Genomic DNA, 141,580 nt, shown 5'->3' on the forward strand with positions numbered 1-141,580 from the left:
AATGGAAAGCTATAAAACTTTTCAAAAAAACCATAAAAAAAGATATTTGTGATCTGGAGTTAGGCAGAGAGCACTTAGCTATGTCACCAAAAAAAAAAAAAAAAAGAGCTATAAAATTAAATTTTTTTAAAATTATAAATAGGACTTCATCCAAATTTAACATGTTTGCTTTATGAAAGAAACTCTTAATACAATGAATAGACAAGCTACAGAATGGCAGGAAATATTTGCAAATTACGTATATGATAAAGAACTGGTATTCAGAATACGTGAAGAACCCCCAAAACTCAACAGTAAGAAAATGGCCCCATAAAAATGAGATTAAGACTTGAACAGGAAATTCACCAAAAACAACGTAAGCATGGCAGTTAAGCCCATGAATAGAGGGTCAGCACAATACCCACGGGGGAAATCCGTGTCACGCCCCCCGGTGAGAGGGAGGCTTCTAGTGTGAGCCCCGAAGTGTAAAGAGCTCACAGGTCATACCTGTCTTCACCACACGCAAAGCCGGGCACAGGGCAACACCACAAATTTCCTTGGACCCATCAGAGAATTGAGGTTGAAGGACAAATTGCCACCTGGAAATCTGCGAAGACGGGTGATTCTCGAGAGTCACACGGAGACCTGTCGACCTGGGGCAGCTGCGGGAACCATATACACGGGTAGGGACATGGGAGTGGTCACTTCGACAAGTGACCAGAGGCTGAGTGTGGGCTGGCCTGAAAGTGAAGAACCCCGGGGGCCTGACCTTGGGAGACCCCCCACATTTCCAGGAGTGTCACCTCCAGGGACCCTGCCAGGTTCTCATGGCGAAGATCCCGGGAAGGCCACCATTTGGCCTTGGCAGGAAAGAGGAAGAGGAAGCCTTGTGAAATACACCCAGAGCCTTCTCTATAAAAGAGGCCTGCTTTCCAGAGGGCAGATATTTGATCAGAGCCTTGCCCCAGAACCGTGGAGAAGGATATTCCTCTGAATCCACCCCCTCTGGCCTGCCTGTCTTAACTAAAGGGGTGGGGGGACAATGGACCCTATACCAGAAGAAACACTTGTGAAGGTCACAGGGCAGAGACTCGTGACCGCCAAACAGCCTGATGTAATTGGAAAGTTATACCTTACTCCCCTCCACCCACACCTTCCTGCCACCCCAGGGAGGGTCAGGATGCTAACAGCAGGTGACAGACAGAAGGATCGCCCAATGCAGACGCTCTGTGAGGAGGCGGAGTCAGGGAGAAGTCGAGAGGGGAGACTACAACAAGGACAATAGAGCATAGCGAAGCCTGTGGGACCCACAGCTCCAACGGACATTGCACAAAGCCCAGGCCCTAGTCAGATTAGCGTTAGTCCTCACGCTATTCACCCCAGTCCCCACTGCCCAACCTGGTGTGCAAGGATTTCAACAAGAAGTTACAAGGCATGGTAAGAGATTAAAAAAAAAAACCCACACACAGAGTCTAAAGAGGCAAATCAAGCAGTGGAACCAGCCTAGATACGGTAGAGCTTTTGGAATGAAAGACAAAGAATTTTAAAGCATTATGATTAATGTGTTAAGAGCTCCATATGGTTAGTTTATGTAGCAACCTGGCTCAGCTACCAGACTCAGTTTATTCAGTGCTTTATCGCAATATAGGGAGTTTTGTGAAGATATTTTGTAGATGAAGCTAATAGCGACAGTCAGTTCACTTTAAGTAAAGGGCATTTTCCTCGATAATGTGGGCAGGCCTCCTCCAAGCAATTCTGAGGCCTTCACAGCGAGACTGAGATTTCCCTGAGAAAGAAGAAATTCGGCTGCAGGCCCGCGGCACCAGCCCACACCCCTGAGCTCCAGCCTGAGGGCCTGCTCTTTCGTACTGAGGGCTCTGACTTGCTGGCCCCCACAGCCGCCTGACCAAGTCCTTGAACTAAATCCGTCTGTCTGTCTGTCATCCACGTATCTGATGAACCCAGCCATACATACGTCTTCGAAGAACCCGAACTGGTATAGGCTCTGGTGGAAAAACACGTGGGTAATGTAAGCAGCGAATGGAAGTTCTAAGAAAAAACAAAGAGCATGCTGGAAATAAAACACGCTGAAGACGGTAAGAGACGTGAGGGACATGTGGCGGGTCCCAGTGGACTCGACGCGGCTGCAGAAACATCGCTGAGCGTGAACAGAGGTGAATGCAGGTACATTCCCCAAGCGGCAATGGAAAAAGAAAACATACAGGAAAATGTGCAGAACATCCAAGAACTGTGGGGTAATTTCGAAATTGTTAACAAATGTGTATTGGGAATACCAGCAGTCGAGGAAAATGAGGGAAGGGTGGAATAAATAGTTGAATAATGGCTGAGAACTTTTCAAAATTAATAACAGACACCAAACCATGAATCCCTGTAGCTCAACGAACAACAAGCAGGATAAAACGAAACAAAATTGTACCTGAGTGTATCATATTTAAGTTTTAAAATACCAAAAAAGAGAACACCTAGGAGGAAGTCAAACCACGGGCCAATGGTGGGGTTAGGAAGTTACCTATAGAGGGGAAAAAAAGGTAAAGGATAAGAATTATAGCAGATTTCTCATCAAAAACCACATAAGCAAGAAGAGAATGGAGTGAAATACTTAAGGGTTGAAAAACCAAAATACTGAACCTGGAATTCTATACCCAGCAAAATTAGCCTTCAAAAGCGAAGGAGAACTGAAGACTTTCTCAGGCAAACAAAAGCTGAGGCAATTCACCATCAGACCTGTCCTTCCAGAAATGTTAAAAGATGTTCTCCAGCCCTGGCTGGTGTGGCTCAGTGGATTGAGTGCTGGCCTGTGAACCAAAGGGTTGCTGGTTCAATTTCCAGTCAGGGCACATGCCTGGGTGGTGGGCCAGGTCCCCAGTAGGGGGTGCACAAGAGGCAACCACACATTGATGTTTCTCTCCCTCTCTTTCTCCCTCCCTCCCCCCTCTCTAAAAATAAATAAATAAAACCTTAAAAAAAAGATTTTCTTCAGAGAGAAGATGATATAGGTAAAAAACTTGGATCTAAACAAAGAAGGGAAGATTGTTGGAGAAGGAATGAATGAAGGTGAAATAAAATGTTTTGTCTTCATTGAACTACAAGATAACTGTTCAAAGCAATGAACAGTAACAAGGTATTGGGAGGTTATAACAATGTCACAAAGAGTGGGAGAGGGGATCGGGAACTTCACTAGCTGTGAAGCTAAATAGTATTATTTGAAGGTGGATGTAATTAATGAAAAATGTATACCATACACTCTAGAACAACCACTAAAAACGCTTAGAGGAAATACAGCTGATACTTTGAAAGAAGACAAAATGGGATAACAAAAACTACTCAGTTAAAACCAGAGAGGAAAGAAAAGCATGCCATGGTCAACTGATAGGAAGCAGATACAAATATGGTTGATATTAATCCGAATAGATCGATAATTGTGTTGAATGTGAATTGTCTAAACATATCAATAAAAAGATATTGCCAGAGTCAACAACAACACAAGACCCAACTATATCTTGTCTGCAAGTACCCCACGTGATTTTTAAAGTCTCTGATTGGTTAAAAGTAAAGGCGTGGAGAGAGAGAGAGATACCATGTTGACCTTGACCAAAAGAAAACCCGGAGTGGCCAAATTCATTTCAGACAAAACAGCCTTGAGAACAAGGAGAATCGTCGGGGCTGGAGGTGGGAGAACTAGCTGATAAAGAGGCCAGTTGCCCAAGAAGACTACATAATTCTAAACGTGCTTGTGAGGCAAAAACTGATCAGCTGAAAAAAGAAATAGACCAATCCACTACGGTAGTCAGGGGCTTCCACACTCCTCTTTCATAACTGGTAGCCCGAGGAGGCAGAAAGTCGGAACAGCACGGCCACCTTGAGGTGACTGATAATTATGGAGCACTCGGTCCAGAGACAGCATAACGCGTGTTCTTCTTGAACTCGCACGAAACATTCACCAACACAGACCATATGCTGGGCCATAAAACACCTCTTATCAAGTGAAAAATAGAAACCACACAAAGCATATTCTTAGACCACAACTGAACTGACCTAGAAATAAAGAAGAGAGCTGAAAATCCCAAATTATTTGGAGAGTAAACAATATATATTTTTAAAGATTTTATTTATTTATTTTTAGAGAGAGGGGAAGGGAGGGAGAAAGAGAGGGAGAGAAATATCAATGTGTGGTTACCTCTTAAGCGCCCCCTACCGGGAACGTGGCCCGCAACCCAGGCATGTGCCCTGACTGGGAATTGAACTGGTAACCTTTTGGTTTGCAGCCCGTGCTGAATCTACTGAGCTACACCAGCCAGGGCTAAACAATATATTTCTAAATAATACTGGGATCAAAGAGGAAATATCAAGAGTAATTCAAATACATGGAACTAAATGAAAATATAACCCTAAAATTTGTAGTGTGCATAGAAAGCAATGCTTAGAGGGAAATTTCAGCATTAAATGGAAAAGAAGAAAAATGAAAGATTGTCCACTCAGCTTCCACATTAGTATACTAGAAAAAGAAGAGCAATTTAGCCTAAAAGAAGTAGAAAGAAATACTAAAAATTAAAGCAGAAGCAAATAAAATTGAAAACAGGAAAATAATAGAGAAAAGTAATAAACCCCAAAGCTGGTTCTTTGGTGAAAAATATCATTAAAATTGAGAAAATCATACCAGAACAACCAAGAAAAATATATTGGACACAGTGTACTAATTTCATAATTGAAAGATTTACCCATCCTGATTTCATAGACATTAAAAGGATACCATGATGAAGAATTACAACTCTGGTCAGGTGGCTCAGTTGGTTGGAGCATCATCTCTTATACCAGAAAGGCTGTGGGTTCGATTCCCAGTCAGGGCATATACAAGAATCAACCAATGAATGCATAAATAAGTAAGAACAACAAATCTCTCTCTCTCAAGTGAATAAATAAAAAAAAATGTATTTAAAGGCTAGCCTCACAGTGGCAGAAAAGATTTGCAAAATACATATTATATAAAGTACTTCTATCCAGAAATATATAAAGAAGTCTTAAAACTCAACCAGAAGAAAACGGGGAAAAAAACCAATGAAAAAAATGAGCCAAAGATGTGGACAGACACCTCAGCAAAGAAGATCAACAGATAGCAATGAGAATATGAAAAGACACTCAACCTCATTTTTAATTAGGGAATTGAAAATTAAAACAACAATGAAATATCACTACACACCTATGAGAATGTCTAAAATAAAACATACACTGTATATTGCAAATATGAAGTGCTGGCAAGAATGCAGGACTGTACATTTAAAAAGGTCGACTTTACTGTATACTCAGAAGTCAAATAACTTACTAAATTGTATTACACATATATAATGTTTAAAACCTTGCAAATGTCCTAAGTTGGGAGTAGCATAGTGATTGCGGGACCCCCATACATTGCTGGTGGTTATGAAAATAATGGAGACATTCTAGAAAACTGTTCCCAGGTTCCTGTCAAGTTTAAACAAATTTACCTTGAGACCTAGCGATGGCACTCTAAGGCATTTACCCAACCAATTTGAAAACTTTTGTCTACCCAAAACCCCGTGCACCAATGTTTATAGAATATCAATCCATAATCGTCCAAAACTGGAAACCACCCAAATAACCTTCAATGAGTGGATAAACAAAATGTAGGTAATCGGATGGTACCCCACAATAAAAAGGATCATTGCTATGTGCAACATGAATGAAACGCAAAGACGTATGGCAAATGAATAAAGTCAGTCCCCAGATGTAGGATATTGCATATTTCCATGCAGATGATATTCTCAAAAGGATACGAACACAGCAATGGAGAACACCACCGTGGCCACCATAACCCCGGGCGGTGACCGGGTTTGGGAACAGTGTGACTATGGAGCACCAGGGGGGTTCTTTGAGAGATACACCCCCTGATGTGTCTCCCGCGTGCTGGTCACGGGAATCCGAATACGTGTTTAAAAAAAGAAAAAATTCACAGGACTGTACATTTAAAAAGGTCAACTTTACTGTATACTAAGAAGTCAAATAACTTACTAAAATGTATTACACATATATAATGTTTAAAACCTTGCAAATGTCCTAAGTTGGGAGTAGCATAGTGGTTGCCAAGAAATCCGTGAGGATGTTATTAGTTAACTGAAATACAAAGTACCATTTGCAGTAGGGGGGAGTGGTTACACCGAAAGCAGAAGCGAGCGTAGGCAGAAAGCAGTGGGCAGCCCTTGCCATCAGCGAGGGGAACCATGCGAAGTGGTGGCGTGAAAAAGTATTAAGAGGAAGGCAAGCAATGGACGAGGGTCGGAAAAGCGGTTTAAGAGGCAGAAGCATCAACTCTGGAGTAGATGTCATGCGCTGGCCCGCAGCAGGGCTGAGAAATGGAACCGAGACAGGATGGGTGGGAGAAAGTTTGGGATGCTCGAGCGGGGAGGAAGAAACGAGGGAGGTGCACGCAAACGGTGCGAGGCAGGCGGAGGGCCAAGGCAGGCTGTTCACGCAGCGTTTCCTGCTGGCCCGCAGGCGGGTGCCCAGGGGCGCCGAGAAGGGCGAGCGTGGGAGCGCGGGTGCGGGGCGCGGGCGCGGGCTCAGGGGCGCCCTGCGCCCTCCCGGGCCGGGCCGCGAGCACGCGCGCTCCGGGGCCGGGCGGGGGCGCGGCGGGGCGCGCGCACGTCCGCGGCAGGCGGAGGCGCGGCTGAGGCCGGTGACGTCAGGCGAGGGCGCGCGCCGAGCGGCAGCGGGCGGAGCCGGGAGGCGGGCGCAGCGCGCGGCCGCGGGCGGAGCAGAGCGGCGCGAGGGGCGGAGCGGCGCGCGGGAGGAGGCGGGGGAGGAGAGGCCCCCGGGACCGCGAGCGGCAGCTGGGGAGGGGGCCGCGGAGCCGGAGCGCGAGCGAAACAGCTGATCTGATTTTCCTTTAAAGAGAGAGAAAATGGAAGTCGGGTAGCGGCGACTGCGGCGCTGCGGACTGGCGGAGCGGAGCGGCGCGCGCGGCAGGTGAGACGGCGCTGGCCGCGGTGCTGACGGCGGCGGCGGGGTCGGGGCCGCGGACGAAGCAGGTGCTCCGTGAGAGCGCGGGCGCCGGGTCCCTCCGTGGCGAGGCGGCGAAGCGGGTGGGCGCAGAGGCCGGGTGGCTCTGGAGAGGCGAGGGCGCGGGGGGCGCAGGGGGCGCAGGGGTCGTGGGCTCCGCGCAGGGCTCGCCGGCGCGTCTGCATTGCGGGCTCCGCTCTGGACCCCGCGGGCTCCGTGGCCACCGGCTCCGGCCCGGAGAGGCGCACGTATCCCAGGCAGGGTGCGGCGCTCGCGCTGGATCGGGGCCGGTGTCTCCTCCGGGCTGCTTAGCTGTCCGCACTGGAACGTGATGACAGGCATGGGGGGACCGGCCTTCCCGTCCGTGTGGACGCGCTGGGGGTCCCGCGGCGCCGGCCGATTCTCAGGCACGGCCCAGCCCAGCCCGGGAGCAGCGCGTGAGGCCGCTAGCCGAGAGCTCGGGCTGTGGCTGCGTGGGCCCCCGCGGTCCGAAGCTCCGCTCGTTCGCTCCGCTGGGTCTGGCTGGACAGCAGGCAAACCCTTAATGCAATTTGGCCACGGACCCGGAGGCCTTCCCTAGCATCTTCTCACTGGAGGGGAAAAATTGCATCTGCCGAGCTTTAAGTGCTCCTTTAAATTTGGGAAATGTCAGTGATGTCATCATTAACAAAAACTTTCCTTCATTGGACACGACCGCTCGAGTATACCCTCCTCCCCTTGTAGCTATTGCAGCCGTTTGAGAGTCTTTGCAAGCAACCAGATTTGCTTTTGCTCTCTGAACTCAAGCCCCTTGCACAAGGAAACGTTCTTATTGCCATTGGCTTAAGAATTCATCGATTGGAGTGTGGCTGCAGGGAAACTTGTAAGATCCAGCGGGTCTGGGAATTGCCTCGTCCACGGCACCGGGACCCGGGCAAAGTCACGCCTGGCCTCTGTGTGCCTCATGGATGCCTTATCTTTGTAAACGAGAGTGCGTCGTGAGCCGCAGATGAATCTCAAAGGTGTTCTATTGGACGGGGCAGGCGATGTGTCAGGAAAAGGTGGGCCATGCCGCCTAAATCTTCACAGGCCTTGGTGAGAATCTGCAGCTCTCCCTCCTTCTCCATCACCCTCCCCCTGTCCAGGAGGTGTCTGGAAGCAGCCTGCCCTGCAGACAGGGGAGGCAGCTTCACTGGGGTCTTCCTGGGTTTTCATTTCCTTACCTTCATAGCTGTGTGTCCCACCAGCTGCCAAGGATGACTCAATACCCAGAGAGGATGGAGAGAGTGCAAAGTCTGGAGACCCCCCGCCCCCCCGGCCCGCAGCACACCAGGTCCTGGGGAATGTGCCCCTTGGTGCAAGCAGCACGCCACCTCAGCTGTGTTTGTGAGCATTCCATTAGTACCAACTGTTATGGGCACAAAAGGGGGCGAGTTCCCGAGACAGTTGGAATACCTACTTAAGCCTATTGTATCGAAAGGATATTCAATCAGGGACAAAAGTATTGACGTTTTGGTATTTAATAATTAATGACTACTTCTAATTGGTGAAAATGTGCATGCCTTCAGCTGTGGTGTACAGCACTGTGTCTGTAAGGAATGCAATGGCACATGCCCCGCAGAAGTTACAGCCCGCTCGGGAACGTGGCGCTCTCGAACCCCGGGTGGTTGTGAAGGAAGTGGGGAGGCCACGGCCTGTGTCAGCCTGTGGTGACACTCGGGACAGAAGCCACGGCCTCATGGTGTCTTGGCAGATGTGGGGCTCAGCCTGGGTTCCGTGTGGCAGGTGTCCCCTGAGGAAGTAACTGCTGAGGCCCTCGGCCCTGGTGGGGGCCAACACCGGGGTTGTGGGGACTCGGGGCCGCCGGTCATCACCCTGTGGGGAAGGGGAGGGGCACCTGCGGCTGAAGGAAGCGCAGGTCCAGGGCACCGCACCTCTTACAGGTGCCAAAGTTATTTATAATGGCAAGGCGGCGTGAGGCAGGGAGGCCTGCAGCAGAATTGTGTCCGATGTGTGCGTTTTGGGGGACTTTGCCCCGTTGTGTATAATTCCTTTGAACCTCGACCTCTTAAGTCACAGCTGAGCTTTTTCTGCACTTGAGTATGAAAATTGGTTTCTAAGGCTCTGGATTGTGAGCCGTGTAGAAATCGAGTCTGCGGAAGCACTCTGGCCGCATTCACTTCGTTTTTCACCCGTGGGCTTGTGGAAATAGTTGGCATCATGGTTTTGATGTAACTCACTGTCATTTGCACCGAGAAAATGCAAATGCAGGGCTCCCGCTGGATTTTCAGATGTCCGTCACTTACTTCCTAAAGCACTTCAAAAACCGTCACTCTAAAACCTCTTCACACCCTTTTTATGCTTAGTGTCGTGTCTTCCGTTTCCAAGAAGCCAACATTGCCTCGGCTTTTCTTTTCGTTCCCTTCGGATCTTTAAGGTCATGCCTTTCCTTCCCGTCTTAGGCCCAGAGAATAAAGGCTGAGTCAGCTCCCGCGGGGCCGGCAGGGGGCGCGCTAACCGCAGCTGGCGGGGCCCCTACCTGAGCCACCTGGGGAGGGACCGCCAGGTTGGGGGGAGGTGTGCGTGTGCGGGGTGTGTGCGCGCGCGCCTGCTCTGCGTCTTCGTGTGCCCGTCGCCCCCGGGATGCAAACTGACGGAAGGACAGGCACCTACTTGAGTAGCCAGAGGTTGTGGCTTCCCCGGCTGGGGCAGGGAGAAGGCTTTCATGGCTCCCTGTCTGGGGCTAGGGGCGGTTGGTTGTAGTGTGGAGATGCGGGGCCTCCACGGACTGCGTTTGCGGAAGGGGCAGTGTGGGCTGGGGAAGGAGGGAGCGTGTCGGCCTCGTGGGAGGGCGTCCTGGTCCTGGTGGGGCCCCCGCGGCGCCAGGGCCCCGTGGGGTCCGCTCTGGGTTTGACTCCTGTGCGCTTAAGCCCCGGCGACTCAGTGTCAGCTCCCAGCCTCAGGGTATCTCTGATGGAGACAAGCAAGTGCTTAATCCTTGTACGGCTCTTTTGGCTAAAGAAAATAAAACCAGGGGCAAAGAGGCAACTGTGCTTGCCACGTCGAGGTATTTAACCTGACTTTGGGCGTGCGCCTTCAGCGAAGGGAGGGTCCCTTCGCTGAGCTGGGACGGGTGTTTCCCGGGGTGTGGGTGGTCACGCAGCCTCGGGATGTGGTTTGAAAACCAGCCTCCTCTCTCTTCGCGAGGGAGCCTGCGTGCAACAGGGGAGCCATCACACCCTGCAGCGCAATAATTTTCTTTCTATTTACTCTGTTGAAAACGCATGAAATACTAAATTATTGATTTCAAGGGGGCAAATGGGAATAATGTGGTTTGGGTTTTTTTTTTTTTTCCCCCAGCTTTGTGCTGTGGCAGTTGCTTCACTTGGAGCACTTTAAATGGCTCCAGGGGGAAGTGCCACTAGAAAAAAAAAATACAGGTGGCCCCAGGTCCTTCAGAAGATGTCCTTCCCTGGGGGCAACACCGGACCATGCTAGTCAGAGGGAATCCTGGGAGCCACGGGCATTTGCGTAGAAGCCAAGCATTTGCACAGAAGCCAAGCAAGCTGGTTCCTTTTTGTAATATATGTAATTTGAAAATATTTACCCTTGAAACTCGGGAGTGGAGTTCTGTCCACCGCTGGGCACTGCTGCATCCCCCAGGAGCATTCGCGGCAGACCAAGGTTACGGTGGCCTTCACAGACCCCACCGAGCGGGTGAGGGAGGAAGCGCCTTCGCCACACATTGGGGACAGGGTTCCTTGTTATCCATGGTGACCAACTGGAGAAGTGGGTTGAAAATAAGTCTTTAAATTCTGAGCCTGAGAGATGGGTGCCACCCTATGACTTGCCCACAGCGTGGAGGAGCGTTTAGCTGGTTGGTTTGCACGCGGCGTCTCTCTTGACCAGGAGGAGGGGGTAGGGTGGGCAACGACTGGGATTGGGATGGAGCAAAACCTGTATATTTCCTCCTCCTTCAGCCACAGCTGGCCACCCTGCACCAGGCGTGGGCCTGTCATGCTCTGGGCTCCTTGTGGGAAAAGGAGAGCAGTGGCTTCCCACGTCCCCAAGGCCCGATCGAGTCAATAGCACGCAGCCTCGAAACTCCAGCCCCTCCGGTAGAGTTTGTGGCTCTCCATTCAGAGGGGGCGAATGTGCCTTCACGCTCCCGCCAGCTCTAAGTGCATCTCTCCTAGTTCAAGCTGCTCAGTCCGAAGGGAACACACTCGTTTTCTGAGTCGGGAGGGTTTTGAGTGTCTCCTTCCCAGGAAACGCTTTCTGTTTGAGCTGGGTTTCCTCTTACATAATTTTCCTTATAACTCCAACGGAAATGTGGTGTCTGAATGAATATACATAAGTAAGATGCTGTATTGACTTTTATGAAGTGTAACAGGAGAACCTGTAAAAGCCATTTCCTTCACTACTCCGCATTTCATTCGATTGTTTTATTAGATTACGGCCGTTCCTCGTGCTGCTGGGGATTGGTGCAAATGCCCCTGCCCCATGAGCTGAGATTGTGTCTCAGTCACTGAGACCAGAGTTTAGGGGCTCGGCCCAGGGGAGGTGACTGCTCGGAGCGGGAGCAGTGTCCCGGCCGCTGTCCCCGCCAGCTTGGGCCGCGATACCTCTGAGAAGACCCCCACTCTGCTGTCCTGGCCCTGACACCCCACGACTTACCCAGATCATGTGCCTCCATTTTAGGAGCTGTCTATGACCTGGCTCTCCTGTTTCTTTTCTTTTCTTTCTTTTTGTTGATTTAGAGAAAGAACGGGAGAGAGAGAGAGAGAGAGAAACAGTGACTTGTTGTTCCACTCACTGATGCATTCATTGGTTGATTCCTGTACATGCCCTGACTGGGGATCGAACCCACAACCTTGGCATATTGGGAGGATGCTCTAACCCAATGAGCTCCCCAGCCAGGGCTCCTGTTTCTTAAATTAATCTGACGGTGGGCATGGCATGTCCTTCTTGTGGAAGAGAGCACACACGGGCTGTGTCCTGGGACACGGCCCACCCTGCCTTCTGCAGCACCACCCCCACCCTGAACGCTAGCTCAGCACCCTTTTATCTTGGGGGTTCCAAGACCAGAGCTATAATCCATGTCCCCGTTATTTCCCTAATGATGATTTCAAGCTTAGAAAGAAATGTGGGCAGTGCATTTGCACGTGTAATTCTTCCTGCCTTTCAGAAAGATTGGCATCCAAGATACACGCCGTTAACTTTTTCTCTTTAAATTGCATACATTGGAATCTTTGGTTTTTTCCAGTCTTCTGAACAGCAGCATGCTGTCTCTTGAAGGAATCACCATCGAACAGTAAAAATAAATGGGACATGTCGCCAGCCAGCATGGGTGGGGTGACCAGATCTGAGACCTTGGGCACGGTCCCTGGAGTCCCCGGGGAGCACGAGTTTTCTGTCCTCCTATAGGAGGGCCAGGCAAGCCTGCGAGCCATGAACACTCCGAGCCGAAAGAGCGATCAGCGGTCGGTCGTCCCCCTGAAAGGAGTGGGAGACCAAGCCTGTCTCCTCGCCACCAGCCCCATTTCTCCGCTCCCCCGTCACTAGATGGGTTGAAAGTTTGCACTTGTAACTCAGGGAGTGGCATGGATGGACCTGCTTGGGCATTTTTGGTAGGGAAGAAGGATGGATGACTTTCTATGGCTTAGTGATTCTTGTAGTGTATCTAGACTCCTTAGCCACGTATGTTTTTTGTTTGTTTGGTTGGTTGGTTTTTTTTTTTTTTTTAAAGGACAGTTCTCTAAATCTGAGTGGACTGTAGACTTGCTGAGAACGGTGCCGCTGCGGGTCACAGGGATGGCAGCCCTTGAGGGCTCCCTGCCTGGGACTGCAACACAACACATTTGCTTACTCTCTGGAGTTGATGAAAGATCAGTCGTTCACACGAACAGTGTGGGGGGCAGGGGAAAGATGAAAGAGTGATGTGACCCCACGGTGGCGCCCTGCCATCTGTGGGACGCTCCCTTGCAGGGCCTGCTGGCCTTCTTACAGCACGTCATGTGCGCTGAGCCCACAGGGCACCTCTCGTCCTCAGCACTGACTGCAGGGAAGGGCGCAGAGGTCTCAATGCCACCCCAGGGGTGAGGCGGGCCCACGTGCACGCAAGCAAGTGGCTCTTTTGCAGGCCCTGCCGTGTATCAGGCCATCTGCCTGAGCTGGCACCCTGGGCATGCAGTCACTGACAGGCAGATCAGGAGGCAGGGCCGGGTCTCTGGGGACAAGTGGCTGGGACTTGCAAGTCACAGTGCATGCGCGCCTCTGGATTAGTTTGTCCTGTCTGCCTTGTCTGAAGCACCGATGGCGAACCGAGCCCACGGGACCACTTGGCCGGATGTGGAGTTGACCCTGGGTGGTCAGGCACTGTGTGTTACCAGCTGTCGGCTGGTCCTGTCCCCCGGGTAACCTGCCTGCACCGGGCGGGTTGGCAGGGCTTCCTTAGGTCTCTATGACCGAAGCTGACTTGTCTCAACCGCCTGCCAGCAGCCCCGCAGGCGGCGTGCTCAGAAATGCGTCCTGTTGCCGGTGGCTTGCAGGGGCCCCAGGGAGGGGCCGGCACAGGCGAGATTCCGCTGCTCAGCACGGGGGGGGGGGGGGGGGGGGGGGGGGCAGGCGGGGGGGGGGGTGTTTATTAGTACAAGGTCCATGCATCCTTGCGCTGAAATGCAACCCCTCTGTGTCTGCGGTAATGGAGGGCCAGGCCAGGGACACAGGTGAGCATCCACGTGTGGCCATGCGGAACCCCGTGAAGGCACACTTTCTAATCAGGGGTGTCCGACCTTTTGGCATCTTAGATCCACACTGGAGGAAGAACAGTTGTCTTGGAACACGTGGTAAAAACACGTAATCACACACAAAAAATCTCACGTTTCAAGTAAATTGACGGTTTTGTGTTGGGCCACATCATAGCCATCATGTAGCACGGGTTGGACACCCCTGCCTGGGTTTTAACGTCACGGGTAAAACACGGACGTGCAGCTGCCTGACCCCTGACATTCCATCTCACCGTGCTGTCTGCGCAGAGTGACCCCTTAGTTTTCTCCAAGTGCCCGCTAGTCGTCGCTGAGAGAGGACAGTGAGGAGAAGTGAGGCATCTCTTGAAGATATCTGTACGCATTTCCCTGGCGGACGAGAGCACAGGACGCGTTCCTGAGGATGCCTCCTTAGAGATGTGTCCTGTGGGGAACATAGCTCCTCCTGACTCTTAGGCTCCTTGAGGAAAAGTCCTTATTGCTCTCCGAGGGGCCTGGCTCAGCCCAGACGCTCCACATGTGTATGCTGAATGCATTTAATAGTCCTGCGGGACTTAAAATGAGATACTGAGTTATATTTCTAGAATTGGTTAGCTCCCAGGAGTTCAAAGTAGTGTGGTAGGGAATGCATTTCTGGTAAAACTTGAAACATTTTCAAGCTTCAGCCCCCTGTTTGCTAGTAAGCAACGTAAACAAAACCTGGACTACTTGGTGATTCACAGTAATGGGACTTGGTTGTCCTGCAGCTCAGGGCACACTATAGTCTCACAGTGCATCACACATGTCCCTATCCCCGTCCACCCAGTGCACGTTACAGTTTTACAGTTCCGTTGTGCATGTCGCTCTGCCAGTCCGCAGTCACTGTATCCAGTCTCAGAGAATACCAGCTACATGTACTTCCTAGACAAAGTATCGCATACTAGATATTTTTAAAGATTTTATTTGTTTATCTGTAGAGAGAGTGGAAGGAAGGGAGATAGAGAGGGAAAGGAACATCGATCGGTTGCCCCTCGTGCATGGCCACCGTCTGGGGACTGAACCTGTAGCCCTGGCACGTGCCCTGACCGGGAATTGAACCGGCGACCTTTCGCTTTGGGGGACGACGCCCAACCCACTGAGCCACAGTGGTCAGGGCTGCACACTCGTTGTTAAAAGCTCTTCTCCCCGCCTCACTTCTTCCCATCTGGGGTTGCAGAGGGGCCTGAAGAAGGAAGCTTTCTGCTCTGTTCATGCTGTGCAGCGAGGGGTGTGGGACCCAGGGCCTCCCTCCACATGCGGACGACATGGCCAGGACGGTTCGGTCCTCTCGGTGCCCTGCCATCGCAACCCCTGCCAGGCCTGGCCCGTGGGTTCTCCTCTATGTTCTAAGGTGTGTCCCCCCCACCTCCATTGCCACTGAGTGAGATTCCTCATTACCTACCTTCAATGGCAGGAGAGTAAGCTCCACCCAGCGTCTGCAACAGAATTGAACTCGATGCCGCAAAGTGCAGGCCCGCCCCCCTGGTGCTGAGTGGGAAAGCGTGCTTTCTGGAGAAAGCGCTGCTGGGAAATTGTTCTCTTCAGTAATTAGGCTTCTCTGTCGTTTTCATCTTTCAATACTCTCAGTCCTGCAGAAGTCACCTGGGGAAGGAGCGGGACCACTGCCCCACGATGACGAAGTGAGGGCTTGCGGTGGGACACTGCACTCTTAGTGGGAAAACGCTTTCTCAGAACACAGAGCTGCGGTCCTTGCTGTCCCGGCCCCTCCACGCTCTCGGTGCCCTGGCTGTGTGGTCCCAAGGGGAGCAGCGTGAGATGCACATTACTGAGGAAAGGGGTGCAATCACGAATTACCCCTCTGTGGTACAGGAGGTGCCCAGGGCACCAGAGAGAAAGAAAGCCAGGTGTTTTTAAGGGTGTGGTGGAACATTCTAGAATCAACCCGGCCCCCTCACACACACCTCCCCCGACTCCAGAGCCAGGGACGAAGAGGTACAGATGTTTTCTGAGCAGGAGGCCGCTTGCCCGCCGCCTCCTCCTCTGCGTCCAAGTCCACAGAGCTGTCAAGCCTGCCTCAGGCAGGACCCCTGCTTGCTGGTGTCGCCCCAGAGTCCTGGGGCGTGTCACGGAACGGCGGAGAAGGACATGAGGAAGCACCCCTGGAATGAACATCTGGCTGCCCCAGCACCAGGGGTTCGGTGGGCGTCAGGGCCCCCCTGGCCTGGGCCCATCCTGCAGGGGGCAGCGCCCCCCACAGCCCAGCTTCAGTTTCCTCATCCGGGCCACTGGCTGCCCGGTGCAAACTGAACAACGGGCCACAAAGGGAAGAAACTGTATTTTTTGGTAACATTTTCATTGCAGTTACTTCTCAGAAGTAACAGCCAAGACCTAGAGGAAAGGTCGGGAGGGCAGAAGTCACTCGGAGACACGCAGAATGTGGCAAGAGGCTGCTGGGAGACGCCCCGTGGCTCCCAGGGAAGGGCCCCAGATGTGTGTTGCTGGTCCAAGGTTGGTGCCGGACTCGTGGGCTGCAAGCGGGCAGGGACAGCCATATCCAGGCGACAGGGTATTCCTGCATGGTTGCAGGGGTGTGAGGCCGCCCCAACCCTCCCATGGCTACCGTTCCCCCTGGGTCCCTGGGCGGCTGGGACTTGGGGAGCCCGCTCTTGTCCCCTCTGCTCATCCTGAGTGTTCCCAGGCCCTCAGCCTGGCTGGACCCTCCCTCTCAGGGTGCTGAATGGACAGAGTCCGAGTCGGGCCTCACCCCGACTGCCCGGTGGCCTCGCCCTGGCTCTCCCCAGCCACTCCCGGGGGGCCCTGCGTCCCAGCATGCTGTGCATCCAGTGTGCACAGAAGGTGCTGTGGGCACCAAGCGTCCACAGACGAGCCTCTGGGTGCCCCGGTGGGTGGGTATGGGTGGCACAGCCCCAGCCCTGGGCCCCTGGGCAGGCTGTGCTTTAGACACACCAGGTTCAGCACCCACTGGGGCGCCCCTGGCAGGATCAGGCCATCTCGTAGCCTCAGTGTCCCCATGGGTGACACCTGCCTCACAGGCGAGCATGTCTGCTGCACCTGTGGCTCCCCCCGAGCCCCGGCTGATCTTCCCCGCCCACAGAGCCCAGACCCCCAGGTTTTCCTTTCTTCCCAGCAGGGCTGGGGTGAGGCCTGCCCCGTCTCTGGGGTCCTGGGACACTGGCGAGGGGTCTCGCTGCTCCGAGCCTCCATGTCCTCCTCACAGAACATGGGCGAGACCAGGCGCCATGTTCTGGTCTGTGTCAACCCCTTGCGTGGTCAGGGCTGGTCCCACCCGCCCTCTCGCAGGGACCTCAGTTCCACGGTCACTCGGCCTTGGTGCTGATGTACGTGGATTCTGGGGCCGCGCAGTATCAGCGCTTTCATCGGTAATTCTTGAGGAATCCCCCCGGGTCTTCTTTGAAAGCCCTCGTTCAATTCTCTGGCGGGCGTTGTAGAGTTTGTTTGCTCGGGTCTCCCATTCTTTTCCCACGTGGCTCAGGACACCAACCTGGAGAATTCCTGCAAGCTTCAGGATGTCGCTTGAAAATTAAAAAAATAAAAAACCTGCTGCCTAAAGCCACCACGTCTGTGGGGACGTCACAGCAGTAACAGGAAACTAACAGGCACAGTGGGGAAGACCTGGTGGCCCCTGCCCCTCCCCTGTGCCTACGCCCCGGCTTCCTGGGCTCCTCACTGGGTGAGTTTTGTAAGTTGGCTCTTTGTGGGGAGGTGGAGGTTGGGGTGAAGCTGGGCGGGCATGTACTTGATTTGCATCTGTGGTAGGGAATCCAGTTTCTCCAAATGCATTTCCTCTGCTCTGCTGGGCTGAGGTCCCAGGTTTGGCATTTAAGTTGGGTGTGGCCTGAAGCAGAGTCTTTGTGTTCCTGTCTCGGGTTTGCTGCCTTCTTTCCTCCCTACAGGAGGCCAAGTCCACAGGCCAGGGTCTGCTCAGTGCTCCCATGTCCACCTGACCTGTCGCATCAGGGCCAGGCCACTTCTCCCAGCAGAGTCTGTCCTCCCCGCCGCCGGGTGTCAACTGGTGGGCACCGGCTTGCTGGATCCATTCTGATGACGTGGGTCTCCTTGAAGGAATTACTTCTCCTTCTAGATCGCTCTCTCTCCCTTCTCACCATTTCTGCGGGGGCTTTCAGAGACCGTGTGGAGGAGGGAGCCATTCACCAGAAGCGGCTCTCCGGCGGGTGGCCGTGTGGATGCCGAGGGACTTGGGGACTCCACGTGCTTTGAGAAACAGGTCAGCATTTCGCCCCAGAGCTGGGCACTGGGTAGCATTTGTAGTTTCAGGGTGCCTTTTCGAGCCGAGTTGTTGTTTTGCTCTGGAACGATTTTTCACAAAGGCCCTTCTGTTAGATTAGACGAGCTATTGTATTAGAAATTGGGCATCGCCCAGGTCCCCAGCCCCCACCTGGCAGAGCAGCCTGGGGACAGAGGCAGGCGGGACCTCTGGCCCGGGCCCCCTGTGCCCCTGAGGCCTGGCCCTGCACCCGCCGGTCCTGGCAGCCTCAGACTGACCACTGCCGTATCTCGGAAAGCTCTGTGGCCTTTCAGACGTTAATCAATGAGGCCTTGAATGAGCACTTCCTGCTTTGGTCACTGATGAATATTAAAAGGATGCCATCACCCCTCCGCAGAAAGAGCAGCCACCGCTGACCGCCCTATGTCCTACCGACAACAACGTTACCTAGTTTAAATCTCTCAGCCACCCCATGAGGCAGGTGCCCCTGTTCGGGTGGCCCACGCAGGGGGCGCACTGGCTGCCAGGTGTCGGTCTCACAAAGCCCGAGCCGTCTCCCCAAACACCCAGCTCAGTACTTGACCCCCTGGAGGAGGCAAGCGCTTTCTTTGTCAGGCTGAGCGGGAGCTGGTGAACGTTTTGCATTTCCTTACACGTGCTTTGCGTGTGCAAACGTGTTGGCCCAAACGGTGTTTGGGAACAGCTTACTTGCAGTGGTCTGAGTGTGCTTGTTTGTGTTGAACGTGCAACCCTGGCCAGAGTGGCTCAGGGGACTGAGTGCTGGCCTGTGAACCCAAGGGTCGCCAGTTTGATTCCCAGTCAGGGCACGTGACCAGTAGGGGGCGCACAAGAGGCAACTACACACTGATATTTCTCTCCTTTATCCTTCCCTTCCCCTCTCTCTAAAAATAAATAAATAAAATCTTTTAAAAAAGTAAAATAAGCATGCAGTTTTCAGTAGTTATATGTGTACCACCCTCATTTTTGCAGAGTTTCTCGGTCTTTCAAAGGCCATTGCTACTCACAAGTAGGACGTAGAAGGAGAGGAAGGAGAGCGGGGAGGATTTCGGCCCAGCCAGGCCCACTGCAGGCTGTCCTGGGGGCGACTCATTCAGCCTTTGGGCCTGGGGTGCCTGCCAGCCAAGATGCTTAGTGGGGAAATCCACCGTGCACTGCAAGACAGTAAGCTGAAGCCCCCAAATAGCTTTCTTCTTTGTCTGCCTGTCTGTCTGTCTGTAGGGTCCACAGGGGTTGTCAATTATGGGGACACGTGACCGATGCACCAGGGCTTCACAAACGCCAGCAGGGCCCCGCCCACAGCCCCGCAGACAGGAAGTCTCAGTGGAAATGACACCGCCACTGTGCTGCAGCAACCATGGGAAAAGGAGGAAATCCAGCCGGTGTTTGGCAAGGACTCCACCTGGGGTCACCTGTGCAGCCAGAACGTGCACGCCCTTGGAGAGTGTGGCCTCTGGAAGCTTCTCTGGGTATCTGGGAAGGCACCAGAATGAGCTGCCCCCCACCTGGCACGTCTGGCATCAGTTCTGGGACCCGAGCAGCCACCAGCTCCGCAAAGATTGTCTGTTTCCACTTGCTGCTCTTCTTTGCTTTTCCAGTTGGGCGTTTGTTGGCCCTTTGGTCCTGCGCCCGTGTGCGCTCAGCCGTGGTCTCACGCTGGGCTTTATTCCCGCCCCCTGTACTATCAACACGGTTCTGCTGGGCTCCCCCAGGGCTGCCTTTCACTGGGCTAATCTGCCCTTCAGCCAAGCCTCCTGGAATCCACTAGAAAACCCAGCCACTGGGGTTTCCATGTCTGTGATTACACTACTCGTTTCCTTTGATGCTCTTCATTTTTTGTATCTTTGGTCTTCTTTAAAGTGTTCTCCCGATCACTTAGGGTTTTGATCACTTTTTTTGAAAAAAAAAATGCTTGACTTCAAACAAAATGCTTGACACATGTAACCGTGTGTTACAGGTTGTGAGAAATAATCAGTGACTGGAGCGTGGGGGTGGGGGTGGGGGTGGGGGTTGCTGGTCCTACTGCTGATGTTGGCTGGGCCCCCCGACCCCTGTTCTTGGGGGGGTTGCTGCTTTTGTGTTTTCTCACTTGATGGCAGCCTCCTCTTGGGCTTGGCCCCTGTGTGGGTGCATCTGGCCAGGGACATTGCAATGGCTTCTGTCGGGTGCCCAGGGTGCTGTGAGCAGAGGGCCACCTTGCGTGTCCCCTCTTGGGTGGGCAGTGTTGGAGACTGGGGGAGGCCGTCTGAGCTGAGCGGCCTCTGAACCTGGGCCCACTCTCTGTGTGCTAGGCGGCCCACCACCAGGGCCATGGGGGCGCTTTGCACAGGGCTGGGGTGCAGGTGGTGGCGGGTGGACCTGTTGATGGGGGCTCGCTCTGGAATGAGGAACAGCTTGGAACGGGGAGCCCCCAAAGGGCAAGGGAGTAGCCAGCACATGTGTGGGCGGCCTGGGGGTGCCCTGTGAGGGGCCTCCCGATGCAGCTGGGGCAGCCGGGGGCCCGCTGGGAGCTCTGCCGGCTGTGCAGAGACAGTGGACTGACCGGCCCTTCACCACCGAGAGTGCTGTACATTCTGGACGTTCACCTGCATGCTTCTTTTAATGATATCCACACGACAGAAAATGCGCCGCACTGGGTGCAGAAGAGGATGTGCCTCTGGAGATGGGTGCTGAGTCCTCGCGGAGGAGGGAGGGAGGCGATCCCCACCCCGTGGCTGGAATGCGCCTGAGCCTGTTATGTGGATGAGATCTACTGAGCTTTCTTTCAAAGTGAGCTCAGTTATTCAAAACTTTTTGTAAAAGCACACAACATTTTGGAGTATTACCTACAATTGGGGAACCGTTACTTGAAGTTCAGGGTTAGATACTGCCCTGCCCAGGTGACCTGGTCTCACCCTCTGCCTGGACCCATGTACACCACCGTGGGTGGGTGCCCTGCCTTCCCTGGCGCCCAAGAGCCTCCCACAAACCCTGAGCCACCCCACCCCCCACCCGCCTCTTCTGGGACACCATTTCTGGTTTCCCTTCTGGAAGCCCTTCTCTGCTCGCCCCTCCCTCACTGCGCCTTCAGCCATATCCTCACATCGCAGAGTGTGCGGTGGTCCCCCGGGAACTCCACAGCTGGGTCCTAGCTCTCCAAGGGCGGGCTCTGAGTCTTCCTGTGTTCATGCATCTCACCCCTGCGCCACCTCCCTCGCTGTGACTGATGACCTGGTTGTGACATTGGCAGAACTCATTAGATTTCCGGAGGAAGGTCTACGGCCACACCACCCTGAACACGCCCGATCTCGTCTGATCTCGGAAGCTAAGCAGGGTTGGGCCTGGTTAGTACATGGGTGGGAGATTTCCAGAGGAAGGCACTTAACTGTGTTGTAACCCTGTGCACGCTAGCACCCCCAGAAAGCCTTGCACTAACATCCCCCCCAAAACACACACACACACAGAAAGGAGATTTGGGAGTCTACAGTCATTTTATCACTTCCCCAGAGTGTGGTTCTCGTTACCAAGTCACGGAGACCTGGGGTTGCCTCGAGTACCCCCTTGTCCTGGTAATAAAGCGTGGGGTGTCATTCGCGGCACCTAGCAGGGGAGGGCACCCGTGGGGCTCTGCAACATGTCACCAAACCCCAGCATCGGTATCTGTCACACACTCGGCGTCGGGCACGCGGGCACCAGGGTCTTGCTCTGGGCACCGTTCTGCTGCGTGTGGGGAATGAGGTGGGCTCGTCTCGGGAGCACATGGCACCTGAGTTTATTCCTGGAGGTGAGCTGAAGCAGCCATGCGTTTACATGAAAGGTCCCCAAGGGTCCCCCCCCCACATCTTGACCTTCCTCTGCAATCCAGTGCACCCCTGGCCGACCCTGACATGCAGCCCCATCCACCTGGAAGGAGCCCGGGGAGGCAGCCCCACTGGGCACCCTGCACCTTGTCACAGCCTGCGGGGTAGACGGGGGTCTGCGCTGCCCCCCAGGCCAGGGGCGGCGGGTGACTCTGGGCACTTTACTGGCTCTGCCTCCACATTTATTCTTTCGCTAAATCATGCTGCCCTTGGCTTTTGCGTCCTCACATTCACTTGACAGAGGCAGCTTCTACATATGTTCTTTCTCATAAAAGCAGCGAATACCCTTTAGGAAGCTACCCTCTGGAGCGGACGCAGTCATCGGTGCAAAGACCATCCCATCCGGCTTTGTTTCCCTCCCCGCCTGGCATGGTTTCTTGAGCCTCTTCCCCGTTATTAAATGTCCTCCCTCACCGAGGTTTCTGCGGCCTCGAGGCGCTTCACGGGCTGAATGTGCTGTGGCAGCTGAACTGAGTATTGATCGCGGGCTGCCGGCTGGGTGCCCCGTGGGCGTGCTCCAGGCCAGACAAGGACTGCTGGCAGCTCAGTGAGGAGGCCACCGAAGACGAGAGGGCCACGGCTTTGCCCATGGTCGGGGTCTCCCTCTGACCCTGTCCTTCGGGGTTTTACTCTGTGATTTTGCTCTGGGCTGTCACCTGCTCTCCCAGCTTCCTTCTCCTAGTCGAGGGTGGTGTGCACAGAATTTAGGACTCCACATCCTTCCTCCACAGCCCTCCAACAAAGAAAACCAAACAGCAGTCTGGAAGGCCAGGCCCAAGTGGGGACTGAAGCCACACCACAGGGGGGGGGGACATCGGACAGGAGACCCGGGACTGGGGCTCTGCCGTTCCTCACCTGTGTCCTCAGGCCTGGCCTTCCAGCGCCCCAGGCATTAATTATGACACACGTCATGTCAGCATCTGGGATCGTCGGGCAGAGTCTCGCACATAAACCCATCTTCTGGAATGCAATGAATTTCGAATTGTCTCCGGCTCTGCTCTGGCCTAAGTCGAGAGAGAGACACGCGTTAACTAGGGAAGCAGTGATGCCTTTCACAGCTTTCCCAGCCCTAAGTAGGTCAGGGTTTGTCACAGTTTTGATGAGATCACAGGTGAGTCACCGTAAATTTGGAGAGTCACGAATCTTGCAGGCATTTGCAATCTAGTTAAATGGCATGCCTTAGTGCCCCGCGAGCTGTCCTCGGCCCCTCGGCCCCCACACAGGGCGCAGCCTCTGCTGGAAACGGCCATCAGAAGACACTCGGCCCTTGCTGCTGGCTGGGGGTATCCGCCCTCTGGCCTGCTTGAGTGACAGGAAAGCCACATCCTGGGGGTGGCCCGGGGGACCAGCCCCTCTCCCTGATGTGTGGCTTTTCCTAAGAGCGAACCTCACAGAGAAAGGTGCACAGCTTGATAAATGTGCACAGAGTGACCACACCGTGCAACCCACACCCAGGTCGGGCGCAGGGCACACCAGGAGCCCACCCGGCGACTTTGCCATCCCCTCTCACCCACTCAGACTGTGAGGCCCGCCACCTGCAGGAGTCACCCACGGGCGTGTGGCTCCTTCCTGCCCACCTGAGGCTTGCGGGGCCCGTCCAGGGCCTTCGTGTGGTTGTGGCTCGTTAGCTCTCATGCTGTGGCGTTTGTGTGGTTCCCAGTCTCTCAGGAGCAGTGCGGCTGTGGAACCTTTGGGTGCGTTTCCGGCGGGTACGTGCCTCACGGCAGGGTGGCTGGGCCGAGTGGATTCAGACCTGCGGCTCAGGAGGTGCCCCAGCAGGCGGAAGCCAGCATGTGAGGTGTTCCAGGTGGCATAAACAGCGTGCGTTTGGGGTCATGTGAGCATCTAAAGGCCCCTCAGTGAGGAATTGTTCTCAGAAATCTGAAGGGACAGAACTGGTCTTTCTAGAGGCAATTCCTGCATCTAAATGAGGGATTTCATCCCAGTGTCTGCTCGTGCAAGTCAGGTAGCTTTTTCTCACTAGCTCAGGTGATGCCGCCGCCCCCCCCCCCCCCCCACGGAGCCCGTGGGGGGAGGGTTTGAGGGCGGGGCTCCCACAGCTGGGCAGAGGCAGAGGGGACCCCCCACTTGTCACCCTGCACTTGTCACACATGTCCCAGGCTGTGTTATATTAATAAAGCCCTGTCCCAGGGGATGGCCCTTGGATGCCAAGCTCCCCATGCGTCTCCTCTTACACCCTCTGAGGTTGGGGAACAGGGACCACGTCACCCTCTCGTCTCAGGGGACAAAACTCAAGTTCAAGGTAAGTACCTGCCCAGGGTCTCACTGTGACTAAGTCAAAGGGGTCTGGCCCCATGTCTCCTGGCCACAAACCCCAGCACATTCTGTCACCCGATAGCCCTGTCCTCTGTTTGCCAAGCAGATAAATTACATTAAAGGTGGTGGTTTATTCTGAGAGATTCTGAATTGGCTGACTGAAGTGACCAGCTCCTTTGCTTCTGTGGGGGTTTCCCGTAACTGCGTGGCGCGTGCACGGGTGACAGCGAGGAGGCTGGGCAGCAGGAGAGGCTTGCCCCAGGGTCCCTCCCGCCTGAAACAGACACAGCCTGGGGCATCCCTTTGATGTGCTTGTCTGGACAGATCCGAAAACATTATTGTAGGAAATTCGGGGAATGGGATGTAGTCGTTCGAATAACGTGAAATCTAATTCTTCAAAAAGAACATGTTGGTCGCAGTAGAAACTCTAACGTTCCCTATTCTTGTTGGTATTTCCCGAAACTGGAGAGTTAACCTAAAAAGCATATTTTCCAAAACTACCATTGTCCATTACAGGGAAAAAATAGACCAAAAAACAATTTGGTTCGCCTCGCAGTATTTGCGTCGTTACGGGCAGCTTGAAGGCACCCATAGGGCTCAGTGCTCCCTTTGACAATTCCGAGGAGAGCACGCTCCCCGCGTCTGGACTGCGAGCTTTGGGCTGCGGCGCTGTGATATCCTGAAAAATTATTTCAGAAACTACTGCCTGTGTCTCGAGGTCGTCAGTGGGGAATACCAGCTATAATAGGTTACTTTTATTATCAGCAGAGATTTTATTTTGTGCACAGAGGCTAGTTCCGGCCTGACCAAGTTAAAGAGCTGGAAACAAATCACAACAGAATGGCCACAGCAACAACAACAACAAAACCCTAAGTGTATTTTTTATTATTATTTTCAGTCCTCCCCCAAGGATATGTTTATTGATTCTAGAGAGAGAGGAAGGGAGAGGGAGAGAGAGAAACAGCATTGTGTGAGAGAAACATCGATCAATTGCCTTTTTGTATGTGTCCCAGCTGACAGGGAATTGAACCCACAACCTTCCTGTGCATGGGACGATGCTCCAACCAACTGAGCCACCCAGCCAGGGCCTAAGTTCAGTTTTTAAGCAAATACAGCCACTTGCTGACTATGAAGTCTTTGTAGTATACAAAAACTAACATATCCAGCTCTGGCTGGTGTAGCTCAGTGGATTGAGCAAGAGCTGTGAAGCAAAGGGTCACCGGCTCGATTCCCAGTCAGGGCACATGCCTGGGTTGCAGGCCAGGTCCCCAGTGGGGGCCACATGAGAGGCAACCACACAATGATGTTTCTCTCTCTGTGTTTCTCCCTCCTTTTCCCTCTCTCTAAAAATAAATAAATAAATAACATCTTTAAAAAAATTAATGTATTTATATTAAAAACACTTTGTGAGGTGACCCCTCACAGTATCTCCCAGGAAAGTGACCAAGCTTTAATGTGGCTAAAGACTGTCAGCCTCCATGGAAGGGTTTGCATCCCAAGGCAGACCCAAGTGGGTTTTCTCACAGACACAGATGCTGTCATTGGTACCCAAGCCCCCGGCACACACACAGGTGGGCAGAGCGCATCTGCATCCTCCTCCCCACATGGCAGCTCCTCCTCCAGCTGACAGGGCACCACCAATCAGTGACAAGGGCCACGAAAGTGCAGGGCTGACCTTTCCCCTGGACTTAGGTCCAGCCCCGTGCTCTGCCCTTCAGATCCACGTGCCGTTAAAGGTGTAGAACGCTGTCACTGCCCGGTGAGCGCACCTGGCACAGCACACTGGCGAGGATGTGCCCGCCCTGCCCTGTACCAGCTGCGGCCCCCGCACCTGCCGGCACGCACGTCCGTGCAGGGCGGACGCAGGGCAGACGTGTGCAGGCTGCAGGCCGGGGCTGCCTCTGTGGATGGCTGTGTCTGCTGCTTCCACTGCCTCGGAGTCCAGGATCGGGGCGCATGGCCTTTGGAGATCAAATTAGCATCTTGTGCTGATGGCCAGTCCCGGCCTCCTCTGGCCCACTGTTTGCAGTGACAGCTCAGTGCACATCTGCCTCGGGCCCTGTCACTTGACCATCCTGCACGGTGACCAGTAGAGAGGGTTTGAAGAACAGGAAACAGGTCTGCACTTCCTGAACAGCTGCCAGACGTGGCAAATAGATACACCAGATGCCTGTTAAATTTGAATTTCAGCTAAATAACGGACGATGTTTTAGACAGGACGTGCTTACAGAAATCCTTTGTTGTTTACCGGAAATTCAGATTTGTCCTATATTTTATCTGACAACCCTAGCTTTCTAAATTTCTTTTTCTCTACTTTGAACCTGGCCCATTTTCACGGACGCCAAAAGCAAAAGTTATAAAGCACGTCCCGTTCTGTTGCAATTGTTGTATTGAGTGTGAGACGGTGGTCTTTTCCTGGGAGGTGAACATGGCGGCAGAGCTCGTGTGATATTTCATCTTTCCTTCTTGTGCGGGCACCTGCGGCGGGGGATGCAGCCCCGGGGCAGGGGTCCCACCCCTCTCAGGACTGGCCTGTGCCTGAATCCCGATGCCCACTCGCGCTTCCTATTTGCAGGCATCGCACGCCATTCACCTTCGCCTTGCCGGCATCTAATGATTCCAAAAGGTTCTTGTTCATCCACACCTCAGGTCTGCCTGTGACCAGCCTTTTGGAATGCTTCCTAAAGCAGTGTTCCTATACTCCCAATACCTCTTATTTTTCACATACTTCAGGGGTCAGATAGACAAGTATTAGAAGCAGAGTCTACCTACCGCATTCTTTACTTAAATGGCCCACCGCGGTGAGCTTTGCTCTGGCATCATCTGTGGTGCCTGGCTTAGGTGGCTAAAGAAGATAGAAAGGACTTCTCTGTCACCCATCCTCCCCGCCAGGTCTCAGATATCAGCACAGGGAGCCTGCCTGGGAGAGGGCTCCTAGCGGTTGTGCTGCCCTCTCTCTCTCTTTATGGCAGCCTTGGGCCTCTGAGCCAGCCCCCTCTGCTGTTCCCTTTCTCTTTCATTCTGTTCCATGCAGCTGGCAAAACCACACTGTGAACTTGAACCACTTTGCTGTGGATACTGTTCTTACGTCGTTAGAATTTGTTTCGACCAAGGAAAGACATTGCCTGACTCTTGTTGGTGCTTTTGTCTGGTTTTAGGGCGCCTGAGGCCATTAGAATCACCAGTCCACTGGGAACAAAGCCAAGGAGTCTTCCTTGTGTAGCCTTTCACGTCAAGTCTGAAAAAAACGTTAGAGTCGGTTTACCAGCCGCTAAAATGAAGGCCTTCTGTGGCCTTCCTGTTTCATTTATAAGATCCCAAAGAATGTGGGGCTCTGGGTAGGGATGAGTTGGGGAGCCCCCCCACCCCAAAAGCAAAGCAGCAGCTTCTAGGGTCATTTTCTGCATACCTTGTGAAAACTGAACTCTTCCAATTTGTGACCGATTCTCAGGTTTCTACAGTTTCCAGCTACACTCACTTAAACTATCAGCTAAAATATTTTTTGTGCCCTAGCTGGGTAGCTCAGTTGGTTAAGAGCATCATCCCCATAGACCAAGGCTGTGGGTTCAATCCCCGGTCAGGGCACATATAAGAATCAACCAATGAATGCATCAGTAAGTGGAACAACAAATTGATGTTTCTCTCTTTCTTTCCCTTTCTCTGTCTCTCTGAAATCAGTTTTAAAAATTCCTAATAGCTTACATTATTCTCATTAAAAAAATTTTTTTTGTGATGGGCTGTTTTATTCACTCAAAATACAGATGGAAGAGATTTGATAATTGTTAATATCTCTGGAATTCTGAGGCTATTGAAGTCTGGCCTAGCTCTAAAAGTACCAGGAAATTGTAAATGTACCATTTTTGTATTGACTTTAATGTTTATTGGTTAATGCGCATAGATATATATTTGGTGAGAATTGGTCTTTCAGAGCTAGGAATGAATGAATGAATATTTTCCTAAATTTTGATGCTATTAAGGAACAAAAATCACTGCAGTTCTATTACAATTTGGGGGGATGTTTCTGCAGCTGGTAAATGGGAATAAAGATTTTTCAAATGTAAATTGCTTCTTTTGTAAATATTTCTGTTTCTTGACTTTAACTTGCACATAAAAAAATCTCTTTGGGTCCTGGTGAGTGTGGCTCAGTGGGTTGGAGCATCATCCTGTAGACCGAAATGTTGCAGGTTGAGTTCCCGGTCAGGGCACATGCCTAGGTTGTGGGTTCGATCCCCAGTTGGGGAACCTATGAGAGGCAACTGATCAATGTTTCTCTCTTGCATCGACTTATCTCTCTCTCTCTCTAAAAACAATGGAGAAAAATGCCATTGGGTGAGGATTAAAGAAAAAAAAAAAGTGTACCTGTTTGGAGACTGAGGGACCACCCATTCCTTCCTGTGGAAAGTTCCCTCTCAGGTGCCACACCCCGACCCCCCTCAGGTTCATCCGACTCCCCATCCCTCAACACCAGTGGGGAGGGAACACCTCAGGGGGCCCAGATTTCTCGGCCTACAGCCCAACATTTTTTCTGAAGTAAACGGAAACTCGTACATTCTAAGCGTACTTTTACATGAGTCTCGCAAATGCGTGCACCTGTACAATCCATACTTACATGTCAGTATTGTCCGTTTGCCAGGAAGCTCTCATGCCCTGACCTACAACGTCCTGTGGAAGGACCCGGGCACTCGCCGCTCGTCTGCACTCAGCTCAGCGTTGCTGTGACCATCGCTGGCGATGCTTTATCAGGGGCTCATTCTTGGCTTTGTCATCCATGTTCGACTGTCTCCCGGTGCCAGGGGTCGTTTGGCTACTTCCTTGTTGCAGATCCTCTGGGCCAGGCCCAGGTTTGACTGTAAGACCCAAAACCATAAAACTCCAAGAAGAAAACTTCGGATGTGAACCCCTTGGCGTCGGCCTTGATGATGATTTTCTAGATGTGACACCAAAAGCAAAGGCAACAAAAGTAAAAATAAACCCGCGGGACAACAAACCAAAAGCTTCTGCACAGCAAAGGAAACGCGAACAAAATGTAAGGGTAACGTGGGATGGGAGAACGTATTTTCAAATTACGTATCTGATAAGGGGCTACTATCCAAAATATTTAATGCACACAACTCAATAGCCAAAAAAAAAAAAAAAAAAAAGGCATTACAAAACAGGCAGAGAAGCTGAACAGACATTTGTCCAAAGAGGACATAGCGCTGGCCAGCAGGTACAGGAAAAGGCGCTCGACATCACTTGTCATCAGGGCAATGTGAGTCAAAACCACAATGAGACGTCACCTCACAGCTGGCAGAACGGCTGCCATCAAAGACATGACAAGTACTGGCGAGGACGTGGAGAAAGGGGAACCCTCATGCACTGTTGGTGGGAATGCTGACTGGTGAAGCCACTGTGGGAACACAGTATGGAGGGTCCTCAAAACATTAAAAGTGGGTCTGTCATAGAATATACCCAGCAATTCCACTGCTGGGTATTTACCCAAAGGAAATGAAAACAGGATCTCGAAGCACCATCCCCATGCCCACATTCACTGCAGCACTGTTCGCAGTAGCCAGGACATGGGGACAACCCAGTGGCTGTCAGCAGAGGAAAGGGTGAGGAAGACATGGTGCGTGCACAGCAGGACAGGCCGAGTCTCGGTGACTGTGTGCATTTCCTGGTGGCCCTCGCCTGGCACAAGGTGAGGGGCGGAGGTGGGCGGCACTGCGTGGGGCCTGCCTCCGCCATGCTGCACTCACTTTCTGCAAGGTTGCTGAGCGATTCCGAGTGGAACAGTAGATGCCCTGATATTTTCTGATGTCGCCAAACTGCCCGCTAAGTATAAAGGCAGAGACAACAGGCAGATAATTCTCCCACGTGTGCCAGAAATCAGACCGCTGAGCTGCTGGGGGCCCTCCTGCAGAAGGGTTTTGAACAAAACTATGGAATGTCTAAATCCAGCCAAAACAGAATGAACAGTAGGAGCTGAACCTGAAATCTATTCAAATATAAAAATAAGGAAGGTGGGCCGCCCGTGTGCTCGACCGCGGTGGCCCGTGCTGTAAAGGATGTGACCTCATGAGGAGTACCCTGACTTGGGGAAGTCACTGGGCGAGGGAAGGGGGGAGCAGTGCCAATCGATGACCTAGCAGCCCAGTCGCTTTCTTAGCAGCAGAGCCGGTCATCACCGAGTTGAAAATGCTGACTTAAAAACGAGGGCTCTCACTTCGAGGCGTCTCGTAATATTTGTCACCTTTAGAGCAGTCTTTGGAGACAGCGAAGAGACCTCTCTCTGAACTTCAGTGGTTTTTGTCCCTTCACTGTTTTACTGCCACGCCTGCCCTTTCCTTCCTTTGTCCTTAATGAGAAATGCTGCCAACCCAGCGCTGCGGTGTGCTGTTGTTCCGAGTGGGGATGCCTGGTGAGCTGGCGCCCGGAGAGGTGAGGAGCATTGCTATGAAAATGAAGCAGGTGAAGGGGTGCAGCCTCCAAGGTGAGATGTGGCTGAGGAGGCCTCCGGGAGGGGCTGCTGGGCTGAGGCCCAGAGGCAGAGGGCCGGGGTGCAGGCGGCAGGCTCGTGAACAGCAAGGAGGTGGCCCCAGAGACTGGAAGCAAAGGCCTGGTTTCCACAACCTGCTTGGTTGGCGCTCGAGCAGATGTTGTGGCTACTGCATAACCCTGGCCCCACAGGGCTCTCCATGCCTTGGACTGTGTCTCAGTTTTTTCCGTTTTGTTTTGTTTTGTTTTTGCCTACCTAACCAGATTTTGGGACTGTTTGGAAGATGCTCAATGAATGTGCAAAGCTAGATGAATGGATGGATGAATGGACAAATGAATGGATGAATGAATGGATGAATGAATGAATGCATGCATGAATGAATGAATGAATGGAGAAGTGAAGGAAGGAATGGATTTTTTGAAGGTGTCAGGTTAATGACATAACACCGTTTATCCCATGAGCTGCTTTTTATGTTTAAGTTTAATATTTACAGAGCAGATTGCCTTTTGGAAACTATGCAGTGGACATTGTTTTAGCACATGACTTAGGTTGCTAATGAATACCCAGGAGCAGCCAGCGTGGTATTCTGGCGCCCTCCCACGAGCCACGCAAATTTGCCTTCTGGGAGGTTTGGGTTCTAAGGTGTGCGTGCCATCAGAGAAATCAAATGTGGCTCAGGCCGGACGCCTGCAAATAGCAGCTGCCACCGCCAGCGTCACAGCTGTCGCAGCAGAGGCTGTTTGGAGGGGTGTTTCCATGTTGCGTGGAGGTGGGCACCCCCGGGCCCAGGGTGGCAGTCGAAGGGCCGGGAGACCCTGTGCCTGCCTGTGGTTAGGGACTAGGAGCAAATGCCAGGGCAGGCTGGCCGCAGAGAGGCTTCTGGAGTCAGCAGGAGACTCAGGATGCAGCAGCTTAGCGCAGCCTCGGCGAGGCCGGCCGGCCCCCCAGCGCTGCTGTATAACAAATGTGTGGCCGCTGTGCAATCGAATGCAAGCCTTCCCCACTCAGTAAACACGCATGAAACTTAGCATAGTTTGTAAAACTGTTTTCTCAAACATTAGGGCCCATCTGTACATCTCGGTGTGGCTGAGGCTAAGATGTGGCCGTCAGTCGGGGTCGCAGTAGCCTTTCCCTCATAGTCCCCGTGGGCCACCTTTCTGGAGCTGTGGCCCCCGGCAGGGCTGCCTCCCTTGCCGCTGGTGGGAGAGTGGGCCCCAGGAGTTGTGAGTGGGAGGGGTGCATGTCACTTCCAGGCTGTGACACGCCCCGTGCGTGGCCATGAGCACCGTTCCCGGGGGGCTGCCCCATCAGCCTGCAGCCCAGAGTGAGGGGCTGCAGAGCACAGCCAGAGCTGACCCCGAGTTACCGTGCAACCGGAGCAAGAAATCGCCTGGTGGGCTGGGTGCTCACCCCGCTCACTTGCTTCTCCTTTTCCCCTGCAAGCTGCTCCCAGACTGATCCTGTGACTGAGAATCGAGGCGATATGACCGCTCCCCTGGTGGCTCCCCAGCTTCCCTGGTTCAGGAAGCCTTCAGGAGATTTTCCAGGAGGCTGCATTTAGAGCAGCAATTGAAAATTAGAAAGCTCTGGAAATTGGGGAAGCCGGAGAGCTCCCATTTAAGCTTCATGACGCTGAAGCATGCGCCATTGGAAAATAAAATAAGGTCCTTTGCTCCAGTGAGTTTGGGAAATGCTGTGCGCTCTCATTTGCTGTGAGGCTGCACGAGGTCCATGACTGCAGCGAAGGCTCGGAGAAGGCCCGCAGAGAAGAAACCGCTCCAGTGGAGTTCAGAATTCCTTCAGTGTGTTTGCCTGAGGAATGGCCCTTTGCACGCCAAGCACACACACACCGCCAGGCCTGGCCTTTCCGGGGAAGAGGCCATGTGAAGTGTGGAATTTGCTGGCTGCTGGCCTTGTGGGACAGCACCTGTTCCCGTCCAGAAGCTCCACACATGTCAGCAGCCGGTCCTTCTGGCCTGTGCACGTGGTCACAGCGACTGCCTTTTCTAGTCTCGTTTAAGCCACCATATTTTGTGCTTTCAACCAAGTACTGCTGGGCGGTGACCCCACGTGTCAGCACCCACACGGGCGGGGCCCCGGGAGCCGGCTCCTGCCTGGCCTGCGTGGCACCCGTGTGATGGCACCGTCTCATCACGGGGCCTGGGGATCTGCAGTGTGGGGCACGCTGCGTGTCATTCCCATGCTCCTCAGTGTTCAAAAGGCGCCCCAACAAATGTCCCACTTCCACCTTCTCTCCTTGTTGGGCCAGGGAGGGTCTTGGCCTTGAGGACCCGGGCTTGGGGTCCCAAAGGCGCTCCTGTGACAGGTCAAGACCTCACGTGCGTGTCTGTGTATAACAGTTTTGTGCCCTCGAGAATTGACAGCTGAACTCGTGATCTCCAAGGAGGCTGCCACATGCATGTCAAGGCCCAGGGCGCTGATGACCGAGGGGGAGTCACCCAGGTGGTTGGGGCAGTGGGGAGAGGTGGCCCCCTGCCTTATTGCCTGTGTGGTGGGGCTGCGGCCAGACTTGCGAAGCTCCCTGCACAGTTGGCGGATCTGCCTGCACACCTGTTGTTGCCACCCACGCGGTGACACAGCAAAGGGCAACTCTCACAGCAAAGGGTGGGAGACAGCAGGGCGTGGGAGCTGGGCAGGGGGCCTCAAGGTGGCTGGTCAGACTGTTCTTCCCATCAGGTGGCATTCGTTTCGACCACAGGTGCCAGGATGTCGACACCTTAGGCAGGCAGTTCTGTAGTCTGTCCGGGCGCCGGAGAGAGAGCTCAGGCCTTGGACCGGTGTGTGAAGCGGCCTTGGGGACCTGTTGTTAACCACCCCGTGAAGTCTGTGCCAGGGCCGCTCTCCCCTCCGCCAGCAGGGGCAGCTGTCAGGGAGGCAGTGGGATTTAAATTCTGCCCCTGTTACGTTGCAGTGGCCTCATGGCTGCTGAGGCAGCCTTGCACGATATTGCCCTTGGTCAGCTGACACGCCAACTGCCTGATTTCGGCAGGTCAGGGTCACGGGCACAGGCCTCCAGGGAGAGCATGAGGCATCGAGGGGCTGCCCTGGGGATAGCGTCCACGGGGACATTCTGGCTGGACAGGGCACCGAGTCTGGTACTTCAGGCTGGGGGCCCACCCCGGGCGCCTTTGTTAGCCTTGCCCAGGGTGGTGGCTGTGCAGGCCCCCTGGCTGGGAGCTCAGGTGAAGGACAGCACAGGGGACTGGGGCCAGCACCTGCTCTGTCCCCGGGGGCACTGGGGAGCAAGTCAGTAGGGCCCTAGTACCCTCCCCCCACTCCGCCCTCCTCTCAGGTCTCCTCTGGGTGCCCCTGACTGATGAGCTCTAGCTGCTGTGGGCCTGAGCCACCAGCCACCCCATCCCTGGCGCCCCACCCACCCCCTGCACTCCGCCGTCTCAACCTCATCCCATCCTCCTCTCCCCACCCCACATGACTGTGGTTGGGCCCCCGGGTCCTTTTCTCTCCAGTGCTATGAGCTTTGGTGACATTTTGGGGTTCAGTGCTCCCCTGCACCCAGGAACACAGCGCTGGCTTTGAGGAAGGAACTGGGAGCACCACCAGCCCAGGACTCCTGGGTCTCTCCGCTGTCCCCCACCCCAAGCACCCAGCGCGGCTCCCCTGCGGGCGTCTGAGAGTCCCGCGCTGTCAGGCCCCGTGACGGACAGCAGAGGCACCGAGTCTTTCACTGCAGCACAGTCCCACCATGCGCGGCGTGTCTGCACATGGCCCCTGCACAAATCGCTAGGCTGTTTTTCCTGTAAGCATCACAGAAGCGTTTTTGGGGAAGTCCTGACCACCTGGAAGCGATCGTATCAACCGCACTAGGCCGCCGTGAAGTGACCGGGTTGCTGCTTCTCTGTGACCCGTGCCCGGCCCGTTGTTCCTGGGAGTGTGAGTGTGAGTGTGTCTTCACTGGTGATGGCCACCGTCAGTCACACGTGCGACGTCCCAGCGTTTCGTGTCCTCTGAGACCCCGAGTGAGCCGACAGCGTGAACTCCAGGGTTGATGAGCACAGCGTAGTGCCCACACGTGATTTCTCTTCCGTGGGGTTTTCTTCATGACATTCCCTTTCCCTCAGCTTTCTTTACTGTAAGGATCTAGGGTACGGTCCACAGAACAGAACAGAGTGCGTGGTAACTATTTGCGTTATCAGTGAGGCTCGTGGATGATAGGCTATTAGTAGTTAAATTTGGGGAGGCAAAGTTACACGTTTGGATTTTCGGCTGTGCACAGGGGTCAGCACCCCGAAATCTGCATTGCTCCAAGGTCAGGTCTAGTTCTTTTCCTGCGAAAGCCCTGGGGCGGGGGCCCAGCATCACTCCCAGCCCCGTTCACAGGCTGCCTCCCGTGGGCCACCTGCCTTGGCCCTTGGGCTGCTCTCCAGGCCCTGTGCCCCCACAGCACTGTGGGAAGGTGGCCGTCACCCACTCTGAGGATGCAGGTCCCGTCTGCCCCCGCCCTGCCCTGTGGTTTGTCCTGGACCCGCCGACGTCATCTGCCCACCCATCTGCACCCACGGCCTGTGTTTGTTGCCGCCACTGCTATCGGGGCTTCTGTTTGCTGGGTTTTGGCCTGTCCCCTGCCCGAACGCTGGCTCCAGGCAGGCGCTGTTGTCAGAGCGGGGTTGTTGTTGGAGTGAGCGAGCGAATGAACGAGGGGGTGAGGCCACGGGCAGCAGAAGCACACTGCCTCATCCAGGGGAGGCACAGTGTGTTCCGGCTGGCCCTGGCTGCTGCAGGCCGGCCCTGGCCAGTGACGGCACAGGGCAGGTGGCCGGCCCTCGCTGAGTCCCAGCATGCTCGGTCTGCAGTGAGGACAGTGTGGTCATTGTCCCGAGGGCAGATCCGGTACCGCGTGGTGCAGATCAGTGCGGGAACTCTGGCTGTGCCCACTGCTCTGTCTCTGTCCCCCAGGTCTCTGCGTGGGCACACACATGCTGTACCACACACACACACACAGTTCCACACACATACACACAGTCCCCCCCACACACAGAGTCTCACACACACACAGCCCCCTCACACACACAGTCCCCCCCCACACAGTCCCCCCACATGCAGTCTTACACACACACACACACGATGTACCACACACACACACAGCCTCCCCCCACAAATACAGTGTACCACACAGACGCACAACACACAGATACCCACACAACACATGCTACACACAAGCACACATGTCCCCACACACACCCACACACCACCTAACCCACCACACTCCCACACACACCACCCCACATGCACACCCAGTCCATCGAAAGGCCCCCGTGATCCATTTTCCGAGCGCCTCTCCCTCGGCCTCCTCTCGGGTCAGCAGCCAGCACCGTCTGTCCCTGGCCTGAAACACCATTATCTCTCCCACCAAATGCAATTTAAATTGCTCTTAATGGTGTGGACCGAGGCAGGAGGTCAGATCCACGCCCCACCCCACCCCCCACAGGGCCTGCTCTGTGTCTAACGTGTGCCGGGCTGGCGCTGGCCCCCCCTCCACCACAGGCTCCCCAGGGCCCCGCCCTGGAGGCCCACAGACGCGTGGCTCACCTGCCCCGGGCACGTTGTGGGGGCCCGCAGCAGCGTGGTTTGCGCCTGATTGGATCGGGGCTTCCTCATCAGGAGCCCCTGGGCCTCACCCCACTGGGTTCAGAGCCTCCTGGGCACAGATGTGTGAGCTGGCTGACACCACCGAGCACGGGGAGGCTGGCCTTCAGGAGCTTTGCCGGCGGGACAGTGAGTCCTTGGAGCTGCCGCCTCCCAAGGTTATTCCGGAACAGTTCGGGGCTCGGCTCATTTCAGCAGAACGTAGCCGCCGCCGACACTGCCTGCTGAGGTGGTGGTGGTCTTCGTCTGTTCGGGCTCTCACTCCCCTGGGGGCTGTAAGACCGAGATCAAGGTGCAGGCAAGTTGGCGTCTGGTGAGGCCTCTCTCCTTGGCCTGGAGATGGCCGCCTCCCTGCCGCCTTCTCCTTGGTGCATGCAGCAGGGGCAAGGGCAGTCTCCCCTGTCTCTGCCTCTGTTCATAAGGACGCTAGTCTTGTCAGATCAGAGCCCCCCCTTCAGACCTCACCATACCTTCATTACCTCCCAAGGGCCCCCTCAAGGTGAGCTCAAGGTCAGGCCAGCATGCCATGTTTGGAGGGATGCCCTGCTTATTGGAATGACCTGGACTTGGCTGCTGGATGTGATCCCAGGGAGAGGCCAGAAAGGCCCGCTGGGAGGCTCTGGGTTTGTCACTTTACCTTTCCAAGAGTGTGCTCTGGCCTCAGAAAGGGCAGAACACACTTGCCTGGTAACGACAGGAGAGCAGGTCCAGTCACAAAACTGCGTGGAGGTCTTTAGTAGCTCAAACAATGCTTGTACCCGGTAAAGGAATTATGATCGCTGTCATCACTGAATTATTGATGTGAATAAATAAAAGGTCTCCGTATATTTATCAGTAAGGGCTCTGTTCAGGTGTAAGCAGAAAACTAACCAGCTAAGGGCTTGCCTTCACATCTAAGGAGGAGTCCCAAGGTTACTAGCTTGGTTCAGAGGCTTCACCCATTGGTTGACATCTCTGTAATTCTCTGGGCTGCCTGGCCACAAGGTGGCTGCTGAAGCACCGGCCATCAAGTCCTAGCTCGCAGTCTTCTGATTTCCTTTTCTTGGGATCGCAGGAGTTTCCTGCAAACCTGCCAGGGAACTTTCCACTTAGGTTTCATTGGCTACACTGGGTCACGTGGCTACCACTAGTTTTAAGGGGTGCAGGGAAAATGGGAAACAGAATTGGCTTTCACCAGTGGAGACCCATGGCCTAACCCACCGCCAGCACCCAACCAGGTTCTGACGGCGAGTGGGGAGGGGAACTGGTCCTGGGGAGACAGCATACCACATACTGTCCACTTCACTTCCTAAGAGGAGGGCTTGCAAATGGCCAGCGGGGAACAGATTGTCAGATTCTGGTAAAGGAGCTCTCCCCGGTGGTTCTCAGAAAATGGGGGCCCTGAGAGGAGGGTAGAAAACAGACTTCAGGGAAGCTGGACGTCAGATAGGACTCTCACATGCTGGACCGCTTGCATGGGACAGGGACACGGGGCTTGTTCTCCGTCCCTGCCTCCGTCTTCTGCCCGCCCCTCTCTGTGTGCCCGTTCCTTTCCTGCTTATGTGTCTTTTTTAAAAATTAAATTGATTGGGGCAACGTTGGTTAATGCACTTACATAGGTTTCAAGCGCACAGTTCTATGACATGCCATCTGTCCCTTGCATTGTGCGGTATCTGTCTTGCTGTCCTCCCTGAGTCTCTTGGGCCCTCGGCATTGTGTGGCTTGGCTTTGCCCTTCCTCTGCACAGGGCCCTGCAAAGTGGGCCAGTGTCCAGGAATGACTGGGGGCCCTGGGCCCAGGGGAGAGGCAGGAGGAGCCCAGGCCTGTCCTGTTATCACGGGCCTGCCAGCACAAGTTCACTGCTAAGCTCTCTGCTCTCCCCAGGTAGCCCGTGCTTGCCTGGTCTTTTCGGTTCATTAAAAACCAGACTTAACCTTCCTTCTGTACAGGCAGCCTTGGGGCCCAAACTCACCTGGGACCCCATTCCTCCAGAGGGGCTGCGTGGAGTGCTGCAGACGTGACCTTCAAACAGGCGGCCTTGAGAAGCTTCTCTGTCCTCCCAGTTTAGGGGGAGGAAAAGTTCAGGGCAGCTCACGGGCATTTACTGGGAGTTCCTGGCAGGGTGCCCACTGGCCGAGGAGCCTCCACACCTGGCCCCTTTCTGTGCCTCTTCCCAGGCTGCCCGACACGGTAGGTGGTCACTTCTTGTGTCCTCCATTCCTTTGTGCATTTCATGAGTGGGTCTTCCGGAGGTCAACAGAAACAGCTTGTCAGTGGTCCGTACAGATCCGCGGGTGGCCTTTACCTGGGCGGGCTGGGTGGAAACACCTTGCACCCACTTCTTGCTGTGGGTGTGTCATGCAGTCTGGGAAGGGAGTTCTCAGAGCTGCTGCCACAGCTGCTCCTCTGTAAGGTCGGGGAGGGGGGTGGGTGGCTGCTGCTTCCCTCTGGCCCCGCCCCAGCCTCCCCCGCAGGACCAGCCAGGTCTCCTTGCTGACTGAGCTCCTGCTCACTGCTCCAGCAAGAACCGATGAGATGTAGAGGGGAGGAGAGTGCCGGGCAAGGCAGAAATGACCCCGGGCAGCGCCACATCCCGACTCCCTGCCCAAGGAGCCAGAGGAGGGGCAGCTGCGGGAAGGAGCAGGGAACCACTACCCTGAGCTTCGGGGGCAGGGGTTCCTGTGGAGAGTCACTCAGAGAGTCGGGGTGGGGCCCCATGTTTCCCATGAACCCTAAAAATAGGAGCCCCATGAGAGTGTGCTGTTCAGGTTGCATCCGAAGGGCTTTCCCCAAGGAACCAGGGGGCGGACGGAGAAGGGCTGCCTCCCACCAGCACCTCACTCCACATTCTCGTTTTTACGTCTTGAAATCACGTCTGTGCAACTTCGTGTGAAGAACAGGCTGCTCCTAAGAGAGTCTGGAAGCCGCCCAGTGGAGCTGGTCATGAGTGGCAGGCCAAGGCCAAGGTCAAGGACGACGCCAAGATTTACTCAGAGGAAGTGAGTTCACGCTCCGCTCAGTGAGACTGAAGGCTCGTGTCCCCTGGCCCTGCGGCTCTCCACAACGCTGTCACCGAGGGAGGCTTCCGCCTTACCCTCCCCGAAGGGGTGGCCCCTTCTCATCCACAGTCCCTGCTTTGACCCGCAGCCAGGGGACGATTCGTGTTTCCCAGGCGGACATGCCGACTGGGTTGTGCCGTTTTGGGTTCAGAACTCACTGCTTCTTCCATCGTGTGTGTTGAGGGGTTTATTCGTGGGCGTGGCTGCCACCAGCTTTTCGCCCTAGTCCGGGCCTGGCTGCTCAGATGTCAGCTGCCTGCGGCCACCGCCCTCGGACAGCCACATGTGATGCACTGCTGCTACAGAACCTGCCTGAGACCAGGGTGGTGGCCCGACAGTCTCCCTGGTTCTAATGACAACGCTGTGGCCTCAGCCACGGGCTCCGCAGCATGCGTGGAAGAGAAATGCAGTCTTTGCTCCTGGTGGGGCTCCACCAGCCTGGGGACAAGGTGGCTTTCAGGAAAGGAGCTGGCTTTCCCAGTGTCCTCCGGAGGCCTGCACGGTGGCTTCCCCAGCCCCCGGGGCAGCCCCGTCGCGGAGCTCAGAAAGGGGCTGTCCCCGTCATGAGTTTGCAGGACAACCGAGCCATCCTGTCTCAGGGACGATAAGAAACAAGCTGAAAATATGATTTTCAAGTAGCGTTTTATGAATGGAGAAGACACAAAAGGAAAACGACATTTTGTAACTGACTTTTCTTTCCGGGAGTTTGGAGTGACTTTGAATCTGCTGAGGGCAGATGTGTTTATCCCTGTGCCCCGCGCAGCAGGTGGCTGGCAGAGACGTTTCCCGGCCACACCTTCGAAAATGCTGGCCCAGTTTGGAAGCGGCTGCCAAGGGACCCTGTGCCTTGGGCCACTATGAGGGTCTGTCTCCTCCTCTAGACCATTGCTGGTTGTGTGGATTAGTAGCTTTGAACTGTTACTATTTTAACCTGCCTTGGCGTGCTCTGGGCCGGTAAAGTTCTCCCCCCAAAGTAAACAGGACTGAACACTGAGCCTTCGTCCTCAGCCTGAAGGCCACTGGTGTGCCCGAGATCCTTAAGACTGTGATATCTAGGCACGCCCTCACTCCGGAAGGTCTCAGAGCCTGGCGGTGTCTGCACCGACTCCCTATGGGCCCCATCCAGGCCCGAAGGGTTGGGACTGGAAATAGTCCAAAGAGTGATTTTGTGTCAAAAATGGAAATGCCTTTCCAAGGCCAAGTAAACAGAAGAAGGGAATATGACTTCCTATCTTATTTTTTTCCTGTAAAATAAGTTCAGCCCATGCAAAGAGACGAGATGTGAATGAAGCCCAGCCCACTCCCTCCCGCGGAGGAAGCGTGCCGCCGCGTGTCTGCGTGTGCGGGTTCTCCTGACGTGGACAGCGGCGGAGAAAGCACAATGTGGGGTCGAGGCTCATCACACCTGTCCGTGGGGCTTCACGCGGGAGCCGCGGGCGGGTGGAAGATAGCGACACAGTTGGGATGCGGAGGTCAGTGATGCTGAAGGGGCGTGACTTCGGCGCGCGTTCGGACACGCACGGCATTACGTCCGGACGCTGTGCCGTGTGGCTGACTGTCACAGACACAGGGCCCAGCACGAGCAACGCCCCTTCTGCAGTGCAGACTCTGAAGCACGTCACTGCGGGCGCAACAGCGCACTCCAGCACACCACGGGACAGGGTAGGTGAGCGTTCAAGTTCACACCATATGTGATCACACCCAGGTGATTACCCTACCGAGCACACCCAAGCAGGCCTGACTTCTGCCAGACCCTGCATAAATATATATATAAACCATATATATGTATTTGTATTGATATATAGTTAATATATGTTACATATAAAGTTACATGATTTCATGTATGGCGTACATATATAAAATATATAATTATATAGTTACATATTTCACATATATAAAATAATGCATGTAATCTATACATTGTTTATATAAATATAAATATATTAATTGTATCAAATATAATATAAAATATGTGAATTTATTAAAATATGTAAATACATTATATGTTAAGTATATAAATATATTAAATATATATTAAAATATACAAAATAATATATATCGATATATATTATATCTATTAAATACACATAATGCATGCATCATTTATATAAATATAAATATATTAATATATATTAAATGTATAATATATAAAATGTATGACTATATTAACATGTATAAATATAAATATACAATAAATATGTATGAATATATTCATACATTAAATCACACAAGATAATATATTAATACATATTATATATTAAATATATAAGTGTATAAATATATTAAAACATATATTAAAACATACAAAATAATATATACTGATATATATTAAATACATATAAAAGTATATAAATATATTAAATGCATATTTAATATATAAAATACAGTTACATATTTTACAGATAAATATATATTTATAGTCATTGACTTACATGTATATGTAACTGTGTAAGTATTGTTCCTTATATCTATTTATTACTATATCCGTCACATTACGAGTACACATTTGGAATGGATTTCCCTGTTGACGTAGTTTCGTGAGGAACGCCAGCCCCACGGCGTCGGGCCAGGACCCAAAGCCTCTCCGACTACTCCTGGCATCCGGTCGTGGACTGGACGTGATTACCAGGGAAACTCACAGCCCTGTGCACCCCCACACAACACAGTTTATCCTCAGGGAATGTTAGCGCCCACAAGGCAGATGAGGTTGCCCCCGATTTGTCTTGATTTTGTAAAAGAGAATGTTGCTGTCGCTCCAAAAATGCACTGGAGTGTTCTCGGAGACAACACCTGTCTACCCACGTGACATGCCCCTGCCAGCCTTGGAGGCTACAGCCGGGGGCCCGCCCAGGCTGTCCTGATCAGACCTCCACATGCTGAACACCCAAAGGGCTGGGTCCTGGGGAGCTGTGTTTCCTGAGGCCTGGAGCCCGGAGCAGGGGCAGCAGGGTCAGTGCCACTCCCGAGCACCCCAGACGGTCCCGCGGGCCTGGCTGGCAGGAGGGTGCCCAGAGCCCTATCCCCACTGAGGACCCCGGGCTCTGTCCCGGCCCTGCCCACCCTGCCCTTGGAACTCCAGGCAGACGGTCCCCGTCCCCTCAAGTTCACGGTCAAATGCTCCATTAACTGTCCATTAGGAGAATTAACTGCGTGCGGGGTTTCTGGCCGAATCTTGCAGAAACCTGATGGTTCTTTTTAACTTACGCGGCCGCTGGATGATGCTGTGTGCGTGCATGGTCTTTTGGTGGTTGCAGTTTCCCATTTTATCCATCTCCGGCCCAGCGTTCAGAGGCCCTGAGGGTGTGCCTCCAGGACCAGGGGAGGGGTCAGAGGCCTCGGGGTGGCTGAGGAGGACTGTGCCTGTGGAGGGGGCCCAGGAGACCCTCAGCCAGGGTGCACCCATCCGGGAGCACTTGGCTCCAGGCCAGGAGTCCTCAGCTGCCCATTTGTCAGGAGGAGGCTCTGAGAAAGTCAAAGAAACCCCGGGCCTGGTTTTCCGTAGCCAATGAGCACACACCTTCCCTGAAAAGTTGGAATATTTGTATTCCTACTAGAGAATCAAATACTTCCCTCCTGTTTCCTGTAAGAACCCAATTTCCAGGCAGCTATTAGCTCCCCTCGCTAAGCCACAAGTACGTACAGTTTTCCTGTTCCTTCTCTCAGTACCGTCCAGCAAGGGGATCCCATCCAGCTTAGGAAAACGATGTCCCACGTTGAGATTAAGCTCCTAGTTCCCCATGACCGCGTGGTGTACAGCTCGCCGGGAGCAGGGCCCAGACTGCCCCAGTGTCCCTGGGAGACACAGGTGGCTGCGTCTCTGCCTGCCATCGATGGTGGCTTTCAGCCCGCAAGGTCTGACCGGCCCTCCTTGGGTTTCCCCACCAGGGAAGCACCCCGAGAGACCTCTTCTTTGAGGTCCACCGCTTGGAGAGCCGAAGGCCTCACACACACCACGCGACAGAACAAGGAGGCAGCTGGGGTCACAGGTCAGGGCTCTGGAGAGGCTGTCACAAAGCTGCCACCATCTTGGAGCTTCTGATAGGATCAGGCCGGGGGGACCCTCCGAGACCTGGACTCTCCCCCAGAGCGTGTCAGCTGTACCTTCCTGCTGGACCCTTCGCTCTGGGCTGGCTACCTGACTTCCTTGTCGGGCGCATTTCTCGGCAGCCGCCCCCTCTGTGGCTGCAGCAGAGGAAGCGGCAGGGCCCTGTGGACCAGGGAGCCCAGTGACACATGGCACAGTCACAGAGAGGGGTGCGCCGGTCCCTCGCGTTCCGGCCACAGCGCGCTCCTCACACTCAGCCCCAGAGACACGCCCCAGCCCCGGCACAGGTCGCCCACACACTCAGCGCCCTCAGTCTGGCTCCCGCACCAAAGAGGAGGTCTCAGCCCTGGCTGGGTGGCTGTTTCAGCGGCAGCGTCATTGGGTGCACCAAAGCTTGCGGGTTTGATCCCCAGCTGGGGAGCTTATGGGAGGAAACCAATTGGTGTTTCTTTCTCACAGTGATGTCCGTCTGTCTGTCTGTCTCTCCCCTTTCCTCTCTCTCTCTAAAGTCAATAAGTATGTCCTCAGGGGAGGATTTAAGAATATGGGGGTTTCCAGGACCAGGACGTCCTGTTTGTGCTCCAGCAGCTCGGCCTCAGCGGCCCGGGCAGATCAGAAAGTGGTGCTGCTGGCGGCTATGCAGAGCCCCCCCACCGTGCCCCCCCATGTCCTAGGTGATGGCATTTGTTATGAACGGTAACAGTGGCTGCCACCCAGTGCTTGTTGTAGAAACCCAGGCCCACTTCACAAAAAGCGTCAGCTAATCTCCCATCCACCTTACGGTGGAGGTCCTGCTCCGCCCGCCCCCCCCGCCCCCCCCCCCCCCCCCCCGCATTGCATAGGCGGGAAGCTGAGACACCCTGCGGCTGCGTCGTTGTCCTGAGTCACACAGCTGACAAGCAACTCAGACAGGGCGGGCGGACACGGCCCTGCAGGGCCATCTTAAGTTGATTTGTTTTCCGTTTGTGCTCGGCTTTCATCTCGCCAACCCTGTTTGCCGGAAGATACAGAGACAGCTGGTACACTTTGGTGTTTCTGCCTTAATTTGTGCAATAGCGACAGCGCTTCTACCCCACATGGGGATGGCACAGTGAGGGTGGGCGCGCGACGGGGGGCCAGGCAGTGCGGGCCACCGGGTCCCAGGGACGCAGTGGGGACCGGTGTGACGGTCAGAATTGAGGGGAGGGGACAGTGCTGCCAACTGCAGCCCCCAGGCCTGAGGCCAGCCCACCTTCTACAGAGGTGCACTTGGCCTCTGGACTTGGTGGGACACTCCGCCAGGCTCCCTGGCCCTTCCTCCGATGCGGGAGGCTGAGTGAGGCGCTCTTCTGTGACTTTCTTAAGTTACCGGGAGGCCAGCAAGGAAGCCCTCACTTCATCCCTCTCCCGGGCCTGTGGCGGTCGCCCAGGACACCAAGAGCTCGGGCTCCAGAGTCACCAGGCCCGGTTCCGAGTCTCCCTCTCCGAGCTTTGCGTGGCTCCTGCGGCGTCTCCCCCATCCCGGCAAGACTATCCGCCTGCAGTGGGGCTCGGTTTACATTTCCTTCACATGTTAGTTTAATTCGGGAATTTAATCCAAGGTGGGTTGATTACGCCCTGCATTTCCAGAAGACAGCTAACTGTTCCTTAGCATCTCAGAAGCCGCCTTTAGAACATATACAGAGATGGGAGCCAGGAGCTGGTTTGCACGTTAAGTGCATATGTGTGTGTTGTTAGAAGTGAGGAAAACAGGGGGAAGTCTCGTGTGGCGAGCTAAATCGGCTCAAGGAAGCTTTGTGTTTAAGTGATTCCATAAAGCAGAGGGACAGATTCGCAGAAAGAGCCCTTTTCATTACAGCTAGTCCAGGCTGCCCGCGTCTGCCACGGTCGTGACTCCATCACGCCAGGTGCCCCTGCCACTCTGCCCCGGCTGGGTCCGGGTGACCCCTGCGCAGCACTAAAAGGACTTCAAAGGTGCCATCCCCGCCCCGATCTTGGCAGAGGGGACCGCCTTGGAGAGTGTGAATTCCAAGCCCTCATTTTCCTTTCCCGCTGTGTCTCTGCATTGCAGCCCCACCCCCATGTCCCCTCCACGTCCCCCTCACCCACTCCCCCAGGCCCCCACTCTGGTCTGGAGGCTGGAAGGTGACAAGTGACAACCGGGGTGGATGTCCCCGAAGTTTCCCCAGGAGTGCAAATCTGTGCTTTAGAAAGCATGACAAGGCACTGAGGATGCTTTTTTGGACCCAAAAAACACATCTGTTTTATTTAATACAAAGGCCGGGCAAGGAGCAGCTCACCTCCCCTACCTGCTTCTATACAGAGACCCACCTTGCACATGGGCACGGCCCACATTTTTGCCTGTAGAACACTCGCTGCTCGTGTGACTCGACTCGCTTTGTCCCACCCGTGAAACGATTCTGACAGGGCAGGTGTCTCAGCGGGAACATCACGGGTTCACAGGCGGCGTCGAAGACCGTTGGTAACATGCACACCCCAGAGTGGGAGTTTCAGTCCATGAAGAGCACACTCCTCAGTGAGTGCCAGCGGGGACGCGTCCGAAGGGGAGCTTCACGTTGGAGCTCCCGGCCAGGTTGTCGTTTGGGGCCACAAAGGGATGGCAGGCGGGCTTCGGGGGAGACTGGCCCCTGGGTCCAGCAGAGGATCTGGGTGGCTGTTTTCCAAGCGGTGGCCTGTGTCACTGCCTTTGATAGTGTGGGCGCTGCATTTTTACCCCAGTGGCTGACATTCACGACCATGTTTACATTACAGAGTAGTGAGGACATTCTTCTCCATTCGGGAAGGGGAGCAGAGGAAAGTCCCCCACGGGTGTGCATGTCCTTGCGCATGCGTATTGGGGTCCTTGCCCCACATCCTGCAGCGTCCTCGGAACCTAGCTCCCCCCTCCGGCCACTTTGCGTGTGGCTCCCGAGCAGTCACCCCAGAACTCTGTGCTTTGCCCTCGGGGCAGAAACCGCCTCTCCCCTTCCCCCACGCACCCACTCCAGGGCTGCCGTGAGGTTTTGCTCTGTGTGCACCTCAGCGGGGCTCGGCCTGCCTGCTCGTGCGCCCTGGCCCGAGTACGTGGGGTCTGCAGCAAACCCCAGCCAGCGGGCGCTGTGCTCCACACTGGCCACCCCGCCTTGTGTGGTCCCCAGCCCAGCCTCCGCCACTGCCCGCCTGTCCTGGGTGCCGGCCCGAACCCAGGGCCCCAGCCGCCCTGCAGCCCCAACAACCAGGCAGCCCCCGTATGTCCGGTCCCCACACACGTGTCCCGACACCCCACCTGGCGAGGATTGCTTATAATGACAGTTTAACCTTGACCTTTTGGATCACTTTGAAGCCATGGAACACCAGCCATTAGAGGTGTCCTATAGACGGAATGTTTGTGCCCCCTCCCAAATTCGTATGTCAAATCCTAACCCCCAATGTGATGGTGTTTGGAAGTGGGGCCGGGGGAGGTGACCAGGCCAGGAGGGTGGGGCCCCAGGAAGAGGGGTCAGTGCCCTTGCACAGCGCCCCAGAGAGCCGCCTCACCTCTCTCCCCACGTGAGGACACTCAGTGACGAGGCCACCTGTGGGCCAGGAAACCTGCTCTCTGCAGACCCCAAGCCTGCTGGCACCCTGGTCTCTGACTTCCAGCCTCCAGAACGGTGAGAAATGAGTCTCCGCTGTGGGTAAGCCACCCAGTCTGAACGGATTAAGACAAGGGGTCAGGACTAACCATAGGGACTGGTTAAACAGCGAGCTTTCCTAGGACCCGCTTAAGGCCCAAAGTCCTTCACTAGAGAATGAAGTGGCCGCTTTGAGGGACAAACCAGTGCTAAGGGTCCAGCTCGCAGATCGCACGTCCCCCTGCAGGCTGCTGTGAGGACTCTTCTGTCCCTGCAGAGCTCGGCTCTCACGGTGCCTTGCAAAGCTGTCCGACGGACGAGGTGACAGCCCTTTTCCTGCAGTGTCCCTCAACTTTAGGGCCATCTGACTTTGATTTGAAGTTTCGGCAGAGCAAAGCAGGTCTGCACGGGTGACGAGACTCCCACTGTCCCCCCACCCCCGCTTTGGTGGGATGGTGTCCATAGCAGAGGCTGATGACAGTAACCCTGTAACTTGGGGCTTTAACCCCAAGGGGTTCCTCATCCCCTGGGTCCAGCTGAGTCAGCACTCCGAAGGGCTTCCTGTCCTGGCCAATGTTCCCAGATGATGCAGAGGCAGACCTCATCCCAATCCCAAGGGTTTTTAGAGCTGATGTCCCAGGAACCAGAAACGGGGGCCAGGCAAAGTCTCCGTTCTGTGACAAGCCGTCGTTCCCAGTGGTGAGTGACGCTGCGGCTGCCGGTGCAGGTTCCAGCGTCAGACAGGGGGTTCGGGTCCCTGCTTCCCAGCGGCCGTGCGACCTCGGGCAAGTCCCATCACCTTTCTGGCCCTCACTCTCCTCACCTGTGACACGGGAATAGCGACACTTGCCTCATAAGATGGTCAGGATCATGAAATAAAACAGTGCACGCTGAGTGCTTAGGATAGTTCCTAACAAAGGACATGCCCGCAGTGTCCCCTGTCACTGTGTTTGTAAAGGAGTGCGATGAGGGCCGTGAAAATACATACACAAAATGTAACTTTACTACGTCGATTGTCCTCAGCTCCTGCTTTACGCATCAAAAACCAACTGAGAGCACCGTGGCCTGGCTGGGTGGCTCCGTTGGCTGGAGCGCTGACCCCGCCCACCAAAGGGTTGCAGATTCAACCCCAGGTTGGGGTGCATACGGAAAGGAACCAATCGATGCTCCTCTCTCTCTCCCCCTACCCTTTTTCTCTCTCTAAAGTCAATAAGAAAACAGAGAGAGAGAGCCCTCTTAGAAATGAGGCCAAAATGATTGGATTTGGCTTCTAATGTGAAGATTTTTTTTTGAAATCTATTATTTATCCCTGGTAAGCAAGATCGAGTAATAATGACGTTCCATAGAGCGCATTCTTCTCTACCTTGGACGTGATGGTTTGCCCATCCCCCCGAGTGTCCCAGCCCTGCTGCTCACCAGCAGCTGCAGCCGGCTCCGCCCTTCCGGCCACGCCGCAGACCCCTGCAGCAGGAGTGTCCTCGTCCATCCAGGCTGCTGTCTAAAAGGGCCACAGCCTGTGTAGCCTCACTTCTAACTGGAATTTAAGGAACAAAATAAACCAACGAGAAAAATGGAACCAGAGGCCTGGACACATGGACCAGACTGATGGCTGGAGGAGGGGACCGGGGGAGGGGGGCTATAGACAACAGACCGGGGGTTGACTGTGGGGGGGTGGGCCAGGTGGAGGGGGACAAAAGGGAAAAAATTGGGACAACTGGATGGAATAAACAATAAATAATAAAACACAAAAATGCCTCAGCTTGGGGGCTCATAAACCACACACATTTATTTCTGATGGTCCTGGAGGCTGGAGGCTGGAAGTCCGAGATCCGGGAGCCCACAAGACCGGGTTCCAGCGAGTGCCACCTTCGGGTGGTGGAGGCCAGCATCTCATGTCCTCAAGGGGTGGGACGTGGGCGCAGAGCTCCCTGGGTCCCTTTCATCAGGCTTCCGATCCCGTTCATGAGGCCAGAGCTGTCCCCGGGCTCCCCCTCAGAGCCTCACATCGGGGGTTAAGGTGTCAGCATATGACCTGGGGGGCTGGGGACACAAGCATTCAGACCGTGACTGCTCGTCCCCTCGCCCCCTCCTTGTGGTCCCAGGCTGCCCCTTCAGCCCCCTCAGCTCAAGTTCGGCCACCGGCAACCCCCAGTGACGGGACTCCATGCGGTAGATTATAGCAAATATTTTGTTTTATTTTTATTTTATTCCATCACGTGAATCCCCACGGTACCCTCCTCCACCTCCATCCCCGCCCCCCTGCAGTGGCCACACTCTTGTCAGTGCCCATGAGTTCTTGTTCTCGTTCTCTCTCTCTCTCTCTCTCTCTCTCTCTCTCTCTCTCTCTCTCTTTCGCTCAAGCCCTCCACCTCCCAGCCTGCCCACCTGGTAGCTGTCAGCCTGCTCTCTGTGAATCTGTCTCTGTTTTGCTTGTTAGTTCAGTTTGCTTATTAGATTCCACAAATGAGTGAAATCATGTGGTATTTGTCTTTCTCTGATTGGCTTATTTCACTCAGCATAATGTCTCCAGGTCCATCCGTACAACCAGCCTTTTTAAAATTTTTTTTCTTCAGACTAGAATGAAAAATACACGTGCCCAAAAAGGATACTGAGGGTAATTTTTGCTTCATGTAAAATGCATCTTTTGTCGTTGATTGTGAGTTTTAAAAGCGTGCAAAGCCTTGAATTCATGGAAAGGTGAGGCGGCCGCCACTTCTCACAGAGTGGCTCTTGGCACCCCTGGGGAAGGAGGGAGAGGTGGGAGGCCCTGCCTCCTGAGTCACCCACGCCCTGCACTGCACTAGGGAGCTCAGAGAACCAGCCCACCCCACCCACGCCATCCTTCCCAAGGTGGTCCAGGCAGCCGCCCCGTGGGTGTGGCTGGGGCTGTCAGACTTGGAGAGCCAGCCACCACAAAGTGCTCCAGGTTGGGTGCCAGGGGAGCCCTGGCCTCCAGCTGCTGCAAAGAGTGGGGAGTGGAGGAAGGGCTGTGCAGGGAGCTCAGGCCCAGCCCGCTCCAGCCCGAGAGTGGGTGCGCGCCTGCATGTGCATGAGTGGATGTGTGCATGCCTGCCCACGCGTGTGAGCATGCGTGCATGTGTGTGTGTGTGTGTGTGTGTGTGTGTGTGTCTTGGCTTTTAAATTTCCAAACCGGCCGGATTGGCTGGGGACACTTCTCCTGGGGACATCTACCTTCTCTGGCCTCCCAGGCACACCGTCCCACTGGGGGTGCGGCCCTTTGCCACCGCGGTTAGGAAGCAGGTTTGTCACGGTCCTGGCGCCCCTCAGAGGGACGTGCTCCATGGAATAAGCTGCAGCCACGGCCGGGGTGGGGCGTCGGGCCCTGCTGAGCGCGGGCCAGGCCAGCGGTGAGGACACTGGGCCGGGAGCTGCTAGGAGCCACCCGGAACCGCCTGCCCTGCGCCGGGGCCACCGCTGGGTGAGCGGCAGCGGCACGCGTCTATGTCCACTCCGGTGCGCATCTCCCCCCCCCCTCCCCCCGGAAACGTGCTTCAGTCGATTTTTATTTTTTTACCCTCAAATATGAATTGTGGGAAGCCTGGGCTACAGCAAAGCTTTTAATGCGCTGCTGCTGCTGCGGACAACTCCCTTGACAAGCGAGGTGCTTCCCCCCCCACGCCCACGGTCCACCCCTCCCCACGTCGCGCTCCCACCGCGCTGCTGCCCGTTTTAAAGCCCCCTCTCGGGGCAAGTCCCTGTCCTTGAGTCACAGTCCGTCCTTAGCTCTGAGCTGGCGAGAGGTGCGCTCCGCTCAGAGAATCACACTGTGCTCTTAGGAGATCAGTTCGCTCCCCCGCCAGGTGGCTGGGTGGGTGGAGCGTCGCCCACAAACTGAAGGGTCGCGGGTTTGGACACATGCCTGCGTTGAAGGTTCGATCCCTGATTGGGGCACGTAAGAGAGGCAACCAATCGATGTTTCTGTCTGACATCGATGTTTCTCTCTCTCCCTTCCTCTAGGTGGAAAAGCAATGAAAAGTATGTACTCAGGTGAGGATAGAAAGACATCTGTTTTCACAGTTTTCCTCCCAGAATCTGCACAGCCAACCATACCGCCTTCCAGCTTCTTCTCGGGGAAGCTGTGTGGTTTTTGTGGGGTTTAAAATTTTTTTATCCTTTAAAACACTTTAAATTTTTTTAGTCTTTAAATCACAGTTGATATGCACCATTACATCACTTTCAGGTGTACCACACAGTGATTAGACATTTGTATAACTTCTGCAGGGAATCCCCCCCACCCCCAGTACACCGGGCACCCATCTGACACCGTACATGGTTACCACAGTATTGCCGACTGAGACTGTTTGATTTTAGACCTGCTCTCCCTCGCCCCACCCCTCCTGCCCGGTACTCCCAGTCCTGTATTTTATCCATGGCATTTAAAGGCTCATAGGCTGTTGTTGAATTAACTTATTTTTGTGCCGACTATTTGTCTGCCTCCCCAGCTGATCTGGGTCCCAGTGGCAGGGTCCAGCCAAAATGTTTTACTGCATGCAGAGGGCCATTCCTTTGGCTTCCAGGCTGGTCTGGGTTCTACCCTCCTCCTCCTCCTCCTCTTCCTCCTCGGCATGCCATGGTGGCAAAGTGTAAAGCATAGGTGAAAGCCAGGGTGGAGGCTCTTGGGAGCAGATGGGCCTCTGGGGTGCAGGGAGGCTGTGGGGCTGGTTAAAGAGGAGCTGGCTGTGGCCCAGCGGGCAGCCGGCAGCCTCGCTCAGCCTGTGCCTGGCCGGCCGCTGAGGGCACCTGAGCTTCCTGCTGACTCCCAGTTTTCTGTGAGGCCAGGAGAGCCCCTGGGCTGCCCTCTGCTGAGCTGGCACCTCTGTGCTGCCAACTCCAGAGATGCTTCTGCAGGGCCTCTTGGGAAGGGCTTCCTCATAGCATATGGCTCTTAGGATTCATCTCTTTGGGGGTTGGGGAGAGAGAGAGAGAGAGAGAGAGAGAGAGAGAGAGAGCACAATGTGAGAAATATCAATCAGCTGCCTCCTGTATGCGCCCCTACCAGGGACCAAGGGATCGGAAAGTTAGCAGGGATCAAACCCAAAACCTTTTCACTTACGGGACCATGCTCCAAACACCTGAGCCACCCAGCCTGGGCTGGTTCATCTCTTGGTAGCTGTGTTTTCCGTCTTTCCACCCACTGGGCTATCGCTCTCATTTCAGTGGGACTAATGCCAAGTTTTGTCCTTGACGATTAAAGTGGCTGATCATTAGTTCTTTTCCTTGTCAATTTTCAAGGTCAGGCTTTGATGGTCTATAGATTGCTCCTCCCACGCTCCTCCTGCCCTGTACAGGTAGGGCCGGCAGAAGGCTGCAGCCAGCGGTGTGTGCCGGGCTGGAGACACTCGAGTGGGACAGGAAGTCAGTCCGGGCGTCGAGTTTGGGCAGTTCTTCCTTGAGACCTGGGTCTGATGCGGTCTGTTCTCAAAGCCTTCACGATGTTATTTGCCTCTTTCCAGCACGTGTGCTTCCTAGTAGCAGGTCTGGGGCTTGGACGGTGGCTCCTTCTGTATCGTGAATCCTGTCTCTCTCAAAGTCCTCGCTTTCAGGGTGCTCTGGGCATGCGCAACGTGGAGGTCAGCCAGCAGTTCGTAGCTCACTTTAAAGAGGGGCCATGCTCTTGTGCGCCCCCCGTTACCATCTTTTGGACCCCGTCTGGCTCTCTCAGCCCCGCTCAAGGTCCTCTGATCAGAAAAGCGGGGCTTTAGTGTCTCCACACTGTTTTGCACATCCCATAACCCTGCCCGTATCATAGGTCAAGTGCAGGGGCGGCAGGGACAGAGAGGTAAAAAGAAGCGATGAGAATCTGCTCCAAATCCTGAGGCCGCGGCCTCCGTTCCCAGAGATCAGGGTGGTCCTCCCTGAGAGCTCAGGTGCCCACCTTGACCTTCCCACTTGGATTGTGCTGCTATTTTCTTTTTAAAAAATGGTTGAGCTATCATTCACATAGCAAAAAATTAAGGCATTTATTCACAGATTTGTGCAATCAGCCCATACCTATTAGCAGGAATGCTCCAGTTGCCCAGTTCCATTCATCTGTTTGGGGTTTTTATAAATTTACCTATTCCGGATACTTCATACAAATAGAATCATGTGCCATATCACCTGTTATGACTCGCTTATTTCACTTAGAATAATGTTTTTACGGTGCATTGACATGTAGCATGCATCAACACCCCCTTCCCTTTATTGCTACTAACATTCCCTTGTATGGCTACACTGTGTATTGATCTATTAGTCAGCTGGTGAACGTTTGGATATTTCCCCTTTTGGCTCTTATGAATAATCCTGCTGGGAAAATTCATATTATGTACATTTTTATTTCCTTCGGGTAATGTATAGGATTGCCGGATCATTGGGCAACTCTACGTTTAAGCTTCTGAGGAGCTGCTAAACTAGTTTCCGAAAGGGCTGTATCATGTTACATTCCCACCGGCCGTGTATAAGGGTTCCAGTGTCTCCACATCCTTGTCAACATTTTTTACCGCGTCTTTTTTATTATAGACATCCTAGAGGTGCGAAGTGATATCTCGTTGTAGTTTTGATTTGTGTGTCCATAATGACTAATGACGTTGAATATCTTCCTGTGTGTGTGTGTGTGTGTGTGGTTGTTGCCATTTGCGTATGTTGTTTGAGGAAGGGCCTATTCCAATTATTTGCTATTTTTGGCTGATTATTTGTCTTTTTATTATCAAGCAGCAAAGGTTGCTTATACGTTCTGGATATGAGGCCCTTATCAGATGCATCACTTGCAAATGTTCTCCTCCATTTTGTGGGCTGTCTTTTCATTTTCTTTATGGTGTCCTTTGAATCAGAAACATTTTTAATTTTGAGGAAGTTCAATGTATCTAATTTTGGGGGGTGCTTGTGTTTTTAGTATTGCACATAAAAAAAAATATTGCCTAGCCATGGCCAGGTGGCTTGGTTGGTTGGAGCATCATCCCATACACCAAAAGGTTGCAGGTTCAATCCCCGGTCAGGGCACGTACCTAGGTTGTGGATTTGATCTCAGGTCGGGGCGCGTATGGGAGGCAACCGATCGATGTTTCTCTATTACATCAACATTTCTCTCTCTCTGTCTCTCTCTCTCTTTCTCCCTTCCCCTCTCTCTAAAATCAATCAGCATGTCCTCAGATGAAAAGTTTTTAAAATTTGCCTAACCCAGATCACAAAGATTTACTCCTACGCTTTCCTCAAATAATTTTTTAGTATTAATTCTTACTTTCAGGAAATCCTTGCTCCATTTTGGGTTAATTTTTGTGTACAGCGTGAGGCAGGGATCCAATCTTCTTCTTTGGATGTCGCCATCCCGTTGTCCAACCATCATTAGTTGAAAAGACTTTTTCCTCCACGGAATTGTCTTAACACCCTTGTCAAAAATCAATTCACCGCAAATGTAAGGCTTTATGCAAATACAACACTATCTTAAATTCTTTTAGGTTTGTAGTAAAAATTTAAAATCAGTGAATGTGAGTGCTCTCTTTTTCAAGTTTGTTTTGGCTATCCCCGGTCTCTTGAACTTCCATATTAATCTTCAGATCGGCGTATCCGTTTCTGCAGAAAGCCCAGCTGGGGTTCAGACGGGCATCGCCCTGAATCTGTGCGATCTTACTGTTAGGTCAGAGTCGCTTGAGAAACCGGACGGACGCAGCGAGCAAAGGACAGCAGGGTTTATTAGCGGGGATAAGAGGGAAAGTGGAGCCAACCAAGGGAGGTTGGGACTCACTCATTTTTCTTAGATCAGGAGTTTTAAGCGCAAAAACCTGCAGTTGGGGTATCAGAGCCTGATTGGCTAGAGCTGGTTGCTGGGTGAAAGCTACATCCTGTTATGCCAGATATGCAGACCCCAGACCCTAATCTTCCCAGGTGGGGTCTGCAGGCGGCTTCCCACGGTGCCATTTGATTCTCGCCTGGTGATTTTCACTCCTCCTAGGCCTGCCCAGGTCTAATACTTACCCTCTCCACAATGTCATGCCTTTTGATCCACGAGCCTGTGACGGCCGTGAACAGCACCGGGAGCTAGACACAATGGATGGATGACTTCGATGTGTTCAATGCAAATCTAAAATCATGTTCCCGTCATGAGCATCTTCACAAACTGAAGGGAAAAGAAGTGAGCACTTGGTGCCTGAGAATATAGAGAAATCTTCAAAGGTCGTTGCTGCCAAGGAGTGCAACAAGGGTGTGGCTTCTGGAGGAGTTACGAAGCCTGGGTGTGGGGGGAGCTCTGTGAAAGGGCAACCAAGTAGAGAAGGAGAAGTCATCAGTGACTGGAGGGACTGTGTCCCAGAGTCGCCTCCCAAAGGGGAAGAGGGTAGCAAAGGGCGGCCATGTGAGAGAAAAGCAAAGGGTGAGGGTATTGAGGCTGGAGAGTTCGTGCTGGGGAGACCGGGAGGTTCTCTGCAGACTGCGGTGTGGGGCAGGTGGCAAGGTCCCCAAGTGAGCCCGGGGACAAGGAGGAGTCGTTGTAGATTTGAGGGGAAATACAAAAGCAGGAACTAGTCATCTTGGAGAACGGGAACATGAATTCTGCAAGGAAATAGAACCAGTCGGCCATGTTGAGTGCTTTTTGGAAGTACGGGCTATAAATCTGAAGAGCCCAATCATCGGGTTTTAGGATGATTTCCCAGCCATGTTCCGATACTTCAGTACAAGTGCAGAATGAGTGGGTGGCGGGGAGGGAAGACTGGGCGGGTGCTGATACTGTTTGTAAAAGCGTGGCTGTCTGTAGGCTAGGCAGTCGGGGAAGCAGGGACCCAAGGAGGAGGATGAAGGGCAAAAAGTGACAGGATCGGCTGGCTGGCGGTCCTGACAAGTGGCCATTGGACGCCACGCGGAAATTATGAATGCCCCTCCGGCTGGGAGCCCGGCCGGGGAATGAGTGGTACTTGACTCCGCTGCTCATCAGGCCTCCCGAGGAACACGGAACAATGCGTGTAGGCTCCAAGCGCACTGATTCAGACTCTCTGGGAGCCAGTGTCTTTTTTAAAAGCCCGATGACTCTCATAGGCAGATGGAATGGGTCAGTACTACAGCAGGGCCTGGGGAGCTGGGAGACCTCAGGTGCTCAGCCCCTGGCGGCTCCAGGCTCACAGAGGCCACAGAGACCCTGTTTGGGAGGTGGGGGCTGATGAGAGCCTGCTAAGATTGAAGACCCATTCGAGGAGGAATAGAGCCATGATAGTATCAGGGATTTAAAATATCTGGAGCAGCCCTGGCTGGGTGGCTCAGTTAGCTAGAGCATTGTCCCAATATGACAAGGTTGTGGGTTCAATCCCTGGTCAGGACACGTACAAGAATCAACCAATGAATGCATCCATAGGTGAAACAAGAAATCAATTGATGAGCATTTAAATACAAAATACCTGGAGCAGTGACTTCCAACTTTTCAAAAATCTAAATACCACCCTGGCTGGCGTGGCTCAGTGTATTGAGCATTGGGCCTGCAAACTAAAGGGTCACCGGTTTGATTCCCAGTCAGGGCACATGCCTGGGTTGCAGGCCGGGTCCCCTGTAGGGGGCATGAGAGAGGCAACCACACATTAATGTTTCTTTCTCTCTCTCCCTCCCTTCGCCCCCCTCTAAAAATAAATAAATAAAATCTTAAAAAAAACAAAAGTAAACCCCAAAATCTAAATACCAAGACAGTATCCCAGAATCACGGGGATGAAGCCCAGGCCAAACTCGGCCTCCTAACATCTCCCCAGATAATTCAATTGTTTACTCGGAAGCCTTGTGGGAAAGGCTGTGACTCCTTCTAAATTTAGATGAGGGACACCGGCCAAGGGGCCGGTTGGAAGGAGAGGCCGTGATTTCTGTCGGGCTCACGCTGAGCTTGGAGGTGGCCGTGCCCCATCAGGTGGCAGTGCCAAAGAGGCCATTAGCCCTAGCTCTGGTGCTCGGGAGAGAAGACCTGAGCCGAAGCAAGAACACTCCCCGAGTCTGCATGAATTGTCGGTTGCTGCTTATTTTTGGAACGTATTCGTTGTGTGACGTTCCATTGAAATGTCCTGAATTTGTGAAATCACAAACCTGCATGCTTGTTTGGGCAGCGTTTATATAACCAGAGACGGGACACAGGCGGTTCCGGGACGGATGCGGGATGCTTGTAAAGCACAGTCGTCAGAGAGCATGTCAGGGAGCTTGTAGCGCTGTCTGTACGTTCTAACTTCACAGAGTCAGGGCCCTGGGCTGGTAGAAGACCCGGGTCTCACGGGAATGAGTTCTGAGTCAGACGGGATGGCTGGCACGGCCGCACCACCCCAGGCCACATGCGTGGGCAGGAAGGGAGAGCTGTTATTTCCTGTTTTGGGGTGTGTGTATGTGTGTGTGTGGTTTTATTTTTCTGCACAACAAACGCATTGGCATTTCTCTTCATCCAAATTAGGCTCTTCCATTTGCATGTTTCTAGACAGATTTCAGAGGAAGTTGCTACGTTGAAGTAGTTTTCAAACTTGACAGTGTGACCTTTTGGGACGGTCAGTCCCGTTTGATAATTTACCCACAAGAAAAGTAAACAGAGACCCGCATTTTTGGATTTATAGCAAATGAAAATCTGAAGCATGTATTTATGTGGGTTCCGTTAAAATACTTGAGACCATATGGCAGTGTAGATGTTTGCAACGTGTCAGGAGAGCATCTGGCCATCGCTTTGGGGTCAGGCACATGGATGACCCTCCCAAGGGTCATCAGCGGGTCAGCTGTGTTTGTGGCAACTGTCCCACATTCTCATATGTGTGGGATATGTCTTTATGTCGTAAAGGCTCAAAGCACACTAAGAATTAGTTTCAAAACCTTCCTCGTTCAGTTCCAATTCATCACATAAAATGATATTTTGCCACATTGCCGTGACATGTAAGTGCATTTAGACTCTGAGTTGACATTTGAGGCTGACTTTGAGTTTATGCCTTGGGGCAGAAGCTGTCTCTTTGGGGCTGGGGAACATGGCCCCATCCCAGGGACATGCTGGAACAGGCCGGCAGTGTCTGGAGGCTGGGTCCCCAAACTCCGTCTTGCATTATTGGTTAGTCTGCTTCTGGCTCATGTTCGTATGCATCCCCCGGGTTATTTGAAATAACATCACGAGTGTCCCCGGGACAATGTCATGTTCCAGCGCAGCAGGGACAGTTATTTAAGATGTTTTTATTGTTATTCTATTACAGTTGTATTCTCTTATTCCATCTCCCCCATAACTCCGTGAGGGAGGTGTCATTTCTCCACCCCATTTGCAGAAGTAGAAGTCAAAGGACGTGCCCAAGCTTTGGTCCATGAGAATTGGAACCCTGGCCACATCTGCACCAAATTGAGTCACTGAGTTCAGTACCTCGGACAGTGCCTGTAGATTCAGCACCGGGGACAGTGCCTGGAGGTGCGGAGTTCCTGAGCTAGCTCCTATCCTAGACTGGAGCAGTGGATGGTGTGTGGGCGAGAGTACCATACCCTGGTGACCTTCGGTTTGCAGGAACAGGCACGGAGACACAGGAGGGCATCTCATGGACCTCCTCTGTCTTCTACCTCTGCTCAGTCGTCCCCTGTTCCGGCACGACAACTGCTCCTTGAGGTGAGCAGTACCCCCGCCCACCCACCTTGCTACCTGGCTGCCAGTCTGTTACCCACTGACCCAGGGACAGACCTAAGTCCTCACTGGGCAGAAAACAAGCAAACACGTAAGACCAAAGCTTGAGGAAAAAGAAGCCTCTTGATTAAAACATCCTTCTTACCTGAACATGTCTGTAGCAGTGAAGGCCAGCACAGTTGCTTAGAGACTCTAGAGCTTAGGATTTCCTTTAACGGATGCCTCCCATCCAAGACTGACTTACGGGGAAGGCCCTGTTGTCTGTTCATGCCCCGTAGCACTCTAGCTCGCCTCCAGAGGGAACAGGAGCCTCCCTCGTACTCCTGGTGCTCCAGAACCGTCGGGTTAAAAGGAAGCAAATATGCCTCGTGTTACCTCTCGTTTGATCTGAGCTGTGATTTCTTCTTCCGCTCTTGTCTTCTATTTTTCATAGCGATTCACTTCTGCCAGGTTTATTTCCTTTTACTTACATTTTGAACATTTTACTCTAGGAAATATGAAATATCTACAAATGTATTCAGGGTAGGATAAAGAATCCCCACGCATCCACCCCCCAGCTTCTATAATCATCAAGTTACGGCCAGCCGTGTCTCATCTACACCCGTGTTATCCCTTCCTGTACCTACTGCTACCCCAAGCTCCCGGGTTCTTTTGAAGCAAAGCTTATGACTTATTCACAAGTGTGTGTTATGTTTTAACACACACGTATGTGTGACTTATTCACACATAAGTCATGTGTGAATGTGACTTATTCACAAGTGTATGGGGACTTGCTAGTTGTCTGCCTAACCTACCTCTAGTATGGCCAGAGAACATCTTCTCTGGGTGCTTTAATCCTTTGAAATTTTTTTTGGGGGGCAGATATGTGTCACATCCCAACATATGATAAACATTTTTGTAAATGTTCCGGGTACACTAAAAATAGTTGGCTATTGGGAGCGAGCGTAACTCCATCTGTCTTTAGGTAAAGTTTGTCAGTAACGTGTTCTTATCCTTTGTGTCCCTGTACTTATTGTGTGTGACTGTGTTATTATGAACCAATTGTCTCCATCACCAGTAGAGGCCCTTGATCTCAAAGTCTGTTCTTTAGTGTTCAAAGTCCGACAAGAACCCAGCTGCGGCAGTTTCCTGCTGATTGGAATTTGCATAGTGCATCCTTTCCCTAGCTTTTTACTGCTGTCTTTTCTGTACCTTTACCTTGTGGACTCTTAAACAGTGCATCGTCGACTTTTGTTATCAGCCTGCCAATGTACTGCTTTTCACTGGAGCATCTGGTGTCTTTACATGTAATTGAATTAGCGACACATTTAGGTTAAATCCACCCATCTCATCTTCTGCTTGCTGCTTGTCTCACATCTGCTTTCCTCCCCTCTTGTTTATTGCTTCCCCTTCGGATCCCTTTTAAAACCGGTCTTTTGAACAACGTGGAGAATTCCGCCACTTCTCACCGCCCCCACCGCTGCCGTCCTCACCCCGACTGTCCCCTCCTTCCTCCGGAGAAGCCAGGGGCCTCCCGACTCATCGCTCTGCTTCTCTCCTTCCTCCCACGCCCCACCCGCCCTCGACCATCTGCTCTGAAGCAGCAGCCAGCGTCGGCTTCTCACCGTGGAAGCTCCCTCCTGTCACGCCTCGGCTCGGGAGGCTGCACAGCCTTTCCTGTCTTACAGAGTGCGGCTGTGAGCACCACAGGCCCCCCCTACCCCCGACCTCATGGGGATCTCCGCTCTGACCAGCCCAGACGCACTCGCTCACCTGCAGCCTCACTCCGGGTGGAGAGATGTCCGCACCCTGGCCACGGGCCACTCACCACACACCTCTTCCACACCCATGCTCCAGAGCCACACTCCCAGGGCAGCCCGCCCACCCCGACCATCCCCCGTAACAGGTCCTCAAACACCTGCTCTGCACCCCCCACTTCTGGCCCTGTGCCCGTCCTGTCCCCAACACAGTACGTTCCTTACAGCGCTGTCAGACGGAAGCTGCGGGTGGGGCCAGCCTCCACGCCCGCCACTCAGGCCTGCCCCGCTGCTGGCGCTCAGGGGCACTGCATTCACAGCCAGGGGTGTGTCCTTTCCCCTCACAGCTGCTTGGACGCTGTATGCTCTGTGCCTCTTGTTTCAACGTTGCCGTAGAAGCGACAACGTGCACGTCTAACTAATCAGAGTCTCAAGCGAGATGATCCACTGCTCCGGGCTTCCTCCCAGAACGGAGAGTGGCCAGCAAACACTTGAAGATACCCCTTTTGCTGAAGCTTTTCTCATGGGGCTGTTTTGTTGTTTGTTTGTGGTGGGTTTTTTTAAAGAAAGGTCCCCACAGCGGTGACATGTCAGTCGTTCTGTGGGGAACCGAGTGCCCTATTTTCTCTGTTAGGCCGGATGGCAGAGCGCGACTGACAGACAGGAGGGACCTGGAACTGTCTCCTTTTAGACATCAGCGCGCCCGCAGGCCTGCTGATCCGCCCGTGTTTATGTCATTTCACGCTCCCCGACACCCCCAGTGCCGGCAGGCCAGCCAGCCAACTAGCACGTAAAAGGAAGCAGAGCTCAGGCAAGTCACCCAACCGCCACAGGTCGGCAGCCAGCAGGGCGGGGAGTCAGGCTGCGGCTGCTGTGGGCGGAGCTGCAACAGATGTGCCCTTGGTTGCCGGGGGCCACTGGGTCTGCAGTTGGGGTAGATTTATAGCAATTCTAGCACAACACGTACATAGATACCCAAAGGAAAACACATCAAGGGTGCAACCGAAAGCAAGGATCCTAGGAGAGAGAGTGCCAGGAAAAACGCTTAGAGGCGAGGATTGCAAAGAGAGGCCAGAGGCAGACAGCGGGGTAAATCCGCCGGTGCCAACGCCGCGCTCTCCCGTGATGTCGCCTGCGGCGCCGTCGGTCGGGCGGAGGCGCCCTTACAGCGTCCCGTGGCCGAGCCCGCCGGTCGGATGCGCGGCGTGTGTACGCACGGGGACTCTTCCAGGTAACTAGACACGAGTGATGGAGACAGTAGGAGCGAGCGAGACAGAAAGCTCAGGGCAAGGCCCTCGGGAAATGCCGGCGTCACTTCCAGATGGCACAGCCAGGGAAGAGCCGGCAGGGTGGAGGAGGCGCTGCGCAGCCACAGGGGCGCTGTGCTGGCCTGGGAGAACCATGGCGCGGGGCCAGCCCGGCTGACGGCTGACGAAGGCTTAGGAGGAAGTTCGGGTTTTATTTCAGTGCCTGAGAAGCCGTGGATGGGTGTCAAGCAGGGAGTGCCATGATGTAATTTGCCTCCTTTGAAGATCTTTCTGGCTCTGCGCAGGTGGGGTCGGGGGAGGGGTCAGTCTGCCAGGTGTGAGTAGAAGCGTCCACACCGAGTGCAGCGACCAGCAGCGTCCTAGCAAATGCCCGGCCACATGCCAGTAAGGCTGTCTTCAAAAATGCGTGTAGACGGGAGTTGAATCGGAAAAGTCCTCGATGAGCCTATTTATTAGCTTTTACATAAAGGGCTTTCACAGTTCACAGGTTTATATTGCTCACCCTTTTCACTGGAGCATGCATATCTCACACACCTGCGGAGAAACACCCATGGACGTCCACACAGCCTTCTGAGTTTTAAACATACAAGTGTGGCGATGAAATCCTTCTCGTGCGCCTCGAGCCCGGGGAGACACAACGTGGTGGGCATACGCCACGTACTGACACGCCTGGTCGTCAGGCGTACATCGGATTGGTGCCAAGCAATTTTCGTAAGTAGCTGAGCCAGTTACACACTTACCAGCCTGGTAGGAGGGCCACACCCGCTCCCCACCCCCGCCAACACTCGGGACTCTCTGCTTTAGTGAGTGCAGACATTCAGAGCAATACTAGAGTCGGGCTTTGCTGTGATTGCTCTGATAACTAATGAGGTTCAGAAACTTTTTTTTTTGATCCTTGGTCTTCCAGGTGTTCTCCCATAAAGTAGGTGTTCAGGTAGCTTTCTATTTTTCTATTGGATTCGCTATTTTCCCTTTCACCTTCACCCAAGGACATGTGTATTGATTTTAGAGAGAGAGGAAGGGAGGGAGAGAAACATCGATGTGAGAGAGAAGCGTCAATCAGGTGCCTCTCATACGTGCCCTGACCAGGGACCGAACCCACAACCCAGGCATGTGCCCGGACCAGAAATCGAATGGGAACCCTTTGGTTTATGGGACGACGCTCCGGCCCACTGAGCCACACCAGCCAGGGCTGGATCAGCCACTTCTTATCAATGGCTTCTGCATATATTCTGGTGTGGGGAGCAAAGAACAACTTCTTCCTACTCTTCGAAGTTCTTCTGGTTGGGATAATAATCAAATGAATATGACAGATCAATAAAGCATTCAAATTTAATACATAAACACATGCAGGATGTCATAAGGCTATGAGACCCGGGCACAGAACAGGCAGTTAAAGCTTCTGTGCCACTTTGAGGTAAGGAGCCGGGCCTTCAAAAGGCAAGAGGACAATTCACGTAGACATAGAAAAGCAAGTGTCTGGAAAACAAGTGTTTGCTGGGACGCCCTTAACCATGGGACACAGGGCTTTGCACAAACAGCCTGGTTAGTCCCCGCCCCCCATCCACTGCTCCAAGTTCATGTTAAACCATCGTCTTTTGTGATGGCAAGTCTCTTCCCCGAGCAGGTCCTCTGTCTAAATGACCTTTAGGTGGTAGGGGAAAGGTCAGCGTTTTCTCCTGAGTCTTTCATTTCTTCAAAATAACCAGCTTCCAATAATTAATATGTCAAGGAGGCGTGTTTGGGGGCTGCACACTCCAGTCCCCCTCCCTCACTGGGTACTAGGCCCTGTTTTGATTTGATGGATTTCAATGCATCTTTTCTCTCCGCGTCGTTTGCCTTTTCACTGTTTGATCCTTTCCCGGTGAAAAGAAGTTGTTAATGTTTGCTTCACCCTCGTTTGCGGGTGGCAGTTGGGGCGTCCTGTTTCAGAAGTTCAGGGAGGCGTCCCTCTGCGTGGCTTCCCCGGAGGCTTTCTTGTTTCTCCTTTCACACTGAGAAATGCCGGCGGCCTGGAGTTGGTGCTCACGTGTACGCTGGGAGGGAGGGACGAGACTCATCTGTCCGTGTGGCCGCCCCTCGACTTGGCACACCTGCTGCAGAAACACATCTTCTCTCGAGCGCTCTGCCACGGCGTTCAGGCAAACACTATGTCCTTTGCAAAGCCATGCGCCACGGGGCGTCCACGTTGAAATTTAGACACAGGTGCGGAAGTAAAACCGCCGCTGCCCCCCAAAGCGGGTGCCAGGCGAACGCACACAGTCCTGAAGGCCACGAGCCGGAATCCCTCCGCTGGTGTTTGGACGCCTGTGATTGGGGTGGAAGGGAAGGGGTCAGGGGTGGGAGGAGAAGGATTCTGTGATGGGAAGAAGTTTTTGAAAAGGCCGCTCCATTGCCGCTGTCAGTGCCTCTTTCTAATGAGTGGGGGGCGGGCTCCACCTCTCACCCGGGGACACTGAGGAACGAGGTGTTGTGCCCTGGCTGGGAGTTCATCTGGGCATCTGGAGGGGAAGGAAACGGGCCCGGAGGCACCCCTCGGGGCTGTCAGAATGGGGTGCATGAGTCGTGCTGGGCCCTGTCTTTGGGCCACTGGAGGCACAGAGGCACCCCAGCGTGGGAAGCCAGAGACGTACTCGAGGCTCCTAAGCAGGCTGAAATTTCCTAAAATGACCAAACGGACAGGCGTTCAGCACTGAAGTTCACGGAAACTGCAAGTGAGTGACCCTGGGGTAGGGGTCTTCCAGGAACCAGAAGACTGCCCACCAGGGCTGGTGACCCTCGGCATCGGCCAGGCCTGGGCACAAGGCCGCGTGTGGAGTGCCCTTGGGTCCAGCTGCCCAACTCCTGCCTCCACTCATCCACAGATGCCCGGCCTCGCCCCTTGGAGGGGGGCGGGGAGGTTCCCGCCCACTGGGCTCTGGGGCTGCAGGACAGCACACGCAAGGTGGTGAAGGAAGGGTTGGGCTATTGGCTGACACCAGGGACAGAGTGCGTTCCTTTGGTGGTGCGGCTGCTTTTCTAAGTCGGGGCGCGCGCCAGACTCTCATCCAGGTGGGACGCACTCCTTTTCGAGTCCGCCCAACTGAAGACGTTTTAAAGAAGTTGGAGGGAGACAAACGTGAAGTCACACTTTGATTGATGGACTCCGCACCTGGGCAGAGAGCTCCCGACTCAGCCCCGCTCTGAGCAGAGGTGCCCGATCGTGGGGGCCCGTCATACCTGCGTGGGGTGCTGTCTCCTGCATACCCAGAGGCGCCTCCGGGACAGGGCCCTTCCGGGAGCCCTGGGGGTGTAGCTGTGCCTCCTTGCCGCATCCTTGTGGGAACTCCAGCAGTCTTTGCGAAGGAAATGGAGAGATGCAATGACCTTGGGCTGAAGGAGGGAGGACAAGTCCCCTTCCTGGCCACTCCGACCTTGCCCACACGGAGAGCCTCGAATGCACACGACGTCTCTGCCTGAGACAACCGGCAAAGCACATTCCTTCCCCCTCGTTTCCTCTGTCTCCCATGTGGGTTGTTCTCCTGTGTCCTTGGAACCTCAGTGTGAACCCTGGACGCGGCTCTCCAGCGTAATCGGGGGGGGGGGGGGGGGGGGCGGGCTGGGCAGCTTCGGGAGAAGGAGCATCTTGCTGTGAGAGGCAGGAGAGCGGTGAAGCCTTGTGCATTCCATAGTTTGTATTTTTCCATTTTCTGAGGCTCCTTAGGCATTTCAGATAGCATCATATAAGGGAGGATTTATTCCTGCCAGGGAGTCGGGTGACTTCAAGGTGACTTATACAGGTGAGGTTTGCAGGATGTTGGTAAGCAGTGATAAGAAGTAAGGGAAGGCGAGAGAGAGGGAGGAGAGGGAAGGAAACCTTTTCGGGGCAAGGGATTTAAGACCAGGGGGAAGCGGTTTAAAGTGCAGGGAAGAAAGTGAGCTGCCTGGTCCCAGAGGCATGTCCCAGCGGGAGGCTCTGCGTGACCCTCAGGAGCTGGTCGAAGGAGACAGGCTGAGGCAGGACGTGTAGACAGTCAGAACAGTACCCTGGTCTACACCCAAAGGGCTGACCGAGAGCCTGCAGCCCAGTACATGTCCCCTCTCAGCCCAGGGCCTGCAGGACAGTCGGCCCTTGTCATCCCTCACACCTTGTCACGATGGACCGTCCCCATTACTGGTTGGGGGGCCCTGGCCGGGCTGCTCAGTTGGGTAGAACGTCATCCCAAAACACCAAGGTTGCAGGTTCGATCCCCGGTCCGGGTGCATACAAGAATCAACCAATGAGTGCATGAATAAGTGGAACAAATGAATTTCTCTCTCTCTCTCTCTCTCTCTCTCTCTCTCCACCCCCCAAATTAATCAATTTATTACTAAGAAAGCTTAGAGACTCAGAAAACCTAGCTGCCCATGACTGGTTGGGGAAACCAAGCTTTTGGAGGCGCCCATCTCGTCACCGCTCATTCTCATTCTCCATCAGCTCTGCTCAGGGCGACGCTGTTTGCCTGTGTGTGGTCCTGTCTGAGCCACTGGTGGGACAGAATGGATGGATACCCAATGTCCCCAGACTCTACAACCCGGACTCAGCACAGCCCCGCCTGGCTGCCGGGGCTGCTGGGCGTGCCCTGCAGGCCGGATATTGTGACTCAGTTTTTATATGAAATGTGAGGTTGAGGTTTTTTAGGGTTTGTTTGGGGTTTGTGTGGATGGGGACCCAGTTTACAAAGGATATCCCTTTGTTGCAAAGGTTACCCTTCCTCTGTTGAATTACTTTATCAGCTTTGTCACAAGGAAGCTGGCCAGCGCTCCCTTTGGTAGCCCAGACACTGAAATAGAAGTGACGCAGAGGAAATCACCATGGGCCCCATGCAAGGACGGTGTGCAGACCTGGGAGGTGTCCGTACTTCTTGATGTCATGGAATCGTACACTGGAAACAGTTAACGCGGCAAACTTCGTTGTGTCTATTTTACCATGGTTTTTTTTTTCAAGCTTACTAATGTAATTTTACAACCACCGCTGAATTGCACACTTTAAACAGATTCATTGTATGATATATGAATTATATTTCAACAAAGCCATTCCAAAATGCGGCCGGAGCAAAACCAAAATCACCGGGCTACATTGTGAAGGCCTAGTTCTGGATTCTGCACTCTGTGTCTTTGATGCACGCAGCCATGTAATAAGCTGTAGCTATATAAAGTCTTAAATTCAGGGTGGTTAATCCACTTTACTTTTTTAAAAAAAGATTTTATTTATTTTTAGAGAGGGAAAGGGAGGGAGAAAGAGAGAGAGAGAAACATCAATGTGTGGTTGCCTCTTAAGTGCCCCCTACTGGGGACCTGGCCCACAACCCAGGCATGTGCCCTGACTGGGAATCGAACCTGCTACCCTTTGGTTTGCAGGCCCACACTCATTCCACTGGGCCACACCAGCCACGGTGATAACTTTTAATATACTCTATTACTTAGATGTTGGTATTAAGGTAATACTGGCCTCATACACTTAATTGGAAAGTTACCTCCTTCAGTTTTCTGGAAGAGCTTTTGCAGAATTGATATTCATTCTTCCTTAAACACGTGGTTGTATTCTTCAAAGTTCTTCGTAAACAGTGTAAGCCTGTAGATGTCTCTTTGGGGAGAGTGGAGATGACAGATTACATTTCTTTAATAGGCGTAGGGACATTCCAATGATCTGTTTCACACTGAGTTCTGGTAGTCTGTGCTCTTTGAGGATGTGGTCCCCTTCATCTGAGTGACCCAGTTTGCATGCAAGAGCTATTTGTCATATTTCCTTGTCCGGGAATCTGTGACTGCCTCCTCTCTAGATCTTGCTCTAGCTAATTTGCATCCTCTCTTTTCTTCTTTCTCAGTCTTGCCAGAGGCTTGTCCATTTCATTGATGCTTTCACAAAATCAGCTTTTTGTTCTATTGATTTCCTCTATTGTTTCGCTGTTTCCAATTTCATTGGCTTCTGCTCTTGTCTCTGTGGCTTCCTTCCTTTTGCTGGCTGTGGTTTGATTTAGCTCGATTCATAAAGTGCGAGCTCCGGTTATTGATTGGAGACTTTTACCCTGTTCTAGCGGAAGCGTTCAGTGCTGTAAAATTTCCTCTCAGCTGCGCTTTCCCCACATCCTACAAACTTTGGTGTGTTGTGTTTTGATTTCCTTTCCCTTCAGTATATACACTTTTATTTCCCTTGCGATTTCCCCTTTGACCCGCGGATTACTTAGAAGTGTGTTGTTCAGTTTGTAGGTGATGGCCCATTTCCCTGCCATCTTCCCCTCCACCTTTGCTCTCTCCTGAAGGTCCTTCCCCGATAGTGCTTCGTTCTGCCTAGGTTCTGATGCACCTCCCCCCACAATCCCAAAGGACCGGAGCGTAATTCTTTCCTTTGCTTTAAAAATATTTTCATTATTATTATCATTTTTATCCTCACCTGAGGACATGCTTAAAGAGAGGGGAAGGGAGGGAGACAGAGAGGGAGAGAAACATCAATCAGTTGCCTCTCATATGTGCCCTGACCGGGGACTGAACCTGCAACCCAGGTATGTGCCCTGATCAGAAATCGAACCCATAACCTTGCGGTTTACAGGATGATGCTCCAGCCAACTAAGCCACACCGGCCAGGGCTCCTCTACATTTTTACTTCCTCATTCATCCTCCCTTACCTTCCTCCCTACCTGGCCTTCTGGCCCAGAAAGAACACAGGACACCGGTGCCTCTCGTCACCTGCCCCCCTAACTTTCTCTCTCCTGGCGTGACTGGAAGCGACAGACTCCCCATCGGTTAGTCATGAAGTCCTAAGGTTACCCTGTTCCTGCCAGGTGGTGCGATTGCTGACCTCATCGCTTATCCAGGTCTCTCCCAAAGAGCCTTCAAAAGCTCCACGATTGGAACTCAGAACTTTGCCTAGCTGCTTTCTCTATCCCCCAGAGCTGGGATTTCCGGGCTACAGTCCTCCTGGAGAGATTGGTGCGGCTGCCTCCAACACGCCCACCGCTCCCAGGCGGCTGGCTTCAGACCTTCGCTATCACACACAGGGTGGGGTGGGGTGGGCAGGACGGGGTGGGCGGGGCCTGTCACTGATAGTGTCTTTCTGTGTAATTCTGTAAGATATGATTTTAAGTGTGATTCACAGGGGGTGTGCATTTTACTCTTTTGTACATGCCGACACAGCCCTGGAGGGTGGAGATTTAAGGTTTACGCATCTCCTCAGATTCCAAAGCAAAAGCGTTTCTGTTTGCTTCGTATTTGTTTGATTGATTTTTGGAGGGGGTGCATTTTTCATATCGTCAGCAGCTGTCCCTGATGCCTCTTCGACAAGCCAGCATGGCTTTTCCCACGGTCCTCTCTCTGGTTCCTTTTTCTCTAGTTACCGAGCGCTCATCGGCTTGCAGCACTGTATACCTTTAAGAACCCCAGCGTGGTGATTTGGCTTACGTATATTAGGAAATGATCGCCCCAGGAAGTTTAGTTAATAACCCACCATCTCTTATAGGTATAAAACAACAAAAGGAGAAAAGCACTTTTATTTGCTTGTGGTGAGCACCCTGAGGATTTGCTCTCTGCACAACTTGCACTCACATCCCTCCCAGCGTTAACTAAGGGTGTCGTGCCGGGTGTCACGTCCCAGAGCTCACTGAGCTGGAAGTTTGTGCCTGGGACCCCCTGCTCCCGATCCCCCTGCTCCCAGCCCTACCTCTGCTAACCACAGATCTCGTCTCTTTTTTCTGTGAATTTGTGTGTCTTCTCTGGTTTGATTGTTTTAGATTCTGCCTAGAAGGGCGTTCACACAGCATTTGTCTTTCTCTGTCTGATTTATCTTATTTAGCATAACACCCCCCAGGTCCAGCCACGTTGCCACAAATGGCGGGATTGCCTTATTTTTCATGGCTGTGTAATATCCCATTGCATATATGCACAAACATAACACACCACTACATCTTCATCCATGGATTTGAGGGTGGGCACTTTGGTTGTTTCCGAGTCCTGGCTGTTGGACATAATGCTGCTGTGAGTTTGGGGGTGCAGATATCTCTTCAACAAAGCGTTTTCACTTCCTTCAGATATATTCGCGGAAGTGGGATTGCTGGGTGATAGGGTGGCTCCAGTTCTAATGTTTTGAGGAGCCTCCATACTGTTTTCCACCATGGCTGCACTGCTTACAATTATGACTGTTATTCTTTATCAGCTGCATAAGCTCTTTGTCCATCAAGAAGTTTAATTTGAGGCCAGAGCATTGGAAATGACTTTTCCCAGTCTCTTTTTTATTTTGTATATGTATATTGGTATTTTGCCGTGGGCATGCATATTGAAAGCAAGAAGTGTGCATTTTTAATAAATGACAATTTAAATAACGGAGAAATAAAAAGAATAAATCAGAGTTTATAAGCAAAAAAAATAATAACGGGGAAATATACTAATCTCAGTGGCAGGGAAACTAAACCGAAGGACATCCATCCTCTCGGAGTTAAGTACCTACAGGCGGGGCCCATGGTTTTGCACTTGGCCTTAACTCGCTTTGCAGAGACGGTTCCATCAGCACCAAGGCAGGACCCTCCACCAGCAAAAAGGCTGCGACTCCCTGAAGGCTCGGGGGATGGATGGCTAGCATGGTTTAGCTATAAAGTGTTTTTAATTAAAGTATGCACATTTAGAGACATAATTCTACCGCACAGTTAGTAGAGTACAGTGTAGTGTGAACAGAACTCTTATATGTACTAGAAAACAACAACAACAACAAAAATGGTGTGACTCGCTGTATTGAGCTCTTTGCTTTATCGCCGTGGTCTGGCACCGAACCCGCAATATCCCCAAGTATGCCTGCAAGTAGGGTACGTACAGTTTCCTAGGTTTTTGTTTAACTGAGCCCAGATTCACAAATTTCAGCAAGAAATGCTTGAAGAAGACTAGCAAGACTAAAGGTACTGACAAGAGAGTCTATAGCCTTGGCACCAAAATGAAAAATAAAATAAAAATCGCCGAAAGAGGATGGAGATTTCACAAACAGCTTCGAGTAAGGATGTATTTTAACTCAACGGGAAAGCGTGGGACCTGTCATGAGTATCTTGTCTGAATCGATACTGTTGAAATAACATAGAATTGGATGCCAGCAATACGGCATATAAATGAATCCATTCCGGGTGGGGTTTAAATCTAAATGTGGGGTGGGGGAGTCCGATTATACAAATATTAGAGTAACTTTCAAAGACCTCCCAGGGAAGCCTTCTTAAATCAGGCAGGAATCCCAGGATGATAAGGAACTAGATGAGCAGATTTGGCTACACGGCAATCCCTTAGCGTATTTTCTTTGGGTCTTTTATATAAGCATATACGTTCTTTTTATGGCAGTTTTGCAGCTTTATTCAACAATCGGCAGTTAGTTCTCATCCACATCAACTGTTTGTAGATTTGTGAAAGGGGAGGCAGGTATGCAGGAGACCCACGCAAAGAGCTCGTTGGGTGATTCTTAACCCTGGTAACGTTTCCTGGACAACCGCACCTGGACAGGGTATGGGACATTCCTCATTTTATACATAAGGTACTAAACGAGACACAGCTGAAATACAATGACCTAAAAAAGATAAAAATATGAAGTCATAGCCCTGGCTAGTGCAGCTCAGTGGATTGAGTGCAGGCCTGTGAAGCAAAGGGTCTCTGGTTTGATTCCCAGTCAGAGCGCATGCCTGGGTTGCTGGCTAGGTCCCCAGTAGGGGGCGCACAAGAGGCAACCACACATCGATGTTTCTCTCCCTCTCTCCTTCCCTTCCCCTCTCTCTAAAAATAAAATAAATAAAATCTTTTTAAAAAAAATAAAACATAAAATAAAGGCGTAGCCACCACTTGTGACAAGCAGTAGTAAAAAAGAAAAGGGAGCAACAACACACGCGTCAGAGTCAAATTCAGGTGGGAAAGTGTGCAGAAGAGCGAGATACTGTGCACTGAGGGAAGAGCCCGACCACCAATGAGAGAGCACGATCACTCTGGCTTTGGAACGTTGCCCGGGCGCTCGGTTCATCTGTCTGGGAGGGAGGTGTGGGCTACAGGTCTGTGGCCCTCGGAGGCTCTGGGTGGTGGGACGGGCTCTACCGTCTAGGCCTCAGGGCGCGCAGCCAATGGGTGTGTGCCAGAGGCGCGGGCGGAATCCTCCGGTGTGGCGATGCAGGAGAGTACCCCCGTGCCCCCGCGTGGTGTGTGCCGTCTGCGCAGCGCGCGCGCGTGTGACCGGACATCCTCCTGTTAGTTGTGCTCTCAAACACCCCAGGGCCCTTGCGCCTTCCGGAAAGCCCCGCACGGCTGCAGGGGAGGGACCCCAGGAGTCAGCACACTGTTGCTGACTCTCCAGGACGGTCCCCTCGCGGACACCGCGGCGCACTGTCCTGGACAGCGGGGCAGCCCCCGGGACTCTCGGGGCTCCCCACAGTGGAGCACAGCGCGTCCCACGGGGACCAAGGAGTGCCATCGCCCTGGACTCTGGGTTCCCTGCGACCACAGCAGGTCCAGGCGGGGTGCTCTGGGAGCCACAGCAGTGATGAGGAGCAGCCGCTGGACTCTGAGATCCCGCGTGGGCCGCCCCAGCAGGGTGTGTCCCAGAGGGTAGGAGGCAGGGTTTGGGCCGAGGCTGGCATGTTCTCTCCCCCAGGTGCCTCCCTCAGTGACACCAGTGAGACTTTTCCTGCTGATCCTGGCCAACCTCCCTATGCCTGGGTCCGTAAAAAAATTAAAGCAGAGGGTGGGGTCGTGCGTTGGGGAAGGAGATTCAGGGGTATGGTGTCCACTATCAAGACCGTCGCAAGTTGCTATTGAATAGTTACAATCATGTTGGAATTTCAAAGGTTAATGTTTAGATGTTAAAGTATTAAAAAAGTGAACTCTTCAAATGGAGATGTTAAGTTGTTACTTGCGAGAAAACATGAACCGTCTCTTTCATTTTGGTGGCCTTTTCCAGAGTTCTCGGGCCAGTGTCTCATACCTTCCACGGGGCGACCATGGGCCACATCCAGCAGGGGCACAGCAGCGCGGGTCCGGATGCCTGACAGCCCCACACCCCCGGGAAGTCGCGGCGTCTGAACGTAAGTGGACGACAGGACAGGTGATATCGATGTGCAGGTGATATCAGGGTGTGCTGCAGCCTGCTCCCCGCCCCGTGTCCAGGCCCCCAGCCCACAGGCCCGTCCGAGGCGGAGGCCACAGCTGCCTGGGGTGGCGGCGTCCCTGGCCCACCCCACAGGAGCAGCCACGGATTCTGGAAACAGAGAAATGAAGGACGCAAGGAAATGACTGGGAGGAGTGAGATAAACTACCATTTATTGAGGCTCTGCTCTGGACCGGGTAGAGATAGAGGGATGGATTGGCTGACAGATAAAAATTAGGCTGGCAGAAAGAAAGACTAAGACATGAAAGAGACATAGACACAGAGGTGGAGGGAGCATGGAAGGAGGAGATACATATGGATGGATGGGTGGAGGGTTGTATGGATGGACAGACAGACAAGGGCAGATAATCAGGTAACTACAGTGACAGGCACATATATGTAAAGAGACAAATAGGTTGAAAGACTGATATACACAGGTAGTAGAAAGACAGAAAGAGAGACAGACAGACAGACACACACACAGAACAGGAAAAGGGGAGGCAGAACGAGAGTGAGAAAAGCAGATATGAATATAAATCGTGAGGCAGATAAACTTATAATCAGATAGACAGGTAGCCAGACAGAGAGAGAAAAAGGTAGTGGGCAGGTAGATACGTAAGTAGGTAGGTAAAAAGAGGCAGACATGCAGGAGGTAGAACTAGAAAGGCAGAGATAAAAATAGAGTAGATTATAGATAATAGAGGAATATTTTTATTTGACTTTAGTTAATTTAACAAGATTCTAACAAAGACGTGGTACGTTCCCCACGCGTAGGTGAGAAAGTACAGTGACTTCCCAAAGCCACGCTTGGTCTTGGAGATTATGAAATGGATTTTTGAGGTTTTTTCAAGGGATTCTTGGATATTATCAAAGGCTTAACTGGCTAACATTGGTCGGCAGGGAAAGCACTGGTTTGCGTACGTAGGTCCTGTTCCAGCCCTATGACTTAAAGTGTCCCCATTTGTTCCAATAGTCAGTCGTGGGCTTGCCCTGGACCTCGACGGAAGTGCTCCTGATGTTTTCGCTAGGAGGCGGGGTGGTTCCTGTGAGTTGGGAGCGATACCTTTCATGAGCAGAGGAAGTGTCTTCTACCCCTGGCTGGTTTCGCACTGGTCTGATCAGTGGACAAGGACTTCTCAGCTTCTTTTGAGACCATGTGGTTTTGCTCCTGTGACTCATCAATGTACTCTATCAGCACCTGAATCCTGTTTGGCTGTTAGAAGAACCGTGGGTTCAATAAGAGGGGATTTATTTCTCTCCCATGTGAGGCATTTCAGGAATGACCCACCGTGGTCGCTGCAGAAAATCCCAGAGGCTTGTCCACGTTGCGCAGGTGGGCACGGGTCCTCACCTCCATCGTTCTGAGGAGCCTCAGCCCCAGGCTCCTCCTTTGCCTTCGCGTCTTCCTCTACAGCTTGGGTCCTCTCGCTGACCTTTTAAGTTTTATGTTTAGAAATGGAACTCGCCTCTGGTTTTCTTTTTCTGGTGACTTCTGTTCTAGTTGTGACATCTGAATTATTCTACCTTCATGTATCAGTTAGGGATAAGTTCAGCTCCAAGTAACCAAATATTTGACTTACTGGGCTTGAACAAAGATGTGTATATATGAGAAACATGATCGGAAATCCAGAGTGGGCAGCCTGGGGCTGGTGCAAGTATTCTGTGATTTTGTGACGGATGGACTTTCTATGCCACCAACTTTGCACTTGGGGTCTTGTCCGCTGGCTTCCTACCTCCTAGTCCCAGTTGGCCAGGGTACTTATAGAGATTTCTTTCCTTAAGGCAGAAGGAAGAACCCTGGCTAGTGTGGCGGAGTGGTTGAGCACTGGCCTGCGAACCAAAAGGTCACTGGTTCGATTCCCAGTCAGGATACATGCCTGGGTTGTGGGCCAGGTCCCCAGTAGGGGGTGCAGGAGAGGCAACCACACATTGACATTTTTCTCCCTCTTTCTCCCTCCCTTCCCCTCTCTCTAAAAATAAATAAATAAAACCTTTTTAAAAAGACAGAAAGAAGGAGGCAAAGTGGGAAGGGACTGTTCCAGTCAAGCCTGTCCCTCCTGTCAAATAAGCAAAAGCATCCCCATGAACCCAACCCCGCTGACCTCTGTCTCCAGCACGCAGACCAAATTCCAGGTCACGGGGCCGAGATTGCCCACGACTGGCTTGGGCCCTCTGTGACTGAGCCCCGGTACGAGGGATGTTGTCGGTCTTCTCTGATATCAAGGCCTGTCCACTGCCAAGGGTCTGTTGGCAGCAGGGTGGGCAACACCCGAGGAAATGAGCACCTTCCCGTTTCTTCCCGTGCTCTTGACCCATATTCACCCTGTGACCAAACATCCACGTCTTTGTTTTTCTAAAGCGCACGTCAGTTCCGTGTTTAGAAACCCCCGGGGGGCTTCCCACTTGCCCGATGGTACAGCCCAGTACTAGCCGACAGCCCACGGGCCTGCGCGTCACCCTCCCCTATGTTCCCAGGCCTCTTGGTCCCCTGTGGCTGCATCGCTGGCCCCGCACGTGTGAGGGTGGTCGCCCAGCATGGATGCCCTCTCGGCTTCCTAACTCCTCCCTAAAGCACATCTTGCCCGGCCGGTGTGGCTCCGTGGGTTGGGGCCATAGACCAAAAGGTCGCCAGTTCGATTCCTGATCAGGGCACATGCCTGGGTTTGGGTTCAGTCACCAGGTGGGGCATGTGTGAGGAGCAACCAGTTGCTATTTCTCTCTCTCTCTGGAATCAATATATATATATATTTAACTTAAAGCTCATCTTACATTTGGTCTTCTTCATTCCGCCACAAAGAAGGAACCATTCCTCTCTAGGATTCTAATGATTTTGCTTCTAAACGATAGTATAGCATATATTCCAAGCTGGGTTGAATTCTAGCTATTTCCATGCCCACCCACCAGCGTGGAGTAGGAAGGTGGCTTTAAGGCGTTCACTTTCACTTTGCTTGTTCACTCAGCAGATGTGGGTCGCAGCTGAGAAAGTCTAAGTCACAGTGATGTGACGACAGATAAAACATGAGCCCCTGGCCTCTAGCGCGGGCGTCCCTGAGGGGAGGGGACAGGCGGGTCGGGTGGGGGGGGGGGCGCCCAGGATAAGGAACACGCAGCACTCAAGGTATTTCTCTCCTGCATGGTGGCCGCAGGAGCCCGTGGGAAGTGTCTGACCCATCAACTTCTTTTTGCCTCATAGAAAAGGCATCTTGGGCCAGTGAAGAGCTGAATGAAAGAATAGAAATCCATAGTACAGGCTTGAAGTAAGTCGTTCAGGCCTTGTAGGCCCACCCGCTGTGGAAGGTGCATTAGTTTGGTTCTGACACGTGCCTGCCAGTGGAACAGCCAGATTCAGCCTGGACGGCGCAAACGTAGGTCTCCCAAAGCAAGGGCAGTGGGCGAGGCTCGCCAAGAGTTCCGTCCATGGCCCGGGAGGGACGCAAGTGAGCGGCGGTGCAGAGCCGGGACTGGGCCACCCTGAGCTGCACGCCATTAGAACTGGGCCGTGAGGGTGCCGGGGCCCAGGAAAGGCAAGGGTGGGGGCCCACGTTGCATGTTGCAGGGGCGGCACAGGCCAGCAGGGCGGGGCTGCGAGGTGTCCCGGGGCAGGTGTCCCTGAGGCTGTCGCTGCTCAGGAACCCGGGCTAGCGATGATACTGGGTTTAAGAGATCAGTCTTCATGGGAAGCGCCGCAGCTTCTGGCCGTGCGAACACACGGGAACGTGGCGGAAAGTTCCTTGTCAGCCAAGGTGCAGAGGAGGAAGCGTGGGTGTGTGACTGCACCGTGACTCCGGTGGATGCTTGTCTCGGTCACAGCACAGTGGCCCTGTGTAAGGGTAGGGATGCTTTGGGCTGAGTTGCTCCCAGTCGCTGAAAGGTGCAAACAGCCCGTGTCCAGCTCTGGATGCCAGATAAACAAACTGTGGCCTAGTTGTGCTACGGGATATTGCTGAGCCTGGTGGGCAGCAAGCTGAAGTCCCCCCAGATCCATATGCTGAAGCCCTGCCCCCCAACATGGATGAGGTTTGAAGGAAGGGCCTCCAGGTGGTGATTAAGGTCAGATGAGGCTGTGAGGGTGACCCCGCCATCCGACTCCTGTCCTCAGGAGGAAACCAGAGACGAGAGCCTGGGGCTCTGTCACGTGGGGCCGCAGCAAGGAGTCGGCTGTCAAACCCCAGCAGCAGGCCCTCCCCATACCCGAGTCCTCAGCCCCTCGCCCTCAGACCTTCGGCCCCCACCACTGTGGGCGAGGAGCTGCCAGTCTGCGGGCTTGTGTTGTAGCAGCCCGAGCGGAGCCAGATAAGCCTTGAAAAGAAAAGAAACCCTGGCAGGTGCTGCACCACCCGGAGGAGGTGTGAAGACGCTGTGCGGAGCTGGAAAAGCAGTCACGAAGGGACAAATGTGATATGCTCCCCTTGTAAGAGGCTCCAGAGTTGTCCAGCCCAGACTCAGAGGGCAGGGGGGTGGGTGCCAGGGGGCAGGGGCAGGGAGGGATGGGAGTCCATGCTGAGTGGGGACAGCGATTCGCTTTGGGAGGGTGAGAAAGTTCTGGAGACGAATGGTGGGGATGGCTGCACAGCAATCTGAATGCACTCAGTACCACTGTATTGCACACTGAAAAAGGTTAAAATGGCACATTGCATGTTATAGATATGTTACCACAGGTTTTAAGCATGTGTTGACATGACGTTTAGTGGTATAAGGCTCAGTGGTAAGGGGCACAGCTCTGTACTGTGAAAGAGACACTGGCTGAAATGTGTTTGCTAAATCGAGGACAGTTGAGACCACCCCCCACCTCGCAGAGCCCCCTGGAGGAAGGAGCTGGTGGCTGTCGGGGCGGGGGGGGGGGGGGCAGGTGTCTGTAGGCAGCCATGTGCCTAGGGCAGTGGGCTCTGTCCCCATGTAACCTTGAGTCTGGAGAAGCCCAGTCTTCAGCCTCTGTCCGAGGGTGCAGAGAATAATGTGTTCTCATTCTCTGATGTGCCCCCAGGCGGACGTGACGGAAGAAGAGACTCCCTGCCGACGCCCTGGTGCGTGGAGAGGAGGAAGAAGGCAGTCTCCTAGTTGGTACCGTCAACATCAGGTTCAGTAACATTCTTTTTTTTTTTTAAAGATTTTATTATTTATTTTTAGAGAGGGGAAGGGAGGGAGGAAGAGAGGGAGAGAAACATCAATGTGTGGTTGCCTCTTGTGCTCCCCCTACTGGGGACCTGGCCCACAACCCAGGCATGTGCCCTGAGTGGGAATCAAACCGGTGACCCTTCGGTTTGCAGGCTGGTGCTCCATCCACTGAGCCACACCGGCCAGAGCCAGTAATGTCCTTATTTTCTAGCCACCCCGAGCAGCCATGACCCCCAGGTAGGAGCCTGGTGCAGGGCGGAGCATGAACAACGAACATCTCAGAGGTCACCGACCTCCCCACCTGGTCCCCCGTCCCCAACACCTGCACCCTCCCTGTCTCACCCAGACACAGATGGGCTCCGAGAGGTTAGCCAGCATGTCACGGATAATCAGAGTGGCAGCTCTGGGCTGAGATGAGACCAGCATCCTGGCTCTGAGGCAAGGGTTATCTCGGCCCAAGGGTTATCTCGAAAGAAAGGACAGGACTCTGGTGAATGGCATGGATTTAAATCCCCCCCGCAGCACGTAAATTAACTGCATAGTTACTTCACACCAGTGCAAAACTGTCACCGGGCCTGGGCTTGGCACACTCCATAAAGGTCCAGGTGGTAAACATTTGGGGATCTCTGGGCCTCATGGCGTCTGTTCTAACTGCTCCCCTCAGCCACTTGCAAAGGCAAGAGGTAATATGTAAATGAGGGGCGTGTCCGTGTCCAGTACAACTTCAGCTACAAACACAAGTGCCACTAATCTGGGCCCTTACCTGCGCAAACACAGGGATGCATTTGAACCTTCTCAGCCAGGACTGGTGTCCACCAGTGGCTGGCCCAGCGCTGGTTCCCTGGGGGTCGCGCTCCCTACCCTGCGCTGGGTGCTCCTCCCTGGCTATCATCTGGACAGCCTGTGACCCGGCGGCAGGGGGCCCGTTGCATCTTTCCAGCTGGGATTGTCCGGCCCGGGACACCGGGCATCCTTGTGAATCTTGTCAGATGGTTGGGCCATGACTAGGACAATTCTCGGAGAGATGGCAGACAGGGCGTCATCGTTGTCAGCAGTGCAGCCTTTCGGTGGACTCTGGGCTGACGGACGGGGAGTCTTTCTTAGGAGCCGAAGGCTCACTCCCGGGTAAAGGCGAGCTGGGGCAGAGTGGGCAGCGCACTTCCTCTGTGGATGCCTCCCACACCTGTGTAGCTGTGAGAGGGTTAGAAATCCCGTGACCCGTGACGAACCCCTCCCAATGTGCTCGGGTGTTGATTTTTTCTTTTTAAATCTGGTCCATCTTTTCAACGGTGGACACTGTCATTGGAATTGACAGAATGCAGGGTCAGGCCTGCTGGACTTGGTCACGGCGCTGGAGACGGATGATGCTTGAGTTTGGCCTTTATCACTTGATGTCTTCCTCCACAGACAATCAGGCTGAGTCCCAAACCAGCTCAAAAGTGTGTCACAGCGGGCGGAAGGCTCCCTCCCGCCCCTGGGTCTCCGCCCGTCCTCCCGGGCGCACGACCACGCTGTGACTTTTGCTTCTCTCGTCTCCCCTGCAGATGGATGGTTTCTAGCCTGCTCCCCAATCCCACCTCGGCCGAGTGTTGGGCGGCCCTTCTACATGATCATATGACTCTTGATATGGACGCAGTCCTGTCAGACTTTGTTCGGTCCACGGGGGCAGAACCTGGTCTGGCCAGAGACCTGCTGGAAGGTAAGCGTCCCCCTCATCCCTACACCACCGTCCTCAGAGCCAACCCAGTGGCAAAAGATAAGGCTCCTGTCACCAGAAAATGGGGGGCACTCAGGCTCTTTAAAAAGTAAAGGAAGTCATCGGCGATGAAATTATTTTTGTTATTGTTGACTTTATGTTGGCATCGCTCAGCTCCCTACGGAAAAGGGCAAAAGGCACTCACTAACTTGGCTTTGCTTTGTGTTGACACATAGAGATAATGAGTCAAAACTGAGCAGCGAAGACTTTTTTAGAGAAAATATATTCAGTAGAGCGGAAATTGGAACATTCCAGAAACACTTTTTTGGAGACCTACATTGCTCACCTCTGTCTTAGCTGAGATGAAAATACTTTAGGCCGAAGTTTTTGGTGGGGGAAAAAACCCCAGTAACCAGTGAAAAAGAAGGTAATAATTCACAAGGAAGAAGGCAAAATTCATCCTCACTCTTTTAGAGTCGATATCATTTGCTACGTGAAAATGTGCACGTCCCTATGTAGATTATTCCGCTATAATCACAACGGACTAAAGATTAAAGTTTAATTTCTGTCCTAGTTTCTTACATGGATTTATCTTGTATAGTTTTGAAATATTTTTTAATGGTAAAAAGAGGAGCTGAGAAGAGCCAGTTATAACTTCTCAGGACAATCAAATATATAAAAGACAAAAAAAATGTTGGATGATCGCTCTTCACTTCGGTGGTATACACTGTTGTCTGTGGAATGGGTGACTCCTCAGCCACGCATTCTAAGTCACGACGATTCCTTAATTCTCTGAGGACAAATGTGAATCCACGTGCTTGTGTGTGGATCGTGGAGGTTTCACCCCACTGAAGCTCAGGAGCCACCCAGGATTCTGTGAAAACGGCAGTGAAAATAGCACAGTCATTAAATTTCCCTGAACCTCCCAGAATTTCAAACAAACTCAGGGCTTAGGATGTGCTTAGAGAATGCTGGTGTGGACGCGCAGGTTTAGAATGAGCTGGCGGTGAGGGCGGGGGCCAGTCTAGACGCCGCTAGGCCCCCGCTCTGAGACACACAGCCAATTGTTTTACTTCTCTGAACCTCAGTTTTCTTCCTGTATCGCAAGCCTTGCCCACCTTCCAGGGCATTAAAAAACCAAAGTTCATTCCAGTTAACTGGAAGATCGAATTGGCTTTATTGAGATTCATGAATCAGGCAACATCCCATCTAGGATTGCGTTTTGTCATCCAATCCATGAAGTCAGTACAGCCACACTTTCCATTTATTAAGGGCTTTTGTGAGTTCTTTCCTAAACATTTTGTAGTTTTTCTCATACGGATCCTATACACAGTGTGTTAGATTCAGAGCTCTGGGGGTTTTTTTTTTAGCTATTATAAATGGTATTAGTTTTTTAATTTCAGTTTCGAGTTGTCTGTTGCTGGTGCAGAGAAACGTCATTGATGATTACTCTGTGTTGCCCGCACACCCTCACATCTCACTAAACTCGACCATTTGTTGTGTGTGCATGGGGGGTGTACATGTATGATCACGTGTGTGCACGTGCATGTATTTCTTGGGATTTTCCACACAGACAATCATGTTTTCTGTGGCTATGGGGAGTTTCAGTTCTCCCCTTTTAATATGTGCGCCTTTTCTTTTTCTTGACTTTCTGCATTGCTAGGACTTCACTGAAAGGTTGACTGGGACAGTGGAAGTGAACATCCCTGCCTTGTTCGTGGCCTGGGGGAGGTATTCAGTGTCTCACGGCTGTGTAGGATGTGAGCTGTAGGCTTTTGTAGGTGCCCTTTCTAAGGCAGAGGAAATTTCCTTCTGTGCCTGGTCTGATGAGAGATTTCTCATAAATACATATGAAGTTTGTCAAATGCATTTTCTACCTCAATTGACATAATCAAGTCTTTTTTTCTTCTTTAAACGGCTAATATCAAAATTACATTGATTGCTTTCTAATAATAAACCTGCCTTCAACCGTTATTTATTTAATTTTTTTCTCCTCATTCTGGGACTCAGAGGACATGCCTTCCAGAATTTGGTATTGTCCTACAGGTTCCCACACGCTACTCATCTTCTTCACTCTCTCTGTCTGTTGTTCTGATTGGGTAATTTCTATCCATCTATTTATAAACATACTGACTCCTTCCTTCCTCCTCTCTGTTCTGTTATTGACCCCATCCAGTGAGGTGTTTATTTTGATACTTGAATTTCTTCATTTCTCACATTTCCACATGGTTCTTTTTCATACCTTCTGTTTCTTTGCTGAGGCTTTCCATCTCTGAAAGAGTGTTCTCTCTTACATTTTGGGAAAGATTCATAATAACTGCTTTAAATTAAGTCTCCATCACATAATCCCAATATCACTTTCTTCCCGGCATGCTATTAAGATTCCTCTGGCTTTCGTATGCTGAGGGAATTTGGATTGCACCCGAAACACTTTGAATATGATGTTTTGAGACTGGGGGTTGTTTAAATCTTCGGCCAGAGATTGTTATTTTTGTTTTAGAAGGTAACTAACTGCCTCTGTTGAGTTGGGACCCCAAGCTCCACGGCCCCCCGAAACCTCTGTGGTTTGTGGTTTCCAGGTGGGGTCTTGGAGAAATGCTCTCTGGGTCCGCCTCCCGCAAGCGCCACCCAGTGGCCAGGCTGGGGCCTGCGCGGCGGTCAGCCCCATAGTTCGCTCCTCCAAGTCTCTGCTGTTTGTTCAGGGTCCGAGCCACCCATGAGCAGCCGGAGTCCATCAGCAACGTTAAGGGGTGGGGTTGCCAAACTCCTGCCTCTACAAAACCCCCTCAGTAGTTCCGGGTCCCTGGGACTCCGCCCTCAGCCCACTGTGGCCTTGTTGACCCCGCGCCGCTGCACAGCCGACCTGGCCACGCTCAGCAGCAGCGGAGCGTCCTGGAGCGGGAGAGAGAAGCAGCAGTCTGGCTCACCCGCGGGTCCGCACGCAGCCCCTCTGCTGGGAGAGCGAAGTCCCCCTGCCTCTCGGTTTTAATTTCCTGCCTCCACAGAACTGCTTGAGGTCTGAGGCCCTAGAGGACTGAAAAGAACGCTTAACAGATAAAAGATAGATGCGGCCACTCGACCCTCTCCGGACGCCGAGCCGGGAGGCTGTGGGTGAGGAGGCCCTCCTCTGCGCACACCACGGAGACGGGAAAGAAAAAGCGGTACTCGCCACCCGTCCTGTGGCGCTTGGAATCGTGGTCTTGTTCCCCACGCGTCTGCTCTCGGTTACTTTCCTGGGCCCCAGGAGCCTCTCCCTGCATTCAGCCCCGCGGGGCAGCTGCTTTCAGTGGGAGCCCGGGTGGAGCGTCCTTACTCCACACCACCCGGCATGGAACCCGCCCTCTGCTTTTACCAGCGGGGGACCCCGCTTACCTGTGCAGGGTGCACACCTGGCACATGCCAGTTCCCCAGTGGAATGCTATCTGTTCACAGCAGTGATCAGCCAGACAACAGTCCTCAAGTTCACGGAGACAGGCAATAAGCAGCGTAAATAAGTTACAGAGCATTTCATCGGGGTGGCCAAAAAGTTTGAGTTTTTCTGTACCATGTCTCCAGTAGCGCTTAGTTGTCTTTAACTTCATTGGAAACAGTTTTGTTAGATTCTATTGTGACAGCTGTTATAACAGCATGCATTTTTTTTTAAAAAAAAAATCAAAACTGGTGAATTTTTGTGCAGCCATTTTAATATTGAAGATGGAAGAAAATATGCAGCATTTTCAGCATATTATGCTTTATTATTTCAAGAAAGGTAAAAACGCAACTGAAACACACACACACAAAATTTGTGCGGTGTATGGAGAAGGTGCTGTGACTGATCGAATGTGGACGCACACAAAAGTGTTTTGCGAAGCTTCTCGGTACCATTGACATTTTGGCCAAATCATTGTTTGCCGTAGGGCTGTCTCATGCATTTGGAAGGTGTTTACCCCTGGCCTCCTCCCCCAAGAAGCCAATAGTGGGAGGTAGCAGATGTACTCCAAATATCCAAATCAACAAAGTTATTGATGAAAATGGGAAATGTGCCTTTTATTTTACAGAAAAAAAACCGTACAGACTTTTTGGCCAGCCCAGTAGTTGTTAGACCACGGGGAGAACAATGTCGGGGGCGGTGGGGCGGGGCAAGGGGCGAGTCTGTGGTGTGAGTGCGATTTTAAAGCAGGGTTGCCCACGAAGGCCTCACTGGGATTCAAACTGGGATCTGAGCAAAGATGTGAAGCCTGAGAGTGAAGAAGTTTCCAGAAAGACTTGGAGGAATTCATTGCTCATTCCTTGCCATCCCTCAAAACTTTGTGGGCTTCTATTGTAAAATATACTTCATTGTTTCTCATTTTACAATTAGCCACATACCTATGTTCCTCACGGAACTAGAAGTTCTTGAAAACAAAGACAATAGCATCAACAATGGTGTTAGCACTGATGGCGCATTGTTGTACGTGAGACACTCGATGTGATATCACACTGAGCCACACACCCAATTACAAACGTGTGAGCTGCCCCATTTTACAGGCAAGGAGACTGAGACCAGGGCAATTCCCTGAAGTCACACCACCAGGATGTGAGCCCAACCGTGTCACTAAATGTCCTTTCTGCAAAGTGGTCGCCTACTATTTATCTTTCTACCCACTCTGCAGGGGTGTCCAACCAGCGGCCTACGGGCTGCATGCAGCCCAGGATGGCTGTGAATGCGGCCCAACACAAAATCGTTAATTTACTTAAAATACGATGAGATTTTTTTGTGATTACATGTCAAAGTGTATTTAATGTGGGGCCCAAGACAACTCTTCTTCTTCCACTGTGGCCCAGAGACGCCAAAAGGTTGGACACTCCTGTAGCAAAACAGCACATTGTATACTGTATGCACTCAAAAAAGCATTAATTAATCACCCCAAAAATGATTTTACTAACCCATTTTATGATGTGGTTAATCAGCTTCTCAAATGAAATATTACTTCAATAAACCACCAACTCTATTCTAAAAATAGACCTAATCGCTAACATTCAGGTACGCAATGCTGTCTGGCCACTTTACACGTATTAGTTAAAAAGTTGTTTTTGTTAATCCTCTCCTGAGAATATGTTTATTGATTTGAGAGAGAGAAAGAGAGAAGAACATCAATCAGTTGCCTCCCGTATGCACCCCAGCCGGGGATCGAACCTGCAACATTTTGGTGTATGGGATGATGCTCCAACCAGCTGAGCCACCCAACCTGAGCTTAAAAAGATTTTTGAGTGGGAGGCCAAACACACGGGATGCTTATAAAATGTCAGTTCCCTCTTTAAAGAGAAAGCAACTCCCACCCTTTTGTGGTGACCGAATTTCAGCCCTTACAGCTCTAACGAGATATTCTTCAATGACCCCATGCCTCAGTGTGGTTGCTACCCAAGGAAAAAAAGAATTGTTGGCCCTGGCTGTTGTAGGTCAGTGGATTGAGTGCTGGCCTGTGGACCAAAGGGTCTCCGGTTTGATTCCCACTCAGGGCACATACCTGGGTTGTGGGCCAGGTCCCCAATAGGGGGCGCACAAGAGGCAACCACACATTGATGTTTCTCTCCCTCTCTCCTTCCCTTTCCCTAAAAATAAATAAATAAAATATGTTTTAAAAATAAGAAGGAATCCTTGAACAAAGCAGCCAAATTGCATTTAGGAAAAAAATAAACTGAAAATTAACATCTCACATACCTCTGGTATAATCTTTCATAATGTCGTGGAATTGGCAAAAATTGAGGAAAATGGTAGCAACTGTGGGATGTCCATTGCACATGGCCTGGAAATCCGCACATGGTGTGCATTCTCCACCCAGCTGCCCCAGAGAGAAGTCCCAATCGCCTGCCCGTCACACTGACAGGTAATTCCATTAACACTGACATCCAGCCTTTGAATGCTCTCCCACGATTTCAGAGCAGCAGCTGCCGACATGGATAATTGCAATAATGCCTAAAGGGTACAGACCCCCAAGACGTGGGGGAGAGGACGGAGACCACTACGGCAAGAATGTGTGGAGTAAGAACGTCACCTCAGCCCCACAGCGGGGCCTGGGGCGCCTGCGGGGAATTTCGCAGAGTGGGCACCAGGAAGTCAGATGTGAGGGCCGAGGCCGGAGGAGCCCAGGGCCTCTGCCTGACGTCCGCCAGTGGCCATTGCTGACCCACGACTTAGACGCACAGGAAGCAGAGTGGACCCCGGAACAGTCACTCTGTTCACTGAAACAAGAATGAAAAGCGCCCCACGCCCAGACACACCCAAGTCTCCTTTCTCTGCGATCCAGTGGGATCGGATGCTAGGACCAGAACACAAGCCGCCCGATTTGCCAGAAGTCCCTACTGGAACCTTGTCACGTGTGTGTGACTGTAGGGCTGCTGTGGGCCTGTGCCATGTTCCTGAGTGGGCGCAAGAATGTGGCCAGGTGACTGCGGGCCTAAGCAGAGGTGGGACGGAAGACAATCGGACGGCCTCTGGCCAGAGTTGGAACGATCCTGTTGGTGAGTTTAGAAATCCTGAAACGAAGCCACCGGCCATTCTGCCTACTGTCCTGTTCCCACTGGGGACAAGCTGCCATGGGACTAGAGATATCTGAGATAAAATGACCAAAAAAAAAAAAAAAGATCCCACCCAGGAACATACTTCCAAGCCACCTCCTCTGGCCTGGCCCCATTCAGGAGGGCTCTCTCCTCTTCAGAGAGCCCAGCGTAGGTAAACTCTCTCGAAACGAACAGACACCTGTCAGAACACGTGTGGCAAGTGTTCTTCCAGCTCGCTGGTCAGTGCAGGAGACCTCACTGCCCTCACTTCCTCCCTGTTAGGGAAGATGGCAACCCAGCCACCATCCCGGGCCTGTTTTATTGGCTTCATTCACTAGGCTCTCCCATCTTGGCTGCTCGAAATTAAACGCTTCCTCCCTGGGAGGCCCCCCCAACATCCATGGCAGACTCCTGGGGTGAGGTTCTCCTCTCAGGCTGCCCCGTGCCCCCACCTTTTCGGGTTCTTCCACGTAGCTTCCCTGGGATGCGCAAGTTCCTCCCGGGGGCCCAGCCCCGCACGCTCAGTCGCGTGGCCTGAAGTGACCTGGCGTGAGAAAAGGGTCCGGAGCACAGCAGCCCTGCCAAGAGACCCTGCGTGCGGCTGGACTCCTGCAGAGGCAGACACTCTCCAAACTAAAAGTCACTGTGCTCACTGAAGCCGATGTTCACTAATGTCTGATGAGGCAGGGAAGGCGAGGCTGCTGCAGGTTAAGAACTCCTGCCTAAGCAGAAGCCGGGTGTTGTCAGCCTGCAGGCCCGGCCTGAGGACCTTGAGCTGGGTGTCGCTGCAGCCCAGGGCAGAGGAAGGAGGGCCCCCACCCCCAAGTGCTGAGCCAACCCCGGCTGCTGCCCTTTGGCCACTGGCCAGAGTGCAGGCCTGAGAGCAGAGCCCAGATTCAAGGACAATGCCAGTGGGGGTCGAGGCTCCAAGACGGGTCGTGAGTCAACCACAAGGAGGCCTGCGGGTGTTGCATATTCTGGTTCAAGGGAACCGCATTTGCAAAGCTGTGGAGGCACAGAAACCAGGAGGAGCTCGGTATGGCTGGAGCGGGGACAGCAGGAGGTGACGGGGCTGCAGAGGGGGACCACATCCCATCCGAAAGCCTGGTGTGCAGCTCAGAGACGGTGCCTTGTAGGGAGCAAGGAGCATGGGAGGCGGAGTGTCCATTTCCACCCCCTCTGTCCTTGACCTTCCTCCTTGCCCCTCCGCCCAGTTTTAGAGCAGGGTGCCCACCCGGCAGTCGCCCCTGCTGATATAGAATGTCCCTAAGGGCATCCTGGAATGTGAATTGTCCCAACGACTGAGACCCGAAAATGCCAGCCAGTGTTTGAGCACATGGGTGGTATGCCTGCTCTGTGGAGCCCCGTGGTGCCCACGACCCCACCCCGTGCCCAAGGCCACCCCCTCCACTGGGCTGATAGCCACGGCTACACAGGTCCCCCACCTATTGTCACCTGCAGAAAGCCCTCCAGCCTTTGTGTTGGATGACCTGATGGTTTAACGTGCTTTTCTTATTCACCAAGATGCTTCTGTGGTGTCTTTGTTCCTGACCGTGGAGAGAAAAATACAATTATATTGTAAACGGCGCTGTGGTGTAATGTAAATATTATGATTGACAGTACCAAGTCTGCCCTAGAAAAAAGTAGAAAAAAGTGGTAGACCAAAGGAAGCTGTTCAGATATTACTTCACACCTTGAAAGCCTCACTCCGTCATCTACAGCAAGCAATTCAGCCTATGATTAGTCAGCATGGTTACTGCCTGCCACTCGAAGGTCTCCGGGACAGGCTACAACTTCTTTTGCTCTTTCAGATGAAAGCGAGGGGTAGAATTCTTTGTCTTCCAAACAGGCGGGTGCTATGCCTGATTGAATCAGGGGCGGGGGCGGGGGGGGGGGAGGGGGGGGGGCGACGCGCCTGGTCCCTGCCGTGAGGAGTCAGGAGATCCTCAGGGGACCCAGCTCCATAGTAGCTTTGCCGGTGCTGTGGACACTCCGCCGCAATGCTGGGCCCTGGGCCCCTGCAGGGCGCTCCCAGCTGGCCCCTTGCCCAGTGCAGGGCCGCAGCCCTGAAGTCGCCTCCAACCAGGGCCGTGGCACAGAGTCCCTCCCGAGTGTCTGGTTTTCCCATATGGAGCTCAAAAAAAAAAAAAAAAGGAAGACTGAGCAAAATTGGGGAATTCTTTTTATTCACTTTGTGGCTTCCTGTTTTGCTCCTCCCTGGAGTAAGCACTACAGCTTGATTTCTGAAAGGGGCATGCTAATTAGGAATGTCACGTGTTGGGGTGTGTGTGTGTGTGTGTGTGTGTGTGTGTGTTAACCTAAAGCTATGGGTTGGATACAATCACACATTTCGGGTGCACAACTGTTGGCGTTGTGAAATTCTACGCTTAGAGGTTATGCCTGAAGTCACCGTATCCGTTTGAAAACCGAGACCCAGTGATGGGAAAGTTCATCAGTTAAAGGCTGATGAGACCTGCCTTTGCACGCTTATTTTCTACAGCAAGACCGTCTCATGTGCCTTGACACTGTCCTCTCTCGTCATCCCTTGTCCGTAGGCAAAAACTGGGACCTGACAGCCGCTCTGAGTGACTATGAGCAGCTGCGACAGGTGCACACAGCCAACCTGCCGCATGTGTTCAACGAGGGCAGGTGCCCCAAGCAGCCGGAGCGAGAGCCAGCCCAGCCCGGGCACAAGGCGGAGCGGCCCTGTCTGCAGAGACAGGACGACATTGCCCAAGGTACCGGCGGAGGGGCTGAGCCCCGCACGGGGTCCCCTGGGCCTGCACGCCATGGTCTGCAGGGGGCTGAGGGGAAGAACAGTGCCCCCCCCCCCCCGTGGCTGGCAAGTCTGGCTCATCACTCCTTACGCTAAGCTGACGTGTCCTCGGAAAAGCAGGAGGAGAGTTGGGCCTGGGGGATGACAGGCCAGCCTTCCTCCCGGAGCCCTGGGTTTCCCAGGCCCAATGTCTCCTTCAGTTCTTCCCCAAGCCATTCGGTCTCCCCATCCCTTCAGCATTGCCATTCACCGTCCTCTGTGCTCACGGGCTCCATTCTTCTCTGCGTTCCAGAAGTAAGCTCCGCTCGTTGTGACAAAGGACACAATGCAGAGATGTAGAAAGAGGAGCGTTTCCTTCTCCATACCCCCCCACCCCAGTCTCATGGGAGCCCCAACTAGCCAGGATCACGTCCCGGTCGGCCTCCCTCTGCACCTTGCGCTCCGCTCCTGAACTCCAACACCTCAGAGGCAGATGCACACAGCGCTTTGCAAACGGCTCCTTTCGCTAACCAAAGAATCACGCGCCTGTACTCTGAACAGTTTATTCCACAGCATGCTATAATTTTTATTTCTTTTTATTTGTTTTTATGACATTTTTTTCATTCCCATCTGTGCATACGGTGATTTTCAAACCACCCGTGTAGTAATGGTTATTCTGTCTTTTTGTTGGCTCTTGTAGGGGCTGTGTGTTTTTGACTCGGCCAGTGAGGCTAAAAGAAACTTTCCCGCTGTAGTCGGACCTACCAGGGCTTTTACCTCCATGGGGCAGCATTCCTGACGAGGGTTTGCTCTGCCTGCACGGGGATTTTTCATCTAATAACTTAAGGAACGCCTTCCCAAACAATTCTGCTCGCCACGTGTGAAACTACGTGTTGCCCTCCCTTCCTTCTTGCCCTCGTGATGGTTTTATGCTGTTTTTCTACTCTGAAGGGGGGAAAAGAGCATTTTGTTTTAACGTCCACCTCATCATTTGCTCACTAGAAACTTGGATTTCCCCTTCTGCTGCGTGCGTGGTCACACACGTGGCTCCTTTTTCTACAGATGTGTTTGCATTTTTCTGATCAATTTGTAGCATTCAAGCTTCATTCCATTTTTTTAAAAGATTTTATTTATTTATTTTTAGAGAGAAGGGAAGGAGGGAGAAAGAGGGAAAGTGAAACATCCAAGTGTGGTTGCCTCTCGCACGCCCCCTACTGGGGACCTGGCCTGTGACCCAGGCACGTGCCCTGACTGGGAATCGTACCTGTGACCCTTTGGTTCGGCGGCTGGCACTCAATCCACTGAGTTACACCAGCCAGGGCTCTTTTTTATTTAAATTATATTTTATTGTTTACGCTAGTACAGTTGTCCCAATTTTTCTCCCTTTGCCGCCCTCCACGCAGCAGCCCACGACTCCCTCAGGCAATCTCCACGCCATATCCATGTCCACGGGTCATGCGTGTATGTTCTTTGGCTTCTCCCTTCCCTGTCTTTCATCCAGTCCCCCTGCCCCGTCCCCTCCGACAGCTGTCAGTCTGCTCCGTGTGCTCGTGCCTCTGGTTCTGTTCTGCTGGTTAGTTTCTTTTGCTCATTAGATTCCACATATAAGTGAGATCATACGGTGTTTGTCTTTCTCTGACCACAAGCTTCATTCCATTGTATACACAACATGATTCAGCCTGTAGTTCATGAAGTGTTGTGTGTGTGTGTCTGTCCCTCTGTGTCGCCTGCTTTACGACTTTAATCGTAGACTACTCTGCTACACAAAATGTTTGCATCCCTGTGCATTGGGGCTGGTGGGCGTCTGCTCGCGCCTTAGCAGGCCTCCTGGGCTACAAAATCACTGACGCATTTTCCCATATTTGTTTTTCAGTTTTGTCCTTAGGTCTTTTCACTGATCTGAAATTTTTACAAATGATAGCTCAGGATGTAGTTTTGCCTCTTCTGGATCGAGAGGGAGTTGCTCTAGCACGTTTATTGAGTAAAGATTGCTTTTCCCTCTGAGTGAAAATGCCAACTTGGCTGTATGTTAAATTCCCAAACAGAGCCCTGGCCGGGTAGCTAAGTGGGTTAGAGCAGCATCCCCATACACCAAGGCTGTGGGTTCGATCCCTGGTCAGGACACATACAAGCATCGACCAATCCCCGGTCAGGACACATACAAGCATCGACCAATGAGTGTGGAAATAAGTGGAGCAACAAACTCCCAAATACATCTGCATCTGTCCCTGGACTCTGTCCGTCTGTGTAGCAGCCCGTCTTGTTATACTTAACTGAAGTAGTTTCATCGACTATTTCTCTCAGCTTGGGCCAAGTCCCTTGGAAAAGATTCTTTTCCAAAAATCTTTCACTATTTTTGGATACTTATTCCACCACATAAGCCTTAGAATTTGAATTCTGATTGCCATTGGATCGGATTTTTATTTTATTTTAGGAACCATTGGTGTATTATAATACCGTGTGCCTATCCTAGAACTTCGTATGCACCTCTCCATTGAATACAGATTCTGTTTAGACTTTCAGCCTCACGAAAAGTAACTCATTTTCTGCATCTTTATCTTTTATCTAGCCATTACACAAATTTTCTTATTAATACTTGTGTCATTAATTCTCTTATTAAGACTATCAAATTGCTGGGGCTCTATGCATATATCATCCCAGCATCTGAAGTAATTTAAGATTCTTACTATTTACACAGTCAAGTCCCTCTGCCTCCTGTCGCCCCAGGTGAACCCCCGAACTGTTGTGAGGGAACATGGTCCTTCTGTCTGTCTGCTCAGCCTCCTAAGCCCAGCTGTGCTGGAATCTCTGTTCCCCCCACCCCCCGCCCCTGCAGAGAAGCGCCTGTCCCGGGGCATCTCGCACGCCAGCTCCGCCATCGTCTCCCTGGCCCGGTCCCACGTGGCCGGCGAGTGCAGCAGCGAGCAGTTCCCCCTGGAGATGCCCATCTACACGTTCCAGCTGCCCGACCTGAGCGTGTACAGCGAGGATTTCAGGAGCTTCATCGAGCGGGACCTGATTGAGCAGGCCACCATGGTGGCTCTGGAGCAGGCGGGTGAGTGGCTTCCCGGTGGGACCCTGGGTGCCGGCACCAGCCGCCTGCTCTGAAGGCGGGCTGCCGTGGACATAGGGTCCAAGACCACGCAGTGCTGAGGTCTCCCGAATCTTCGCTGTTCCTAAGTCCAGCCTGGCGAGGCCAGTCCCCCTGCCCGCACCCACACATAGAAAACTCCGAGCTGCCCTGCCAAGCATTTCCAGCCCCCAGGGCTGCTCAACACACACAGACCACGGGGCTTTGAGAAGAACAGGAGGCCTACCACATCCTGTGCATGTACGCAGGTCACGTGACCACCTGAGCCTCAGTCTCCCTGTCTTGGAGGAGGGCGGAGATGGGGGCCGGCCTGGTGGAGCTGAGTGTTCAATGGCCCACCCGTGAGGCTAACAGCCGCTCACCCTCCCCAGCCTCCTTGGAGAGGAAACAAACCTGCCTCCGGTCTCCTCCTCCTCCCCCCAGGTTTCTCCCGCCATCCTGACAAGGAAGGAGTGCAGGGAGCACGCCCACCTGGTCTCCTTTGGGTAAAATAATTTGTGCAAAACCAACGTCTAAAACGGAGGGAGGCTCAGCCTGAGGCAGTCAGCTCACCTCTCTCTTTCTCAGAGTCATTCGCATTGTAAACCCTGACAACATCTCGTGGCGGGGGGCGGGGAGCGTCTCAGACACACAGGAGGAAGACTGTGACCTTATTCTAAGGCCACCGTGCTTCCCCTGGGGGCCCTCTGGCCAGTCTCTGGGGCTGTCAGTGTACATGGGGAGCAGACAGGGCGCCCCTGGCCGAGCCCAGGGAGAGAGGGGGCATGAGGCCTGCAGCCAGCGAGTGCTGCCCTGCTGGGTGTGGGGCGCAGGCACGACTGGAATTGCCCCGCACTCTTGATGCTGCTGCTGCGGGAGACCAGAGAGAAGGATCCCGGAGTGCTGTGCTCTTGACCTTGGTGGGCAGACCCTACCACCCTGGCAGGGAAGAAAACTAGGGAGATGAGGGGATCCTGCGAGGGGGCGGTTGGCCGAGGAACGGGCAAGGCAGAAGGACACCAGCAAAGGAGAGTCACACCTGGAACTGTCCCCAGGGGGACATTGCCGCCTGGGGCCTGCCAAAGGGGCGAAAGGCCAGGGCTGTGGGGCAACAGTGAAAGTGACCTGAAGTAGCTAGATAAGGAAGGTGGACCGACAGGATGTGCTGCTGGGAGGGGCCCACAGTGGGAGGAGCACGACCCCAAGAAGGTCCCCAAGCCTGCAGGTGGATGGAGGGGCCGTGCAGAGACACAGAGCCCTGGGCCAGGGGCAGGAGTGGGGGCGGTGGAGAGGCCAGAAGGGCAGGCAGAGTCTCGGGTCCTGGAGACTGTTATAAAGTTGCTGGCCCGTGGTCTGGGGTTCCGGAGCAGCCTGGGCAGTGTGGGGTGACTCTCAGGGAGCCATGAGCTCATCGAGGGGCCTCTCACCAGCCCCCCTCCAACCTAGACACAGCTCTGTGTGACATCGAGGACCAGGGGGCGAGCAGTCTGGAGCCAAGTGTCACAATCCCGTGGTGGGGGCGGGGGACATGCAGAGACACACACAAGGTACCAGGGTGCCCAGAGGAGGGGGACCTGTGGTCCCGGGTGGGTGGGATCTCTCCAAAAGGGTCACCTTTAGGACAGGAAGTCACTCGTCTTTCTCATAGAGAACGGTCACGTTCTGTTTTCTCTTCCCTCTAAGTGCCTGAGTGGGTGACGGGCAGCATGACGTCTTATTTTAAACCGTGTGGTAACCATATGCCACAGAGCTCGAGCTAACTGGCCACGTTATCACGTATGAATCAGAAGAGAAGGCCGAGTGACTAAGAGCTCCTCCCCCAGGAGCCCACCAGCCTCCCTTATGGGGTCTGGCTCATTTCTCGTTTCTCCTTGGCGGGAGCTCAGGTTTCTGCTTATCCTTCCCATATGCACAGCACCAGTTTCCACGTCTTCCTGGTTTCTCAGTGGCGTCGTTGGGTGGGGAGCTGGAGCGGCCACCCTCCCAAAAATAGGCACTGAGGCTCTGGACTGCGTCCCCTGCCCTGCCTCTCCTGAGAGGAACCCCTCCCCCGACGGCACCCCGTTCTGGGCGGGGCTGTCAGAATAGCCCTGGGCCAGTTGTGGAGGCTGCAGGGTGCCTGGTCATCCTCCCAGGGTGGGCGCCTCATCACAGCCCCAGGAAGCTCCCGCAGCCTTGGCATCCCCCTCCCCGCCCCCGCCATGACATAATCAGGTGTTGTTGTGACCCAATTACCTTCCAATGCGGCTGCAAGTGTGGGCTAGACTACAGCTTCGGAAATGATACATTCCCCGTAAGAAAGCTGAATAGAAGAAATGCTTAGGGAAGATGCGCTGGTTACAATGGTACTAGTTCACAGGCCTAGAGAGACTTTCTAAGTGTACGCGATTCCTTGCACAAGAAAGGTGGCATCTAGCCATGCTGGTGAACTTTTACCCCTCGGCTCCTCTCCTGGGTTCCAACAACTTCTGTTTTTCAAATTTTTATGACAGTTTATTTGAGCAAAGCTCATGACATATGCTGGGGAGCAAGATCTCAAGTGATCTCTCTCTCTTTTTTTTTTTTCCAACTTTTGTCTTTTAACAAATGCTTTTTTTTTTTTCAATGTGACCACTTCGATGTGGGGGATTTCTCCCCTGACAAGCCTGCTTTTAAGTCAAGTGAATATTTTTAAATCGCTTCTTCTACTGGTTTGGAAGTTATACAGTCTTTCCATTTCTGAGAGGCTCCCCCCCAAAAGAGAAAATGCATATGAAGCACATCTCAAATTAATCAATACCTTAGCCTACACCCAGACAGTACGGGGACCTGCATCCATTTAATTTCATTCGCCTTCCCCTCCTGGTTTATGCCGTCATTTATCCTAGTTCTGTACTTTCAGTCGAATCAGACATTATTACTATTTAACACAGGCTATGTTCATATAGACGTGCCCACATATTTACCAGTTTCGTTTCTCCTCATTTCTTCTTGTACATCAGACCCTCCTTCTGTTTGAAGTTCATCTTTTACAATTTCCTTGGGTGAGTTCTCCTGATTTTACTCTCTCAGCTTTTTAAAAAGATTTTATTTATTTTATTTTTAGACAGAGGGGAAGGGAAGGAGAAAGAGGGGGAGAGAAACATCAATGTGTGGTTGCCTCTCACGCGCCCCCTACTGGGGACCCGGCCTGCAACCCAGGCCTGTGCCCTGACTGATAATCGAATCTGTGACCCTTCGGTTCGCAGGCTGGCACTCAACCCACTGAGCCACACCAGCCAGGGCTCTGGTAGAATTTGTTTTGGGTTTTTATTCCTCTGCTAAGCCTAGTCTAGAAGACACCAGTTTCCCTCTCAATTTCTTTGCCAGTATGACATTATTTCTAATCCTCGCTCTCAGGGGGTAGTTTTTGAGAGTCTAAATTATATGTGGAGGGGAGACAGATCCCCGGTTCCAATGCCCCACATCACATGTTCTCAGGGCCTTTTTTCTGGTTTTCTGGGAGGAATGGGGGAGCGCAGGAAATCACACGGGGTCGGAGTGGAGACAGAGGCAGAGGAACAAGCCATGCGCACAACCCCCGTTCTTCAGCACGTAGTGGTATAAACAATTACTCCGTCTCCACATTACATGATGGGAAGGCTACCAAATTCCTGAGGGCGTCCCTCTGGGCAGGGGGCACTGAAAGGGAATTTGAACTTGATCTCTAGTTTTGGGGGGTTTTTTACATCGAAAGGAACAAGCTGAAGCGACTATGACAGAGGGGTGATGCTTGCTTGGGGTTAAGTTATAACTTAACTTAAGGTCTGGGTCTCTGGGTCTCACTTACATCTTACGTGTTAGCACACCTTCTCTGACAGCCGGCTGTTCGGTGCGGGAGGTGGGGGCGCTGACCCGTACCTGCCAGATGGGGGCGGAATGACAGGTTTCCCACTCGGCCCGTGGACACCAGTTATGGGATGATGGGCTTCTTGGCACTGCTGGGAGGGGGCCTGGGGGGAGAGGAGCGCCTCATCACCATCAGCCCCCTCTAATATACGGGTGGTATTACCACCTGGCGGAGGGGGCCGGGGCGGGGAGTGACTCCTTGCAGCCTGGCAAGGACTCTGGTCTCCGGTCCCCACTCGGCCTTTGCAGGAGTGGCGATAGGGTTCCAGCTTTTTCTGTGCTGTTTGGCCAGAGCCAAGCGGGTTCTGTGTAAGCCATTACTGTCTGGCTAAGCTGCCCCTTTTCACGGAGTTCTGTTTGTCTGCCCTCCTTGGCATTTGGAGGTTTCCAGCCTCTGCAGTAGCTGGCCTGAGATTTGTGCAGCAAAAAGAAACTCCAGCCCTGACTGGTGTGGCTCAGCGCGTTGGAGCATCATCCTGCAAAGCGAAAAGTCGCTGGTTCAATTCCCGGTCGGGGCACATGCTTGGGTTGCAGGCCAGGGCGCCAAGAGGCAAAACTGATTGGTGTTTCTCTCTCTCATCGATGTCTCCCTCCCTCCCTTTCTCCCTCCCTTCTCCTCTCTCTAAAAAAATAAATAAATAGAATACTTCAAAAAAAGAAGAAGAAAGAAGAACTCCAGGGAGCCTGCTGCCAACATAATTGTTCAGGCCCCGAGGTTCCAGCCCAGGCTGACTTCTCTCCACCGCTCAGTCTCCTATACCTTTCTATACACAATGTCCGAGATTTTTACTCGTGCATAGTTTAAAGGATAGGGGAAATGTCTTCCCGGAAACGGTAGTCCCAAGACATGTGAATGAAATTTACCCCACTTCTACCTAAGTAGCTAGAACGGTGGGATGTATGAAATTAAAGGCAAACCATACTTTCGAAGGTATATGTGCATCGACAAAGGAGGGTGATTCATGGAAAAAATAACTTTCAGGAGGAGGACCTGTGTGGAAGGAGATTACACAAGAGAAATGTTACATTTTGTGTAAAGTGCGTCCCCAGCTCCCCAGTAAAAGGGAGAAGGCTTTGGTGTTGAGTTGCTTAATCCTCTTGCTAATCGATGGAAGGATTTGACCATCTGGTATCTTGGAAAGAAAAGTCTACACGTGATTTAAGAAAAAGTAGCTGTAATGCTCTACCTTCCCACTGAGGTTCCCGAACACCCCCCAGAAAGTCACACCCGCTGATGCTTGTGCTGACTTCCCAAACCCACGTCAGCCCCGCCCGCTGTGGGACTCTGTTCTGAAGCGACCTTCCGTTCCAGGTCGCCTGAACTGGTGGTCTGCCGTGTGCACGAGCTGCAAGCGGCTTCTTCCTCTGGCCACGACGGGAGACGGGAACTGCCTTCTGCATGCCGCCTCACTGGGTAAGCTCCGTGGCGTAGGCAGAAGGTGGCCCTCTGGAAGAGTTCCCAGCAACCTCAGCTCTCCTTGTCAAGTGCCTGGCAGGCTTAGGGGAGGGGGTGGGCATAGAACACACCTGAGAAAAGATCTGTCATGATAGAAGGAGGCCTGGGTGGGGCTGCAGAGATGGGGAATAGCAATGGTGACCTAGAGAAATCAAAGGGGACTTCCTGGAGGAGGTGGGATTTTATTTTATTATTGTTTTACCAAGACTTGAAGAGCTTGGAAGAGTATAAACAAGGGCATTCCAGGCAGGGAGACCACATAGGCAGGAATTCTCAGGGCACAGGGAAGCAGGGCTGAGCTCAATCGGTCTCATGCTGGAAGTTTGGGGAGCCAGTTGATGCACTTGGACTGCCGGACAGACAGACAGGCACTGCAGGAATTAATCTGCACCATCAGAATACACAGTGGAGAGGTCGGCAGCCTCTTCTAGCAGAGGTGTGAGCTTCCTGGTCTCCAAGAGCCACACCAGCAGGTGCGCGCACTGGCCGGAAGCTCAGTGATCCCTTGCAGGCCCAGCCGTATGTGCAGAAGGGCCAATCGGTGTTGACAGGCAGCGCTGGTTGGGCCAGGGATCCTGGCATCAGGGCTGGTTGTGCCCATCTGTCCCGAAGTGCAGGGTCTCTCTCTGGGGACAGGGCCCTCAGACAGGAAGAGGGTTCTTGTTGGTCAGACTCACCTGCCCAGGTAACTATGGTCACCCCCGTGGCCCCGAGCAGGCCCTTGGCGCCCCAGACCTCCCCTCACCTGTACAGAGGCCTGTTCAGCAGGAGATGACCCCTGAGAAGACTCAGAGGGGACACGTGGGGTCTGGAAGGGCTGTGGGAGGCTCAGGGGAGCAGGGGCCCCAGAACCGGGGGAGCAGCCCCCATTGCCCGGGCTTGGGGGTGGGGGTGCGGCGCTCTGGGGAGGCTAAGGCACCACCCACCTGCTCAGTTTCCATTTCAGAACTAACCCATTTCTATCTGCTGCCATTGCAAAAGAGTTCCACATTCATCGTGGAAGAAAACAAAACAAAATGCAAAAATGAACACCCCCACTTTTAACTTGTTGGTATGTCGCCCTCTAGTCTTCTATCTTTCCAGTGGAATTACGATCGCTCTGTGTTCATGGCTTAGAACCCAACATTTTTTCCTTCAAATTCTACTGTGAATTTTCCATGCTCTTCTTCTTCAAAAATACACGATATTTCATCATAATGTATTAATATTCCCCTGCTAGAGGACCCGTTTCCCTTTGTCCCGCATAAAACCTGGGGAAGGAACAGAAGCGAGAAATGTCCCCTCTGTGTCCACCCGCAGCCTCACGCGCGGCAGAGTCCTGGGCGGGCAGATGCCTTTGTCCTTCAGAAGCCGCAGCGTGTGGAGCCTCTGTCCCCACCGGCAGCAGGGAGGCCACACGCCACTGCGGTCTGGTCTGCTTTGTCTCCATCACCGCACTCCCCACTCCCGGGTAGCAGGCTGCCTCCCAGACCCACACTGTGCAGGGCGTCTGCTCTGCTTCTCCAGAAGCCGAGATGCACCGGGGCTGCAGGCTGACCCTAGATGATGCTGCAGTCTGACTATGAACCTAACTCGGGGTCCTCCACCAGCTGTGTCATCTACTGGTCCCCACGGGCGATCTCTGTCTCAAACCCAAGACTTGCATGGTGAATGTTAGGCCCCTCAAAGCAAATCTGAGGGACGGAGAGTGTCTGGCCAAGGGTCCGGGAGAGGCATTTGCCGATGTCAGTGACTTTTTGTTTTGCTAAGAAGGAGACCCCTCCCCCTCAGTCCCGTCTCTGGTCCCCGCCGCAGGGATGTGGGGTTTCCACGACCGGGACCTGGTTTTGCGGAAAGCTCTCTACACCATGATGAGGGCGGGAGCCGAGAGGGAGGCCCTGAAGCGGCGGTGGAGGTGGCAGCAGACACAGCAGAACAAGGAGGTGGGTACCCACCTGCATGCCCAGGCTGGGGAGGCCCCACCAGGCGTAGCTGGGGGCCCCCCGGGGAGTCTGGAGCCCTGCCCCAAGGCCAAGTCCGTCTGGGAGGTCAGTTAGAGGAGCTCAGACCCCAGCGCACAGTGACCCCGCGTCCACTCACCCCACCTCATATGAAAACCCACCACCTTCATCCCCAAAGGTCACCCATGTCAGGTTCCTGCTGGGGGCGGCGTGAAGGTCAGGTGCAGCCACTGGGGGCGGTGCAGGCTGGGCCGCAGCCCCAGCCCGGGGGTGTGCTCAGTCAGAGACTCCCGGGCATCCTGGCCACGTGAACGTGGACACATGGCTGTCCCTGGAAGGGGGATCTGCTGGCTATCTGGTGGGAGTCCTGTAGACTTCTTAATGGCCAGCCCAGGCCTGATGCCGTACAAGTCGCCCCTGGGAATGACCCTTGGTGCTGGGTGGACGCCCAACAGCATCGAAACCAGAGATGGAGGGCTTGGAAAAATGTTGTCCATGGGGAACAGTCGGTGGCCACTAACACGCATGCCTGGTCTGGGTCCTGCTGGGGCTCCCACCAAGCCGAGCCAGGAGGCTGACACGGTCGGGGAGGGTGTGGGGGCCCCGTGCCTGACCCCGCATCCCCTGTGCCAGTCAGGGCTGGTGTACACGGAGGAGGAGTGGGAGCGGGAGTGGACGGAGCTGCTGAAGCTGGCTTCCAGCGAGCCACGCACGCACTTCAGCAAGAACAGCGGCACGAGTGGGGGGTAAGTGCCACCCTGGGCCCTCCAGTGTGGTGTCGGGGAGCATGCGCACCTCCCGCCCCGAGATCGGGGGCACAGAAACTCTTGCCTCCGGGTGGTAGATTTGACTCGAGGTCGCAGGGGGAGGCTGTGGGCAGTGGCCAGGTGCCTTCTAGGCCCTTGGGGAGTGTGCCCTGCCCCACATGCCTGTCGCCCCGAGCTCCACTTGCTGCACCCGGTGTTCCTCCGACCTGGTCACACCACGTCTCATGGTGCCGGGACGCAGCCAAGCTTCGGACGTGGCACACAGCCGTGGCCCTTGCCGCTCACCGAGCTCTGATACCTCAGGCTGCCCAGTTTCAGGGTTTTCCCAACTAAATACCTCATTTCTGGCTTCAAGAAGGCACCATGAGAGCAAAAGCTGGGGCAGCAAGCACAGCGTCTCTGCGCTGGGCTCCGGGCACGTCAGGGGCGTTCCTGGCAGAGAGGCACTGCCGTGGTGCCGGTGTGGCCAATAGCTCGTCTCTGCAGATGGGGCTGGAACGCCCCAGGGCCTGTATGGCTGCAGCCAGAGGGCAGCCACCCGGCCTTCGGGTCGGGCTTTTTTTTTTAAATTGATTTTTAGAGAAACAGAGAGGAAGGGGGTGTGGAGAGAGAGAAACTGATAAAGAAAGAAACCTTGCTTTGTTGTTCCACTCATTGAAGTATTCATTGGTGGATTCTTGTAAGTGCCGTGACTAGGGATCGAACCTGCAACCTTGGTGTTCAGGACACTGCTCTAACCAGCTGAGCTGACTGTCCAGGGCTGGTTTATACTTTTTGAAGCTGAGGCCCAAGTTGTCACCCCTAGAGGAAGTCTCAGCCGACCGCAGGAGAGCGTGGGTTCTGACACCGAGGAGCCCCCAGAAATGATGGGTGCCGGTGGACAGCTGCTGTGAAGTGCGGCCTTCTCGCTGCCCTCTCCCACGGGCAGGTTTCCTAGGAAGCCCCTCAGACCTTGGTGGCCGGGGTCCCCAGCGGCCCATCGGACGTGCCTGGGCCTGACGGGTGGGGCTTTGGGTGAAGTGCTAGGACTGAACAGAAGCCTCCCTCCCTCCAGCCCCTGCTGCGTCCTTCTTCATCACCCCAGGGAGCCAGCCCCCACGGTCCGCACCCTCTGAGTGGGTTGCCTCTGCCTCCAGCAGGACCCCTTCTGCTGAGACCACCCCCCAGACTGGGTGCGTTTGTCCTCAGCGGTGGGGTGGGGTAGGGGGTGGGAGGCAGGCAGCCTCGGGGAGCAGGAACAAGCTGGCCAAGGTCCATGGAAGAAGGTGTCCTGTCTTCAACCACCGCCCTTTCAGCCAGCCCAGTGACAGCGCCCCCTTGCTTTGCCCTGCCCCCAGCGCGGACAACCCCGAGGACCCCGTGTACGAGAGCCTGGAGGAGTTCCACGTCTTCGTGCTGGCCCACATACTGAGAAGGCCCATCGTCGTGGTGGCCGACACGATGCTGAGGGACTCGGGCGGGGAAGGTGAGTTTGCACAGGATAAAACCGAGGAAAGCGCAGCGTCCCCGCCGCGGGACACCCGCAGGCGGGACGGAGCGCCCAGGACGCCAGGGCGCCTTGCTCTGCGCGGACCAGGATCGCGTAATTTCTCCCCGCTTCTCTGCCACGCCGCAAGCTCCAGTCCCCTCCCGGAGGACAGGGCGATTGCTTTGGGGTGTTCGTTCACCCAGTGGCCAGGTGAGGGTGGTGACTAAACCCCGGGTGCTCCTGCTCCCCGTATGCGTCCCCACAGCGGCAGACAGCCCGCCCCCGTCCAGCTAGTGCGGGCCTGGTCCCAGGGCCCTCAGCATCTCCCTCCCCTCCCGCCCCACTCAGGCTCCTGCGTTAAAGAGAAAAAAGGGAGACAGAGCGAGCGGTCAGCGGGCAGCGCTGGGGCGGAAAGGGCAGGCAGGGCTGCCCCCAGCACCCGCTTCCACAGCCCCTTTGCGCAGGCCTCTCCCTCCGCGCTCACCACAGCCCACCCTGGAGGTGGCCACTGCTCTCCCGCCTGACAGATAGGAAGCTGAAGCTCCCCCCACCCCCATAGGGCCTGGGAGGAGCGGGGTCCGCCTCGCCCCTCCAGCTCCACGCGCCCTCGCCCTTGTTTGTCTCTGCAGCCTTCGCACCCATCCCGTTCGGGGGGATTTACCTGCCCTTGGAGGTGCCTCCCAACAGGTGCCACTGCTCGCCTCTGGTTCTCGCCTACGACCAAGCGCACTTCTCTGCCCTCGTGTCCATGGAGCAGAGAGACCAGCAAAGAGAGCAAGGTACGACACCCTCCACCTCCGCAGCGGGAGGTGGACGATGCTGGGGGGCGGGGGAGGGGGGCACAGCAGGGGCGGAGAGCAGACAGGGAGCCTTCCTGGGAAGCACGCCACGCGCACGCGCACTCAGCAGTGATGAGTTGTCCATAAAACTATCATAGATGTGCGTAAATGTCACTGAAAATAACAATGTTCATGGGTGGGGGAGGGGTAAGGATCGGCTCAGTGATTGTGTGTTAAACGCCTTTGCGTCGGGGTTTGAGGGACCCAAAGATGTCAGCCTTGGGGGGAGCCTTACCCCCTTGAGGGGGACACAGGCCACCCCTGTACTGGGCAGGATGCGCTACCCCAGGTAGCCATGAGCTCCATTCAGGAGGGGAGCGATTTTTCCAATTCAGAAGAACAGACAGACAGACGCAACAGAGAAGCAGCTTAGCGGTAGTTGAGGAGGCTGCACGTGATGTCTGGAGCCTGGTACCCGGTGGCAGAGCGGGCCTGAGCGGGAGGCTGCTGAGGGGTGTGGCTGGCGTGTGTGAGCAAGCGCATCGCCCTGTGACCTCCCAGCCTGTCCGTCTGTCTGTCAGCAGGCGCAGCACCTACTACCTGGGTGTGGAGCCCTCCTCTTTGTTCCCCTCACCCTTCCCTGTCCCCGCTTCTGCCCCTTTCCTTCCTGCCTGCCCAGTGTCCCCAAGGGGTCACTTCTCATTTGACATGCTCAAGGACCTCACCACTTAATTATAAAGTGACCGCCCCAGAATGGTCCCTCCAGGCAACCAGCTACCTGGGCGTCCCTTAGGCCAGGCAAGGGGACACTTAAAATTAACCCTTGGAGTTTCTCCTGGTAGCATTCTGTCCCGGCCTGTGTCCTCTCACTGGGCTATGCTCATTCTTTGCCAATTTGGTAACAATTTGAGCTGAGTTTTCACTGGCGCTCCGCCGAGCCCACCCCGACTGAGGTCACTCCCCTCTCTCTTTGGAGGTGCCTCTTCCCTTAGCGTACGGGCTGCCGGCTTCCTGTGGCATCAGCACTCTCTCCAGGGACTCGAGAATGTGCAGGTCCTCTGGCTTCTTGCTGGATGTTGTAATGACAGTTCAGTGTTCTCCCAGCTGGTCACATCCCAAGCAGAAACCAGAAATCTCCACTTTTGTCTGGGAAATGAGCACTTGAAATACGTCCAGACTAGATTCAGAAGGGCCTGTATATTTCCTGGTTAAAAGATAGGAGCCTTTCCAAAATTTAAAAAAAAAAAAAAAAAAAAAAAAAGAGCCTTTCCTGGCCAGTGTGGCTCAATTGGTTGGAGCATCATCCCATAAACCGAAAGGTTGTGGGTTCAATTCCTGTTCAGGGCACATGGCTGGGTTGCAGGTTTGATCTGTAACAACTGAGTGATATTTCCCTCTCACATTGATGTTTCTCCCCCTCTCTCTCTCCCTCACTCCCCCTCCCTAAAAAAATGAAACTAATATAGCCAATATAAGATGGTATACCAACCATACTGAAACTGAAAAGTTTGCAATCATATTTGGAAGGGCATTTGCTATGCCCAAGTTTTGCCAGCAGAGGACGAGCCACAGCCTCACCTCTCACCGGTAGGCCGGGTTTCCCGTGGGGAAGAGTGGGTGTGTGATGGGAGAGGCAGAGGCACCCATGGCCACTGTTGCTGGTGGGAAGGACTGTTCTGGAAGCCTTCCTGGTGTATCCTGCGGCCCCAGCCCTCCGCAGGGACCGCAGCTGCACCCTCTGCAGAGAAAACGCCTGCCTTTAGCCCCTGGGCGTTTCTCCTGCGGGCCTCGCTCAGCACCCGGCCTTCCCCTCCCTAAGATCCAGGCTGAGAGGCTGCCGGGCCCCACTAGGTTGTCAGGGTCTGGCCCCTTCGGGTGACCCCGATCTTCTGCTCGGTGGGGGGGGGGCAGTCCAGGAGGCCGTGGTAGGGAGGTGAGACTGAGGGATTCATCTCCTCCGAGGGAGGGGTCAGGAGCCCACCCCTGCCATCCTCAGCAGGCACACAGTGGGGGGAGAGGGAGGCCGCCCACCCCTAACCACGTCACATAGCACCTCTGCTCACGCCCCAGGGGGCACCTCTTTCACCCTCCATGCTGGGGGCGGCCGACCTCTTCCCTGGCAAGGGGGTGGACAGCCAGGCCCAAACACCCAGGGTGCACCCACAGAAACCACTTCGAACAGATTATTCTTCTAGAACAACTGCTTCCAGATTGTCCTGCTTTTAAGAAGCAGAGGGATGTTTGCGTACAGTGTACCTAATCCTTGGACCTTTTTCCCGGACACTGGTCTGTCTGCCCGTCTTGGGCAGGGGGCAGGCATCAGAACCTTTGCCGAGGCTTCTGGGGAGCTGAGCTGTGCTAGCCAGTGCCCAGGGAGGAGACCTCTATGGCCCTTAACCCCGCCTGAGGGTGGGGAGCCAGGCCTAAACCCCGCCCCCCACCCGATGACAAGGCCATGCGTGGAGCCACGGGGACGGTCCTGGGAGGCCAGTCCAGAGCCAGCCTGCACCCAGGCAGGGTACCCGTGTGTGGCGGCCAAATCAAGGCAGCCGGAGCCGCCCCTGGCCTCCCAGCCAGAGCCCGGCGCTGCCCAGCCTGGCCGGATTGAACAGGGAAGACCCAAGCAAAGCTGTTTCCGGTTCATGGGTGGCAGGGTGGGGGTGCAGGCAACTCGCGCTCCCACGTCCTCCTCAGCAACACCAGGGGGCAGCGTTGAGTCCATTTGATGGGAATTGAAGGGGTGTTCAGACTTCCATTCTGTTTGTTTGCCTTTTGTTCTTGCCCCCCCACACCCTTGCCCCAGTCAAGTGAAGGGGAGTGGCCCCTGGCTCAGGGCCAGCCCCTGAAGGGAGCGGAGTGAGGAGGAGGAGAAGGAGGCAAGCCCGGGCAGGAGTGGAGCGTGGGGGGCTCCCAGGCCCCACAGGCTCCTGGTGCCAAAGGAAAGCGGCCTGCAGGAAGCACGGTGTGCCTGGCCCCGGCCTCCACGTCTGGCTGCCAGGGGAGAGTAGGAGAGGGGCCCTCCTGTGCAGTGCTTTGCCCTGGAGCAGGGCGAGGGAGGAACAGCCTCAGCCCAGGACTGGCGGTCTCAGCCTGCTTCCCTTCTGTGCCGGGCGGCCAGCTGCACCTGCCTCCCAGGCGGGTGGGGCAGCAGAGTGAGAGCTGGGTGGAGGCCCCAGCGCAACCGGCTGCACCACGTGTGGGTGCCCCGGATTTCTGCCTGCACCCGGGCGGGCCCCCTGTGGCGAGGGGCCCCACCAGGCAGACACACAGACCCGGAGCCAGGAAGCCCTCTCCTGCTGGAGCCGCAGCTGGCCCCGCCCCAGCCCCTGGCTGTGCTACTCATAGCGGGCCCGGGCCCGCAGTGGAGCCAGGGGCAAGGGCGAGGGTGCTGTCTGCCCAACTTCCTGCTCTGATCCCCGTCCCTGCTCCGTGACGACGGGAGTGTGTGTGACCAGGCAGCGGCGCTCACTGGCCCCGCAGCTGCTCCGAAGCTCCTAGCAGATCCCAGGCGAAGCTGCGTGCACCCCACTCCACCCCAGCCTTTCCCGGGGGGTCAACACTCACCCCAGCTTCGGTGCCGCTCAGGAGGGTTTGTGATGAATCGATCCCCCGGGCCCCCACATCCCGTCTCTCTTCACTTCAGTCTCCACCTGCCTGTCACCCCAGTCCAAGTCCCCTCCCAGGCCAGCCTCCCACAGCCTGCTGCTGTTCCCTGACACGTGGTGACGTGCCTGTCCCAGCTCATCCTGTGCCAACATCCCACGTGAGCCCCCTGCAGGCTGGGGCCCTGGGCCCACGGCCTGGAGCTCTCTGTGGGCAGCCAGCACGGCAGCCTGGCACTGAGGCAGATGTGAAGGGAGCCACACACGAGGTGTGCCGACAGCCTGGGACCTTCTCTGGGAGGAAAGGGAAGGGCCGGGCCCCAGGCCACCCTGACCTGCTCCACGGCCTTGCACAGTGCGCTGAGCCCCCCGGGGCCTTTCCCCAGAAGGAGCAGAAACAGTAACAGCGTTTTCCTATCTGCGGACAGACCCAAATCATCCGCAGAGTCCTGGGCCTGGCTGCGATTCCCCTCCAAATCCCCCATGAGTCACAAAATCTCCCTCCCTAGTGCCACCTGCGTGTCTGTGGAAGGGGTTTGATACCCTGCTAAGGGATTCTTTTTGTTCCCGGTTCCCCCCGGCAGAGGAATAAACACTCCCACTCGGAAAACAAACCGTGGGCACGTCGCACCACAAACTACCTCCGCGGAGATCCGAGCACCCTGTGCCCCCGGGCAGCGGAATTAATTACCAGCCGCGTGCGACCCCGGAAAAGCCAGGGAGCCAGCGCGGGGGCTCTGTAGTCCCCACGATCTGCCCCGCGCAGGTGTCCCGCGGGTCACCGTGGCTTTCCTTACCCACGGAGACACCTGGCCTTGGAGTCCCCCCCTGCTCCCCTCCCCCCGGGGCTGCTCGGAACGGATCGCCGTGGGCCACCTGGCACCACGACCGTCTCTTCTGTTCCAGCCGTGATCCCGCTGACGGATTCCGAGCACAAGCTGCTGCCCCTGCACTTCGCGGTGGACCCCGGGAAGGACTGGGAGTGGGGGAAAGACGATAAGGACAACGCCCGGCTGGCCCAGTAAGCCCCTGCCCTGCCTCCCCTCCCCCAGCGCCCGCCCCTGTCCCGACAGCTGGCGAGCCCGAGGGCGGGCGGGCTTCACCGGCGTCTTCTCTCGCCAGCCTCATCCTGTCGCTGGAAGCCAAGCTGAACCTCCTGCACAGCTACATGAATGTGACGTGGATTCGGATCCCCTCGGAGACCCGGGTGAGACTGGCGCCCCGGAACGCGACCGCGCGCCCGCCCCAAACGCGGGGACCCAGCTCCCCCACCCGGGTCCCAGCCCTGCACGCAGCCGGGCCCCGAGGCTCCGGCGGGACGAAGCCCCAGGGTCCCCGCGCCTGTGTGCGCGCGGGCTCACACGCCTGCCGGGGGCTGTGTTGCCCCCCGTTTTCTCCGGGAGAGGAGTAAGCGCGCCCGCTCTGGAAACAAACCATAGACGAGTCAGGAGCACAAACGATCCCCGCGGAGATCCGAGCAGCCTGGGGCGCCGCCGCCGCCGCCGCGCAGTTAGTTGTGAGCCGCGTGCGGGTCCCTGGAAAAGCCAGGGGGCCGGCGCTGCGGCCCTGGGCGCCCCTCCACCGCGCCCCTGCTTCCCGATGCAAAGAACTGACGGTCGTTTGGTCCGCTCAGTGGTGAATTCCCAGGGAAAGGGAGTTGTTTTGTTTTGTTTTTTTAATGTGAAAGCTTACAAACCATGGGCCCTCCCCAGACATCGGTGTACTTGGCCGCAAAGTGGGGCCGATGTTGAAGGCGGAGCCAGACCCGGCGCTTCCATACTTCAGCCTTCACCTGTGGAGGCGGTGCGGGTGCCCCACGGCACCGATGGCGCAAGTGGCGGCCAGTGCCTGCCCTGCAGGTGCCGGCAGTCTCTCCCCTCCCCGCCCCGGGCTGTGGAAGTTCCCTCCCAGCAGCACCCAGGAGGAGGGGCTGAAGGCAGCGGCTCTAGACCCAGAATCAAGCAGCCCTTGGGCTATGGCCCAGGTCCCTTCTGCAGTGAGTAGGGCCCCGGCCAGGCCTTGGTGACGTCAGATGTCAGATGTGGGGCCTGGGACAGACAGTATTGGCCCTTACAGCCCTCGGGCACTTGGGCCAGGGTGCCTTACTCGCTGAGCCCCCAGTGTGCGCCACCGGCACTAAGCACCCCCTTCCCACCCCCGCATCTCCACCCCACCCTTCTACCCTCCCAGTGAGACCTCCAGCCACTTCCAGGCCCTAGACAGGATGGGAGGGGAGCCGTGAGGGCTGGCTCCACTGCCCTCACTCTCAGCGACCTGGCTGCAGGAGGGTCACCCCCGTCTTGGACCTGCTTTGTGAGGGGGAGCAAAAATAAAGTGGGGAGCGATGGCCCTTCTCCCATCCCCAGAGCCAGGAAAGCCAGGGGCACCGGGTCCTGCACACCCACCTGCTGGCGTGAGGTCTTCACCCAGCGATGCTCCCGCAGAATTCCCCCCTCACCCAGGAAGGAGACTCTGAAAGCCAGTGGGGGGTGCCGCCAGTCCCCAGCGCCCTCTCCCCTCCTTTCCCAGGCTCTCACCTACCCCGGGCTCTGGTCCGGCCATGTGTCCACACGCTGGCTGCCAGTGGGCCTCCTCCAGGGTCCCCATGGGGATGCTTCCCCCCTGCTCTGAGCCTGGCCACACCCAGGACCTTTTCGGGGAATGGTAACATCTTCCCTATGGAGCCCAGGTCCTATTTCAAAATCCTTTTCAACTTAGCTCTCCACTTTGCCCACCTGAGAAAGGACTCCTGAAGCCAATGGGCATTGCTGAGTGGAGGGGACGTTTGTTCCCTCCAGAGAATGAGGTTCTGAGGGCAAGGTGTCTGTTCCCTGCCTGGAGTGAACAGCAAAGATGTCTTTGTGTGAGAGACGCCCACAGGTGCAGGTGACGTGTGGCCCTCGCAGCAAGGCCTCTGTCTGTACAAAGAGGCCGCCCTGGGACCTGGTGCCTCTGTGTCTGGCGGGGCAGCAGGCTCGCCAGGGCTGCAAGGCCAGAGTCTGGGCTGGGAATCCTGTCTCAAGCGTGCAGAGGCTCTGAGGGTCGAAACCAGGGGGATACCTTGTCCAAAGCACCTGGCCCGGGCTTCCAGGCTACCAGCAGCCTGAGTCCACCCAAGAGGCCATCGGGACTGGGACAGACAGCGGAGGGCCGCAGCAGAGCGGCGTGGGGCAGGGGTAGGGTGTGTCTTCGCGGGCCCCAGGTGGGGACAGCTCCTCTCTGACCTGCCTCCCGCCCCGTCCTCCCTGTGCCCCCACAGGCCCCTCTGGCACAGCCAGAGTCCCCAACGGCCTCCGCGGGGGAGGACGCGCAGTCCCTGGCCGACTCCCTGGACTCGGACCGCGACTCGGTGTGCGGCAATTCCAACAGCAACAATGGCAGGAGCGGCAAGGACAAGGACAAGGAGAAGCAGCGCAAGGAGAAGGACAAGACGCGCGCGGACTCCGTGGCCAACAAGCTGGGCAGCTTCAGCAAGACGTTGGGCATCAAGCTGAAGAAAAACATGGGCGGCCTGGGAGGCCTGGTGCACGGCAAGATGGGCCGCGCCAACTCCGCCAACGGCAAGAACGGCGACGCGCCCGAGCGCGCCAAGGACAAGAAGGCCAAGTCGCGCAAGGGCAGCAAAGAGGAGTCGGGCGCGTCTGCGAGCACGTCGCCATCGGAGAAGACCACGCCTTCGCCCACGGACAAGGCGGTGGGCGCGTCGCCGGCGGACAAGGGCGGCGGGCCGCGGGGCGACTCCTGGAAATACAGCACGGACGTGAAGCTGAGCCTCAACATCCTGCGCGCCGCCATGCAGGGCGAGCGCAAGTTCATCTTCGCCGGCCTGCTGCTCACCAGCCACCGGCACCAGTTCCACGAGGAGATGATCGGCTACTATCTGACCAGCGCGCAGGAGCGCTTCAGCGCCGAGCAGGAGCAGCGGCGCCGCGACGCCGCCACCGCCGCTGCTGCCGCCGCCGCCACGGCCAAGCGGCCGCCGCGCAGGCCCGAGGCCGAGGGCGCGCCGGGCTCCGAGCGCGCCTCGCCGGGCCCTCCGGCCGGGCCGCCCACGCAGCTGGTGCTCAAGTTCAAAGAGCGCCCGAGCCCGGGTCCGGCGGCGGGCACGCGGGCGGCGCGGGCGGCGGCGGGCGGCTCGGCCTCCCCGGGCCCCGGCGGCGGGGGCGCGCGGCGCGCTGGTGCCAGCGGACCGGCCCCCGGGCGCAGCCCCCCGGCGCGCCAGAGTGTCATCCACGTGCAGACGGCGGGCGCGCGGGACGAGGCGTGCGCTCCGGCCGTGGGCGCGCTGCGGCCGTGCGCCACGTACCCGCAGCAGAACCGCTCGCTGTCGTCGCAAAGCTACAGCCCGGCGCGCGCCGCCGCCCTGCGCACGGTCAACACGGTGGAGTCGCTGGCGCGCGCCGTGCCCGGGGCCCTGGCGAGCGCGGCGGGGGCGGCCGGCGCGGCCGAGCCCAAGTCGCAGACCTACACCAACGGCTTCGGGGCCGCGCGCGACGGCCTGGAGTTCGCCGACGCCGACGCGCCGGCCGCGCGCTGGAACGGTGAGTGTGGCCGCGGCGGGCCGGGCCCCGCGCAGCGGCGCTGCCAGCGCGAGAACTGCGCCTTCTACGGGCGCGCCGAGACGGAGCACTTCTGTTCCTACTGCTACCGCGAGGAGCTGCGGCGGCGGCGCGAGGCGCGCGGGGCCCGGCCCTGAGCGCGCGCCCGGCGGCTCGCCCGGGAAAGGACTGCTTTCCATTCTGTCGGTGTCTTTTTTTACGTGCCCTGGTCACCCCGAAGGCCGGCGACCCTGTGTCAGTGCCGTGTGCGTGTGTGGTCAGACGTTCCTACTGGTGCCTGTACACTGACGCCACTCAGGTAGTAGAAGGAGAGGAAACAAGTCATACCGTCGGCAGTGGCTGTGCCAGCTAGCGTCTGCCTCGTTCCGTGGAAACTCATAGCCATTGCAAGAGTATTTTTGTTCCGAAATAAAGAAATTTGCAGCCCTTTGTTTTTAGAAGGGAGTGTTTTACATGCTTTTTTTTTTTTCTCCCCCCTAACCCAGCGACTGACCTCTTCCATGCAGCGGTCACACGTGGGCGCTCGGTACCACCCAGGACTCAGAAGCAAAGGCGCGCTCGGCCCTGGGACTGCGGCGGCCCCTCTGCTGTGGGCACCACCTGCTTCCCCTCCCGGGTCCCTGCAGGAGAGGAGGCACGTGGCCTCCCATTGACGCCCTGTTGGTCCCTGAGGCCCGTTAGGAACACACAAGGCTCCATCTCATATGCAAAGCCTCCTCCCACAGCCCCCCCCCACTCCCGGGCGCGAGCGACTCTCACACTGCCATCCAAGCCGCGGGCGTCGGTAGGCCGGGCACCGGACAACCTACCTCGTAGGGCGCAGTGAGGTGTAGCGACCGCCCCGGTGCGGGGCAGCTCAAGTGACAGGAGCTTTCCAAAGACATCTTGGGCCCAAACAGCAAGGTCCTGGACTCGCTACTTGGAGCTGCCCCTGTACGAGCAAAGATGCCAGCCTGCTCACACTTCTCCTTTGAAGGCACTTAAGACCGTGGACTGTCGCCGCAGGGGCCCCAGGAAGAGGTGACCGGTGCCCCCCCCCACCCTCGGAGAGAGGCGAGGAATTGACCCTTTGTTCACTGTGTAAGTGACCAGCCCCCACTAGGCTGCTTCGAAACCCAGCTGCACCTCTTTCCGAAGGGAAGGAAGCCCACCCCGACCCCACCCGCATCTATCCGGGTTGAGCCAGGTACAGGGGCGCCACTCCCATCGGCGGTCCCCTCTGCAGGCCAGGGACCACCCTGCCCATGGCCCCATCACACACTGAGCGGGCAGCCCCCGTCCCTGAGCGGTCCCTTTTTTCGGTGCCTCCTACGTTTCTCGAGGAAAAACAAAATGTGTCCTTAGTCACCCCATTTTGCGCAGCAATATGCAGCCTCTTCTTTCCAAGATTACCTCCGGAGATCACGGTTCTGGGTCAAGGGCGCTGAGGAGTTAACCCCGCCTCGCTGAGGAGCGCTCTTGTTTCCAAGGAATGCAGAGAAGATGGGGGGAATCCTCGCTAGCAAAAGAGTAACCTAAACCCCGGGAGGAGAGCCCTTGAGGAGCCAAAACAGGAGGAAGCGCCCAGCTCCGCTGAGTGCACGCCCCCAGGAAGGGCCGCAGGCAAACCATCTCTCTCGTCACTGGAGCCAGCTTCTCCTCCAGAAAGGATGCTCCCTCCCGGGACATAAATAGCAGCAAAAAATAATAATTATTATAATATATATATATATATACACACATGGGGGGATTTTTTTACGTGTTTGAAAAATTATAATAAACTAATTTGAGTATCTCCTGTGAGTAATTGCTTTTTGTTTCTTAATCATTCCACAGCACATGGCGTTTTTCGGTGATTCATTCCCGTTTTGCATAAGCACTTCCTGAAATCAAGCAAAATTATTTAAGAAATAGAATCTCTTAAGAAACGGTTTGGAAGGTTTATTTTTCATGCCAAACGACACTTCCTATGTGTGGTAATTACCAACATGCACGTCCCTGGTTCCACCACCAGGGTTTCTTTTGTTATGCAGAACAACAAAAAAAAGTCGTTTTTAAAAAATCTCTCATCGAGAGGGTCGGTGGCACAGCTTTGGGGACTGACTGGTCGCCTCGCGCTTTGCCACCCAAAGCTGTAGGGCTACAGGCAGTGCTGCTTCGCATGCAGACGCTGCCGACACCCCTCAGTCCTCGAGGGCCCTAGACGCCGACCTCGCAGCGGGTTACTGCGCATTCCCGGGCCAGACCCGTCCGCACACAAAGCCAAGGAGGCGTAGAATAAATTCTTGCTTGTTTTTAAATGTTTTAAATGTAAAAACAGCCAACCAGAAATTCCCAAAACTAGCTGTGCAAATAGTTATCTTTCTCGTGCTAAAAAAAAAAGAAAAGAAAAGAAAAAAAGGCTTTTTAAGCAGGTAAACTGAGAATAAAATCCGTCCAATGTAATAAGAGAGGAGAGCCTTCAAAATCAGGCAGGTGATGTCAGCAAATAATGGTCACCTGGCCTATCGCCTTGAATGTCAATGTCACCTCCACTCCAACCTGGTCTTACAGGTGTGCTGTAAATAAGAGCCTGAGAAGCAGCCACCGGACACCCCATAGGCTCCGCCTGCTGTGTGGACCCCTCCCACTACATGGCTCCGCCCACCCTTCAGGCTCCTCCCACCACATGGGCCCCTCCCATCCACAGTCTCCTCCCACCCCATGGAAGGCCCCTGACTTCTCAGCACGGTCCCCAGTTGGCTGCACGTACCAGGGCACCCCTGGGTGCTGCTCCTGGCTGACACCCGAGGACTCGGTGCACTTGTTTACAAGCACTGTTTCCTTTTGTTAGAGGTCTGGCTCTGTCCTCCCTCCAACCAGTATTAAGGCGTGAGAGAGCCCGCGGTTATGATAGGGCCACGCATCCCCTGCTGGAATAGCCCCCTCCGCGTGGCTCGGAAGCCCCCTGTGGACTGGTCCCTGGTCAGGGGTGTCCTGGACCACATCAGTTATCAGGCTGGGCAGGAATTAGTAGAAACTGCGTGGTTTACATGTGGGCCAAGAGGTCCCCTGATGTCCTTCTGTGACTTGGGGACCCTTTGTGGAGCGGGGAAGAGGAAGCAGATTATGGGCGCTGGAGAACAGGAAGGAGACCAGTCCCAATTCTAGAAAGGCCATGAGCCTCGCCTTCTGCCACATACGCCGGGTGGCCAGCCCTGCAGGTGGCCGACCTTTCCGAAATCCGACCTGGCCAAACGTCCCTGTCCAGGAAGGTCGGATATCTCCAAGGGCGACAGCAAGTTGCCGAAGGAGCCCAGGGACTTCTAACCCCGAGTGGAGGTTACCTCCATAACTTAGTTCGCGTTTCCTGCATAGGCATTCCCTGGGTATATGATTTATTCTATATTGTTAGAGAAAGGTGTTTCTAAGTGTTTGCAGTCTCTAGATTTTATGCTGTTACGTTGAAATTTTACAAGCCAAGTTGAAGCTGTACTATAGAAATTATTTTTCTATTATTTTCAGAAGATGCCACAGAGCACTACTTTGTGCCCTGACCTTGTCACAGAGCTGTCCCCTCGGAAAGGTGACTTTTGGGTGGGAGGGGCTGCTTTGCAGGCTCGTGGGGTTTACATGCTTTTTGCTATTTGTTCAGATCCCCCTGGAATGCGAGAACGTGTAAGTGTGTTTTCTTTCTTCATGGAGAGTGCGATTTTTTTTATCAGTCACGGGTTTTGGTGCTACACCTTTTCCTCGTCAATGAATGCTTTATATCCACCGAGGTACTGTGGACTTTACCTTACTTGGTAGCACCGGAGGGGCTCTGAAATGTTTGAAACTGTTCACTTACAAAGTCGATGTTTTCCAAAGTGATTGAACTTACTAATTCTGGTGGCCACAACAGGGCTCTCCACACCCCAAGGGACACACCTCTGGGTGTGAACGTCTTCAGTGCCTCTCCCACCGTGGTTCTTCAGGGGGGACCCTAGATACCTGGCCCTCACTACCCTCCACCGCCCCTCCCCCCTGCCACCAGGCATCCACAAGATTATTTTTCAAGCAACTTCACAAAACGAAACGTAACGGACCACATACTGGGCGCAGCAAAAGCAGGATTACAGTTGTTCATATGGAAAATAATACAATAATAAATAATAATACAAGAATAAACTCTTTCGTGTACTCACAGCTGTAAACGTACTTTTGCCCACCCTGTATATCTCTTATTAGTTCAGAAAAAAGGGCTGTAGCTGCCGATGGTGGGAAATTTGTGCGAGGGAGGAAAAGGTTTCCACTCTCGGTGTATCGTGTTTACGAGGGACCCCTGCAGTTCGAAGGGACGGCGGCCACCCACACTCGGGACTTCTTCCTTTGTGATGGGCTCCCTTCTTCCTCATCGTGGTGTGGACTTGCACAAATAGGGTTCTTCAGGCGTTCCCCCCATCTTCCTGAGGGCGGGCACGCTGGGGACAAGGCCCAGAAGAGGTGGCGGCACTCTTGGCACCAGGAAGCAGCCCCTCCTCCTTCCAGAAAGCCTTAACGTGGTGGGTCTGTGGAGTCTCTGAGTACCACCTTCCCGTTCAGGCTTGACTGTAAACTGTCCTTTCTGCTCGGAGTGGCTGGTTCTGATGTGCTGTCCAGGGCAGTGAGGGACAGACACTCTGCTTCCTTCCCGGTTCATCCGCGTCCTCCCCTCCCCACACCCAGGCCACAGCGCCAGTTCTGTTGGCACACAGCATGTTTCAGAGCTGTGCCGACCCGGGGCAGGCCAGGCAGGGTCATCGCTGCAGGCAGGATGGTGAGGGCGCCCCGTTCGACCCAGGAGGCGCCCCCCAGGCTGCATGGAGGGCTTCCAGGGCACATTCTTTGGAAGATTGTCTGCCAGCTCCAAGCAGCGTCCAAAATACTCTGTTAGCAGGTACATGGCGGGGGGCTTCAGTCCCCCAAACAAGCCTTTGCTCCCACTCTGCACCCAGCAGAGGAGAGAGGGGGAGACAGCCCGCACGGACCCGGGGGGACAACTGGGTGTGTCATCTGTGCGGCGTGAACACACATCACTGGAAGATCCAGCCTGACACACTCACGCCAGGGCCCAGCACAGAAGCATGGAGTTCCCTCCAGGCTCGGCCCGCAAGGTTGCAGTTGCTGTTCACCGAGCCAACCCATGTGTTCAAATTGGCCTTTTCACGGTTTTATTCCTGTAAAAAAAAAAAAAAAAAAAAAGGAAAAGAATAATAAAAAATTTAAATGGCAAAGGATTTAAATAGGCATTTCTTCAAAAATAGGAAAAAAGTTTTCCATGAATCCCTAATATGTATATATAAAATGATACACTTTGCCTATAGTTTTTTAAAAGATTTTATTTATTTATTTTTAGAGAGAGGGGAAGGGAGGGAGAGAGAGAGAAACATCGATGTGAGAGAGAAACATCAGTTGCCTCCTGTATGCACCTTCACCTGGGATCGAACCCGCAACTCAGGCATGTGCCCTGACTGGGAATGGAATCAGCAACCTTGTGCTTTGCGAAACCACATCCAACCGAGTAAGCTACCCGGCCTGGGCTGTGAGTTGCCTTGTAACTTTGGTCGTGGGGATGTATTAACTTTGTTACAGGCATTTGGCCTTTGGGAGTGGATGACTGTTGTTACTCTGTTCCCTTTCTTTTTCTTTTATTGGTTCATTTGGCTGCTTTGGGGATGATACATGTATACGTTGCTTTGTGTCCTAATTTACTTGATGATAGTGGACCGAGGAGAACCTGTAGGCAAAGAGGGTCATAAATCAAAAGTCCTTTTCTGTTCTGACTCGGTGCAAATACTCCCCCTACCCCGACCTTGGAGGAGGAGCCCGTTGCGAAACCTGTCTGTGGTGGTTGTAACGTGCTACAGCACTAAGCCAATGTTTGCAATATGTAGCATCGCTTACGTGCGGGAGGACTTCCAGGAATGACGGCTGAATGATGTATAGAAGAACTGTATTGCATTTCTTTCTTTTATGCAAGAGGATTTCAAGTCCAAATAGCTCCATCATCCGTGGGACTTCGCTTCTCTGTCACTCGACCCATCAGGAAACTGTGATGAAATTAACATGTCTGGCCCTGGCTGCTGTGGCTCAGTGGATGGAGTGCTGGCCTGTGAACCAAAGGGTTGCTGGTTCGATTCCCAGTCAGGACACATGCCTGGGTTGTGGACCAGATCCCCCATAGGGGGCGCAGGAGAGGCAGCCACACACTGGTGTTTCTCTCCCTCTCTTTCTCTCTCTCTTCCCCTCTCTAAAAATAGGTACATAAAATCTTTCAAAAAATAAATAAAATTTACTGTTTAAAAAAAGAAATGAACATGTTTGTAAGCAATGGTTGGCCTTTTCACGTGTGGATTGGCTGTGGATTTTTACTCGTGCAGGTTTTTCTGTGGAGGAGATGCACGCGCCCATGACAGAGGTACGAGGCTCTCTCAGAGGGCTGAGGGTGTCATCCATGCCCCAGGCCTGTCGCAAGCTGGTGACACATCCAGGACTCAGTCCCAGCTGTGCGGAGCACCTTCCCGAGGGGCATCACCCTGCTGGGCACTGGGGACAATGTGACTGCCTACCACATGTGGCATCTTGCATCTGGCATGTGCTGGGTGTTGTGGAATTCAATCCATGCGAAAACGCTGCGATTTAGACATCGAGGTCCCCATTATGTAGACGAGAAAAGTCAAGTTTGGGGAGGAAGGTGGCGGAACCCAGGTTCCAGCTCCAGTTTGCCTGATGTCCCGGCCCGCACCCCCGGCTGCAGGGGCAGCTCAGAGCCTGGTGGGAGTCAACACAGTCGTCTTCCTCTCCTCGACAGGATGTGGGGTAAGTCAGCCCCGCTGGGCCTTGCTGGGGCCGGGGCCCGGGCCTCCGCACAGTCCTGGGTGCCGCATGATGGCCCATCTGCCACCTCCCATGACTGGCCCAGCTGGCCTTCAGCCCTGGAAATTGTGATGCTGTTCTTAGTACTTTCAGGACAGGCAGAGGACCCCGCAGAAAAGGCAGATTGCTCCTTCGAAGCTCTGAAAGGTGCTTTAAAGGCTGGATGAGGTCATGGCAGGAACCTGGCATCAGGAGGCAGAAAATCTGGCCCCTCTGAATGGCAATGACCTTGACAACAGCATCTCACTTCCCCGGGCCCCAAGTTTCTGTAAAGTTTCAGCATATTCTGTAAACCGAGGGACTCAAAGGAAGCATCTCTCCATTCCCACCAAATCAAGGGATCCGGGTATCACTTAGGAAAATAGAAATCACACCAGTTACTGTAACAGAGAGAATTTAATCTGGGGTCCTGGTTGGACAGGCATCAGAAACTCACCAAAAAGGAGCAGAGAAACCACCCGCAGGCATTACCTGGGGGAAGCAGGGTGGGGGGCAAAGCCAGGAGAGGTTGTTGACCGCCCCCAGACCTCGTTCCGGAAGGGTCCGAATCCTCACGAGCCCTTGTCTCGGCTGCGCCGGCTCACTTGTATTTGGGGACAGGGAAATAATTAAAGGCACCCCACTGAGTCCACTGGATTTCAGACTTTGACCTCCCGGCCCCCGTGCGTAGTAGCTTGTAGCTTGTAGCCAGTAGCTTGAGGAGCCGCAAGTAGAGACGCTTCTCCCTGAGGAACTAAGACCTGTAAACCTAATTGCTTGCTCGGGTCTCGGTTAGGAGGATAACAGTGACCGTGCGAGAGACGCTTCCATCCAGCCCTAAACTTTCATCCTGGACGCCGTGCTGCGGCCACGGAGAGTGACCACCAGATGGCGCACGCTGAGCCTGATCAGAAACCCCATCCGGAAGACAGAGCTCACAGCCCTGCCCGGAGCGGCCTGCCTGCGGGCCGCCTCCCCGCTAGCTCGCCCACCGCCTCCAGCCCTGCACCCGGGGTCTCTTTGACCTGGGGCGCGTGCGGCAAACACCGGGCTGGCATCACGCAACTCACCACCTTGTGCTTTTGATTCTCCACAGCCTCCTCTGCACGGGGTACGTTTAAGGGGCATAAACACAGGACGCAAGTAGCTCCGCACACCCCGCCCCCTTCCCACCAGCCTGCTCTTTCTGGGTCTGGGACCATTGCATCAAATTGTTTGTCCCTGCCATGCATCAGGTGTGGGTCAGGGTTTCTCAACAGGTCATGACATTTGGGGCCAGACAACTCTTTTCTGTAGGGGACTGTCCGGCGTGCATGGTAAGATGTTCGGCAGCATCGCTAGCCGACCTCTGGCCCGCTATGTGTGACAGTCAAAACTGGCTCCAGACATTGCGACATGTCCCCGAGTTGGGGGTGGGGATGGGGGGGTCATACCCTATTAAGAATCATGAGTACAGCCCTGGCCAGGTGGCTCACTTGGTTGGAGCATCGTCCCACAAAGGAAAAGGTCACTGGTTGGATTCCCAGTCAGGGCACATGCCTGGGTTGTGGGCCAGGTCCCCTGTAGGGGGCGTGCGAGAGGCAACCACACATTGCTGTTTCTCTCCCTCTCTTCCTCCCTTCTCTTCTGCCTAAAAATCTTTAAAAAAAAATTAATTAAAAACAGCCCATAGGTTGCCTTGCAAATCCAGAAAGTCTCGTGAGTCTCAGGCTTCTTTTTCAGGTGTAATGATGGGTCCTTCGCTCGGTCGGCGATCCTGAAATTCTCCATTGGCCCTGCGCCCTGAGAATCTGTGGGTTTTCTGCCACTTTGGCGTCTCACTGAGACCAGTGCAGACAGCACAACGACATCGGGGGTCCAGGACCCTGTTAATTAATCATTTTTAAAATTCTGCAGTCGTGACAGCATTAATTCTGCCCTTTGCACTCAGTCCAGTTCGAGACCTCTTGTGTTTTTTCTGTTTGCCTTCTGGGGTGGAGGGAAGAAAAACCGCTGCCTCCGGAAGGACACACCCGGTGGGGCTGCATGGGAGTCAAGATCAGTCAAGTGCTGCCCCCTGGTGGCCAGGCCGCCGCACTGCATCTGAGGCTGCGTGAAGGGGGTGCAGGACAGACCGTGGTAGGCACTGTCCCCTTTAGGCTCCCCTCTCCTTAGATGTCAGGACTGTGTCAGAAAATCCATAACAGCATTTTCGATGTTTTATTCTCATACGGGGGCGAAGGGGCACTCAGTAAACTTGACTTTAGCAAACTGACGATTTAATGCTTTCAAATCTAATAACAAGTTGATTCTCTAGTTCTAGGTTTTCTGCAGTTAGAGATCATCACTTGAAACCTGTAACTTACTGCAATGCACCCAACAGCCACTACCCTGTAAGGTTGGGCTTAACATTGTGTTTATTATAAAATAAAGCCCACCTGGCTGGTGTGGCTCAGTAGATTGAGCGCCGGTCTGCAAATCAAGGGGTTGCCTGTTCGATTCCCAGTCAGGGCAGGTGCCTGGGTTGTGGGCCAGGTCCCCAGTAGGGGGCGTGTAAGAGGCAACCACACATGGATGTTTCTCTTCCTCTTTCTCCCTCCCCCTCTCTCTAAAAATAAATAAAATCTAATAAAGTTTTTTAAATAAAATACAGCCTAGAAGGTTTGCCACCAACATGCCATATGTGGAAACACCCAATCCATACATTTCCCTGCTGAAAAAAATGCAAATGGAGAATGATACCAAACACATTGACTTCGAAAACAACTTTTTCTTTAAAAATAATCAACTCTATTAGATTTTTTTCTGTACCAGGTTTTTAAAAAATTCTTTTCTGGGTGCCTCAGCACTGCCCCCGTCGAGAATATTTCTACCAAAGAGAAATGAAACAGAGGCCTTACGGATCCATAAGGCTCAGCTGATTGGGCGTCGTCCCACAAAGCAAAACGTCGCGGGTTAGATTTCTAGTCAGGGCACAGGCCTGGGTTACGGGTTCAGTCCCTGGATGGGGCACATATGAGAGGCAACAGATCAATGTTTCTCTTGCACATCGATGTTTCTCTCCCTCTCTTTTTCCCTCTCCCCCTCTGTCAAAAAAAAAGTATAATCTAAATATATATATATTTATTTTTAGAGAGTAGGAAAAGGAGGGCGAAAGACGGAGAGAAACATCCATGTGTGGTTGCCTCTCGAGCGCCCCCTACTGGGGACTGGCCTGCAATCCAGGCATGTGCCCTGACCTGGAGTCAACAGGGCAACCCTTGGTTCGCAGGCCTGCATTAAATCCACTGAGCTACACCAGCCAGGGCTAAAATGGGTTTTTGTTTTTTTTTTAAGAGAAAGAAATGAAATAGACATAACCAAGAACTTCTGGAGGAAAATGCTTGAAAAGTGCTTTTTTCATGGCCTCAGGGTTAAGGCCTATTTGAGGTTTGTTTTGTTTTGTGTTTTGAAGGCACCTCTCCACCCTCCTTCTGGCCGTCAGGGCACTTTCTCACGTGGTTAATGCTCCTGGCAACTTCCTGCCCTGGACGTTGTGACCCTGGGCGCCCGGGTGGCAGGTGCTTTGCTGGGCACCCCTGCTGTAAGCAGGCTGAGGCCACCACCAGACCTTGGATGCTGGTGAATGGACAATAAAAGACAGCGAGTGAGGAGGGGACAAGGGACCCTTGGGCAAAGCCTGACTGTGACCGGGAGTGCTTGGCTGGTGGTCCCCATTCGAAAGCTTTAGGCCAATAGCTGCAATGCTCTCTTGTCTTTTTGTCTTTCCCTTAGGTTATGGACTGAAAGTTTATGTACCCCCCCCCCGAAATTCCTATGTTGAGACTGTATCACAGAATGTGATGGTATTAGGAGGTGGCCTTTGGGGGTGATTAGGACATGAGGGTGGGACCCTCTCTCCCTCTCTCTCTCCCCCCACCTCTCTCCTCCTTGACCCCCACCCTGCCCCAGACTGCATTGCAGCTCCTGGGTTGGCAGTGGCAGCTGAAGCTAAGGAATAAGGTTTTCCTGAGCAATAGGGTGCATGTCTGGTCCGTGAGGTGACAAAGTGTGGCTTAGAGCTGGGCATGTGCCCGCCATTTTTCCCATTCCCTCGAGGGCACGGCCGTGTTCTGTGGAAATCTGAGCCCTCGGCAATGGGGTGGGATGTGGGGGACTGTCACGCCTTCGGAATTTGGGTATAATGTGGATGAAAGAAGGGCACACACATCACTTTATGGTTATAGGTTAGTGATCTGTGAGCCATGTTTACATCACATTTTACATCAAAATAGACCACTTCCCTTCCCAGCACTCAAGAAATATTTACAAACGTTGATTACATATGTGGACCACAGAGAAAACCTCAGTAAAGGCCAAAAGGCAGAAAGTGCAGTGAGGTTCTAAAACCTCAGTGCAATAAACGTACAGTCGATAACTACAGTTTTCTTTTTTAAAGGCTCTATGTGTGAATTACATGTTGATTTTTGAAAACCTGGCCCCTTGAGACTTTAAAATTGCTATACAAAGTCAACGTTGGACCACAGAGGAAACGGAAACTGCAGAAAAAGAGGAGCGAAGTGCCCAGTACAACGCAGAGGATACGGCAGGGCCCAATTTCGTTACTAAGTGGGAAGGAGTGGGTATCCGTGAGATGGGTCGTCTGCGCCGGCAGTAAGAAAAAGAGAAATGAAATGTGAGGACCGCGTTTCAAAAGACACCCATTAGGTCAAATAAAAACAAAAGTAAATGAAGTAGCCCTGGCCAGGTAGCTCAGGTGGTTAGAGCATCGTCCCGAAATGCCCAGGTTGTAGGTTCGATCTCCAGTCAGTCAGGTCACAGACAGGAATGAACCAATGAATGCATCGGTAAGTGGACAACAAATGGATGTTTCTCTCTCTCTCTCTTTAAAATCAGTCAATGGATATATAAAATATAAATGAAGTAGAAGAGAAAAATATCAAGTCTCGATAAAGAAAATTAAGGCCTGTTCTAAAGACAGACTCCTCACTCCTCAGGACCCTACAGGCCTCAGGTTGCAGGGGGGAGTTGGGGGAGAGGCTGGGGGGAGGTTGGAGGGGCTGAATTCTCCTCCCAGGTGTTGACCTCTGAACCTCTCTGAGCCTGGGCTCTTCCTCCCCTTGAAGGTGCGTGTAAATTAGGCCCTGGTGACAGAGCCTTGGAGTCCCTGGTGCCAGCTTGCCCCCTAAATGGGCCCTCCATCTGATTAAACCGCTGAGTCACTTGGGGTGACTAGGACCGCGTCTTTTTTCTCATCGTGCTCCCTGGTCTCCTGATCCCAGATCCCTCCAGAGTACAGAATGACCCGACACACGGTGGCTCTGCAGGCCCCGGCAGCCAGCGCCACCCCGCAGAGCCGGCCCAGCTGGCTCTACGCAGAGAAAGGTCACTAAGCAGCAAGTGTCTGCTAACAGCGCCCTCTTCTAGGCACCTGCAGAATTGCAGATTCATGAGCAAAACAAATGTCAGTGATAAGCCACCGCGTTTGGGGCAGTTTGCTGCACAGTCCTAGTGACTGGGAAGGTGACTTAAGGACAGAACTGAAAACCGGCAAGTCTAAGTCTCCTGCTGGGACATGTGTGACACTTGGCTACAAAGGGGGCTGTTAGGATAATAATTTATGCCTCTGGGGTTGTTGTCAGGATAGAGACCGTGTGTGACGTGGTTGGAAAGGACCCTGCAAATAGTGGGTGCTTTAGCACCAAGCAGTCTCTGCCAGGGCTCTCCAGGACAGGTGAGTGTCCGGCAAGCGGTGTCACCTGAGCACTAGCTGCTCTGGAGCCATTAAGAAGGCACCCACGGCTCTCTGCAGCCAAGACCAACTTGAGGGGTACCAACCGTGCTGAGGTCCCTTGCTTTTCCTTTCATGCGTGCATCTCTTTAAAAAATAAAATTAAAGGTCCTTCTTTGCGATCTGGTCTCCAGCCAACTTCCAAGTCTGAAAACAGCAAAGGTGAGGTGGGGTGCTTGCGGGTGTGCACTGGGCAGGCGGGGGCTGCGGGATAAGGCTCTGCACCCTGGGAGCCGGGCAGGATGTCCCCCTCCTCCCCGCCGGCCCTCAGGTGCTGCTCTTCCTGTAAGGTCACTGTGACCTCACTCTCGCTGTGACTCAAGCTTTCCAATTGCTCCTCGGGGGCAGTTCCCAGGTCCCGGCTCCCTGTGAAGGGACAGCGGGGTCAGCACAGGCCAGCCCCTCCTACCGCCCCTCTCCCTGGAGGAGTGACTGCGTGGGCAGGGGACTTTAGGAAGCCCCCAGGGGCGTTTGCCACGCCCCCCCCACAAAGCCAGGGCAGATGGGGAGAGGTGTCCTAGTCCTGTGTGAGTCACCCAGGGGCATAAAGCATCGGAGTTCTGCTAAAAATGGGTTGTTCACAGGTGAAAGCCCCCGGAAGCAGGCCAGGGTGGCCCTCAGACCTGCCCTCCATGAGCCCCCAGACTGCCGGGAGGCGGAGAGGCCAGAAGTGATTCCGAGATGAAGTCGGAATGTGGGGAATGGCAAGAGTCTAGTCCCAGGTCATGAACACGGGAAAGGCCGTCCAGGAGCTGGAATTTGAGCCCCGATAAAGGGACTGGTGGAGCTGCCCTGGTGCACCAGGGACCAAGGCCCCACCTAGCTGGGGACAGGACCGCAAAGGTATAAGACAGCCAAGGTCCAGAGGAGTGGCCCCAGGAGGAAGCTCAGTTTGATTAGGGTTTACAGATTAAAGAATGGTGGGCAAGGTTAGCCCACATCAGTCATTCACACCTTAGCTAAAATTAGCACCCACATCAGCCAGCCCAGGCATACTTGATAGAGAAGGCAGGCAGATGTTTCCATGGAGGCCTTTTGCCTGGCCATCGTGGTTGGGAATGGGAGGGCCTGCAGAATCGAGCTGGCCAGAAGACACCCCCCGAATGTGACAGGTGACCATTCTGATCACTGTACACTGCCAGAATGAGGTCTGTGACTCCACTATAAGAACCCAGAGGTGGCCTCTCCCACCAGCCTGGAAGTGGGGGGAGCCAGATGGGAGCTAGAAGTCTCCGTCCCGAAAGGGCCTGATCCCCCCTCCCCCCACCCCGCCCAGGGCCAGCTCTGTGCATTCTGTCTGCTTTGGAAGGAGGCTGGCTTGTTGCCCAAGGCCACGCCCCAGTCACCTGTCAACTACATAGCCACACAGCCTTCTGATTAGTTAAAAGTCACATGAAGGGAGTTTGGGGTGAATCCACACACCCACAAATCACCCCATCCCTGTGGGGTCCCCGTGAGAAACCCTTGCCCTGGGACAGCAGAGAATTTAGCATGGGATGGGACTGTGGGGACTTGTAGCTGTCTGCTGGGTTTCCCCTTTCCTCCACCATCACAGGACGGCACACGTGACCAGGGCTGGCCAGGGTTCTGCCTCCCGGCCACCAGGACCCTTGCTGGATGACCAGGCAGGGGCCAGTCAGAGCGGCCTCAGGGACTTAAGGACTTTGTACTGAGCTCTCTGCTCTGGAAGCTGTCTAAACTTGGAGCTGTTTTCCTGGCTGGGTAGCTCAGTTGGTTGAAGCATCATCTGGTAGACCAAAGGGTCGCAGGTTCAATTCCCAGTCAGGGCACATACCTAGGCTGCTGTCAGGGCACGTACAGGAGGCAACAGATCGATGTTTCTCTCTCACATCAATGTTTCTCTCTCTCCCTCCCTGCTCCTCTTTCTAAAATCAGTGAGCATGTTCTCGGGTGAGGATAAAAGAATAATAATAGTAATAAACTTGGAGTTGTTGAAGCGGGGGAGCTGGCCTAGAAAGAAGTCAAAAAGGGGGAGAAACGAAATAGAATTATGGACAGACAGAGAGAGGGGGGTTACCTATGGATATAATTTGAGTCCCTAGATTGAACTATGCCTGAAGGTAGGCACCCAGTCTCACAGCCAATATTTTTCCACTTTCTCTTTAAGCCTGTCTGAACCGCATGTTCAAGCAATTACAAATGAAACACTCCAGAGCAACACAATTACTAAAGGGCTTCTGGCTGCAAACCCCAGCCCAGAATTCTTCGAAGCTGGGCTGTACCACTGGGATCCCTCCTTCTGCTGGACCTAGGACTTGAGGGGCCCCTACCCCCCTCAGGCCAACCTGTTAGTGACAAAAGCAAGCTGCCTGGCCTCAGCGTGGGAGCAAGAGAGACACAGGCCTTCCTCTGGAGGCTGTGTCTTCCCCCTGCACTTCCCTCTGCAGCCCAATCTTCCACTTTCCCTTCAATCTCATGTCTTGTGGCTCCAGAGGTCAGGACGTGACAAACATGAGGTGGCCCCAGGACTGCGGGAGATGTGGGGTGCACAGGGGGCAGCGGCGTGGGCCTCCCGGTTTCCCGTAGGTAGCACCTGGTGACCTCAGCAGGGCCAGGATGCCAGAGCATGGTGGGGGGCCGGTGTGTGGGCGACAGAGACCTTCCGCAATGAGTTTGGGTGGAAGGGGGTTTCCTAGAAGTTCACGTGAGATCAGCGTCCGCCCACGCGAGGGTTTGCGGTCCCCATACTGCACGCCCAGCTTCTCTCTCCTGGAGGTCGTTCCTCTGGCCTGGTCTCTGCTGCCTGGTGCCCCCCCCCTGCCCACACCGTCTGCAGCCTCTGCCCCACCTCCAGCCCCTGCCCCACCTCCAGCCCCCCAGCCCCTGCAGACTTTAAAATGAAAGGCCCAAGGACAAAGAGAGAAGGTGGCCAGATAAAATTCAGGATGTGCGTGCTTATACAAAAAATTCACTCATTGCTTCTGTGAAGTTCAGATATAATGGGGCGTCTTTATTTTCATTTTTCCCCCGACCCTGCTTGGGGCAGGCAGTCCAGCAGGGGGAAGGGCTGAGGTGGAAAGGGGGATCCCAGGGCGTGTCTTGTGCTGGCTCTTCCTGGAGGTGCACCCCTGTCTGCCCACCCCTGCTTTGCAGATACTGGGGCTCTGAGCAGCTCTGAGGCCAGCAGCACCCACTCCCTCACTGGGGGAACTGTAGGTGGGCTGCCGGGGACACTCTGACCAGCACCCCAAGATCCTGCCTCATGCCAGGCAGCCACGCCAGGAAAGGACCCCACAAGACCTCTCAGTGGCCCAGGTGCGGGGGTGGGGGTGGGCACTAAACTGTAGGAAGTGTCTCTAACCCAGGCCAATGACCGTCTCCTTGGAAAGACGACCAAATCTCACCCGCTCTCGCCCTTGCCACACTCCATGAGAGGGTCCGGGGGAAGACCCATCCCCCTGGGAAGCAGAGGTGGTGACCCCCAGCCTGGCTGAGCTGGGCTGCACCCTGCTCCCCCACTCCCACCTCCCCCCAACAAGAGGCCGGCCTGAGGGGGGACTTGGAGCTGAAGCCCATGTGACCTGGCCAGTGGCACTGGATGTTTTTCCCTCGCTGCTCCGAGTGACCTGTGGCACAGTGACCGTCAGAAAGGGCTCCTCGGATTTTCCCAGAGGGGTGACATTGTCACCCGGCATGAAGTACAGTACCCCCACCCCCGGCTGGAGGAGCTGGCTGCAGCCCAGGGCTGTTCCGTTCTGAGCCACGGGCCCCCCAGCCCCTGCCCAGGGCCCCTGGATAAGCCCACATGGCCCCACTTTCAGTTTCTCCCGCCAGCTGTACCCCCGGGTGCACCTTGCCTGCGGGGGAGGGGCCACCAGGCCTGAAGTCCCCGCATGAATTAAACACAGGCACCTGTGCCTTCCCTGCCGCAAAGGTGTCGAGATGAACTCCATCTTCAAGCCGTGAAGGGAGCCAGGCACGTGTCCATTATCATCACGATCACTTGCGTGGCCTCGAGTTCCTCCCCCCTGGACCCCCAAACCGCTTCATCCCTTGAGGAACCCTGGAGTCCAGGGCTTGGCTGGGTGGAGAGCGGGCACAGGGGCCCGAGACCAGCTGCCGGGACGCCCCAGGCCTGCACACGTGACTCCGTCCTTTCCAGTGTTGGCCAGACCTCGGACTTGGACCTGGGAAGGCGTGGACACAGGCTCAGCCAGAGGAGATCGGTAGCGTGTGGCAACTAGTCCCTTGTCCAGCGTGTCATAGGCAGACATGTATGTAGTATGCATCTCTAGGCGCACATGCATAAACACAGAAAATCTGAGCGTGCCACACAGAGGCTGAGCGTTTTTTATGAAAATCATTATCGATATACATGTGTACAAACTGTTCTAGATATACGTGTGTTTGCGTGCACACACACGAACCTATATGCATGTGTGTGTGGAGTTGTCATGTAAATCGTAGCCTCTGTGAGTCACAGCCAAAACAGACTGAGAAACCCTCTCCCACGCTGTTTACCTAAAGAAGAAGAAAAACTAACAGGGTCAAAGGTCCCTTGGCTTCTCAGGAAACAGGCTCTGCTGGCTGAGGGGTGGAGACGGACGCATCCCCGGCCTGCCACCAGCACCGGAGGGCAGGCGTGTGGCCCTTACTGCCCGTGCACATCCAGGAAAGAGCTGGGATGTGGGGGGTGGGGAACCTTGGCACAGTCCCCAGCGTCCCTGACCCTCCCCACCCTCCACCTGCCATCCGGGCCTCTCGAGGCTGTTTTGGGATTAACCCCGATATGGTCCCATGGGGAAGAGGGGCCCTAATTGTGACGCTAAGGAGACCTCCCTTCCCATTCCTAGAGCCGGAGATTTTGAAGTTGCAGAGAAAACCCAAGTCGCCCCTGTATCTTCTGCGACCACAAAGGCCCCTTCGAACAGCCCTGCCCTCCAGCCTCCAGCCCCCAAAGAAACAAAACACAGACAGAAACTTAAAAGAAGCAACAACACACACCAACCCACCCAACCCCCCCCCCCCCCCCCCCCCCCCCGAGCGTGCATAAGATACACACAGGAAGGAAGTGGCCTGGTGATTCAAAGAGGCATAGCCCAGAGGTCTCCAGGAAAAGGGATATTTTCCAGCAAGTCCGCCCTGGCTGTGGTTTTGAACAAGATTGCAGACGGAGCCCTGGCCAGCCTCCCCCAGCCCGACCCACTTCCAGCACTCGTCCAGTCTGCTGTCCCGCCTGGCAAACACTCCCCCCACCCCCCGCCCCGGTCTGCAAGGCCCAGCAGTGGTCCCCCGCAGGGACGCGTGGGCAACGGTCCATTCAGCAGGGAAGACACGGACCTCCAAAGGTCGGACTCTCGGTGTGTTCCAGCGACTCACTCGCCAGCAAACCTGTTTCTGATCTCTGCCCATAACCAGCCTGGGCCCCCGGCGGGGTCGGCTCTGTGGAACGAGGGCATCTCTGAGCATGTCACTCTCTAACACAGAACTCCTTCCCAGGCTCTGTCACCCCTGATGGCTTCCCCAGCAGACCCGGCTCTGAACCCGCCACCCCCTGCCAGCAGCCACCAGCTCCCCCAAGTCCAGGCAAGCCCTATATTTGCAGCTCCCTTGGTCTTGCCATTGGTGCCCCGCCCTTCCTCCCTGTCCTCCGGCCAAGTCCAGCCCACCCCAGGGCACAGGTCAGCGCCACCTCCTCTGTGCGCCGTCCCCGCCTCTCCTGCGCTGTCACTGACCGGCATTTTATTCTCTGCATGTCCTCCCCCCGCCGTCTGTACAATGGGCATAATCCGAGTTCCCGGACGAGACCGTAATGGATCACAGCACTGAGCTGGGACACAGTCCCTCCAGCTCCATCAGCATCACGGCCACTGCGTACCAGTGGCCACGGCAACAACAGGCTTTGGTCCCCTGCTCAACGGTTATGTCTCCTGAGTAAAACTAGCTGGTGCCCCCCCCGACCCCATCTTCCTTCAGTGCCAATAGAATCTTCCCTGTATATAGCAGGTGCTCAAAAAAGGAATGTGAGGGCTGTGTCTCCTGGTGGTCTGAGTGTGGCCAACAGCAACCCTGCCCAAGGGCCAGGAGCAGCAGGGGGCGGCTGGCTGAGGCTGCCAGGGACTTGCCTGGGACCGATGTCCCCCGCCCCAGCATGGAGCCTGAGAGGTCAGCGCTGTTTGTCCCCCAGCCAGGTCACAGCAGGGCTGCGTCCCGACCCGGAGCTCAGCGAGACCTTGCTGGCGGAGCGCCCAGTCTGCTGTGCCTTTGAGGTGACCTCCCCTGGGCCTTTGGAGGCTCTGTCGTTCAAGCCAAAGGCTGGACAGGTGTTCCAGGTCCAGACTTTCAGCAGAAAGAAGCCGAGGCCAGGGGCCAAACCCGGCTGCATCCACCTGGAGTGGGGCAGGGAGTGGCCAATGGCCAGCCGATGCGGCGGAAGCTTCTCTCTTCCCCGGGCAGAGGCAGCGAGGAGCCCCACTCCATGGCCCTGCTTTATACTTGTACCTGGGGACGGTGGTGTTGGCCTGGCAAGGGGTTACTGGGCCTCCTTTGTGGTCTAAAGTGGCCCAGACACCTTGATCCAAGGGGAGAAGGGGCCAGGACACGATCCGGGCCCTGTCCTGTGTCATGGAAGCCCTGGGTCACAAGAAGCCAGGCCACTTCCAGCAGTGCGGCCAGACAGTCAGGTGCCCCACCCCCCACCCCCGTTCTACACAGACAGCCCTGATGAAGCCCAGAGAGGAGGGGCGGTCCAAGCGGTTCATTGGAATATCCTGCTCATTTGAATATTCTGCTGTAGTGGCTTAGATGTTCTGCACACATGCAGAGGCTCCTGTTCTTTGGTCAAGCAGACACGTTCCCTGCGGCTTTCTGGCTTTTCCCAAACAAAGGGCAGTTCCAGTTCCTGGGCCTGTAAAAGACAGAGGCCAGCAGGTCCACGCCCTGGGGGAGCCAGGCCTGGACATACTAGCCAGGTTGGCCTGGCCCCTCTGACAGAAGTGTTGGTTAGGAAGGTCCATGTTGGTGGGGTGAGCCCAGGGCATCCTGTGTCCATGGTGGTGACCACAGCCCACCCCCCACTGGGACACTGCCCCCACTCCCTGCCATCCCGCCCCCATCTGCTCCAGGGCACCATGCCCCAAATCCTCGATGTTTCTTTCATGCCTCCCTGATGCGGACCCTGGTGTCACGGCCGCCACTTTAAAACCAACTGTGTCAGCCTCCCCTGCCGCCAGGACAGAAGCAGGTGTCCCTCCCTCCCGAAGCTGCAACACAGTCAGATGAGCACGCTGAACAGAAAAACGTCAAGTGAGGGTGAGGACGTCTGGTGCAGTGCCTGGTGCCCACCCGGGGCTCCCACCAGCTGGACCAGAACCTCCACGTTCCCTGGGCACCGGGTAGAGGACGCAGTGGTTACTTTAGACTCCTAGGTCTCAACCGACCACAGCTCGGAAGCTCCCTGAGGAATCAGAAAAGCAAGACATGCCCTGACCAGGTGGTTCAGTGGATTGAGCGCGGGCCTGCAAACCAAAGGGTCGCTGGTTCAGTTCCCAGTCAGGGCACATGCCTGGGTTGTTGTGGGCCAGGTCCCCAGTAGGGGGCGCTCCAGAGGCAACCACACATTGCTGTTTCTCTCCCTCTCTTTCTCATTCCCTTCCCCCTCCCTAAAAATGAATAAATAAAATATTTTTTAAAAAATCAATAAACATATCCTTGGATGAGGATTAAAAAAAAAAGCAAGACCCCCCTTCCAAAAGATCAAAGAACTTCTAAGTCCCTTAATGGCATTTAGAAATCGGTTCAAGAATACATATTTATAAGAAGAAAAAAATACCAAGTGACCGACATGGTCAAATTCCCAATACCCGGCAGCCAGTTAAAATGTCCTTGTACACAAAGAAGCAGGGAGGCACGTCCCCAGCGAGGACTGGGCCTGGTCCAGCTGGCTGGCACGGTGGCCGTGTCTGCCCAGGAAGCGCTAACCAGCCAGCAGGGGTCAGCAGGGGCCTCCTCTGCCCAGCCCGAAGTCCCCACGGGACACAAGGACCAGGTGGGTGGGGGATGGGGGAGAGCTGATGAAATACTCAAAAGAACCAGGAAAAATAAAGTCTCAACTCCACACCCCCTTCCAGGGACCCTCTTTTTTTTAGCAAAACTACATGAAAGGGTTTTCATGCCTGCTCTCGTTTCTTCCTCCTTTCTATTTTTTCTCTTTCTTGGGTAATCTCCTAGATATCCCAAACAATGTTGAAAATAGAAACACTCAGTTCAGCAGGTTATTGGAAAGCAAAGCCCCGTGTGGCCACCCCTCAGGTGCATCCCGGTCACACGCCTCCCCTACCTGTCCCCTCCAAGGATCTCTACCACCTGAGGGCCCAGCCAGCATGTCCATGGACCACTTTGTAGTTTGCCCCATAAGCCAGCATCCTTACAGAATAAGAGCGAGGCCCTGGCTGGTGTGGCTCAGTGGTTGAGCACCAGCGTTCGAACCACAGGGTTGCCGGTTTGATTCCCAATCAGGTCACATGCCTGGGTTGCATGCCAGGTCCCCATTGAGGGGCGTGCGAGAGGCAACCACACATTGATGTTTCTCTCCCTCTCTATCTCCCTTCCTTCTCCTCTGTCTAAAACTAAATAAATTAAATCTTTAAAAAAAAAAGGATAAGGGCAAGAGCTGCGTATCTGTATAAATATATAGACTCATATAATGTTTGCTCCTTCAACTTAGTTTTTTTATTGATTTGAGAAACATTGATTTGTTGTTCCACTTATTCATGCTTTCATTGATTGATTCTTGTATGTGCCCTGACCAGGGATCGAACCCGCAACCTTGGTGTATCAGGACAACTCTTTAACCACTGAGGAACCCGGCCAGGGTCTTCTCCTTCAACTTATCAACGTGGCCTGTCTGAATAGCAGATTCCCTGACACTGAGTCCTCTGCGCGTTCCATGTCTCCTCACTGCGGTGCTGACTTAGGACCCCAGCTTGGGGGCGCCCTTATTTTCCCTGGCCTGCATGTCCATTTTCCTGTGCTCTTAGTGCATCCTCAGAACAAGCCCACAGGAGCTTAACTGGCAGATTCCTTTTTCATACTGAGAAAAATTATTTTTTCTGCATCGTACAGTCCTGGGAATTTTCCCTCGTGCCTGAAGGAAGTCTGTTTCCTCTAGCACACCATGCCCTCGGGGCTGAGGGCTGCCTGGAGAGGCTCTTCCCTCTCCAGGCAGCCCTCAGGATTTCCCCCCTTTTTTTCCCTAAATAGTCAGGTCAGAGGGCCCAGGTGTTGATCCTTTTTCGATCATATAATTAAGCAACTCAAGAATTTTTTAAAAATCCTAACCTGGGGATATGTCTATTGATTTGAGAGAGAGAGAGAGAGAGAGAGAGAGAAACAATTGATTGGTTGCCTTCCATATGCATCCAGGCCAGGCATCAAACCCACAATCTAGGTTTGTGCCCTGACCAGGGATTGAACCAACAACCTTTTGGTGCACAGGACAATGCTCCAACCCACTGAGCCACTGGCCAGGACTGAGTCAGGAATTTTTAATCGTAAAACCTCCCAGCCCCCGTGTTTAGGTCTGGGAAGATCACCTCCATCATCTCTTCATTTCCCACTGTGGTCCGCTGAATAAGCCCCACCTCCACCCCATGTCCTCATTCCTGGAGCCTGTGAACAAGTTATTTTATAAGGAAAAGGGGGTTTTGCCGATGTGATTTAAGTGAAGGATCTTAAGATGGGGATCTTGCTGGGTTATCCCATACTGTCACAAGGGCGCCCCTAAAAGGGAGGCAGCAGGGTGGAAGTCAGAGAAGGGGATGTGACTGCTGAGCAGAGGGAGAGAGTGAGGACACGGTGCGAAAGGGGGTCGTGGTCAGAGACAGGCTTGAAGATGCTGACAGCTGGCCTTGAAGATGGGGGAAGGGGCCACTAGCCAAGGAATGCCGGCAGCCTCTGGAATGCAGAAAGGACAAGGAGATAGTCTCATCCAGAGCCTCCAGGGGGCGCCTGCCCCGCTGATACCTGGATTGGAGACCTCCCGACCTCCTGACAATTATTCTGTATCCTGATAAGTCACTGTGTTTGTTTCCTCCGCAGCCGTGGGGACCGATGCACGTACCTTCCACTGTTTTCCTGGTCTTTCCTTCTCCTAGTGACACATTTGGTCACCCTGGGCTGACGCCACCACGAATCCTTCCTCTCACGTCCTTCATCTTTACGGGAAGTTTCTTTGACTCTGTTTTCCAACGCTTTCCTGATTTCTCATGACCAGCCCATTTTAATCTTTAGGACAAGTTTTCCATTTGTAGCTTTCCGTTCTTGTTCTGTGAACGCAATCCCCCCTAAATATCCTTGAGATATTAATTATGAGTTTTAGGGTCCCCTTGTTGCCTTTACAACCTGTACCTTCCCAGGACAGCTATCATCTTGGCTCACCCGGGCTCCTCCTCTCTGTGGCGGCAGTGACTTTGCTTTGGCTGACTGTTGACACGTATGAGTGAAAGGCCAGACCAACGGCTACAGACGGCTGGCAAAGGCCGGCTCTGTGGTCCCCGGGCCTGTTTACTCAGCATGCCTTGCCCTTTCCTGGGAAGACGGACTTGGGTCCTGTGTGCTCCGTGACTCAGAGAAACTGGCAGCCTGCACGAGAGGGTGCCCGGCCTCCTCGCCCCACACAAACACCCAGCTAATGAGGTCTTTCGCACGTGGCTCACTTCCAAGGGCAAAAACACAACACCGCAGGCCCCACGGTGGAGCCCAGCCAAGCACCCACCCGCTGTTCTGTGGACGACCTGTCCGCCGACCCTCACCCAACCCCGGAAAGGACTTGCTTGACCTTCTTCTGTTCTCAAGTTTCAGAAGCAGAGCTCACAGCCTCCCAGATGCTCAGGGAAGCTAACACTTTGCCTGGTCACGTAGACGGCTGTGGTCTCCTCGGCCTCGGTGTATAAACCAATAAGATCGTGCCTGGCTTTTATCTTCTGGAGGCCCATACAAGTTGCCTGTGCCCACCCGTACCTCCATCCTGCTCTCGGGTCTGCTTAGGGTTATGCTGTGTGGCGGCCTCCAGGGGGGTTGGAGAGAGAGGAAAGTAAAAGGGGTGCTCACTGCATCCTCTAGCCACCTGGCTGGGAACCACCCCAGTGTGGCTGGAAGTCCCAGACCCACGTGATCATCACCAGAGTCGTGTGTGGAGGCTGCTTCCCTATCAAGGCCAGTCCAGTGAAAGCACTTATAACGATGCGCTAACTTTCCACGTGAGAAACGTACCTGACTGCACATTTCCCGGGAAGGGTACGTCAGCTAGGACTGTCTTTGCTGCGGGTAAAAGATACTCAAAAACGAGAGTGACTTAAGCAAGACAGCAGTGAGAGGAAGAAGTCCAGGCCTTCTAGAGCATGTCAGGGCTCAGGGTGCAGCCATCCTGCTCTGCCGTGCATGGCTTCCGTTCCCAAGATCACCTCATGGTCCAAAATGGCAGCTCTGGCTCCGGACATCAGAGCAGGACCACATTCCAGCCCTGGCTGGGTAGCCAATTGGTTAGAGCATTGTCCCTATATGTCAAGGTTGTGGGATTCAACCCCTGTCGGGATACATGCAAGAGGCAACCAATAGATGTTTCTCTCTCTCATCGATCTCTCTCTCTCTCTCCTTCCCTCCCTCTAAAGTCAATAAGCACGTCTTCAGGTGAGTATAAAAAGAGAGAGAGAGAGACACTCCAGACAGCCAACTTCTTCCACCATGTGGGGACACCAGGAGAGGTCCAGAAAAGGGTCCTCACCAGACCACGCTGGCACCCTGATCTCAGAACTCCAGCCCCCAGGACTGTGGGAAATAAACCTCTGTTGTTCCTAAGCCTGTTTTGTTATAGCAGCTGGAACGGACGGAGACACCCTTCCTGGGCCGTCAAGGCCTGTGCACATTTTCTCCGTTAGGAGAGAAGAACTATAGGGCCAGAGTTCGTGGTCCCTTATGTGCTAGACACTCAGTTTCATTACCATCTTTTCTACTTTTTATTTATTGATTTTAAGGAGAGAGAGAGGAGGGAAGTGGCGGGGGGAGAGAGAGAGAGAGATCGAGAGAGAGAGATCAATTTGTTGTTCCACTTATTGATGTGCTCATTGGCTGATTCTTGTACGTGTCCTGACCGGGAATCGAACCTGCAACCTTGGCATATGGGGACGATGCTCTAACTAACTGAGCTACCTGGCCAGGGCCATCGCAGCCTTTGGTTTTAAATCCATTGCCCAGACCAGTGTGACAGCTCTTGACCCCAAATGGTTCAGAGCAAAAGAGACTCTGAACCCAAATCAGGGAGGTCAGTGGCTGGATCTGCCCCCTCACTTTGTGGGGGCTCCGGGGAGACCATCAGTTCTCCCCGGACTCAGCAACAGAGCTGCTGAGCAAAGTAAATGGAAAACAGCGGTCTTATTTCCCAAGACCTTTGTATAGCCTGTCCTTCCTGTCACCTGCTGTGTCCCTTGGGACCTGCGCCCTGCACATCGGTGCTGCTGGGACCAGTTATGCTCACAGGGCCACTAGGAGAGAGAGAACCCAGGAGGGCCCCCGCCTGCCCCTCCAGTGAGGACGTGTCTGCCATTTTAGCGTCTTGAGTCTCTATAAGCCCCATGTAAGGCTGTTGGCTGAGCCAATAGCCCGCACATCCCAGGGGAGGCCCCACCGGATACAGAGAATTCCAGACTAACGAGTGGAGGAACCGAGTGCTTGGTGGCTCCTGAGACACTGTGCCAAGCGCCACCCTGGCCTCCTGAGGCGGCTGCTGCTGGGAGACAGCCCCGCAGCCACCGTGGCAGCAAGAGAACGGTGGCAACGTGGGCCCGGTGCCTGCGGACGGCCAGAGTCCTGCTGCAGAGGAGGACGTGGAGGCTCGGTCCCCTTTACTCCTGCACGAAGCCTGTACTCCTGCCTCCAGGAGCCTTTGTGTCTGGGGCCACGTGGGGGATCAGGCTAAAGTCTCAGCCCAGCCGCGTCTCCATGGTGAATGAGGAGGCAGGGCTGGTTGCCCTCCCACCCCCTCTCAGCAGCACCTCTGTGGGCAGGTCCCCCATAGGCTCCCTGCTGCCTAAACATGTCCACCTCTCAGAGGCTGGCAAAGGCCTATCTCCCCAGCAGGGTCAAGCGCCTGCCACCCAGGGGCCAGGGGCTGGGGAGCGGGGCTCAGATTGGAACCCACGTCTCCAGTTCAGAGGTCAGAGGCTGTGTCTGTGACAGAGTGGATGTCCCCGTCCCCTGGGGGAGACATTGGACCTGCCCACCAGCCTTCCCCCTCTCCTCTGAGCCAAGTGCCCTTCCCATAGTCAGAGACCAAAGGATTTCTTCCCACACGTAGCTCTGACCACCCTCCTGCAGAGAGGCAGGGGGCCACTCCGGGGTCAGTGACACTATCTGACATCTGAGGCTGGGTCACAACTGAAGAGGCAGCTTCTTCCTGCCTCTCTGGGGACAGTCCCCTTTGAAGCAGGGCCACCCTGTTTTCAGGAAGGTGAAGATACACAGAGGCCCCCAGGCGGTGTGTGAGGAGGGGAGTGTTCTCAGGACTGCAGCCCCAAGCTCGGCGTCCTTGAAGCCTTGGGGGCCTCCCTGGGGGGCCCGGGTGGCCTGGGCCGATTAGAGTTAATCACTTATTCCTGTCCCTGAGGAAATACCAAGGGGTTGAGGAGCTCTGTACCGGAGAGGAGGGAAAAAGACCAAATATATTTCTTATTATACCCCAGGGCCAGTCACCCCACCTCAAGAAGCCCCCCAAGGAGGGGGTCTGCCCTGCTGGCTGCCTACCTGCTCCTCCTCCAGAACCCCCCCTCCCCCGCCTCTGGGCCTCGCACTAGCTCTTCTCTCTGCCTGGAAACTCCACACCCAGGCAGCTGCAGGTCTCATTAATTTTATCCATTCATTCATTCCTCACCCAAAGGCATCTTTTCATTGCTTTTTAGAGAGAGAGGAAGGAAAAGAGAGAGAAACATCGATGCGCGAGAGAAGCATCCATTTGTTGCCATCTATATGCGCCCTGACTAGGGATTGTTATTTCCTGGATCGGGACCCGAACCCACAATCCAGGCATGTGCTCTGACTGGGATCAAACCCACGAACTTTCACTTTCGGGATGATGCTCCAACCAACTGAACCGCACTGGCCAGCTACCCAAGAGCTTCGCAATCAACCCATTTAAACCCCTGCGGACCACCCCTCACGTGGGGTCCCCTGCCCCTCGCCCCTGTTTCCGTTTCCCACGATCACTGGCAGACGTGCGCGCGCACACACACACACACACACGCGCGCGCGCCTGTGCTCACAGGTGTTGACTGCCCCTCCCCCAACCCAGAACAGCAGGTGCCCCAGGGGAAGGCGGGGCTCCATCTGCATCTGCTCCGCTGCCCCGCCCCTCAGGGGATGCCCCCGCCATCCAGGAATGAATGCCAGGCAGAGCCTGAGGATGGCGGGAGAGGGTAGGGCCCAGTGCCTGGAAGGCCGGTAGGAACCTCTAGGGGCACTGGGGAAGCCTGGGGCCGGATTCAGCCGCCCCCCCCAGGCGAGCGCGGTGGAAGCCCCTCCATGCAGGGCGGAAGCAGAGCGGGAAGGGTCTGGAAGCTGGGAAGAGTCTTCAGCTAAGGGACCTTGCAGAAGAAGGCAAGGCCCTGAGAAGTGGGACCCAGTGCGGCAGAAGCCGGGAGCCCAGTGCCAGGCTCTGAGCTCCTCCCCGCCCCGCGGGCCCGGCAGGACCCACCTGAGGCAGGCCAGGAATGGGGGCCACCCGTGCACAGAGATTCCTGCCACGGGTCTTGCTTCACAGTGGCTGGTGCCCCTCGGCCCTGCAGCGACCCCACCCTGGCACCTCCACACCATGTGAGCCAGCTCTGGCTCAGACTGCACCTCGGCCCTGTGCCTGGCCCAGGGTTTTCAGCACGCTCGAGCCCAGTCTGGGCACAGAGGCGGCAGGCCTGGGCCTGGACCGAGAGCAGTGGGTGTCCAGGAAGCCCCAGGCCAGCACCTGCATGAGTGGGAGGGGATTGTTTGATTGTTTGGCACAGGAGCCCCCAGAAAATGCGGGGTGCATAGAACCTGCTAGGTGACTTTTTCCCCTGTCTCCTCAGGAGCTGAGGGGCCCCTTCTGTTTCCAGAGGGAGCCCAGCACCCTTCTGATGGGCTCTGGGGAAGCTGGCGGTCCAGGCGCTCGGTGCGACCTCACTGAAAGGCGCCAAACCCTCCAGGTCCTCCATGAGAGCCCCAACCGGGGATCGAACCCGCAAGCCTTTGGTACATGGGATGACACTGCAACCGACTGAGCCACCCAGCTGGGGTATAACTTCTTTGCTGAAAGTTTTCAGAACCAGTCCTGTTCATTGTTCTACTGCATGTATTTAACACACCTCCGAAATGACAGAATAATCCTCTTTCCCAGACCCCTGAAAGGCGTAACCGCCCTCCAAGGAGCACATAATCAGGTTTGGAAGGCCTTACTCCACACCCCACAGCTGGGGCGGGGGGAGGGGTGTGGCATGCAGAACACCAGGGTCCCCGCCCCACCCGGAGCCCAGTAGGGAGACCTGCCCAGGCAAAGGCCATATCCCAGAGATCTTGCAAATTACTGGGTAGCCTTCAGAGCAGAGCCTCAGCACCGACCGTGTGCCGCGGGCACCTTATTAGGTTAATCGTGGGCTTCTCCGCCCACGGATACTGTGCCCAATGCAAATCAACTCTGGGTTGGCCCAGAGAGCAGCTCCAAGGTGCTGTTTGCCTTGGGAGGGGTGTTTGGAGGGTGTGATGAAAGCAGCTATGGGGTGGGGGGCCCCTGAAAGAGCAGAGGAGCCTGCAGACCCCACACCAGCCCCCAGACCCTGCCCCTGACTCCTCATCTGTGAAGTTCAGCCTCCCCACGCACAATGCCACAGGGACTGCTGGCCCCGGGTCTGGGTGACCATAACAATATGTTACTGATAAAACTGGCTTCGCCCTGCACGCCCCAATCAGCTCATTTCATCCTCGAAACAAACCCTTTTCACAACTAGGGAAACTGAGGCCTGGGGATATTCAGTGACTTGCTGGCAGCTATGAGGGCTGGGAACCCAGAAGCGGCCCTGGGCCCTAAAGGGGAGCCAGGCCCTGGAACTTCCCAGAACAGACAAGGCCACAGGCGGTGGTACACCTGGGAGCCCCAGCGCCCCTCCCTGAGGGCTGGTTCCCCTAAGCAGCTGGGGCTCTCAGCTGGCAGCCCCTGCCCTGGGCCCTGGGGAGTCACAGCGTGGGGGCAGGCAAGTCCGCTGCTCCCCCATTCCCAGAGAGTCTCTGCCTGCCCAGGTCTGGCCAAGTGCACCCCTGCCCCACCCCACCCGGCCACGCCCCTGCCCCTCTTCCCTCCCAGGGGTGCCTTTCTCAGCCCCATCCATTTGTCGATTTCAAGTGCAGGGAGATGACCAGGACGTCATCCCCACCATGATGTCAAAGGGAAAACAAGCTGGGGAGCCTGGAGGATGGGCACACAGCTGTTCCTCTGGGAGGTCCCGGCCGGCCGAGACAGGGACAAGGAAGGATAAGATAAAGGGTCCCTCCTTTGGGGGCCACCAGGAGTCACTCAGAAACTCAAAGTCCTTTCCCAAGGTCCCTGTGTCTCCCACACCTCACCCCCACCCCCCACCAGGCCAGGGGTTCTTTAAGATAAAAAGTTCTAGGTTGGACCCACCGGCCTCACGGCCTTGCCCGCCCGCCTCCTTTGGTTCTTTCCCTCTTTGTTAAATGAGCAGAGGAAAGGGTGCAGACTGCCGACCAGCATCTGCCCTCAGAGTGGAGTCGGGGTGGCCAAGAAAACCCCCGGGCACAGGTCAGAAGCTCTGGGGGTCCGGGCAGCTCCAATGTGAGACCTCCTGGCTCAGAATTTCCCTCTGCCACCCAGGGACACGACCGCCACCAACGAACGAGTCCCTCCTGACCCAGGAGCCCCAGCGGCTTCCCTGGCTAATAGCTTCTCCAGGGTCCTTCCCAGTCCTTTCATCTCAAATCCACACCCAGATGGCTGCCTGGCACTCCTGCTCACTCTTGGAGCTCAGGAGAAAGGCCGAGCTAACGCACCTGGGTGTGTGGGGGTGGGGGGTGCAGAGAAGATGGGGAAGGAAGACCTGCAGGCATGCTCCTGAGCAAGAGCGAGCTGGGTCCCCCTTCTTGAGGGTTTGAAAGGCTGCGAGTTTAGGGGAGGGCTTAGGGGAAGATCATAGTAGACTAGTCATCAGCTTTGTTTTGCCAAAACGAGATTCATTCCTCGGACTTCACCGCCCTTGGGTGTGGCTGGTACAAACGGCATTCTCTGGATTGCTGTTATATCTCTCCATGAGTGGGGTGGCTCCCGCCGTCCAGCCTCTGGTTCCCGAGCTCTGTCAGTCCCTGACTCTCTGTCCTTGAGCAGAGAGGCAGAATTTTGCCACTTGCTAGATGCCTGTAATCGCCGGGCCATTCAACTCCTGTCTGTTTCCCTATTCCACTTGTCCCGGCTCAATGGGAACAGAGAGACGATGTCGGGGTGGGGGTGGGGGTGGTGAGAACCGGCTGTCGCAGTGGGGTGCCCAGACCTGTTCTCCAGGAAGCTGCCATTCCCTGCCTGGGCGCCCTGCCTGGTCAGTGTTGACAGGGATTCCCTTTCCTGGCTCAATCGGGTTGCTGCCTAGCAGAGGGGGGCGTGCTCACGGGGCCTCCCCACCTTGCTCCCCAGAACAAGGCTGCAGGATGGAGCTCAGTTACATGGGGTACAAGAGCCCATGGGGGCTGCCTCCCCTTATTCCCCACATCCCAGGGCCATGCCGCCTCACGCAGCTCACCCACCAGCAGAACACATCTGGCTGGTGTGGCTCAGTGGATTGAGTGCCAGCCTGCGAACTGAAGGGCCATCGGTTCGATTCTCAGTCAGGGCACATGCCTGGGTCACAGGCCCGGTCCCCAGTTGGGGGCATGTGAAAAGCCACCACACATTAATGTTTCTCTCCTTCTCTTTCTCCCTCCCTTCTCCTCTCTCTAAAAATAAATAAATAAAATATTTTTTTTAAAAAAAAGAAGCAGCAGCCTGTTCCAGCCCAGGTTGCAGACCAGGAGAAAAGAGGAAAGAGAAATACCAGGATAATTCAGAAGGACAGAAAAAACAAGCAATAAGAAGATTCCATGAGTCCATCTTCAACTAATAGGAAACAAAAAAGAAACATAGAAAGGGAGAGAACGTGGAGGGAGGAAAATCAGCAATAAAATATTAGAAGAGAGCATTTCCAGTCTTCAAGAGACAGGGAATCCTCAGGTGGAAGGGTCCCTAGGACACAGGCTGAGGGGGAAATGAGCCCTGACAGGGGGGCTGTGTTGGTTGGAGCATCTTTCCCATGCCAAAAGTTGAGGGTTCGCCCCGCAGTCGGGGCATGCACGGGGAGGGGCATGCAACTGGTAGATGTTTCTCACATTAATGTCTCCCTCTCTCTCTAAAAACATCAGTGAGACATACCCTTGGGTGAGGATAAAAAAAAATATTTGCCTGAACCTGCAGGACAACAGGGAATGAGAAAAGGTTGCAAGCTTTCAAAGATGATTAACAGTGAACTGTGGGCTGCCAAGGAGCGAGAACCGCAAAAACATCAGACTCCCCATCAGTAGGATGGATGGAAGGCCCTGGGGGAAGTTACTTTGAACCCAGTTTTCTGGACTCCAGCTGAATTATCCATCGAGTATGGGACAGAATGAAGGTGTTTTCACACCTTGAAGGACTCAAAAACATAGACGTGGCCCATGCATAACTTTCTTGAAGAGTTACTTGAGG

At 54.3% G+C, this 141,580-nt stretch overlaps 1 protein-coding gene across 1 annotated transcript; it reads left to right on the forward strand.

The window, feature by feature from the left end:
- Window positions 1-6,940: 6,940 nt before the first annotated feature.
- Window positions 6,941-110,927, forward strand: OTUD7A (OTU deubiquitinase 7A). The gene is made up of 14 exons (XM_053912946.1): window positions 6,941-6,981; window positions 72,438-72,561; window positions 77,608-77,700; window positions 79,283-79,437; window positions 88,509-88,691; window positions 91,545-91,763; window positions 96,958-97,059; window positions 98,896-99,023; window positions 99,675-99,787; window positions 101,146-101,273; window positions 101,906-102,055; window positions 106,564-106,678; window positions 106,780-106,864; window positions 108,917-110,927. The coding sequence occupies exons 4-14, from the start codon at window positions 79,287-79,289 to the stop codon at window positions 110,351-110,353; spliced, it is 2,811 nt and encodes a 936-aa protein (XP_053768921.1). The 5' UTR covers window positions 6,941-6,981; window positions 72,438-72,561; window positions 77,608-77,700; window positions 79,283-79,286; the 3' UTR covers window positions 110,354-110,927.
- Window positions 110,928-141,580: the final 30,653 nt, after the last annotated feature.

Source organism: Desmodus rotundus, chromosome 10 (genome assembly GCF_022682495.2).
Source record: "Desmodus rotundus isolate HL8 chromosome 10, HLdesRot8A.1, whole genome shotgun sequence".
In the NCBI taxonomy this organism is placed as follows: domain Eukaryota; kingdom Metazoa; phylum Chordata; class Mammalia; order Chiroptera; family Phyllostomidae; genus Desmodus; species Desmodus rotundus.

Excerpts from the sequence above, each read along its gene's own strand:
- OTUD7A (XM_053912946.1), top strand. The coding sequence starts at position 79,287 with ATGGTTTCTAGCCTGCTCCCCAATCCCACCTCGGCCGAGTGTTGGGCG. Across the intron at positions 79,438-88,508 it reads GGCCAGAGACCTGCTGGAAG|GCAAAAACTGGGACCTGACA; the intron begins GTAAGCGTCCCC and ends CCTTGTCCGTAG. Across the intron at positions 99,024-99,674 it reads AGACACAGCAGAACAAGGAG|TCAGGGCTGGTGTACACGGA; the intron begins GTGGGTACCCAC and ends CCCCTGTGCCAG.